Consider the following 139,943-nt stretch of genomic DNA (forward strand, 5'->3'; position numbering starts at 1 on the left):
TTTAAATATTTGAAAGGATGTCATATTGAGGAGGGAGCAAGCTTGTTTTCTGCTGCTCCAGAGAACAGGACCCGGAACAATGGATGCAAGCTGCAGGAAAAGAGATTCCCCCTCAACATTAGGAGGAACTTCCTGACAGTGAGGGCTGTTCGACAGTGGAACACACTCCTTCCTCGGAGTGTAGTGGAGTCTCCTTCCTTGGAGGTTTTTAAGCAGAGGCTGGATGGCCATCTGTCGGGGATACTTTGATTTGGATTTCCTGCATGGCAGGGGGGTTGGACTGGATGGCCCTTGCGGTCTCTTCCAACTCTCTATGATTCTAGTCTGCTAGCTCCGCCCCCTAGTGACTCACAGATGTGAAAAGGAATGATAAGCCTCTCGGTGGGAGGGGGTTTGCTACTGCTGTGGAAGGAGTTGTAAGTGAGAAGGAAGACCAGTTTGTTTGGATTTTGGACAGTGGGTGTTCTCACCACATGACCCCTAATAGGGAAAAACTACAGCACCCTAAGTCAGCACCAGTGGGCACTGTAGTATTTGCAAATGGTGAATCTGACTATGTAGAGGTACAAGGGTCTGTATTAATCCCGGGTTTAAAAAAGGTATTCAATAATGTTTTGTGTGCACCAAAATTGCAAAATAACCTTGTAAGTGTGGTATCTCTTACTGATGATGGATATGAAATCCTTTTCAGAAAAGATGAGGGGATTATATCCAAGGAAGGAGCAATGTGTGGTTAAGCCTTAAAGAAAAATCACACTTACCACATGGTGGAACAAGTGCAGTGTGGGAAAGTAACAAACAAACCACTGCATGATGGGTGTGCTCATTACTTCCATAGAGTTATGGGCCACATAAGTTTTAAGGGTTTGAAAAATCTAGAAAAGATTTGCCCAGAGTTCAGAGTAGAGGGCTGTAATAGTTACCTTGACTGTGCTATGTACAAAAGGGTCAAAGTCAAGGCTTACCCCGTGGCGAAGGTGAGTAAATGCATTACCCAGAGGCCTTTTCAGGTGGTACATGCAGACTTATCAGGGCCACATCAAGTAAAGAGTTTAGGGGGATGCAAGTTTACCCTACTAATTGTAGACAGGCATACCCGATTTACATTTGTAACGGTGCTTAAAACCAAAAGTGAGGCTGCTGACACGATCAAAAGATGGGTTAATTCTGTTGAAAGGAAGTTTCCTTACAAGGTTGGCACTATTGTAACAGACAGAGGTGGGGAATTTCTTTGTAATAACTTGCAGCAGTGGCTTGGGCAGAAAGGAATCCAACACAAAACTACAAATCCCGGATGTCCTGCAAAAGATGGTTTGGCTGAACGCAGGATTGGTATGTTAAATCAAATAAGGGATTGTATGTTGGAAGATTCTGGAGCACCAGCAAATTTGTGGGGAGAAGCCACAAGAACTGCTTGTCACATTATGAACAGGTCATGGTACAATGTGATAAACCAAACTCCTTATTTTTTGTTGTATGGTAGAGCACCGAACCTAAAGTACTTAAGGGTTTTTGGATAATTTGCCTCAGTGTACATTCCACCTCAGTTTAGGAAAAAGAATGAGCCCAGGAGCCGAAGGCTGCGTTTTGTGGGCTATGAGGGAAACAAGTACAGGTTCTTGATGAATGGTGTGCAAGGTTTGAAACTCATGCTGGATGGGAGAAAATTCACTCAAACCAGGATGTTTTTGTTAAGCTTAAAAACACTGATGTTAACACAAACAATGGAAATGGAGGGGTGAAAGCATCCAGAGATGTAAAGGATAAACAGACAAGCATTTCTGAAGACACGCAAACACAGACACAAACACCAAAGCAAGAGCCAGCGCATAGACAGGATAGTCAAAGTAGCAGTAGTGACACTGAGGATGAGCATGGCAGAACTAGAGTCATTATTCCACGAAGGACTCAACGAGTCAGGAGACCACCAGAAAGGTTTGTTGTACAAGAGGCACGAGTTTGTACTGTTGTGGTAGAGGAGCCTGATGATTACAAAGACATGCTCAGGTACCCAGTAACTGAGCAGGAGAAGTGGAATATGGCTATGGATCAGGAAATCAATGCATTGGTGGATAGGAAAGTGTTTGAGGTGGTCGATAGACCTGAAGAGCAGAAAGTAGTTGGCTGCAGATGGATCTATAGGAGGAAGGACATGCCTGATGGGACTGTCAAGCATAAGGCTTGAATAGTAGCTAAAGGATACTCACAGAGACGGTTTGAGAATTATGATAGGACATTCTCACCGACAGCCAAGGCAGAGAGTCTCAGGATGGTGCTTGCTGTGGCTGCCAAAAGGAAGTTAGTTGTTAATCATTTTGACTTCGAAACAGAATATCTCAGTGCAACCTTAGAGGAGACTGTGTTCATAGAGCAGCCTCCTGAGTATGAGTATGCAGGCAGTAACAAGGTCTATAAGCTGAAAAAGGCACTGTATGGACTTAAGCAAAGCGCCAGATGCTGGAATCATTGTATACACGAGGAGCTAGTGAGACTGGGTTATCGACGAAGTGTGGCCGATGCATGTGTATATACAAAAGGCAGTATAATCTTAGTCATATACGTAGATGATCTGTGTGTGGCAGCCAGGGATCAAGATGAGATCAGACTGGTGCAGAATGAGTTAGCACAAAGGTTCAAGCTCAAAGACCTTGGACATCTGAAAAGCTACCTGGGAATAGAGGTAGGGAGAGACCAGAATGGTGGTTTCAGGTTGTGCCAGAAGAGAAAGATAGATAAGTTGGTGGAAAAGACTGACTTGAGCGAAGCTAAGGTTGTAGGAAGCTCAATGACACCTGATTACCAGAATTTGGAGTCAAAGAAGTTGGTTTTGGCAAACAGAACTAAATATATAGCAGTAAGATACCAAAACTTGAGAGAACATGTACAAAATGGGACACTAAAGGTACAGTATGTTGGTACAGAGGACAATGTAACAGACATCCTCACGAAATTATTATCTGTAGAACGGCACACGAAGTTGGCTAACAGATTGGGTATCAGTAATTAAAGCTATATCACATGTGAGACAAGTGTAAATAACACATGGGACACACCACATGTCATTTGGAGGGGAATGTCAGGAAATGACATGTATGTGACCACTAGATGGAGCTGTAGCGGAACCTATTACAGTTCCAGTGGCAGTTAACAGTTTGACACTTGCATTATGGAATGTTGATGCAGTCAGTGTTCTTCTGAGAGTGTGTCAGTTATGACAGTTGGTGTAAGACTAACTGCCTCTCTGTTTTATTGATATGGTTGTTTGGTTGGCAAAGTATTTTATTTATTAAAGTAACTTATTTATTAAAGCCCTCGTGTAGAGTGAAGGCTTACAGTGCTCTTGTTGTTATTTCTCAAGCCGGGAACTCAAGGCCGTTTGCAGTGGTTAGGGAATCTTTTCCTTCTTGACCTGAATACCTTTGCAGACATCCCTTCAGATTCCTTCTCCCTGGCGTCCTGTCGACGTGGTTCAACTCTGTAGGTGGTCGTGGTGGACACAGCGCGTCTTTCCACGCCCCAACATTCCTTCTCCTCTTCGGCTCCACCTACTCTGGCTGCCCGGGATGAAGACAAGGAGGAGAAGGAAGCCTTGCCACGGTGAGGCTTCCCTTCCCTCTTCGGCTCCACCGGGCACCCAGGACGAAGCCAAGGGGGAGAAGGAAGCCTTGCCGCGGCGAGGCTACCCTCCCCTCTTCGGCTCCATCACCCGCCCGGGATGAAGCTGAGGAGGAGAAGGAAGCCTTGCCACGGCGAGGCTTCCTTCCCCTCTTCGGCTCTGCCTCCGCCAGCCGCCCGGGACAAAGCCAAGGAGGAGAAGGAAGCCTTGCCACGGTGAGGCTTCCCTCTCCTCTTCAGCTCTGCCGGCCACCCAGGACAAAGCCGAGGGGGAGAAGGAAGCCTTGCCCTGGCGAGGCTTCCCTCCCCTCTTCGGCTCCGCTGGCTGCCCGGGATGAAGCCAAGGAGGAGAACGCAGCCTTGCCGCGGCTAGGCTTCCTTCCCCTCTTTGGCTGGCCACCTGGGATGAAGCCAAGGAGCTGAAGGAAGCCTTGCCATGGTGAGGCTTCCCTCCCCTTTTCGGCTCAGGGCCCGGGACGAAGCCAAGGGGGCGAAGGAAGCCTTGCCGCGGTGAGGCTTCCCTCCCCTCTTCAGCTCCGGCCCCAGGACGAAGCCGAGGGGGAGAAGGAAACCTTGCCATGGCGAAGCTTCCTTCCCCTTTTCGGCTCCGGCCCTGGGACAAAGCCAAGGGGGAGAAGGAACCCTTCCCACGGCTAGGCTTCGCTCCTCTCTTTGGCTCCGGACCTGGCACGAAGCCAAGGGGGAGAAGGAAGCCTTGCCGCTCTCAGCACTCTTCTCCAGCACCATATCTCAAAAGAATTAATTGTCTTTCTGTCTGGTTTCTTCATATCTATACATGGTGATAGGGAATTCAATGGCTTAAATGATTCTAACTTTGATGTTCAGCTGCATATCTTTACACTTTACAACTTTATCTATCCTTTAATCACTGCCCTTCCCATTCCTTCTGATTTCTTGGCTGCAGTCTCTGCTCTGATCAGTTTTTGATCCAAGGTATGAGAAATCTTTAACCATTTTGATTTCTTCATTATCTAGGTTAAATTTATGTAAATCCTCCATGATAAATATTTTTATTTTACTTATGTTTAACATTAGTCATTAGACTTCTTTGGGGGGTAGTTCCCAAATTACAGTTCCATCCCTCATTTAGAAGCTCTTCTTGTGTTTTCAAAATAACATTTTTTTCCCATAATTTTTATTATATCTTTATAACAGATCCAGTTTTGTTTTTGTTTTTTTGCCAGATTCTTCTCTTCTAAATAATGCTTCGACGGGTGAAGTCCATTTCTGAATCTTTGGGCACCATTTTGGGCACCATTTTGTTTTATACCTCATTCATCCTTTAAAGAACAGATGCTTTCTTTACTGTGGTGAAGAAATAAGCGTTTACTGGCTTGTGCTCATACCATCACTGCTCCAAGGTGTATACTCCATCCCATAACTAAGCACCTAATATCTCGGACACTCTCACTGGAAATAGATTAGCGGTAACTTGATTAATAATTCATTTATAGTACTTTATCATGCAATGAAGAGCTTAAAACTTATTTCAACAAATCCAAGTTTTAAATGCATCACAGTGTTTGTAACATATAGTATTTAGGTCTCTGAAAGAAGTAGAAGGAGCTTGAGCATTCCTGATGTTACTGGGCTGCAGTTCCCATCAGATCCTAGCTACTATGGCCAGTGGTCAGGAATGAGTGGGGTTGTAGTTCAACAACATTTGGACTGCCCTCCCTACAACTGCTGTAAAGGAAATGTAAGATGCACATTCCATAGATTCATTGTTGTGTGCTTTCAACTCGATTCCAACTTATGGTGACTCCTTTAATGGGGTTTTCTAGACAAGACTTGTTCAGATGGGTTTGCCTTCACCTTCTTCTGAGGTTGAGAGAGTAGCCAAGTGCACCCAGGGGTTTTCATAGTGGAGTGGGAATTCAAACCCCGGTCTCAAGAGTTGTAATTCTATGCTCAAACCACTACACCATGCTGGCTTGTGGGTATTCGCTACCATACTGTTCACTCAGTGGTGTTGCCAACTACCTGTTTCACTGTCTCATTGATTACAGTAAACATGCCAAACAGGTGTCCTTCAGATGTGTGGGACTACAACTCCCATCGTTCCCAACAAGCATGGTTATTGTAGTCTAACACATCTGAAATGCATCTCCAGGAAGAAGGAGAAGGCTGAATTAGAGGCTTAAGTAAATGAAAAGTAAAAAGAAGCTACTTTTTGTGGATTGTGAAGACTGACAGGTTTCTTCCACATTTTTTGACAACTTCTCGGTTCAAAATGTACATTTCGCTACCCTCTTTTCTTGAAAACACAGTTAAAAGCTCCAGAGCTGTATACTTTTCAGGGTGTCAAGATGAATGCTGAGCTCTTATTTGCAAATCTTTCTGGAATGTTCAACTCAGAAAGAAAATGAAATCAAATATTCTGTCTGTTAAGCATGCATTGCATACACTCCTCCAACAATGGCGAGAGTTTCTTTGAACCAAGGGATGGGGGAGGAATATAGCATAATCTATTTTTTACATGGTCTCAGCACATTCTATGAAAGTCAGAAATCCACACCACAGCAGAGCCAACACCCACTTAAACTTGTGGTAAGGAAAAAGAAAGCAAAAGTTTGGCCTGTTGTCAGCCTCCGAGAGCCATTTCTGGATCTGTAGGAGGGAATTACAGGCTGGCTTTCTGTAGTAATTATGATGTTGAGGCTGAACTGTCTTGTAGTGAATAGTTGATTTGTATGTTATATAGTTGCTGCTGTTTTGCTTCACCAATGTTTTACAAATTAAAGATGTTACTTGAAGCAACATTCTTCACATCCCTGTCTCTGGAGAGTATCCCTGGTCTCTTTCAATAAGAGATGCTGCAGAGCAGGGACCAACAGAACTTCCTTTGTAGGTTCCAAATATATTTGGCTAACCTTGCCAAATATTAGTGGCTGGAATGCTAAAGTTGGTAGCAAAGAAGAATCAAAAACAGTAAACAGATTCAGACTAGCCCTAAGAAATAAATCAGGAAAGTATTTGATAGAATGTTGTGAGGCCAACCGTATATTCCTTGCAAAGACCTTCATGCAATCAGAGAGGAAACTGTACCAATGGATATCACCAGACAGTCAATACAAAAATCAGAACTTGATCTATTCCTGCATTAAACTCATGGCTTTTAGACATGATTGGTCTACGATTTTAGTGGAGACAGTCACCTGATAGGCAGCTTGTTTTGAACCGTCATGAAAGGAAGCAATTCCTAATGATTTAATTTGTGGTTTTCAATTTTTTATTGTCAAGAATGGGAAGGGGCTTCTGTGTTCTCTGCTTTATGTGACCTTGACCATACAGGCTCAAAATAATAATAATAAAAATATGATGATTTGGTGAGGTTACCCTGATTTTCAACACAGAGAAATGTAAGGTACTGCACTTAGGCCAAAAGAAAATGAAATGCATAGATATGGGATCGGGGACACCTGGCTTAACAGGACTACATGTGAAAGGGATCAAGGAATTCCAGTAGACCACATGTTGAACATGAGTCAACAATGTGATGCAGCAGCTAAAAAGGCCAATGTGATTCTAGGCTGCATCAAGAGAAGTACAGCATTAAGATCAAGGGAAGTAATAGTGCCACTCTATTCTGCTTTGGTCAAGCCTCACCTGGAATGCTGTGTCCAGTTCTAGGCACAATTCAAAAATGAAGTTGAAAATGTTGGAGCGTGTCCAAAGGAGGGTGACTAAAATGGTGAAGGGTCTGGAAACCATGCCTTATGAGGAAAGACTTAGGGAGCTGGTTATGTTTAGCCATGAGAATAGACAGTTAAGAGGTGATATGATAGTCCTGTTAAAATATTAGAAGGGATGTCATATTGAGGAAGGAGTGAGCTTGTTTTCTGCTGCTCCAGAGAATAGGACCTGGAACAATGGATGCAAGCTCCAGGAAAAGAGATTTCACATAAACATTAGGAGGAACTTCCTGACAGTAAAACCTGTTTGACAGAGGAACACACTCACTTGTAGGATGGTGGAGTCCCTTCTATGGAGGTCTTTAAACAGGCTGGCTGGCCATCTGTCAGGTATGCTTTGACTGTGATTTCCTGCATGGCAGGGTGGTTGGACTGGATGGCCTTTGAAGTCCCTTCCAACTCTATGATTCTATGATTCTATTTAATTGGAAGCACAAGATGGAGAAGCTCTATTCTTAGGCCAAAACTAGACCAAGTGTGGACTATGGCTCAGACCACTAAGTACTTATATTAAAAATTAGAGTAAAGCTGAAGAAGAAAACAGAAACTATAATTATATTAAAATATAATCTGAACAATATCCCAACAGAATTTACTGACAGTGTAAGAAATAGATTTGCACTAATAAGCATACTTGACCAAGAAAGATCTATGGGCTGAAGCCAAGGATATAATCAAGGAAGAATAAAATAAGACATTTTCAGTGACCAAAAAGAAAGAGAAGACACAATGGATAACAGAGGAAATGCTTCAAACTTTAAAGGAAAGAAAAGAAGCAAAAGAAAAGGGAGATAGGAACAAAACCAAAACTATAAATGCAACAGTGCAACTAGTGTGCAAAAATAAGGAGAACTACGATAGATATCAGTGTAGAGAAATAGAAGACAACAACAAAAAAGGAAGAATTATAGACCTCTCACACAAGATCAAGAAGTTCAAACAAGGGCCAGGAAGTTCTATAAGAAGAAGAAATGTAAAGATGTTGGATGCAATAGAGCTGTATAGAAGAGATAAAAAAATGAATGACACATGGAATGAAGAACTGTATGAAGATGAACCACAAATTCTAAAAAGCAATGTGGACTCTGCAGTAAGAGAAACTGGAAAGAATAAATCACCAAGAACAGATGATATTCCAATTGAACTGCTGCAGTCCACACAAACAGAATCAGCTCTAGTGTTAACTAATATAAGGCAAGAGATAGGGAAAACAAAAAGGTGGCCAACAGACTGGAAACTATCAAAATACATCCCCGTGCAACAACTGTAGGACCTTAGCATTAATTTCACATGCAAGCAAAATCATGGTCAAAATTCTTCAACCATACATTGAAAGAGAAATCTCAGAGATGCAAATGGAGTTCAGGCAAGGAAGGGCCACTAGGGATCACATTGCAAACATACAATGGATAATGGTGCGCACAAAGGAATTCCACAAAAGAATCGAGTGCTTTATAGACTACAGCAAAGTGTTTGACTGCACAGATCATGAAAGTTATGGATGGTTCTTGAGGACATGAAGTGCCACCACATCTGATAGTCCTGATACGAAATCTGTACTTAGGACAAGAGGCTACTGATAGAACAGAATATGGAGAAACTGAATGATTCCCAATTGGCAAAGAGGTCAGTCAAGGATGCATCCTTTCATCCTATCTGTTCAATATATATGCAGAAAATATCCTACAAAGAGCAGATTTAGATTCAGAAGAAGAAAGAGTGAACACAGGAGAAAGGAACATGAATAGTCTAAGATATATGGATGGCACCATACTACTAGCAGAAAACACCACAGACTTGGAAAAATTAATAAGAATGAAGAGGATCCCGGAAATAACCAGGCAATAAACAGCAACATATAAGTCACAGGATTTTCCCATGAATGATTTGTTGCTGTTTATGGCTGGTTATTCCCAGGATAATGACACTTTAATAGCTTTTCATCCCAAAGTCATGTGAAAATCTTAATGCGTGATTTCACAGGATATTCACAGTTTATACTTCCAATTGTCCCTGTGTGATAAAAGATATCAGCAGTCCATTAAGATCATCCTAACAACTGAAGGCCATTTCTGCATTTAAACCGGATCGCAAATTGGTTTGAACCAGTTCAAATGACCCTGGTTCCCACTTGAACTGAATCTCTGAAGCGATTCAGAGAGGGGGGCCATGCGCTAGACCCGTTTAACTCGCATCTTTTTGACACTGCGTCTTTTTGAATAAATCGATTTTGTGCAAGTGTGAACCAGATGTGGATCGGAATCAATTTACATTTACCCTTTAACTTGCTGGAGCGGGTCCATTTTGAATCGATTCATTCTTGAATATGAACCACAAGTGGGTTATTTTACAGGGAAAACATAGTGTGAACCACGTTCTGCTGTTGAATCGATCCATTGATTCGGATCGCAAACCGATTTATTTGTAAGTGGGAGTGAGGCCAGAATCATAGAATCACAGAGTTGGAAGAGACCACAAGAGCCACCCAGTCTAAACCTGTCTCAGTTGGCAGCCATTGAAGTAAGTTGAAGACAAAGGAGGAAAGTGAGAGGAGGAGAAAGAAGTTGGGACATTTTAAAAGCAGCTGAAAAAAGTGAGACCAAGAGAGAATTAATGGGAACAGTCTTAGGAGTTTATCAGACAAGGGAAATTGGAAATATAATCCAATGGCAATCCGAACGCAATCATGGGGTTTAACGTTATTGCATGATAGCCTGCCACACACAATTTTGGACAATGGGAAGTCAGTCCGAACGCAATCATGGGGTTTCACGTTATTGCGTGAGAGATGATCACACGCAATTTCGGGCAATGGCAAGCTATTTTCAGGCAATGGGGAGTCAGTTTGAACGCAGTTCGAATTCATCTAAATTCGCTGAACTAGCGAATTCACGTGAATGCGTTCTGGCCCCACTTTCTTTTCATTCGAAATTAAGAGACATTCCTCCCGGGTGATAAACTCCTTAGGATATGCAGTGGGCTTCTCTAGTCAGGACCAGCAATGGGATTTAAGCCATTGTGCTGGACTATGATTCAGGAGACCAAGGTTCAATTCCCTGCTTGGCTGTAAAACCCACTGGGGTGATCTTGGGTAAGTCACACTCTCTCGGCCTCAAAGGAAGGCTATGGCAAACTATTCCTGAACAAATCTTGCCAAGAAAGCTGCGTGATAGGCTTACCTTAGGGTCGCCGTAAGTTGGAAACCCTTAAAAGAACACAACTCGTGTGTGTATGATGTACTTGTACATGCGACCTTAGGCTCAAGAGAGGGCCTTCTCAGTGACTGCCCCTAGACTCTGGAAGTCCCTTCCCAGGGAGGCCAGAATGGTCCCCTCCTTGTTGGCCTTCAGGCAGCAGGTTTAGGCAGACTTTTAAAACGGAAGGCTTGTAAAGAGCTGGCTTGGGATGTTGTTTCCTTTTAAAATGTGTTATAGTTTTATCTTTTAAAAATGGATTTTATTCTTTTAATTGCTATCTATTTTAACACTGTAATAATTTAATTCTTTTTTAATGCACCTCTTTTCTATGTTTTTAATTGTATAGGGTTTTTTTTAATATTGTGAAGCCGCTCTGAGTCCCACTTCTGGGAAAAGAGAGGGATACAAATAAATATAATAATAATAATAATAATAATAATAATAGGCAAGTCACACTCTCTCAGCTGCAGGGGATGGCCAAGGCAAACCTCCTCTGAACAATTCCCTTGCCAAGAAAACCCCATGATGGGTTTTGCCTTAGGGTCACCATATAGCTGAAGCGACTTGAAGGCACACAACAAACAATAAAATATACACTGTGAAGCTGAAGGCTTTCATGGCCGGCATCTATAGATTTTTTGTGGGTTTTTTTGGGGCTATGTGCCCATGTTCTAGAAGAGTTTATTCCTGATGTTTTGCCAGTAGCTGTGGCTGGCATCTTCAGAGAGTAAAATATATATGTATAATAAAATTCAAAGATATAGCTGTGTTGGTCTGTCGAATCAGAGATCATGTAGGCCCTTTGACGCACACTGAAAGAAAGAAGGTGGCAGCGTGAGCTTTCCCAGACTTCAGTTTACTTCCTCTGATGCATTTGACATTCTCACACACAAATGGCTTCTAGAGGTCTGTCCCTGGCTTTCCACTCCACCGAGGAAGTAGGCTGAAGTCTATGAAAGCTCCTGCTGCCAATTTCTTTCTTTTAGTGAGTCTATGGATGTTATCAGACAAGGGAAATTGGAAGTATCATCCAATGGCAATCCGAACGCAATCATGGGGTTCAATGTTATTGCGTGATAGACTACCACACGCAATTTTGGGCAATGGGAAGTCAGTCCGAACGCAATCATGGGGTTCAATGTTATTGCGTGATAGACTACCACACGCAATTTTGGGCAATGGGAAGTCAGTCCGAACGCAATCATGGGGTTCAATGTTATTGCGTGATAGACTACCACACGCAATTTTGGGCAATGGTAAGTCAGTCCGAACGCAATCATGGGGTTCAATGTTATTGCGTGATAGACTACCACACGCAATTTTGGGCAATGGGAAGTCAGTCCGAACGCAATCATGGGGTTCAATGTTATTGCGTGATAGACTACCACACGCAGTTTTGGGCAATGGGAAGTCAGTCCGAACGCAATCATGGGGTTCAATGTTATTGCGTGATAGACTACCACACGCAATTTTGGGCAATGTGAAGTCAGCCCGAATGCTATCATGAGGTTTCACATTATTGCGTGAGAGGTGATCACACACAATTTTGGGCAACAACAAGCTACTTTTGGGAATGGGAAGTCAGTTTGAACGCAATTCGAATTCACGTAAATTCGCCAAACTAGCGAATTCACGTAAATACGTTCTGGCCCCACTTTCTTTTCATTTGAAATCAAGAGAAATTCCTCCCGTGTGATCAACTCCTATGAGTTTATCACACAGGAGGAAACCTATGAGTTTAACACACGGGAGAAATGTCTCTTAACTTCGAATGAACCGAAAGTGGAGCCAGGACGCCTTCACGTGAATTTGCTAGTTCAGCGAATTTACGTGAATCGGAATTGCGTTCGGACTGACCTCCCATTGCCCGAAATTGCGCGTGGTAGTCTATCACGCAATAACGTTAAACCCCGTGATTCCATTCGGATTGCCATTGGATTGTACTTCCAATTCCCCTTGTCTGATAAACTCCTGTGTCACAGACTGTGTTATGTACAGTCTGCTGCACCAGGGGCCACATTGCAAACCTATACAAAGAAAAACCAGGCCACCTTGATTATTACTTGTTGCAAGCTTTCGAAGCTTCAGGGGCTTCTTCCTCAGGCAGGAAGTTACAAACCAAGGGAGAAGATGTGAGTCAGATGCCTGCTGCAAGTGGCTTTTCCCTGCTCCTTCCCCCCCTCCTGCTCCAGGAGGACTTCCCCAAGGCCCTCCCTTTGGAGCAGCCCTAAGTAAAGATGCTCTGAAGGGGAGGATCTCTTCTTGCCATCATCCTCCCCAGCAGCCCTTCCTTTTGGTTTCCTCCCTCTCTTCTGTCCGCAGCTCTTGCTCCGCCCGGAGAGGAGTCCCTGCCCTAACGCTGCTGCTGCTGCTGCTGCATCCTCCCAGCAGGGCCAAGGGAGGAGGGCTTTTGGGTGGGCGGCCGCCTTGCCGGCGCTGCCCTGGTGCTGCCTGCTGCGATGGAGGGCGAGCCCAGCAGCAAAGAGCCCGACGATGCCGCCGACGGTCTACACGGTACTCATCCCCCCCTGCCTTGCTGGGAGGCTTCTCCTTTGGACCCCTGGAGGGCAGCCACTCTTTCCAGGGGGGCTCAAGTCCTCCTTTCCCAGGACCTGTCCTCCATCCCAACCTTCTGCTCCAGGAGGACTTCCCCAAGGCCCTCCCTTTGGAGCAGCACTAAGGAGCAGGCATTGGCATTGCTAGGAGTCCTCTGCAGCTTGCATTTGGGCCTGTCCTCCATGAGGTCCTTCAGCACTAAGAGGCACATCCAGGCTGCTCAGAGGTCCTCCTTTCCCAGGACCTGTCCTCCATCCCAACCTTCTGCTCCAGGAGGCCTTCCAAAATGCATGCACTCATAGTTCTATGAGTGTCTATAGCTTTCCTTTAGCCATGTCCTCCATTTTACCTGAATGCCCTCCATTTGAGGAGATCTGGTCCCCCTGCTTCTACTTCCCAGAGTGCCCAGGCCCTGTCCTCCTTTCCCAGGCCCTGTCCTCCTTTCCAACCTTCTGCTCCAGGAGGACTTTCCAATGGTCCTCCCTTTGGAGCATCACTAAGGAGCATGCATTGGCATTGCTAGGGCTGTCTGGAGCTTCTTCTTGGCTCCTGGCCTCCCTTTTCCCTTGGAGAGCCTCCATTTGGCAGTGCCTTCCCCTCCTTTGGGCTGAGGACCTCCCAGGACACGTCCTCCAGGGCCCCCTTCTGCTCCAGGAGGACTTCCCCAAGGCCCTCCCTTTGGGGCATCACTAAGGAGGAGCAGGCATTGGCATTGCTAGGAGGAGGCTTTGGCAGCTTTCATTGCAGCATGTCCTCCATTTGGCAGGTCTTTCTGCCCAGGAGGAATTCTCCAGCCCTTAGTCAGAAAAAACCCAGTATGGAATATCACAGGTTAAGTGGTACATTTGGGAACAACAAGGATTCAACCCGGATTCATCCTAGATTATTTTAGTAGTGCGAATGGGGCCTGGGAATGCAGGAGTGAGACAAGTAAAAAAAAGCCATGTCTGCATGACCCCTTGAAATACAAAATAAGGGAATTGGTGTGCTCTGTCTTTAACATTTGCATATGCAGCATAATGTTGTATGGCCTCATTGGAGAGGTGAGGTATACATTAATATTATTATTATTATTATTATTATTATTATTATTTCAGATTGCACAGGACTCTTTTTGAAGGCAGAATGGGAAAGTATAGAGCTCTCTTAGGCAAACGCGTAATTTTTCAAACCCATCTCTTGAATACAGGATTCATTGCCTAAGAACATTGCAAGAAATTTGTAACGGTCGTCTTAAATCAACAGGTGACTTGAAGGCACAGCAACACATTTCTTGTGCATGCGTGCGTGTGCGTGCGTGCATAGCGTTATATTCCTGTTTTTTGTTTGATTTATGTGCCACCTTTTTCCTGGCATGTCACTCAGGACATGCCTACACAAAAAGCTATACTGTCATGCAGGGACATAGCCAGGATTTTAGGAAGGGGGGTCCAGACTAAGTGCTACCATTATAATGGGGCTTGGGTGTGGCGGCGCAGCAGCACACACCATTCATTTTCTAATGGAAGGGGGGGGGTCCGGACCCCAAGAACCCCCCCCCCTTGGCTACGTCCCTGTGTCATGCGTGTGTTTGTGTGTGAGAGAGAGTATCCCACCCCATTGCCATCGCTTCTTCCAGTTTAAAGAAAACGACTGCTTTCTGCTTCCATTAGGCAGTTAATAATAATAATAATAATAATAATAATAATAATAATAATAATGTATTTATATCCCGCCTCTCTGTGCAACACAACTGGGGCAGCTTACACATTAATACAATCTCATACCAGAATTCCCCCGCTAAAATATAATTAAACAGTTCATAGTTTAAAACATACCTCAAAATTTTAAAGGAATAAACATAATAACAAACAGGGCTTCAGAATCAGAGATTGGAAACATTTTGGATTGTGTTTCCCACAATCCCCCAACGGTTGTGGCTATGGGACACTCTGGGAGTTGTAGTCAAGAAAGGAGTATTTCTGGGCTCCACCCAGCATGGCAGCTGTTTGTTTCAAAGCAGTGGCTGCAATAACAACAGCAACAACAACCGAGTCTTGTGGCACGTTTAAAGGCTAGCACCTATTATAGCAGGGGTAGGCAACCTGCGGCCCGCGGGCCGGATGCGGCCCGGCAAGGCCTTGGGACCGGCCCCAGCCTGGTCCTGCCACCGATTGCCACCAGGGCCTTTGGGGGGCAATTGTCTATAGAAGCCTCAGAAACATGCATTTATATTAACATTTTTTAAAAAATCAGCAATTTTTTTTGCGTGTCCTCCATTTTTTTAAAAAAAGTGTCTTCCATTTGAAAATTTTGTCCTACATTTGTCCTGGTTTATTTATATGTTTAAATTTTTTAAATTTTTTAATTATTTATTTTTTGGCTTCGGCCCCCCAGTTGTCTGAGGGACAGCAACCTGGCCCCTGGCTCAAAAAGGTTGCCTACCCCTGTATTATAGCATAAGTTGCTTTTGCAGACAGGTGTCTATTCTAGTCCATTAAAACTTACTTCACAATAAATGTGGAATAATAAACATGCAAGCTGGTCTCTCTTTCGATGCCAGAAGTGACATTTTTGCTGCCACAACAGACAAGCAAGACTTTGGTATTCCTTTGGAGAGGAAAATAAAAAGCATGCTTTGTGAATCTCTGAGTAGGAAATTGGCCAAAAGGAAGTCAAAGGCTCTGTTGTCTGAGGTATGGCTTGTGGGGTTCTTGAAGGAAGGAAGGAAGGAAGGAAGGGAGGGAGGAAGGAAGGGAGGAAGGAAGGGAGGAAAGAGAGTGACGTCTCTGGCCAGCTTTGAAGGGGTTATCCTCCCAGCAAAACTGGAGCATGAGGCAGCTATCTTCTCTGTATGCTCCATTGAACTAGGCTTTTGCAAACTGGTTTTGACAGAGATGAGGGAAAGAGTCTCTGACTGCTGAGGCAAGACCAAATTGAATCACAGACTGCCAAAATAAAGCTGCTTCAGGTCGCTTTGGAGGTATGCTATTTAAATGATGCATGTGTCCTAAGAGTCCGGAGGTCGCGCCAAAGCCACACTCCATTCCTAAGCACTGGAGTGCAGCTTTGGTGCAGCTTCCAGATTCTTAGGATGCATGCATCATTTAAAGAGCATACCTCCAAAGAGACCCGAAGCAGCTTTATTTTGGCAGTCTGTAACAGGCCTTAGAGTTGGAAGGAACCTCAAGGGGCATCCAGTCTAACCCCCTTCTGCCATGCAGGAACACACAATCAAAGCACCCCTGAAGATGGTCATCCAGCCTCTGTTTAAAGATTTCCAAAGAAGGAGACTCCACCACTCTCGGAGGGAGCGTCTTCCACTCTCAAACAAGTCCGACTGTTAGGTGGTTCCTCCTAATGTTGAGGTGGAATCTCTTTTTCTCAAACTTGAATCCATAAATTGCCCCGTGTCTTATTCTCTGGGACAGCAGCAAACAAGCTTGCTCCATCCTCAATATGACACCCCTTCAATTATTTATACAGGGCTATTAACCTTCTCTTCTCTAGATGAAACATACCCAGCTCCCCAAGTCTCTCCTCACAGTTTTCAAACCTTTCACTGTTTTAGTTGCACTCCTTTGGACACGCTCCAGCTTGTCAGCATCCTTTTTGAATTATGTTGCCCAGAAATGGACACAGTATTATTCCTGGTGAGGCACGACCATAGCAGAATACAGTGGCAGTATGATTTCCCTAGATCTAGATACTATACTTCTATTGATGCATCCTAGAGTCACATTGGCTTTTTTAGCTGCTGCATCACACTGTTGACTCATGTTCAACTTGTGGTTTACTGGGACTCCTAGATTTGGATATCTATCCAAATCTATCCAATCTAGGAGTTCTAGTAGACCATAAGTTGAACATGAGATGCCACATTTGAGCGCAGCAACAAGTGCATGATCTGGGTGTGGTTGCCTTTATGGTGGGGGACTGAAGTGCTGGGCGACCCACACTACTTTTGCTTTGCTCTCAAATTAAGCCACTTTAAAGACCATTGTAGGCATAATTTTGGTACTGGGAAGTGAGAAAGGGAGAGAGTGTAAGAGTTTACATTACCTACGTTGTTACACTCAGAGCAGAATAGTGTGTTTGCGTACTTGGTTAGAGTCGCAGGCATTTCTTGAAGGAAGTCCTTTCTTTTGCAGCACTTATTTCTCATGTTGTTAACAGGAAGCTGCTGAGTTTTGCTTAAACCCCCCCCCCCTTTCCCTCACAGGGTGTGCTGCCACCTTTCTTCAACCCTCACCAGAATGTATGTGTCTCTAGTCGTGATGCTGTCACTCCTAGCATCATTTTCGTTTTCTCAAAACAAACGCTTGAGCAGTTGTGCGTGAGTGCTGTCTCACACGCCCACACCCTCCCTGCTGGCTCTGTAGTGAATGACCAAGGCAGACTGACAGTGATGGGGTGGGAGGGAGACTTCTTGCTCTTGGCTCTTCCTGGAGCCTTTCCACACTACAAAATTATAGCCCTATGATTCCACTTTAAAGGCCATGGCTATGCCCTGTGGAATCCTGGGATGGGCAGTTTATGAAGGGACATTTACAAATCTCAGACAGAGAGCCTCTGACTACACTACAAACCCTAGAATTTCATAGGATGCAGCCCCAGCAGCTAAAGCAGAATAATATTTTGTTGCTGTGTGCCTTCAAGTCATTTCTGACTTATGGCGACCCAATGGCAAATCTATCTCACCAAGATTTGTTCAGAGGTTTGCCATGGCCTTCCCCTGAGGCTGAGAGAATGTGGTTTGCCTAAGAAACCCACCCAGTGGGTTTCTTGGTTCCATGAATTCGTACATAAGTACTTGTGAGGAGCACATTCTATTACATGTTAATGTAAGAAAGGAGTTGCTGAGTGCTAACTGATAGTTGGGTGCTTACCCAGTTTGTATGTTGTTACCTTTTATAGATGTTTGTTATAAAACTTTGGCCCGTTACAAACGGGCCTATAGTACAGACTGGGTCTGTATTAGGGTTAGAAAGGGGTGTCACTTCCGGATGCCCCTAACCCTAATATGGACCAAGTCCGTACAAAATGGCGACGCCCATTCCACATGGGACCGCCATCTTTATGTAGCGGACGCGCTGCGTCCACACGTTGCGCAGCATAAATGTGCTGCGAGTGCACCATTGGCGCCTCGTGGCGTCATATCTGCGCCGCAAAGAGAAGCGTCATTTTGGCGCTTCTTATTTGTAGTGCGAAGGAGTTGCGCGGTTTGGCTGCTGCGACTCCTCTGCGCTGCAAACGGCAGCGGTGCAAGACCGCCCCTTCTGGGTGGTCTGTAACGCACCTATGTTTCTTTTTGTTGTTCTTGTGTGCCTTCAATTCATGTCTGACTTGCGGCAACTCTAAGGTAACCCTATCATGGGGTTTTCTTGGCAAGATTTGTTCAGAGGAGGTTTGCCTTTGCCATCCTTTAAGGCTGAGAGTGCGTGATTTGTACAAGGTCACTGAGAGGCTTTCAAGGCTGTGCTGGGAATTGAACCCTGGTCTCCAGAGTCCTAGTCCAACTCTCAACCACTGCACCATTTTGGCTCTCAGTACAATATGCTGTAATTACTGTAATGTTGTGAAAAGGGTCCTGATTAGTCCAAAGCCTGTTTAGGATAACCATGTCCATAATCACCAAGACAATCATTTCTAATGTCTGAAAATGTGAGAATCAGAGCAAGGAGGAGAGGGCAAATCTTTGCCTTAGGGCACCCTTATTCTGTTGTGTTTCTCATGAGGTATTTCCTATACATACTATTTATCCTCTTTGAAGGCTGGAGGTAGTTTGTTGGAATGAGTTAATGCACAACGGCTAAGGATAATGTGGTGGTACACAAAGACAGCTTTGTTACACATCAAGAACCAAATCTGAGAGTGATTCATCCAGGAGAAAAATGACCAGTGGGTGCCACAGGGTTCTGTCCTGGGCCCAGTGCTAGTCAATATCTGTATCAATGACTTGGATGTAGCAATAGAAGGCATGGAGGAGTAGCTAATACCCCAGAAGACAGGAACAAAATTCAAGAAGACCTGAATAGATTATAAACGGGGGGTGGGAAACAAAACTAACAAAATGAACTTCAACAGGGAGAAATGTAAGGTACTGCACTTAGGACGGAAAAATGAAATGCACAGATACAGGATGGGGGACACCTGGCAGAATGAAACTACATGTGAAAGGGGATCTGGGAGTCCAAGTAGACCACAAGTTGAACATGAGTCAACAATGCGATGCGGCAGCTAAAAAGGCCAATGCAATTTTAGGCTGCATCAATAAAAGATAGTGTCTAGATCAAGAGAAGTAATAGTGCCACTGTATTCTGCTCTGGTCAGGCCCCACCTGGAATATTGTGTCCAGTTCTGGGCACCACCATTCAAAAAGGACATTGAGAAATGAGCGTGTCCAAAGGAGGGCGACAAAAATGGTGAAGGATCTGGAAACCATAAAACCCTATGAGGAACGACTTAGGGAGCTGGGGATGTTAAGCCTGGAGAAGAGAAGGTTAAGAGGTGATATGATAGCCCTGTTTAAATATTTGAAGGGATGTCATATTGAGGAGGGAACAAGCTTGTTTTCTTTTGCTCCAGTGATTAGAACACGGAACAATGGATGTAAGCTACAGGAAAAGAGATTACAGCTCAACATTAGGAGGAACTTCCTGACAGTAAGGGCTGTTGGACAGTGTAACACACTCCCTTGGAGAGTGGTGGAGTTTCCCTCCTCAGAGGTCTTTAAGCAGAGGCTGGATGGCCATCTGTCAGGGATGCTTTGATTGAGAGTTCCTGCATGGCAGGGGGGTTGGACTGGATGGCCCTTGTGGTTCTTCCAACTCTACAATTCTATGATTCTTGTTTCTTGACTGCAGTCTCCATTCTGGTCAAAGATTGATCCTAGCTATGGAAATTCTTTTAACTATTTCTATTTCCTCATTGTCTACATTGAATTTGTGTATTTCTTCTGTGGTCATTATTTTTGTTTTCTTTATGTTCAGCATCAGACCTGGCTTTGCACTTTCATCTTTCACCTTATTTATTAACTGTTCCAATTCCCAAATGTTTTCTGCTAATATTATGGTGTCATCTGAATATCTTAGGTTGGTAATATTGCTTCCTTCTATCTTCACTCCTCCTTTTTTGATTCTAATTCTGCTTTTCTTATGATGTTTTCAGCATATAAGTTAAACAAGTAGGGTGATAGGATGCAGCCTTGCTTGACCCCTTCACCAATTGGGAACCACTCTGTTTCCCAGAATTCTGTTCTGATGGTGGCCTCCTGTCCTTGGTACAGATTCCTCATCAGGACTGTCAGGTGTAGTGTCACCCACCATGTCTCTGAGTGCATTCCAAAGCTTTTCGTGATCTATACAATCAAATGCTTTGCTGTAGTCTATGAAACACATGCTGATTCTTTTTTGGAATTCTTTGGTGTGCTCCATTAGCCATCACATGTTTGCAGTGTGGACCCTTGTGCCCCTTCCTTTTCTGAATCCTGCTTGCACCTTTGGGGTTTCTCTCCCCATGTATGTTGGAGTCTATGTTGCAGAATTTTGAACATTATTTTGCTTGCATGTGAGATTAGTGCTATTGTCCTATAGTTGCTGCAGTCTTTTGTATCTCCTTTCTTGTGGATTGGTATGTATAGAATCTCAGAATCATAAGAATCATAGAGTTGGAAGAGACCACAAGGGCCATCCAGTCCAACCCCCTGCCATGCAGGAACTCCCAATCAAAGCATCCCCGACAGATGGCCATCCAGCCTGTTTAAAGACCTCCAAGGAAGGAGACTCCGGCCTGTTACAGACAGCCAAAATAAAGCTGCTTCGAGTCACAGTGGAGGTATGGTGTTTCAATGATGCATGCATCCTAAGACTCCAGAAGTCACACCAAAGCCATGTTCCACTCCTAAGGACTGGAGTGTGGCTTTGGTGTGGCTTCTGGACTCTTAGGACGCATGCATCATTGAAACACCATACCTCCACTGTGACTCGAAGCAGCTTTATTTTGGCTGTCTGTAACAGGCCTCCATCACTCTCCGAGGAAGTGTGTTCCAGTCTGCTCGTATGTATATCAAGCGTTTCCACTCTGTTGGCCACTACTTTGTTTTCCATACTTGTTGGAATATTTCAGTTAGCATTAAAGTTGTATCTGTCTGTAGGCACTGTACCAGTTCAATTGGGATATCATCTGTTCCCGGTGATTTATTTTTTCCCATTTCCTTTATTGCAGATTCCACTTCACTTCTTAGAATTTGAGGTTCATCTTCATATGGCTCCTCATTCAAATTATCATTCATCCCCTCATCTCTTTTGTATAACTCTTCTGCGTATTGTCTCCAGGATCTTTTTATTTCCTCTTGTTCCTGTAGTATGTTCTTTTTTTTCCTCATAGAGCATCCCTGCCCTCGGTTTGAATTTGGCTTTAATTTCTCAGATTTTTTGACAGAGGTCTCTCATTCTTCCCCCTTTCCCTTAGCCTGGACCAAAAAAGCCACCAGTTGCTGGAAGCTTTTCACTGATGCCAACACTGACTCTCAACACTGATTGAAAATATTTTTTTTAAAAGATATACATTCCAGAAAACAAAACTTGATTTTGCTGTTTTAAATAAATAAAGGATACCATTTCATCACACTGTTCTATTTAATGGAACTTGAGCATCCTCAGAGGGGGTCCTGGAACCAAACCCCAGCAGATGCCAAGGTCTTAAGAGTAATGTACCTGGTGGGGTTATGGAAATTGTAATCCAGATTTTTCTTACTCTGCCCTGGCTCACTTCCTGTTCCAGCAATTTTTTCCCCCTGGTGACATTGGTAGCTCCCATCAGAGGACAAAAAATGGCGTACAATCAATTGTGAGAGAAAAGTACATTGTAGAGGGAGATTATGCTTTATAGGGATTGAGAAGAGTTTGAGTTCAGCCCTGAAATGCATTACACCACCTTGTGCCAAGCATTTAAAGGGCCAGGCTCTGCATCTTCCTCTTGGCCATCCTCAGTGACTGTCCACATTCCAAATAAGGCAACCCAGTTTCCTCCTTCTGTCGCACCACTATTACTTTCTCCTTCCTGTTGTCAGGAGATTTGGCCAAGATGGTGGGAATGTGGTCAGACGGCATTGCAAGACAGGATTCTGGGCTGGGTCTGTTAAGTCTGGTCTAAGGAAACCCATGCGGAAGATAAGCTTTGTGACAGAAAACCTGCTTAGTGTGCAAGACCCCAGAATCCTTCATAGGCGGGAATGGAAGATCAGTCTAGTGTGGATTGTAGCCTAAAGTGGTCTCTTGGTGTGGGCCTGGGTAGGGTACCTTAGGATCTCACCTGGAGAGGGTGAGAAAGGGGGAGAACAAGTAAAGGACCCACAGATCCAGGTGGGGCAAGATCGTAAAGGAGTTATGAAGCAGAAACAACTAGGACAGGCTGATAAAGATGGAGATGTACATGACTAGACAGAGATCATTTCTCAGACCAGGGAGAGCATGAACATTTCTGTGACTTCCTGAAATGTTTTCTTTGTGGGGTTCTTCCCTAAATGAGCCAAGCTGCTGACATTTGTCTTAGTCTTTTGGTGTCTCATCTGACTAGTATGGGGTTTTTGGTCTGACTCATATAGCCCCATGAATAGACATGGAGGACCTCTTCAACTGCAAGAGAACTTTCTGTCCTTTCCTCCATTTTCCTGCCTTCCTCTCTATCTCTCTCGTTCACTTGCAAAGCCACTGTTGCTTATTGGAACATTATGTTTTCAAGAGCCATTTTTGCCTAGTCATTTACCAGCATTGCTTATTGTTCTTGTAAGTCAGTCCCATGAGTGGTTTCATTTTTATTTTGCTTTCTGACATCAGCCTCAGTCAGAGAAAGTATGTTGCCCTCAACACCTATTGAAATGCTACGGGAATCATTTGGACCTCCAGATGTTGTTGGAGTACTTTCTCCATCATCCCTTGCCACTGACAAGGCTAGTTGAGGCTGGTAGGGGTTGGAGTCCATTGACATTTGGAAGGCCACAGGTTCCCTACCTCTGGTTGAAGAGGTTTGGTTTGGTTTTTTTTGGTTTGGTTTTTTGGTGGGTTGGGGGGGGTGTTATAATAATATATATAATATTTATTTATTTATACCTCGTTCTTCAGCCAAAAGGCTATCATAGCAGCTTACAAATTATTAATTAGACATTTCCCTGCCCTCAGGCTTATAATCTAAAGAGACAAGACACAAAAGGACAAGGGAATGGCAAGTGAGGAAGGGGAAAAGTCCAGCAGATCTTCTCTCCCTCTGATGCCTGGACCATGTCAGATGGACTGGAGGGAGGGCCCTTCTTCTTACTTTCGTTAGGCCTGATGGAGCTGGCCTGCCCTTCTCTCCCTCTGGAAGGTGGATGGAGGGAGGGCCTTCTCCTTTCAGGTAAGGCAAGGCTGTAGAAACATGAGTCGGAGCCTTTTTCACAGTGGCACCTTCTCCCTGATGGAGCTGTCAGAGCTCTTGTCACTTGATATTGATGCTGCTTTGTAGTCTTCTTTCTTTGCATTAATCTCCTAGAAAGTCTTGGCAAAGATTGTCTCTGTAAGTGAGAATTCTTGATGGATGGTGGTTCTAAAAGAAATGTTGCTGCTGGATGGCCAGATGGGATCTTCTCTGTGTGGGCTCAGTCTGTAGCAGATGATACTGTGCAACATGCACAGCACCCAACTCAACAAAGTCCTGGGCCAGGAGAAGCTGGCAAAAGGCAGCTTAGTGCAGCAGCCTTGGGTGGTTCACTGCCTCTTGCCCCCAGCTGTCTGACCTGTAAAGTAAGGTTAATAATTATTTGCCTCACTAGATGATTTAGATAATGGCCTGAAATCTATTGGTATTCCCAGTTGCAGGGAATGAATCACCTGTTGAATGGTGAGTCTGTACTTCTATAAACTACACTGAGTCAAGTCAAGTCTAATTGGGACTACGAATAAGATTCAGCCCAGTTACTATAAATCACTGTGTGTAGTAAAGTATGAAGCGTTATACTGGTACACATATATGTAAAGCTATATATGAGTTACCCAAAATGCTGGGATACTGAGAGGGCACCCACAAATTAATATGTTTATAGGGGAATTTTAATAATAGCTCAAATGAAATCATATTCTGGCCTTAGGAACCAACCCAACTATACCAAGTCCAAATCACACAGCATTCCAGAGGCAAATCCAAATAGGTGTTTGTATTTTTATTAAGGAAATAATCAACACACACACACAAAACACATACACTCATGCACACAGACAATAACTAAGAGGTGGGAGAGGTGGAATAGTGGAGGCCTTGATAATGACAATACTTACCAACCATGGGTTGCTTCCAGTTGGAGGAACAGGAATGGGTTCAGTAGCCACCTGAGAACATGGGGTGTGGCTGGATACAGAGGGCATCTAGATGCAGACTGGTAGCATAGGTGCCTGCTTGTAAACTAGACTTGGGGAACTGCTGTTTTACCACCTATATTTAAACTCAAAACCTTGTCTCGAGAGCAGAAACCAAGGAATGAAAGGATTAACTTCCTGATAAATGGTTTCTCAGGAAGAAAATAATGGTCCAGATGGTTGGATGATTGGTGCAAATGCATTGGACAAAGGTATCTGCATTCCTAGCCGAACATCCTTGTCTCAGGTAATCTCCTCCTTTGGCCATGATCCCCTCAGCAACCTCTAGAGACAAAAAGATGATGCTGAGGCCTTGGAAATCCCATCATGTGGGTGCCCTCTAACTCCTTTACTAACTCAGACTGGTTTTCCAAGTGTAAAGAGGTTGGGCATCCACAGCGGAGTTATTCCTAGGTCACCTACCCCAGTAACTCTTTTAATATTAACTTGATATTAAATATGAGGGCTGATGGGGGGGCTGGTCTTGGGGATGACATATGTGTAAAACTATATTGTTAACAATAGTAATTACAAGAAAACATGCACGATCCTATAATTGGTTTTGATTATCTTTCTTGCTCTTCAATAGACTCAGACAGACATCTCCCCCTGCAAATAAATAAACAAATCCAAAACCCAGAATCCACAGCAAAAAAAAATCAGGACAACATTTGTGAAGTTCTAGTTTAAATAGTTCAATGATTTCTTGTTGTGTGTCTTCAAGTCGTTTCTGATTTATGGTGACCCTATCATGGGATTTCCTTGGCAAGATTTGTTCAGAGGAGGTTTGCCATTATCTTCCTTCCCTTGAACTACTATTAGAGGAAGATTTCTTCTCCTTTGCACACTTGTGTGCAGGAAGGATCCACTCTTCCTTTAGAACTGCCAGAGATATGAGGATGGGTCCCCTCTACATTATTATACAATGCAGGACTTCCTGGACATTCAGTGCTTAGTCTACTTTTTGATGCTTCACTGTGTTCTAAATAATTGACATTCAATGAGTAGCATTTTAAAAGCAATAAAAGATGCATAAGCATGTTGACTTTGCTTGCACAAGTCAGTAGATAACTTCCTGTGAAGCCTACAGGGTGTTGTCAGTTGACAATTGCAGTTTCTCACAACAGAGCTTGAGGATGGGGTTAATATTGGCTGCTGGAGTTCTTGAGGAATTCCTTCTGCCCCACTTGTTCCAATAAGAGGCTTTACACAGACTGCACTTTTGCTATCTCTTACCACAAATTTATGGACAGTTTAAAGATGCAAATCCAATAACATCAAAAATCCACCAAACAGTGATACCTTTATTAGGCCAGCCAAAATGCACATTACACATGTTGCAGTCTTTCTAAACTCCACTGGCTTTTTCATCAGGCAAGGTGTTGAAAACTATACAGGAGGAAAAAAATCAAAGATGTTAGTCCTAGGCCTATATTTTGCTGTCTTTGTTCTCAGATCAGAGGGTATGGAGGAGGAATTCTTGCAGGCTGAAACCCTCTCCTACTGGGTGGCTACTGGGAGATTCTCAAAGTCCTGGTAATTTAACATCTATTTACAACACAAAAAGATACTTCCTGTGCAATCCAGAATGTGAATGTTTTCTGGGCTAAAGATGGTTAGAAAGGACCTGCGATATGACACACTACATCCTGCTGCTAACTCTTATTTTCGTGCTGTTCACCTATTATTTTCTGTAGTTAGACCAAGCTGCTGCTAAAGGCTCACATTCTCCCTCACCAAATGGTGCAAGGAAGCCCAACATGAAGTAGACATAGGTCTATGGGGCTTTACAACGATAGCTGAAATGGGGCTACAGTTGGCTGTGGACTATGCTAAGTTAAGGATGCTCCTCTGCAGTCATTTGTATTTGTCCTGGGCTGCAAAACTCCCCAAACTGGATTATTATATCCTCCAGGTTCTCTGGCAGCTTCACGTATTTTTATAGCACAGTAGCTTCCTTTTACAGTGGCTGAAGGTTGGGCTGCAAATTGACCCTTTTTCCTAAATGTTTCCTTTCCAAAATGTTTTTTCACATAGCCTTTGCTTTAAGAATCAGGATCCAAGACAAGCTCTTCAAACTGACCTTATAACACCTTCCTTTTAGGACTGGAGAAGGTTGTTTTGTGGGTACATAATTCCCAAACTGTTTTGGGAAGGAGGAGGGATACAAGCTTTTCAGAAATGAATCCTTTGGAGGAAGGTCTGTTGTGGAGAAAACTGATTTTTCTCCCCACAGAAAAATGAAAAAGGAAAACAAAAGCAACGTTAGTACCCTTCACAGATTGAAAGTCGCTTTGTAACTTTAGGAAAATAACATGTATTATGTACAATTTGGCTTCTTGTACCATTATTCCATATGGTATATTAGAAGAGCAGTTTTACTCAGAAAATAATTAGGATTTAAATTAACTTTAACATGTTTTACTTTTTGTTACAATTGGATCTACAAGGTCTCTGTCCTGTGTAAGAAATCTCTTTAGTTTTGCCAGTTTATGGGATTCAAGCACAAACCAAATCAAACCAAAGCAGAGTAAGAACAGGAAGAAAAACCAGCAGCAATACCATTAATAAACAATTATTTTGTCTCCTCTAGTCTTCCATAATGTCAAGAAGATATAAAATACTAATTCCCATAAAAAGAACTGAGAAACAGGTCCAGGAATTACAATAATCTGATACTATACATCCATGGATTCTCAGGCTATCTGATGTTAGGAAACTGGCATTTTCTTGTGCCAGGGACTAATGCCAAGTTTGTGTCAATTTATTTATATATTTAGGTGTTTTTAAAATTTCTACGCTGCCTTTCTCCCAGAAAGGGACCCAAGGTGACTTGAAAATAAAATAAAAAGAACTTTAAAAACACATTACAATAAAAACAATTAAAACATCAGATAAAAACAATATAAAATTACATATTTTAAAAACTACAGTACCTACCCTATACAAAAGCCATCCCATGGCCTGTTACAGACTGCTAAAATAAAGCTGCTTTGGATCTCTTTGGAGGTATGCTATTTAAATGATGCATGGGTCCTAAGAGTCTGGAGGTCGCGCCAAAGCCACACTCCATTCCTAAGCACTGGAGTGCAGCTTTGGCGCAGCTTCCGGATTCTTAGGATGCATTCATCATTTAAACAGCATCCCTCCAAAGAGACCCGAAGCAGCTTTATTTTGGCAGTCTGTAACAGGCCTAAATAAAATTCAAATAACTGGCAGCTGGTTCTATAGGTTCTATAGTCCTCTACTTTGAGGCACTGCTGTACCTAGGCCTGTTACAGACAGCCAAAATAAAGCTGCTTCGAGTCACAGTGGAGGTATGGTGTTTCAATGATGCTCCAAAGGACTGGAGCGTGGCTTTGGTGTGGCTTCTGGACTCTTAGGATGCATGCATCATTGAAACACCATACCTCCACTGTGACTCGAAGCAGCTTTATTTTGGCTGTCTGTAACAGGCCTTAGTTTTACATAAAAATCTACCTGATACATAAAAGCTTATATTGGCTTGGCCGTGTAGGCTTTGGCTGGGTGACCTTGGGCAAGTCACATTCTCTCAGCCTCAGAAGCAGGCAATGACAAACCCCCTCTGAACAAATCTTGCACACACAAAAAACTGATATTCACCGTACAGTCGCCATAAGTCAGAAATGACTTAAAGACACACGACACCAAAAACTACCTGTGACAAAGTTTTTTAAAATAATGTCAGGGGAATAACATGGGTTATTTATCAGTTCAAATGAAAATATTCCATAATCTACTTTTTTCCTAATTTTTCTGGAAAAAATATGGCTTTGCAGAGTGGGGGAATGGGGAAAACATTTTTCCCCAGGCCTTCACCTTTCTCCTTAGGTGTGCAATCACTCCATCCCCTTTATAAATTATCTCTGTTGTATTAGCAAGCTGATTTTTACATATTGGCTGCTTTGAGTTAAATGGAGAGGCAGTTGTGAAAACTGGGTATAAAATGAACAGGTGATCAACTTTCATGTGCCTGCATAGAAAATAGTGATCCTGTTTGTTTTTTAATTGTTATATGTCTGTGTACCATCTTAAATATAGGAATAGATTTGAGGTGAAACCATCACAGAGTTCTCTTGGCAAGATTTGTTCAGAAGGGGTTTGCCTTTGCAGCTTTCTGAGGCTGAAAATCTGTGACTAGCCCTGGGTCACCTGGGCTGCATCCAGACTGCAGAAATAAGCCAGTTTGACAGTACCTTCACTGTTACGGCTCATAGGATTTGTAGTGTTGTGAGACATTTAGATCTCTCTGTCAGAGAATTCTGGTGCCACAACCAACTATGTAATTCCCAGGATTCCATAGCATTGAGCCATGGCAGTTAAAGTGGGGTCAAACTGGATTATTTCTGCAGTGCGGAAGCAGCCTTGGTGGGTTTCCATGGTTGAGTGGGGATTCGAATCCTGATCTCCCAGTGTTTCAGCCCAACACTCAAATATCACACTAGTTGTCTAGGAATAGTATGCTAATCCTGATTTGAGCTGCCCCAAATGTAAGCAGGCTTTTCTCTGGCTTGTGCTAGCATCCTTGCCTGTCATCATCAGGTGGACTGGGATTGTGGTTCTTTCAAAACCCAGAGTCCTCTGAATGGTCAGTTCTTTGTCTAACAACAAGATAATTCAAGTAAATCAAAGGCATCTTACTGAGGTGACGATTATATGAAACAACTTGATCTAAAACAAATGCACTGCAAATAGAAGTTCATCTATGCTGTTGCCAGACATGCTGTTTCTAGCAGGACCAGCTTCTGAAAAGCCAGCATGCCCCCCCACCTGCCATTATTGTTTTAGTTTATGCTTGTTGTTTCCCCTTTATTTTTTAAATTATAAATAAACGAAATTATATATGAGCATGGAGTAGTGGTTTGAAGGTTGGACTAGGAATTTGGGAGGCTAGGGCTTGAATCCCTGCTCATCCATTGAAACCTACTCAGAGACCCTGGCCAAGCCACACTCTCTCATTGCCTAAGGAGAAGGCAATAGCAAACCTGCTCTGAATTAGTCTTGCCAAGAAACTTGCAGGATGGGATTGCTTAGGATAGGTTTGGAAACAATTTGAAGGCTGACAACAAAACATACAGAAAGACAAAAACAACAACAAACACAAAGAAAACTTTAATAATAATAATAATAATAATAATACATTTTATTTCTGTCCCGCCCCTCTGTGTAATACAACCGGGGCAGCTTACAACATTAAAACATACATTCCCATACAGTTAACATTAAAATAAAGAAACAAGGGAGAAAAACAATTACATCATAGCTGAATCTAATAATTACTGGAGAGACATGATAAAGCAGTACCTTGGAAACGTCTTCCTTGTACTTTGGAGCTGAAATATCAGTGAAATCATTTTGGCAGTGTGAGATTTTCTGCATAGCTCTTTATAACAGCAATCCATTATTTAAACTCTTTGCTTTTGTTTCAGGAAGATCTTTGATAAATATCTACCAGCCTTTTTAGACCACAAGTTGAATGTAAGTCAGCAGTGTGATCTGGCAGCTAAAGAACTCAATGTGATTCTATCCTGCATCAATAGTAGTATAGTGTCTGTAGTTATTGTTGTGTGCTTTCAAATCGTTTCCAACTTATGACAACCCTATGGTGAACTTATTGTGGGGTTTTCTGGGGCTGATTGTGTGTAACTTGCCCAAGATCACCTGGTGGGTTTTCATGGCTGAGCTGGGATTCGAACCCTGGTCTCCAGAGTCATCGTCCAATTCTCAAATTACTACACTACACTGGTGTACTATTACTTTGAGCAAAGTAATAGTACCACTCTATTCTGCTTTGGTCAAGCGTCACGTGGAATACTGTGTCCAGTTCTGGGCACCACAATTCAAGAGGAATATTGACAAGCTGGAGCACATCCAGAGGAGGGAGACCAAAATGGTGAAGGGTCTTTGAAACTATAAAGCCCAAAATCATGAAGGGTCTAGAAACTTAGGGATCTGGGTATGTTTAGCCTGGAGAAGCAAAGCTTAAGAGGTGATATGATAGCCCTGTTTAACATTTGAAGGGTTGGCCCTTATGGTCTGTTTCACAGGGCAACTATGTACTGCATTGGAAGAAGTGGTTTTATATCCACAAAAGCACATGAGAAAATAAAAACCAGCTAGTCTTAAAGGTGCTGCCACATTCCTTTTTCTTTCCCCCACTCCCTCTTCCTTCCTCCTTTTTATGGTATCAGATACCAACACACCTACTCTTTTGAAAACTACCATAAAAACCTTTTTGTTCCTTGCCTTAGTAAAATTCCACTGTCTTCACACTCCCTTGTAGCAATTTCCAGAGTGGGGGAATAGTTGTGTTAAGTCTGTTGTAGAAAAAAACAACAGAGTCTTGTGACACCTTAAAGACAAACACTTTTATTATGACATAAGCTGTCATGGGCCAGAGCCTCCTTCAGGGACGTAGCCAGGATTTTAGGAAGGGGGGGGGTCCAGACTAAGTGCCACCATTATAATGGGGCTTGGGCGCGGCGTCGCAGTAGCACACACCATTCATTTTACTAATGGAAGGGGGGGTCCGGACCCCAAGAAACCCCCCCCCCCTTGGCTATGTCCCTGCCTCCTTTGTGAAATGCATGGACTAATACAGTACTTTAGTTGACAGATTTTTATACATATGCCGAGTGAGTGGGAAAATAGGAATACTGTATAAATGTAAAAAGTAGGGAGGCCAGAAGAGGTCGAAATGCAGAAAGTATGGATAGTGATTATAGCTTCCTGAAAACTATTGGGGGCAATTGTATAGACATCCTCTCTGACAAGCACTAGTAATTACAGAGCTGATTAATGCATGTTTTAAAAAGCCCATGCTATTCTCTTTGTGCATGCTTGCTTAATGGGTGAATTTGGAGAATGCATGCTTAATGGGTGACATTGGAGAATGCTTTCCAAATGGGAGAGGTTGGAGAATGCTTGCTTAATGGGTGACGTTGGAGAATGCTTTCCCAATGGGAGACATTGGAGAATGCATGCTTAATTGGTGACTATGGAGAATCCTTTCCCCAATGGCAGTTGAGGGAGAATGTGTGCTTAATGGCTGATGTTGGAGAATGCTTTCCCAATGGGAAAGGTTGGAGAATGCTTGCTTAATGGGTGAAGTTGGAGAATGCATGCTTAATGTGTGACGTTGGAGAATGCCTTCCCAATGGGAGACATTGGAGAATGCATGCTTAATTATTATTATTAACCGTTGGAGAATGCTTTCCCAATGGGAAACCTCTCCCTCTATAACCTATCCCATTTGGAAATCTTTCTCTAACTTCACCCATTAAGCACGCATTCTCCCTCAACTGCCATTGGGAAAAGATTCTCCAAAGTCACTAATTAAGCATGCATTCTCCAACGTCTCCCATTGGGAAAGCATTCTCTAATGACACCCATTAAGCATTCATTCTCCAACCTCTCCCATTGGGAAAACGTTATCCAACGTCACTCATTAAGCATGCATTCTCAGACTTCACCTATTAAGCAAGCATTCTCCAACGTCACCCATTTAGCATGTATTTTCCAACGTCACCCATTAAGTATGCATTCTCCAACCTTTGCCATTGGGGTAGCATTCTCCAACATCACTCTTTAAGCAAGCATTTTCCAGCCTCTCCCATTGGAAAAGCATTCTCCAACTTCACCAATTAAGCAAGCATTCTCCAACCTCTCCCATTGGGAAAGCATTTTCCCAATAATTCCCATCAGTCCTAGCTAATATTGTCAATGGTGAGAGGTGAAGTGGAAGTCGAAATTGAAAGTTTCTTCATTGACTTCTATTTTCAAAATCAAGGTGGGACACGAAATGGGCCTTTTCCTGATACAGGAAGACCTGTAGATTTGCTGCCTTTGTTTTATAGGTTTTATTTTTTTTACATTTTTAAATTATAAATTTTAATTGTTACAGAATATTTTATTATTAAAACTTTAGCTGTTTGAACTATACAACTTGGAGTGCAACTTTTAATGTAAACATTACTCCCCCCCCCCCCCCCGGTCCACATACTGAAGTTTTTTAAAACTTAATTCTCTAGTACACTAGTAGTTTTCAAATAAGTACAGTGGTACCCCGGGATACGAATTGACCGCGTTACGAAATTTCCGGGTTACGAAAAAGTTAGATTTAAAAAAACTGTTCCGGGTTACGAAAGATTTTTCGGGTTACGAAATTAATTTCGGCGCGAAATTTAAATCGGAAGCGCGGCTAGCGGCTTTCCAGCGCCTTTTCGGGTTGCGAAATGTATCGGGTTACGAACGGCGCCGCGGAACGAATTAATTTCGTAACCCGAGGTAGCACTGTACTTTATCTGTGTTAGTTTCTTGCAGCATATAAAGGAAATTATGTTTAACATAAAAGGAACTCATAAATTCAGTAGGTTTTCAACTGATTAGATACTGGCATGCATCCCATCTGATATTACAGATAATGGATATGTAAAAGTGATCTTGCAGCACCTCTGCGACTAACTCCTCCATCCTATATCTGTGCATTTCATTTTTCTGCCCTAAGTGCAGTACCTTACATTTCTCCGTGTTGAATTTCATTTTGTTAGCTTTGGCCCAGCTTTCTAGTCTATTCCGGTCATTTTGAATTTTGATCCTGTCCTCTGGAATATTAGCTACTTCTCCTAATCTGGTGTCATCTGCAAATTTGATAAGTATGCCCCCAATTCTGTCATCCAAGTCACTGGTATGTCAGACCTTTCTAACAAGGACAGGAAAGAGGGCAGAATTGGAAGTCTTCCTTCATTCATTTGCCAGGGACAGGGAGTTAAAACTGACTCATTTGCAATGAGTTAAGTTCACTGTATGACTTTGCTCAGTGGGTAGTAAATATTGAGGACTGTGGCTTGTGATGGATTAACTGGTATATTTGACCAAGATCAGGCCCTACTACTAGATATTTTAGAGTAAAAATGTGTAAAATCAGAGCAAAGGCGAACATGAATGATTTAAAAAGCCTTCTTTTCCTGCAGAGCATTGCTTTTGTAAAGATTGTCTGGGAGCACAGCCAACTAAGTAGCACAAATAAGATAACAATAGTGTAAATGAAATAGCAGAAGCTTGGTGTTGTTGGCAAGAAAAAAACAAGACTCAGTTCTTGGCAGTTAATGTAAAATATAAAATTTCTTGAAATTTTAGAGCCAATTTTTTTTGGGGGGGGCAGACAGAATGAAGAAACACAATATTAGTACAGTTTATAAATTAAACATCACAATGGCCTGTTACAGACTGCCAAAATAAAGCTGCTTCGGGTCTCTTTGGAGGCATGCTATTTAAATGATGCATGGGTCCTAAGAGTCCGGAGGTCGCGCCAAAGCCACACTCCATTCCTAAGCACTGGAGTGCAGCTTTGGTGCAGCTTCCGGATTCTTAGGACGCATGCATCATTTAAATAGCATACTTCCAAAAAGACCTGAAGCAGCTTTATTTTGGCAGTCTGTAACAGGCCATTGTTACTTTAGGAACATAAAATGTGCTACATATTATTTAGCTTGCCCTATTATTATTATTAAGCTTTATTTATATAGCGCTGTAAATTTACACAGCACTGTACATACAATCTTTAATTAGATGGTATCCTGCCCTCAGGCTTACAATCTAAGAAGAGGCGACACAAAAGGAGAAGGGAATGGTTGTGGGGAAGGGGATCAGGTCCTGGAGTTCATCTCTCCCTCTGAGGCCTGGACCAAGGCAGATGGACTGGAGGCTCTGTTTCTTAAGGATAGGCCCGATGGCATTGGGGAGGTCTGATGGGATTGGCCTACCTCCTCTTACCCTCAGAGGCCAGGATGGATTTGGAATATGTTTGATACAGTACAGGTTCAGTTTATTCAAAAATTACAAATTGAATTTACCTTTTGAAATATTGTTGCAAATAGAGCAGCAAGATCCTGAGGTGTAAATAACACCTGAAACTATAGTGCCAATTGTTATAAATAACTCATATCCATTAAAAATACAGAGAAAAATAGACTAAGAGTAGGAATTACAGTGATATGAGAAATCGTACCTAAAAGTCTACTTGTGGCATTGTTTTTAGACATAATGGTGGGAAGGAGAGTAAATATAGGAAAACCTTGTCTTCAATACTGTATCAATAGTTCTAAAAGAAAATATTCTGTAGTCCATTTTTTCTGAAATTCTGTATTTTTTTTTAAGCTTTCATATTTCTAAATATAGCCGGCCCATGCAGGTTCAAACAGCCTCCTCAAGGAGGTTGCCGAATTGCTGCAATTCATTGGAAATGCTCAACATTAGGAGGAACTTCCTGACAGTGAGGGCTGTTTGACAGTGGAACAAACTCCCTCGGAGTATAGTGGAGTCTCCTTCCTTGGAGGTCTTTAAGCAGAGGCTGGATGGCCATCTGTCGGGGATGCTTTGATTGAGAGTTTCTGCATGGCAGAATGGGGTTGGACTGGATGGCCCTTGCAACCTCTTCCAACTCTATGATTCTGTGATTCTATGATTCTCACATGCCATCTGTTGATGATTTGTCAAATGGGCACCTACATATATTTCAGTATTTGGAAAGATGTGTGATGCTTGTTTAACACAAATATGACCTTCTTTACCATTTTCCATGAGAGCCAGTGTCGTGGATAAGGTAAATAGCCGTACTTGATTGACTTTGTAAATGAGACAAAGGTCCAAAGCATCCTGCAGAAATAATCTAATTTGAGACCACTTTAACTGCCCTGGTTCAGTGATAGGGAAGCCTGGGAATTGTAGTTTATTGTGGTGCCGGAGCTCTCTGATAGAGAAGGCTCAAACTCTCACAAAACTACAATTCCCAGAATTCCCTAGCATTGAGCCAGGGCAGTTTAAGCAGTCTCAAACTGGATTATTTCTGCAGTGTGTTTTGGACCAAAATTACCCCCAGGTAAGAGAGAGAGAGGATGCAATAATCATGGATAGTACATTTTTACTATCACGAAAAGTATGGATGGTAAGGCCTAAAATATGTTTTGGAAATGCTGCTAGGCTATCATGAGTAGGGTCCGTTGTATCGTTGTATGGCCCATTTTCTTGGCTCTGGGGCTCTCCCTCTGTGGCAGCGAAGGAAGCAAGGCTTTAGCTGTGATGGAGAGAGCTGGACTCAAATGTTGTTGCTTCCATGTCAAAACATGTCAGGTTACTGACTACTCAGCTATAAGGCCTGGTCTCCCTAGTTAAGGTAGATGAAGATCCACAAAATGAATTGGTTGGATTTCCTATACAACTATACAACTCCACCACACTCGGGTGGATTACAGACCGCCATTTAGGACGCACTCCGCGCGTCCTAGGGTTAGGAAGGGTTGCCTCTTCCTAACCGGCCCTGTTCCCAACACGCGCGGAGCGCATCCTAAATGGCAGTGCCCATCCACATGGGCGCTGCCATTTTTACGTCTTGGACGCACAGCATCCAGACATGGCGCACTGGAAGTGACGCCACAAGTGCGTGCCTTGTGCTTCGCAGTGCCACTTCCAGGGCCAAAAAGGAGCGCCATTTTGGCGCTCCTTTTTCGCTGCGGCCGGAAGCCTCGTGGTCTGGCCGCTGGGACTTCCCGCTGCAGCTAATGGCGGTGGAGGCAGACCGCCCACTTTAGGGTGGTCTGTAACGCACCTCTGTCTTAGAGTGTGGTGGAGTCTCCTTCTTTGGACTTTCTAAACAGAGACTGGATAGCCATCTCTCAGGTGCTTTGATTGCAAGTTTCTGCATGGCAGAGGTGGGATGGACTGAATGGCCCCTGGGGTCTCTTCCAACTCTATGAGTCTATGGCACGTTACAGACCGCCTGAAAACGGCGGTCTGCCGGCAACACCGGTTGCTGCGTCCGGGAACCGCAGCGGACAAACCGCGTGGTTCCCGGATGCAACAAAAAGAAGCAGCAAAAAGCGGCTTCTTTTTGCGCCCCAGAAGTGGCACCGTGGGTCACTAGTCACGCACTCACGGCGTCACTTCTGCTGTGCGACGTGCGGACGCTAGGGTTAGGGGCAATGAGGACACCCCTTCCTAACCCTAGTACATGCTCAGCACGTACTTTATGGCCATCTGGAATGGGCCTATGATTCCACTTCTGTTTTTAAGGTTAAATAGGGTTCGATTCCCTGCTCGAGCATAAAAAACCCACTGGATGACCTTGGGCAAGCCACACACTCTCAGCCTCAGAATGGCAATGGCAAGCCCCCTCTGAAGAAACTTGCCAAGAAACCCAAATGATAGAGTCGCCTTAGGGTCACCATAAGTCACAAATGACTTGTAGGCCCCCAACAACAAAGTGCAAAGAGCCTCTGAAACCTATGCAAATAGTGAAATGGAGGGTCCTAGGAGAGGTAGTTCACACCTTTGGGAAATGATATTTAAAAGATGAAAGTCCTCTTGCTATTTTAAAGTCCTCTCCTCTTTGACTCCCATTGCTTGGACTGCTACGCCAGCGCCTAAGGAAAGGTGTCTTGCACAAGAGTTTGGAAATTATTCCGTTTTTAACGTATCCTTTTGCGAAGAGGGCTAGAAAAAGGTTGTTCCTGGGAAGTGTGGAATGGGCAAAGGTCAGAGAAATAAAAACATCCCAAAGAGATTCTCTGAAAATGCCGGGCACAGATGCTGGCGAAACATCGGCAATAAACTCTTCCATAACATGGCCACATAGCCTGAAAGACCCACAGAAAACTATGGATGCCGGCCACGAAAGCCTTCAACTGTGTGACTTCGCTTTCTCCCCCACATGTTGACTAGGAGAGTTGTTGCTTTCATCCTTCAACTTTGGTGTTTGTGGCTGTTATGTGCCTTCGGGTGGCTTCCAACTTTTATGGCCCCCTGAGAGTATGATAGGGTTTTCTTGGCCAAGTTTCTGCAAGGGGGAGTTGTTTGCCGTGGCCAGCCTCTGAGGCTGAGAGAGTGTGACTTAACCCATGTTGACTGGACGGATGTTCTGGGTCTAGCCCTTCTCTGAGGCCCTGCCTCCTTCCCAAAAATGTCTCTTTCAGGTTTGCCAGTTGGGCCCTGGAGGGAAACAGAGACGCCTCATTGGGCGCCAGAGCAGCAGCTGACTGAGGAAGGAGGGAGGGAAGGAGGGAGGGAGGAGAGGCAAGAAAGAAGGGAAGGAAAGAAAGGAGAGAGAGAGAGAGAAAGGAGGGCGGAAAGGGAAGCCCAGGAGAAAGGCTGGAATGGCCAGGGACGAGGAGAATTACTATGGCAAGCATGGTAAGGCAGCCTGGAGTTAAGGCGGGGGGAGCTGGCAGGTGGCTGTAGGACTTGAACCCAGGGCTTTCGGGAGGGCCATAGGCGGCCTCCTCGTGCCTGGATTTGGCACCAGGGTGTGATTGCGGGTAAAGAAGAGGGGGCTCCCTTTTGTGGGGATTGTGGGGGGGGGGATCAGGTGGGAAAGAGAAGGTGGAGGGGAGCAGGGCAGAGGCAGACAGGGGAGCCATCTAGGAACCTAGCCAGGTTCATTTATTATTGCCTATATCTATCTGTCTATATATGTCAGTGATACCTTTAAGGTATCAATGATGGAGTTTTGTTTGTATTTGTTAAATGGCCAGCACAGCTCCCTCTGAATGTTGTCTATACATTTTATGTGTGTGTGTGTGTGTGTGGCATTTTTCATTGATTTCATTTGTATGTCGCCTTTCTCCCAGAAGGGACCCGAGGTGGATCACAGATAAAAACATTAATATTGTGTGTGTGTGTGTGTGTGTGTGGCCCCTTGTTTTGCTCTTTATTGATACTGCTTGTAAAAAAACAAAACACTATTGTGGATAACTTCTTACCTTGTGGTTCCATTGTTGCAGTTGCATGCCATGGAGTTGTTTCTGACTTAGGCCGATCCTAAAGGCTGACCTATCATTTGGTTTCCTTGGCAAGATTTCTTCAGAGGAGGTTTGCAATGTCAGAACCCTTTCATTCATTCTGGGTTCTGTCATGATGGTGTAAAGTCTCACATGCGATGCCCTTCCCCTGAGGCTGAGAAAGTGTGACTTGCCCAAGGTCACAGCAGGTTTCATGGCCATACACAGCAGGTTATATAGGTGTGTTGTACGTCTTCAAGTCATTGCCAATGTACAGCAACCCTATCCTGGGGTTTTCTTGGCAAGTTCAGAGGGGCGGTCATTTGCCATGGCCTTCCTCCTGGGGCTGAGAGAGTGTCACTTGCCTAAGGTCACCCAGTGTTTTTCGTTGTACCATCATTAGGGACATAATAACTTGTGAGGAGCAGATTCTATTACATGTTAATGTGAGAAAGGAGTTGCATGTTGTGTATTAATGGACAGTTTTTGGGCTTGTAATCCAGCACAAAATAAACCACTGAAGGCCAGGGAAAAGGGCCACTGCCCACAATACTGTGAAGATGGGTTTATTAGCATTTCCGTGAATGGGTCTAAGCAGCTTAATTTGCAGATTTTTCAGGAGAAAGCATGGAAAACCAGTCATGCCCTGCGTAGACTTGTTGCTGTTTCCAGCCCAGCCCAGTAAGTTTAGGCCAGCCGGAGAAAGATCCAGTTGGAAGGTTCATTTATTGAAAATAGACGCAGAGGAGTTCAGTGCTAGGGTTGTAAACCTGACGAACTGCCAGCTGCAGATCTCAAGTGAGACCATGGTATTTATACTTTAGAGTGGTGTTGCTCAAAGTGATGGTTCACGGACACGTGTCAATCAGCAAGCCATATGCTGCGAGTTTCCAAAACAAGAGTTGTAAGCAATAGGCACAAAGATGGTGGATCCTTGGGACACCGGAGGGGGAATAAGAACCAAGACAGCCTACCAAATCAGATAGACTAGGAAGCAGCACTGCTTTGTGCAATTGGTCCTTCATATCCACAGTTTCTTTATCCATGGATTCAACCATCCACAGCTTGAAAATATTCTAAAAGTATATAAATTCCAAAAGCAAACCTTGATTTTGTCATTTTGTATAAAGGACGCCATTTTACTATGCCATTGTATTTAATTGGGCTTGAGCATCCATGGATTCAGGTATCCACAGAGGGTCCAGCAGATACCAAGGGTCCACTGTAGAACCTTCCTCCTCCAGAGAAAAGGGGACTTTCAAAATAACAGTTACATGCCCAAGTGTGATTGCTCCCTGGAAACAAAATATCCTGAAGTTAATCCCTTCTTTTGGAATAGTCTAAGGGAGCAAGCACTGAAATCTACTGGGTGATTTTAGGGAAGCCACATGCTCTCAGCCTCAGGGGAAGGCAATGGCAGACTTCCTCTGAACAAATCTTGCCAAGAAAACCCCATGATGGGAATTTAAGGCCTTACGAGAACCATAAGGGACACAACAACAACAAAAGAGAATGCAGGATGGCAAAGAGTACTTGCTGTAAAATGTAACCAGCTGATAATTTGAGTGCAACATGTAATCAGAGGTCAGTTAATTGGGCAGCAGAGTACTTCCCATGTCCAGCAGCATTTTAAAAGGCATGCTCTCTTTTCTCACAGGCAGGACGAGTGCTTCTTCTCAGATGAGGCTTACTATGGTCCACGTGGGCCTCACATAAAAACAGATTGTGTCTTTGCTTCTGGAAAAACTGAACTGAGTTATATTCCCAAGACGTAGGCAGTTTCCATGTGTAGCTTTATGCAGTTGTATGAGAATGTTTATTAGACTGCTAGCCTTCCAGAAGCTAAGGTGTTGCTTATTGTCTGCTCCTCAACATAGATCCCACTACCTCACTCTTACCTTAGCTCAGACTTGGTGGTCAGGAAAAAAGACCAATGGAGGGTTTTGTTGCTAGGTTATGGCTACTTTGCATATAGCAATGAAAGAGGTGGTTTTTGTTCAGGGCAGATTTCAGAACAAAATGCATCTATCTGTTTGTTGTTGTTGTATGTCTTCAAGCATTTTTCAATTTATGGTTACCCTGCAGGGTTTTCTTGGCATGTTTCTTCAGAAGGGGTTTGCCGTTGCCATATTCTGTGGCTGAGAAAGTGTGACTTGCCCAGGGTCACAAAGTGGATTTACATGGCTGAGCCTGGATTCAAACCCTAGTCTCCAGAGTCCTAGTCCAACACTCAGACCACTATGTCATACTGGCTCTGTTAATTGATTCTTGCTAATAATCTCCATTACATATTCATGAATGGGTCCCTTCTCTCATTCACCTATTTCCTGCTGCCTCAGATCTCTTACTAGGAAGGTTAGATCTCATCTCTTCACTGACTGAGAGAGTACTACCAGAGCACTCAAAATCTAGTTCTGGACCATCTTAAATGCTATTTGAATCTAAAATTGGGAATGTGAGAGCCTTTGATTCTCAATTAATGATCCCTGTCTGCAAAATAGCTGCTACAACAAATAGGGTGTTTTCTTTGGCTTAGATCAACGCTTGGAGGACAGTGTTAGAATAGAAAGTGTGTGCTTCCTTTTCTCTTACGCCTGAAGTTTCTGTTCCCTCAATACTTTGTGGAAATGTAGTTTTTAAAGGTACAAAATGTAAGGATGTTTGTGGCGCATATAGTGGGACTGTAGTGCAGTTAAGGTGGTTGGGTTCATGAAGCAGTCCCTGAAATAGGTTCCCTTTTCTGCACATGTGGAACTCATTTTGGGAGTGGTGGCATAGAATCATAGAGATGGAAGATACCACAAGGGTCATCCAGTCCAACCCCCTGCCATGCAGGAAATCTCAGTCAAAGCATACCTGACAGATGGCCATCCAGCCTCTGCTTAAAGACCTCCAAAGAAGGAGACTCCACTACACTCCAAGGGAGTGTGTTCCACTCTTGAACAGCCCTTACTGTCAGAAAGTTCCTCCTAATGTTGAGGTGGAATCTCTTTTACTGGAGCCTGCATCCATTGTTCCGGGTCCTATTCTCTGGAGCAGCAGAAAACAAGCTTGCTCCCTCCTCAATATGACATCCTTTCAAATATTTAAACAGGGGTATCATATCACCTCTTAACCTTCTCTTCTCCAGGCTAAACATCCCCAGCTCCCTGAGTCGTTTCTCATAGGGCATGGTTTCCAGACCCTTCACCATTTTAGTCGCTGTCCTTTGGACACACTCCAGTTTCTCAATGTCCTTTTTGAATTGTGGTGCCCAGAACTGGACACAATATTCCAGGTGGGACCTGACCAAAGCAGAATACAGTGGCACTATTACTTCTCTTGATCTAGACACTATACTTTTATCAATGCCGCATCACACTGTTGACTCATGTTCAACTTGTAGTCTACTTGGACTCCTAGATCCCTTTCACACGTAGTCTCGTTCAGCCAGGTTTCCCCCATCCTATATCTCTGCATTTTATTTTTCTGCCTTAAGTGCAGTACCTTACATTTCATTTTGTTAGCTTTGGCCCAGCATTCAAGTCTGTTCAGGTCATTTTGAATTTTGATCCTGTCCTCTGGAGTATTAGCTATTCCTACTAATTAGGTGTCATCTACAAATTTGATGAGTATGCCCCCCAATTCTGTCATCCAAGTCGTTGGCGCTTTACAGACTGTCCAAAAGGGTGGTCTGCTGGCGCCCGTGTTTGCTACGCGAAGGAGCCGCAGCGGACAAACCGTGCGGCTTCTCTGTGCAGGAAAAAGAAGCCGCAAAAAGCGGCTTCTTCTTGCGGCACTGTTGTGACGTTGCAAGGCGCCAATGGTGCCCTTGCGGCATCACAAGGGCACCAAGACATGCTGACGCTAGGCGTCCGTCACGTCAAAATGGTGGCGCCCATCTGTATAGGGTGCCACTATTTTGACGCCCTCATTACGTGTGAGGGGCAGGGACCATCAGGAACGTGCCATTGCTAAAGATGTTAAATAGCACTGGCCCCAGAACACAACCCTGTGGGACCCCACTGGTCACTTCTCTCCAGGATGAAAGGGAGCCATTGTTGAGCACCCTTTGGGTTCAGCCAGTCAACCAATTACAAATTACAAATCCATGTAACAGTTACCTTGTCTAGCCCACATTCTACAAGATTGTTTGCAAGAATGTCATGGAAAACTTTGTCAAAGGCCTTACTGAAATCAAGATATACTATATCCACAGCGTTCCCTTCATCTACCAAGCTGGTAATTTTATCAAAGAAAGAGATAAGATTTGTCTGGCATGCTCTGCTCCAATCTGCTGGGACTTCTCCTGTTCTCCAGGAGTTTTCAAAGATTATTGCCAATGGCTCTGATATTACATTTGCCAGTTCTTTTAATACCCTTGGATGTAGTCATGGAGACTTATATTCATTTAGATTAACAAGGTATTCCTTTACTATCTCTTTACTTGTTCTGTGCTGAAATTCCCCTAATCTGTCCTCTGCTCCATTTTTCTCAGGTTGAGCACCCATTGTCTGTTCTGAGAAGACTGAGGCAAAGAAGGTGTTGAGTAATTCTGCCTTTTCTCTGTCTCCTGTTAGCATTTTGCCATCTTCTCCATGGAGTGGCCCTACCATTTCCTTATTCTTCCTTTTCCTGCGGGCATATCTAAAAAAGCTCTTTTTATTGTTTTTAACCTCTCTAGCAAGCCTGAGTTCATTCTGCACTTCATCTTTTCTGACTTTACGCCTACACATGCCTGCTATTTCTTTGAATTCCTTTTTTGTGATTTCCCCATTTTTCCATTTCTTATACATGTTCCATTAAAAACCTAGCTCAGTTGAAAGTTCCTTAGTCATCCATCCTGGTTTCTTGAGGCATCCCCCATTTTTCTTTCTCAATGGAACTGTTTGAAATTGTGCCTTCAGTATCTCTTTTGAGAAACTCCCATCCATCCTGAACTCCCTTCTCTTTTAGTATTTCTGACCACGGGATCACCCTCAATACATCCCTAAGTTTACCAAAATCTGCTCTCCTAAAGTCTAGGATGCATGTCTGACTATGCCTGGCTTCTCCTTTCCATTGTATAACAAACTCCAGGAGAACATGGTCACTTCCACCTAAGGATCCCACCCTTTGCACTCCATTAACCAAGTCATCCCTGTTGGTTAGGATCAGATCCAAAATAGCTGGCCCCCTTGTTGCCTCTTCCACCTTTTGGACAATGAAATTATCTTTGAAGCAAGTGAGGAATTTGCTAAACCTTGAGGATCTGACTTCCAGCAAATATCAGGATAGTTGAAGTCACCCATCACTACTACATCTCTCCTTTCTGAGTGTGTAGCCATCTGTTCTAAAAAGGCGTAATCCAATTCCCCCATCTGATTTGGGGGTTTGTAGTAGACTCCCACCAGAACATCCTTGTTGTTTCCCTCCCCTTTAATTTTTATCCAGATGCTCTCCACCTGGATGCCAGTATTGATGTCCTGGATCTCTTTGTTGGTGTACATGCCCCTGACATATAGTGCTATTTCTCCTCCTTTCCTGTTTGACCTGTTTCTCTTGAAAAGGTTATACCCCTCTATTTCCACATTCCAATCATGAGACTCATCCCACCAGGTTTCAGTGATGCCTATTATATCATATTTGCTTTGTTGTACTAGGAGTTAAAGTTCATCTTGCTTATTTCCCATGCTCTCTGCATTAGTGTAGAGACATCACAGACCATGGGTCCATTTTACTTGCTGCCTGTGCAAGTTTTTTTGCCTCCCACTGTTGGGTTCTTGAACTATTTGTCTTGTTTCCTCTGTGTCGGTTTGACTATTTTCTCCAGCCCTTTCGCCTTCCTTAATATTGTCTCCCTCCCCCACGGAACTCAGTTTAAAGCCCTCCTGATCAAATTCTTGAGACTGTTGGCAAAAACATTTCTTTCAACTGGTGTGAGATGCAACCTGTCCATTGCAAGAAGTCCCTCCTCATGGAACTGCAGCCCATGATCGAAGAATCCAAATCTGCAGAGCCAGTTGTTCACATCTGCTATTTTCTTCTCCCTTCCTGGACCATGCCCTTCAACTGGCAGAAGAGATGAGATGACAACCTGTGCATCCATTCCTTTCAGCTTCCTACCTTCTGATGTTCTGAAGGCTGTGTCTTGCAGTATCATTGGTTCCCATGTAGACCAAAAGGAAGGGGTATTGGTCAGTAGGCTTGACCAGTCTTGTCAGCCTCTCTGTCACATCTTGGATCTTTGCCCCAGGGAGACAACACACCTATTGAGACATCTTGTCAGGCCTACAAATCACTGCTTCTGTACCCCTCAGCAAGGAGTCCCCCACTACGACCACACGCCTCCTCCGAGGCTTAGCAGCGACTGTTCCCTCGGGTGGGACTCTCAGGCTCCCCTGCTCTGTCCCTGACATCTGTCCATGCTGCTCTTCCTCTTCCTCCTTGATAAGGGAAAGAGCTTCAAATCAATTTTCTAGCTGCAAGCTCCCAGAACAATCCCTTCTTGGCCTACTTCTCTGTGTGACATTCCTCCAGCTGTCTGCCTCCTGTGTATGTGAAGTGACCTCCTCCGCCCCAGCAACTTCCTCTGCGTGGTACTCGTCCAAGATTGTTAGTTCTGTTCTGTCCAGGAAATCCTCTTGCTCCCTAATAAGCTGAAGTGTAGCTACTCTGGACTCCTGCTGCTGTATTTTCTCCTCCAAGAGTGCTATCAACTTTCACTTGGTGCATGTGAAGTTCTCCACTTCTGTAGGCAAGAAGACAAACATCCCACAAGTGTTGCATGTGACTGCAATAGTTATCTTGGTGTCCATATTGCGAAGTCTTTAGTAATCATTAAAACAGGGATGTCGGCTTCCTTCTCAAAAAATTATCTGGTAAACAGCAACGTTGAGGTCCCTATTGACCTGGCCTTTTCACCAGTCTCTGGCAGCGAGCTCAATCTACTGGGAATATAACTTTATAGGAATGTCCTGGCTGCTAGTTTGTACTTAAGGGTAAGGTTCTGATTAAAGGTTTTCTCCTCACCTGCTGCCTCTGCTGTAGATTTCTTTGGATTAAAAAAAGTTGAGCCAGTGTGGCGTAGTGGCTTGAGTGATGGATGATGACTGGAGACCAGGGTTCAATTCCCAGCTTGGCCATGAAAGGCACCAAGTGGCCTTGGACAATTCACATTCTCTCAGCCTTAGGGGATAACCATGGCAAACCTCCTCTGTAGAAACTTGGCAACAAGAGTGACTTATAGATGAATGATAGATTTATTATGGTATCATAGAATGGATTGTAGAATCATGTAAGACGTAAAGATGGCTTCATGGGTCATTGAGTTCATTTCCTTGCTCAGTACAAAAGCTCCACCCGAAACATCACCATCAGGTAGCTGTCCAGCCGTTTTCTGAAGATGTCCAGAAAAGAAGACCCACCACCTCTCTAGGCAGTTGGTTCCACTGCTGAATCATTCCTGCTGTCAAGATGTTCTTTCTAAAGTTCAGTCAAAATCTGCTCTCTTGTAACTTAGATCCTCTCACCCACTGGGACAGCAGAGAGCAGTCCAGTCCTTTCCTTTTAGCAGCAGAGAAGGGGCCGAGCATCCTGACTTCGGGTGGCTCCGCCCACTTGGCTCCTGGTAGGCAGGTAGGAAACAAAGAACAAAGGGAGTGACCGGGGCCCTGGCCCCCTCGCCCTTGCGGGCGGAGCTACCCAGGAACCCCAGTCTTCTTCCTGCCTCGCACCTGGTAGGACGTTTCTCATCCAGCTCCAGAGTTCTCAGCTCATCGCTCCCCGGACCCGCCTGGCTCCTTTCTCTCTCTTCCTCAGCTCTCTCTCTTTCCTCCCTCAAACTCCTCTCCAAAAAAAAAACACCAAACAAAACAAACAAAACAAAACAAAACAAAAAAACAGCCCATCTCTTTTTCTACCTCCCGACTTTGTTTCTTCCCCCCTTCTCCTCCCCCCCCCCCCGGCGGGAGACATGGCTACCGACAGGGATGCCAGAGCCACAGGGGAGCTCGCTTCCACTCTGCCCGGGCCAGCCCCGGCTTTGCCGGCTGCTCGCCGAGCGGCATCTCCATCAGCGCCCCTGGAAGTGGAAGCGCGGCCGCAGCGACCGGAGGAAGCCCTCCCTTCCGCTGTCGGGTCAAGGGACTCCCAGGCGACCCAGGTGTGGTCAGAAGAGGGAGAGCCCTCACCTTCCAACACCGGCGAGGACGTGAGTAACTCTCCCACGCCGCCACAGATCTTGAGGTGGTTCAGGGCCTTCCTGGAGCAGGAAGCTCCCTCCACCACCAGGGCACTCCAGGGAGGGAATGAAGGCGCAGGCTCGCGCTCTCGCGAGGCCAACACGCCAGCTTGGGGGACTGCTGCCTTCCCAGGGGGGGGACCACTCCTGATGTGGCCAGGGGCCATGCTCCCACAGGCCTTTCTCCCCAGCGACTCCTTCCCAGGGGGGTGGGGGATGGCGCCGGGCTTCCTCCAGGCCAACGCGGACCTCACTCCGGGGGCTCATGGCGGCCGCCATGCTCGCCGGCCCGCGCCCCGCCCACTTCCGGAGGACCCGGAAGTGCCCCGGCGGCACCACGTGGCCGCTCATGGGCGCTGCCATCTTGGCCATGCGGCCGCCCATGGGCGCCGCCATCTTGGCCAGTCAGAGGCCAACGGCCACCGCCACCGCGGGCACGCGGCGGCGGGGCCGGATGCAGCAGCGCGGGAGGGTGGCGTCACCGGGGGGGTCGGGGAGGTCCCCTCCGCCGCCAGCGAGCCTCAGCTCATGGACCAGCCCAGGGAGCGACAAGGACGCAAAGCGTCCAGAAAGTGGAGTTCCCCGGCACGGGGGTTAGGCACCAGGGAGCCCTCCCCCAGTCAGACCCCCCTAAGCCAGACAGGGGCCCACAGTTCAGAAGAGGAAGAGGAAGGGGCTTCATGCTCTTCCTCTGACTCAGAGCGCTCCTACCTCCCGCCAACCAAGCGCCCCCGGCACGATAGGACCTCTAGCCGCAAGCGCCCTCGCACCACGCTTTCCTCTGAGGACGAAATCTCGGAGGACTCTCACAGCCCTTCAGCCTCAGAGGCAGAGGAGGGCGAACTGTCACAAGATGAAGGAGAGCCCAAAACAGACGCACAACTGTCCTCGCGCCTATTTAAACCGGAGGACTATGTGCCACTCATTAAAAAGACAACCAAGATCCTAGGCATTACCCCACCCACAGGACAGACCACCCCCTCCCCCGATTCAGACCTCCCCAAGATGAGCGAGGATTTGTTCCCAGTGTCGGTCTCTCCAGTCCAGCAGATTCCCTGCCCGCTTAACATCATGCAGATTATTAGGGACGAGTGGGCGAAGCCAGCCTCCGCCAGATCCAATCACGGCATCACCCGCAAGTACTACGTACTGCAGCCAGCCGTCATGGACAAACTCAGGATTCCATCCATGGACGCCCCTGTGTCGGCGCTCGTCTCATCAGCCGTCTTCTCTAGGGATGGGGAGGACACCCTCAGAAACCCAGAGGACCGTAGGGCCGAGGGGGCACTTAAGAAGGCCCATGAGGCCCTATCCATCGCCATCAGGGCCGCGTCCACTGTATCCATGGTGATGCGGGCCAGTCTCCAGTGGTCCCGCCAGCTTCTGGACCTCCTGCCCAGCCCAGACACCAAGGTTAAGCAAACCATTAACAAAATTGCCAGAGCGGCAGCCTTCGCTGCCGATGGCACCCTTGACACCGTCCAGCAGTGTGCTCGAGCCCAGGCAGCAGCTGTGGCAGTCCGCAGGCAGTTCTGGCTTAAGAACTGGAACGTGGATTCCAAGTCCAAGCAGAACCTGGCCTTTTCCCCATTCCTTGGTTCCAAGCTGTTTGGAGAATCCCTAGAGCCAGTGCTAGTAGAGGGAAAGGACAAGAGAAAGGCTCTTCCCACTTCCAAGAAAAGGGATGATAAGAGACAGTATAGGAACCGCTCTTCCTTTCGCCCCAACCAATCCTCCTACCCCTCTTCCTCCAATTCCTTTCGAGCCAGGGAGTCCAGGCCCAACAGATCGCATTGGGGAGATTCAAGATTTAGCAAACAGGCTAAACCTTCCTTCCCCTCCAAAGAAGGAGCGGGGTCCAAACAACCCCGCAAAAATAGTTCACAATGACGGCGTTCCCCCAGTAGGAAGCAGGCTGCAGGGATTCGGCCACATTTGGGAGACATCCACCTCAGACAAATGGGTCCTAGATACCATCCGTCAGGGCTACAAGATAATATTTCATCGTACGCCCCCCGACAAGTTTATACCGTCTCCCAGATCAGCCGATCCCAACAAACACCGCCTCCTACTGGAGGCCATCGAGCGCCTACTACACATCAAGGCCATCGAGCCCGTTCCGAGACAAGAGAGGGGACTAGGCTGCTATTCCACCTTCTTCCTTGTTCCCAAGAAAAACGGATCCTGGAGAGCCATATTGAACCTCAGAGGGGTCAACCAGTTCGTCCTAAAGAAAAGATTCAGAATGGAGACACTCAAGTCCATCCTAGACAGTCTCCAGCCGGAAGACTACCTCTCCTCGCTGGACCTACAAGATGCTTATCTTCATATTTTGATTCACCCTTCCTCAAGAAGATTCCTCAGATTCAGATATGGCAAGCGCCACTACCAATACAGAGCCCTTCCCTTTGGGCTAGCCTCTTCCCCCAGAGTGTTCACCAAGATCATGGTGGCACTTGTCGCCCGGTGGAGAACCCAGCGATTGCACGTCTACCCCTACCTCGACGACCTGCTAATCCGGTCATCCTCCAGACTCCAGGGGGTTCACGACATCAATCACATCCTCAGGTCCCTCCAGGATCACGGCTTCCTCCTGAATCTCGAGAAGAGCTCGCTGACTCCAGGTCAACAGATCCACCATCTGGGAGCCATAATAGACACCCAGGTGGGGACGGTACGCCTACCTCCAGACTGCATCCAGTCCATACAGAACGCCATCTTGAAGGTCCTTCAGACCACCCGCCCCAGCCTCCAGCTCTTGGCCCACCTCCAGGGCCTCATGATCGCAGCCATCCAGTGCCTTCCCTGGGCGAGATTCCACGCCAGGCCCCTGCAATGGCTCCTTCTCCCTCACCAACAGGCCATTATCCTCAGGAGACACAAGAAAATACAGCTCTCCAGCGAAGTAAGACAGTCGTTTCGTTGGTGGATGTCCAAGGCAGTCCACCGAGGTCACCAAATTTGGAGGCCCCCGAGTGTCCAGGTCACCACGGATGCCAGCCTCCGGGGCTGGGGAGCGATATGCGGAACACAGCTGGCCCAGGGCAAATGGAGCCCAGAGGAACGAACACACAGCATCAATTGGTTGGAGCTCCGGGCAATCCGCCTTTCTCTCCTCGCCTTCAGTCAGACGATACACCAGAGGTCAGTCCTGGTCAGGACGGACAACACCACAGCCAAGGCCCATGTGAATCGTCAAGGGGGAACCAGATCCAGGTCCCTGATGAGCGAGGCTCGATCCCTTCTAACATGGGCAGAGGCCAATCTCATAACCCTGAAGGCCGAACACCTTCAAGGATCCCTAAACTCAAAAGCCGACTGGCTGAGCAGAATAGATATCGACCAAGGGGAGTGGAGTCTCCACCCTCAGACCTTCCAGATCATCACAGACAGACTCGGCCAACCCGTACTGGACCTGTTCGCCTCCCCCGCCAATGCCAAAACTCCCAGGTTTCTCTCAAGGTTCCAAACGGAAGGGGCCGAAGGAATGGACGCCCTCAACTGCCCCTGGCCACCAGGCCTCCTCTATGCCTTCCCGCCGACTCCGTTGCTCACGAAGCTCCTAGCCAGGATACGCAGGACCAACGCACAGGTTATCCTCGTGGCTCCAGCGTGGCTGCGGCGACCCTGGTTCTCAGAGATTCTCGCTATGGCAACTCAAGGATTCGCCCTCCCGCTCAGGCCGGACCTCCTCGCACAAGGGCAGATCCATCACCCGGACCCAGCCTGGCTATGGCTTCACGCCTGGAAATTGAACGCCACATGCTGAGCGGATATGGCTACTCTCCAGAAGTGGTTGACTCCATTCTCGCTTCGAGACGCCAATCTACAAATAGAATCTACGAATACACCTTTAGGGCATTCAAAAGGTGGTGCAAGGTCAAGAACAAGGACTTCATCAAGATCTCTGTTCCGACAGTGCTCCAGTTCTTACAGGATGGCTTCCTCCAGGGCCTGCGGCCCAACACCATCAAGAGACAAGTGGCAGCCATCACCTCCATACTGCCCCATAAGGTCGCAGCCAGGATTTCCCAACACCCCCATATCCGCAGGCTGCTCAAAGGGGTCGCCAACAAGGCGCCCCCAACAAAGCATCGATTCCCGTCCTGGGACCTGCATAAAGTCCTCAAGGCCTTGACCATCCCGCCTTTCGAGCCACTGAGGGAAGTACCCCTCAAGTTCCTGACCCTCAAGACACTGATACTGACGGCACTCACATCAGCGAGGCGCATCTCCGAAATCGGTGCCCTATCCGTCCGCAAAGAATTGTGCATCATCAGGCCGGACTCTGTTCTCCTGAGGCCTGACCCAACCTTTGTCCCTAAGGTTAACTCCATGTTCCACACCTCCCAGGACATCGTCCTCCCGTCCTTCTGCCCCCGACCCACTGAAGACCTAGAAAAGTGCTGGCATACTCTCGATGTTCGCAGAGCCATAAAAGTCTACCTCAAGAGAACGGCCACTTTCAGGAGATCGGAGGCACTATTCGTATCCTTTCAACCTAACTCCAAGGGCAAAAAGGTGTCAGGCTCTACCTTAGCAAGGTGGATCAAACAGTGTATCGTCCAGTGCTACAAGTCACTTAAGCTTCAACCACCAGCTGACATCACCGCTCACTCGACGAGAAGTGCGGCTACCTCTGCGGCCTTATCCACCAACGCTCCGTTGGCTGAAATCTGCAGGGCGGCCACTTGGAAGTCCCCGTCGACATTCACCAGACACTATAAACTTGACCTCTTCCAATCGGCAGAGGCGGCCTTTGGCCGGAGGGTTTTGCAACAGGTGGTTTCGGATCCGCCCTCCGCGCCAGCCAGCCCTCCCTAGTATCTGGTCTGCTTTTCTAAATCCCGAAGTCAGGATGCTCGGCCCCTTCTCTGCTGCTAAATGGAACGTTGGACTTACCTGAAAGACGTCCCTTTACAGCAGAGAAGGTACGAGCATCCTCCCCACCCTACTTGCCTACTGGCGCGGGTGGGCGGATTTGAGTTCTTCAATACCACATTAATATTATGCTTCTCGGCTTAAAATTGACTGGGGTTCCTGGGTAGCTCCGCCCGCAAGGGCGAGGGGGCCAGGGCCCCGGTCACTCCCTTTGTTCTTTGTTTCCTACCTGCCTACCAGGAGCCAAGTGGGCGGAGCCACCCGAAGTCAGGATGCTCGTACCTTCTCTGCTGTAAAGGGACGTCTTTCAGGTAAGTCCAACGTTCCACTCTGTGGCAGCCTTGATGTATTTAAAGAGTGCAATCATGTCATCCCTCAGTCTTCTCTTCACCAGACTGATCACGCCCATCTCCCTCAACTTCTCATCATATGTTTTGTCCTCCGTACTGTTTATCATCCTTGTTGACTTTCTCTGAACCTTCTCCAGCTTGTCTGTATCCTTAAAATGAGGCACCCAGAACTAAACACAGTTCTCTAGATGGGGCCTGGCCAGTGCAGAAGGTAGTGGAACTATTACTTGCCTCGACTTGAAAACCATGCTTCTATTAATGCAGGCTAAATAGCATTTGCCTTCTTTGCCACAGCATCACACTGCCAAGTCATGTTCAACTTACAATCAGCAATAATTCTGAGGTCTCTTTCACATGTTCTACTGTGTGCTGAGCCATGTATCATGCTGAGCCCTATTTTGTACTGTGCGTTTGGTTTTTGTGGTCTAAATGGATAATTTTGCATTTCTCTCTTGAATTTCATATTATTAATTTCTGCCCAAATTTCTAGTTTATGTAGGTCCTTTTGAATTCTGTTTCAATCTTCCAGTGTCTTAGTCACCCCTCCAAAGTTTGTGTCATCTACAAACTTGATGATGATTCCCTCCACCCTGTCATCTAAGTCATTGATAAAAAAAATTGCATTATGACAGAACCCTGAAGCCCTTGAGATCTCCTTCAGTTTAAAGTACAGTCATTGTCAATGGCCCTTTAAGCAAGGTTTTCCAAATGGATCCATTTGAAACTGTTCCCATCTATTCCACATTTGATTAATTTGCTAATCAGTATATTATTGGGAAACTTATCAGATGCTTTGCTCAAATCCAGATAAATAGCATCTGCAGCGTTTCCCACCATCTACTAAACTAGTGACCTCATTGAAGAAAGATAAAGTATCTGCAGGGGTTTATTTCCAGTCTCATTATATACAATGTGTAATAAAAGGATGCCGTGATATACAATGGCAAAAATCAAGGTTAGCTTTTTGGAATTAAAAAATCTGTAGATGCAGAATCTATGGATACAGAGGACTAACTGTATAAGATTAGTCTGGTAGGATTTGTTCTTGACAAACCAATGCTGACTCCTTCTAATCACTACATTGTCATTTGCAGGCAGACTCCTGTGTAATCCAGTCTAATATTTTTCCTGGTATTGAGGTCAGGCTAACTGGTCTGTAGTTTCCTGGACCTTCTTTTTTGCCTTGTTTTGAAGAGAGAGGCAATGTTTGTCTTTGTCCTAATTCCATAAATGAAATATAGGGGAAATGAAGCACCAATTTCTTCATGCCTAAGCCATTCTTGATACCCGAAGCCCTGCAATTCTAGTGAAATGAACTATCTCATCCTCTGCCATTTGGTGCAGTTATCTCTGGCTTTTCTTCGCGAACAAAGATTCAGGAAGGACTCATCCTGCGCTTTCTACAAGCGCATTGATGACTAAAAAGGCCGATCTGAGATAAACAAGTCCGGTTGCAGAAGGTACAACAGAATGTCTCTTTGGGTGATGTTTCCAAGTTGTGGTTCGTTCTGCGTTGCCTTTATACAAGTGTTATACAATATGTGGTGCAGTTATACAAGCAGCACATATACTCTTGATGATGTTGGAAATGTTGGCAAATGCCAGAAGTAATGGAGGAAGAAAATTATTCCTTTTCCTTTCAGGATTTTGTGGCTCCTAGCCTTGCAGGGACCTTTAGCGATTGCTCCATCTGAACCATTGATAGTCTGATCCTGAGTTGTTGTTATGTGCCTTCAGGTCATTTCCAACTTACAGCAACCCTATCATGGGGTTTTCTGGGGTTGAGAGTATGTGACTTGCCTAGGATTACCCAGCAGGTTTCCATGGCTGAGAAGGGAATCGAACCCTCCTCTCCAGGATTATAGTCCACTGCTCAAACCACTATACCACGCTGTAGAGATAGTCTAAGGAACTTCAGGATTTCTGCTGCTAGTGTTTCCAAGAATTTTGGCAGCAATTTTTTCTTTTTTGTTGTTGGCCAGTCTATAAGTTGTTAGTATTATATTTTACTCAGCATTACTTACAGTTGACTCCCTTCCCACCCCAGGCAAAGGGTGTTCTTCAGAATTGCTTGTGCAAAGAGGTCCATTGAGCTTGCTTAATGAAAGGACATCAGTTCTTTGCAAGAGCTAGTTGTAATTAAAAGTGTGATGGAAACTCTCTTCCAAAAGATCTAGAAGACACAAGCAGCAGGGAAATGCTTGATTTCTTAACTTACGAATCTCAGATGATGAACTTTTGCTCAGAATTTTCACTTGTGAATAGGGAAGGGGTATGGGAAAGGATGTTGTTTCAAAGAGAGTAAAATTAGGTTGGCAGAGCTCCATCTCTATTTGTAGCCAAGACAAGGCAGGGCCTTTGGAAAGAGTGAGCAGAAACGTTGACAGAAGGTGCCTTCTGGATTTGACTGCCAGTACAGCTATGATGGGCCAAAATGAAAGTCCTACTGGAGGTTTCCCTTCACCACTAGCCTTCCAGTTTCCCCGGGATGTGTATGCCATTCAGGGCTTTCATTCAGACTGGTTTTTCACCAGTGGAATATTTCTAAGTTTCCCTGAAATTTTTGAGTCAGAATTGGGTAGATTCTGCACTCTACTCTAAACAATTGCAGCAGAAGATGTCCAGCTAAAGGAGGTTTACTTGATGAACAAGGAGTGTTGGTTGCCAACTGATGAAAGAGGTGACTGGCTGAGGAATGTCCCTGGGAGGTGGGAGAGAGTACAGGGTGCTGCCTTAATATCTGAAATTAGGGTTGCATTGATCTGCACTAAGCACTGTCTTAAAATTGCCGATAATCCCTGATGCCTGTGGGATGGTGTTTGTATGGGACAACTGTGGTAGATCTAGGGGCTAATTTTCTGCTCCAGGGTATTAGACATGCAGTGTTTCCCAAATGGCAATCTTCCAGATGTTTTGGACTTCATCTATTAGAATTCCTGATTGTTGGCTAATCTGGTTAGGGCTTTTGGGAGTTGGAAGTTGAAAAGACCTGGAAGTCTAAGATTTATACAATCTGAAGAGAAACCAGAGTACTGGTTTATATTTACCAGTAACATATGTGTGAAGTACATTTAAATTTTAATTTGGGAAAAGAAAGTAACATTAATCTGATGTATAGCATACGAAATGGATAAAGACAAAAGGAAGTAATTGATGTAAATATGTACAAATAACAGACATAGTGGCCTGTTACAGACTGCCAAAATAAAGCTGCTTCAGGTCTCTTTGGAGGTATGCTATTTAAATGATGCATGGGTCCTAAGAGTCCGGAGGTCGCGCCAAAGCCACACTCCATTCCTAAGCACTGGAGTGCAGCTTTGGTGCAGCTTCCGGATTCTTAGGATGCACGCATCATTTAAACAGCATACCTCCAAAGAGACCCGAAGCAGCTTTATTTTGGCAGTCTGTAACAGGCCATAGTATTATATATTTTAATATTTAGAAAAAAACTTATTAAAAATATTTATACATATATATATGTAAAAAAGAAAACACCAGGAAGTCTAAAGTTTGGGAAACACTGTACTACAAGAAGTAAAAAGAATAGACATGGAAGTGGTCTAAGGTCCACTCCATATCTTGAAAACTCTGTTTTTTAATGTTGGATAGTGCAGAAGGGCCTTAGAACCTATTTAAAGTTCAGTTGCCATTCCTGGAGGCTTCCAAGAGAGGACATTTCCCCTCTTTTGGTGGTCAGACAAAAAGCAGTCCTAGCAAAAACACCTTTGGACGGTGTGTGCTGCCCCATGGTTGTACTCTGCCCATCCCTAGTATACAGATGCTCACTTTCTTGCCAACTTCTTTTTTTACTTGTTCCACCAACTCTGTGGATAGGTCAGGCTATATATTTAAATAACTGTGGTGCAGAACTGTGTTCCAGAGCACAAACAAATATTGAGAACAGATTTTTGGCTAAGCACAGTAGGCTCAAATGTAGCTCTGTTGAGGATTCTTTGAGGCCTCTGTTTTTCGAGTGAGATGTGTGTGTGTCTGGGTTTGGCTGGCCAAACCTGCAAAATTTCCAGTTGCAGTTTGGAACCATCAGCAGAAAACTTGTTCTGCAACTAGGCCTCAGACTGCTTTCCTTACTACCTTTGAAGCTAGGGAGGAAGAGAAAGGAGTCTTCCCCTGACAGTTATGGAAAGTGCCTTGAGTGCAAAGCTCCTTTCTTACTCCAAGAGCAAGGCTTGCAAGTTCATCAAGATTTTGTTGCTCCATGATGTGGAAATAGTGTCCAGTTCCCATGCTTCCACAGGAACTGTGCCTCTCCAGAGCTATTTTCTACATAGCTTGCATTGTTTGTCTCTCTCTTCTCCAGTGCATACCTAATTAAGAGAAGCCAGTGACTAATTGTTGCGCCTTTGCCAAAGAACTAAACCAGACAACTTTGCAATCCAAGGCGAAACATGACAGTTTAGATGAACTGGTAGAATAGCATTGGGGTGATTTCAGAAAAATGTCTTTACCTCTAAATCCCAGGCTGCTTGGGGCCTGGGCCATATTGTTCCTGAAGGACCTTTGAAGAAAGTGCTTCTTGAAGGCACCCGTAGAGGGAAGAATAGGAGACGCCTGTGGAACAAGGAGTGGCTGTGAGAGGCAGTGCCTGAGGTTGTAATCAGTGTTGCTAATCATCCTTGAAGGAAATCCCCTGAAAATCCTCGAAACCAGTGTTGCCAACTAGCCTCAAAGATATTCCCCGGCATGTTTTACCAAAATCCCCGGAATGTCCCCCCCAATATTACCCGGAATATTAAGTCAAAATCCCCATAAAGTTCCCGTAATGTTAATATTGTGGATCTTTTGCAAATAAATGTAACCCTAATTGAATAAAAAATAATTGTAACTTATTTCAACTCTCAACATTACCATTGAACCAAACAAAGAATCTTTCAGTCCTTCTAATGCTTTTAAGATATTTATTTTGACATGAAGGAGGCCCAAGAAGCTTTGTGCCAAATAGAAATGTGTTCGGCTACAACCACACTGCAGAAATAATCCAGTTTGACACCCCTTTAACTGCCCTGGCTCAGTGCTAGGGAATCCAGGGAATTCTAGTTTTGTGAGACATTTAACCGTCTCTCTCAGCAAACTCTGGTGTGACAACAAGCTACAATTCCCAGGATTTCATAGCACTGGGCCATGGCAGTTAAAACGGTACGATACTGGATTGTCTCTGGAGTGAAGATGCAGCCTGAGTTGGGTCCAAGGCACATTGCAGAAATAATCCAGTTTGAGACTGCTTTAGCTGCCCTGGCTCAGTGCTAGGGAACCCTGGAAATTGTAGTGTTGTGAGACATTGAGCCTTCTCTATCAGAAAGAGCTGTGGTGCCACAACAAACTACAATTCCCAGGATTCCCTAGCACTGAGCCAGAAGAGTTAAAGCGGTCTCAAACTGGATTATTTCTGCAGTGTGTTTTGGACCTAAATTACTAAAAATGCTCAAGGTCCAATCCATAATGCAGAAATAATCCATTTCCCATCAGAGAAGGGGCTGAGCATCCTAACTATGGGTGGCTCTGCCCACCAATTCCTGATAGGCAGAGAAGAAAGACAAAAGAACAGGGGCCTGGCCCCGGCCCTATGGGCCCCACCCGAGAACCCCCAGTTCTCATCCTTGTAATACTCCTGCCCTTGCTGAAATGTCCTTTTCTATGGAACTATTGCAAGTTTGGACCCTGCTCTTTTTTGTCTCTGGTCATCCTTTTCCCAGGCGTCTTTTTCAGCACAATGCTGAAAGGTATTACAAAGCAATATGCCCGGAGACTGGGCTTCTTTTGCCCAGATCAGAGCCTTTAAAGTAGCACAATAGGTAGATATTCAGCAGGTGAAGCTTTCTCATTTGAATTTCTTCCCATCATGAAAACACAGAAGTAACAAGTGTTTGTTCAGCCCATCCAAAGGCTGCTCACAGATTTTCTATGGGGATGGATTATGAATCAGTGGCAGAGCATAGGATCTGCATGACAAACGTTCTATAGTCTCTATATCTCCCAACCTAAAATTCTGGAGCATGGCTGCCAAGTCCAATTTTCCATTAATTTCAGTATGGCTGAAGTGAAATTAGATGGATGGATATTAATAAAAATAAATTATTCACCCAAGATGGATGGATATTAATAAAAATAAATTATCCAGTTTCCAGGTTCTTGCTCACCATGGTGGCCAGGTGCCCTGTCCCACAGTTTCCTGAGTTCAAGTGTATTTACCTGAAGTTGGGTGTCTGAGGCCTGTTCCAGACTGCCAAAATAAAGCTGCTTCGGGTCTCTTTGGAGGTATGCTATTTAAATGATGCATGGGTCCTAAGAGTCCGGAGGTCGCACCAAAGCCACACTCCATTCCTAAGCACTGGAGTGCAGCTTTGGTGCAACTTCCGGATTCTTAGGACCCATGCATCATTTAAACAGCATACCTCCAAAGAGACCCCAAGCAGCTTTATTTTGGCAGTCTGGAACAGGCCTGAGACAGATTTGGGATTTTGTTGATAACCTGCCTACTCAACTGTCTCCCTTCCTAGGCCAGCTGGGGTGATGGTTGAGGTTTGTGCTGGAATCCTCCTGGCTTGTAGCTGTAACAACCATGGGTCTGTCTAAAGTGGTATCTGGCCCTACCCATGTGACTGGGCATACTCTGGACCTTGTTTTCTGTAGTGGGTGAGGTGAATGTGATCTGGGAGTGGAGGAACTATCTGTAGTCCCATTGTCATGGACAGATCATCAGATCGTGGGGTTTAGACTTGTTGAAAGGAAGAACCTCTGAAGGGGTGGAGGACCCATTAAGATGGTCCATCCCAGGAAGCTTATGGATCTGGATGGAATCCTGATGGCTCTTGTGGAGTTTGTTGCTTGACAGATGATCTTGTCAAAGTTTTGGCTGATCTCTGGAATGGAGAAATGGCCAGTGGACACAATTACACCTGAGCATCCTTTTTCATGAATTGGAGCCAGACCAGCCTTCTGGTTTTCCAGGTTGTTGGTGAGGATTAAACAAATGAGAAGGTGACTAGAGCAGCCCAATCAAACACAGGCTGAAGCTCATCTTAGGGCTTATTCTGTGGCAGTACGGGCAACAAAGGCAAATTTCTTGTCTGCTTCTGTTGTGTCTGCATGGAGTCAGCAGAGCTATTTCAAGTGGTCTTTTACACACATGCCCAAGACAGGAAAATTCAGATCTCTTGATAGCCTTCTATGAACAACTTGCCCAGTATTTTGCAGATAAAACTGCTCAGATCTACTCTGATTTGGTTGCTAAAAAAACAGATCCTGTGGATGTAACTCTGACCCCTGGTTGGCCAGTGACAATGGATACTTTTCAGTATGTACAACCCAAGGATTTGGACAGGATTCTTGGAGAGATGAGTGCCACCACATGTGTTCTAGATCCTTGGACTTCCTGGCTTACCGTATATACTCGACTATAAGTCGGCTTCATGTATAAGTCGAGGGCAGATTTTGGGGCCAAAATTATGGATATTGATATGCCCCATGAATAAGTCTAGGGTAAAACTTAGGGCCACGTAAGAAAGGATCTAAGGGATGAAGCAAAGGAAAACAATGCCAAAGAGTTTACAAAATTCCAGAAGGTATAACTAACTGTTTGTACTCATCCTAAAAGCTGTACGGATCAGAGAATAGAGGAGGGTCAGTGCTTCCTGGACAAATTATACTTTTGCCTTTCACCAGTGCATGGTTCCTTTTTAAAAAATAGGAGTTAAAGTACAGTACTAACATTGACCAGTGGATAAGTCGACCTCTGTTTTTGGGGTCAATTTTTTTACTACAAATTCTAGATTTATACATGAGTATATAGTACTTAAAAACCTAGAGAGGGACTGGCTGAGTGAGTAAAGGGAGTGATTAATGCCTCGCTTGTAATGGCCTCCTTCAGGCAAGCTGGAACTCTCCTTGCTTGAAGGAGGCCATTACATTACTAAACATGTCCTCCTTGGATTCAACCGTTCTGGATAATTATTAGCCATTCTCTAACATTCCATTTTAGGCAAGATTCCTGGGGTTGGGCTCCCAACTAAAGGGATTTCTGGATTAAATAGATTATCTAGATCCATTTAATCTGATTTCATGCTTGGTTATGGGACAGAGGCAATTTTGTTGCCATTGGTGCAATGGTTCCCAAACTTTGGTCCTCCAGATGTTTTGGGCTTCAGGTCCCATAATTCCCAATTGTTGGCCAAGCTGGCTGGGGCTTCTAGGACCTGAAGTCTAAAGCACCTGGAAGACCAAATTTTGAGAGCCACTGCCATGGTGGATAACCTTCACCGGGACCTGAATAGGGGGAGTATGTCTCTGTTGGTTCTGTTGGACCTCTCAGCTGCTTTCAGTACTATTGACCATTGTATCCTTGTGGGTTTCCTTGCTGGGATGGGACTTAGTGGCACTATTTTCCATTAGTTTAATTCCTTTCTGGAGGGGCAAACCCAGAAAGTGATGCTGGGGGACTCCTGCTTGACTCCCTGGCCATTGGCCTGTAGGGTCCCGCAGAGTTCCGTGTTGTCTCCTGTGCTATTCAACATATACACGAAACCACTGGGAGAGATCCTTTGGAGTTTTGGGGTGCAGTGCCATCAATATGCAGAAGACACCCAACTCTGTTACCCCTTTCCTCCTCAATCCAAGGAGGCTGTCCTTAAACCAGTCCCTGTCCTCAGTAATGGACTGTATGTAGGCAAACAAATAGAAACTTAATCCAGACAAGATAGTGGTGCTCCTGGTCAGTCAAAAGGCAGATCAGGGAATTCATCCTGTGCTGGATAGGGTTACACTCCCTGCAGATGCAGGTTCACAGCTTGGGTGGGCTCCTGGATTCAAATCTGAGCTTGGAAACCCAGGTTTCAATGATGGCTAGGAATGCATTTGTTCAGTCAAAGCATGTCCACCAGCTGTGCCCATTCCTTGTGACATTAGGTCTGGTCTTGATGACACATGCCTTAGTAACATCTTGGTTGGACTACTGTAATGCGCTTTATGTGGGCCGACCTTTGAAGAATGATTGGAAACTTCAGCTGGTCCAAAGAGCTGCAGCCAGATAACCAACAGGTGCTGGCTACAAGGAGCACACAACTCATTCATTGCAACAGATGGTTGGATGGTTGTTCAACCATCCAGAGCACAATTTAAAGTGCTTGTTGTGACCTTTAACACCCTACATTGCTCAGGTACAGGTTATTTGAAGGATTGCATTCACCCTCAGAACATGCTCTGAGATCTGCTGAGGAGGCCCATCTCTACTTCCCACCATCCTCACAGGTGCATCTGGGGGAACACAGAACACAGGAGAGGGCCTTCTCATTGGCTGCTTCCAGGCTCTGGAACTCCTTTCCCAGAGAAGTTAGATTGGCACCCTCCCCACTTACTTTTCACAGACAAGCAAAGATTATTCTATTTCTACAGGCATTTTGATGAGTGATGAGATAAGGCTCATTTATTCAGTGCGCTAGATTATTGTGCGTGTGTGTCCACGTGTGTTTTAATGATATATCTTTTAACCTGGTTGTAATTTTCCCCCCTGGTTTTTTAAATTGTATTTTAACTTTTGCATTTTCTGGATTTTTTAACAATGCTTTTGTTAAATGCTTACAATTGTAAGCCTTTTTGAGTCCCAATCCGGGAAAAAGGCAGGATAGATAGGAGCAGGAGGGGGAGAGGCTCTCTAACGCATAACATTCTTTGGCTTTTCTTCTAGGGACACCCCAAAAATATGACCCAACTTTCAAAGGACCCATTTATGACAGGTAAGTGTAAACCTGTTAGTGAAAGCATGGATGACACAGACTGATAACTATGATATTTTGTGCAATGTGTTTGCTGAGCAAAATGAGAAAGCTGTTACAAAAGTGTTTTCTTCTGGGTTTGAGTTCTTCTGGGTTTGAGTATTTAGAAAGGAGCGATTGCATCACTAATACTCTTTTCTTGTAATTGCTTCACGATGAAACATAATAGCCAATATAGATTTGTTGTGGTATATACTACTGACTACCACAAGAAATTCAGGATATTTAAATTACCATTTTCCCCATATCTCTTGCAGTAATTGTTACATACTGGTATTAGCTGAGATTTCCTTTTTAAAAATATATTGTTATGGATCCACAATAATTACACCAGCTTAATCATCAAGAGTCAGTGGCATCGCTAAGGTTGGCATTACCCAGTGCAGTAACTCATAGTGTCAACCCTCCCTTGACCTCCTCCTATTCCATACCAATCAGAATCTTTAGTCATGTGTTTTGTACAAATGTTACTCATATATTGTAATTCCCATATATCACTGAATGTAATGGTAATAGTTGTGACATAAACAACTAGCAAAATTAAAATTATACCTTTAAATTATCTTATGATACCATATCATACAATATCATATAATAACACACACACACACACGCCCCTCCACATTTGCAGATTTGATTATTCACAGATTTTATTAATATGTTCTCTCTAGGAATATCTAGGTCCTCCAACGCAACTCTGGTCAACTTTAACCAAAAGTCGCACTGAAGGACCTAGAGATTCCTAGAGAGAACACTCCACTAGGCATTTGTAGCTCCTCCAGCACAGTTCTGTGGTCAATGTCTGGCAGATGTTGACCACAGAATTGCGCTGGAGGACCTAGATTCCTAGAGAGGTGTTCTCTCAGGTAAAAAGATAACTATGATAATTATGGCGTGTTACAGATCGCCTAAAAGCGGCAGTCTGCCGGCGCTGCTGGTTGCTCCGCAAGGGAGCCGCAGCAGCCAAACCGCGCGGCTCCTGCGCGGAGCAAAAAAGAAGCCCCAAAATGGTGCTTCTTCCTGCGGCACAGTTATGACGCCACGAGGCACCAATGGCGCACTCGCAACATCATAAGAGTCGCGTGATGTGCGGACGCTGTTGCATCCGGAACGTAATAATGGCGGCGCCTGTGTGTATAGGGCACCGCCATTATTACGCCCCCATCACGTGCTAGGGGTGAGGCCGGTGTGGACACTAGGTCCCCGGCCAACCCCTAGCACGTGATGGGGGCGCCTCAAGAGCCTGTCTGTAACGGTCCTATGATAGTTTTTGTTATGTGCATTTTTTTCACATTCATGGGGGTCCTGTGCCAGTGAATGTGGAGGGACGAAGATACTTGATTTTACCAGCCCTGTAAACTCCCCCCCCCCCCCATGCTTCAAGTGGGCTTTTGTATTGTAATTAAGTATATTTATGTGATTTTAAAGTTCAGATGCTGCCTGATTCTGTTTGTTTTGAGAGTTTAATTTAAAAAACACAATTAAACTTGCACATCTGCACTGGGAATGATGACCACTCACTGTGAGAGGGGGGCACACATGTCTTGGAACTTTTGCATTGCTCTTAATGGATCCACCTTCTCCCTCAGGGGCTGTACGGATATAATTTGCTGCATCCTGCTCCTGGTTGCTGTTGTGGGCTACGTTGCTGTAGGAGTTGTGGGTATGTATCCTGCAGCTTTTGTTCTTTCTCTGGCTCCGGGGAATGTTCCTGTTGCTGAAGATTAGATGTTTCAGTTAGGGTGGGGAAATGGAACCATAACCGGCAAGAAAGTGCATTGCCCTGAATTGATTTGGGTGCTGAATTTAAAAAAGCAAACATGACAAAGAATTGAAGGTTGATTAATTGTTTAAAGGGCCTTTCCTTCTTCAGTCCCATTGCTTCCAATCTTGACACCAATGGCTAGGGAAAGGTGTCTAGCACATATCTTGGAAATGTTACTCTTTTGGATGAGAATTCTCGTCCATTGGCCTCATTGGCTGAGGATTCTAGTCCAAACAAGTAATGTTCCCAACCTAGGATGCAGGTAGAATTTAGGTATTAGCTTGAAGATGCTGGCAAGGGATATAGCTGAGAGCTGTTGAAAGCAGACAGAGATTGTGACTTCCAAGTCCAAAAGAACGGATGAGGTGCAGTCCCTTCCCAAAAGGCTTTTTTAAGAAATGAAGCATCCTTGAGATATTTTCCAGTGTGTCTTATGTGGCCTATCTCCCCATAGCCATTAAAGAGTAAATATCTCTTTATTTTTTAAAAAATAAAGAAAATAAAAGAAACCTGCTGTGATTCTTAGAAACCCATGTTTGCTCCCCCTAGATAAAATTTGTGTGCATAGAATTTCATGAAACTGGCCTAACAGTCTCTTCCTCATACTTTTTCCTCCTCTTATTAGTCTGTGTGGGTGTACTATATATAGTACGGTGTGGTTATTTTGGGGTTCCGTTTGACCACATATTTGCGTATCTCAGCAAGGTTGGAACCATTGGGGTGACATGGGCAATTTTGTGACTGCCTATGTAAATATTTAGGAGACCTTTGACAAAGAAAGTGTGTAACACCATGAATAGAGACTAGACTTGGGTTCAACTGGAGCTGCTACAGCACTGCAGAAATAATGCAGTTTGACACCACTTTAACTGTCCTGGCTCCATCCTATGGAATCCTAGGATTTGTAGTTTGTTGTGGCAACAGAGCACTCTAACAGAGAAACTTATATATCTCAAAAAACTACAAATCCCAGAATTCCATAACATTAAGCCACATCAGTTAAAATGATGTCAAACTGCATTAATTCTGCAGCGTAGATGCCACTTGGATCATTTGCCAATTTTTAATGGGTTAGTCAGGTTATTTTACCTCAGCTCTTCGTTCTGAGGGTGTAATAACCAGGTACACATTGGAGGAAGGTTGAAATAAAGATGTGAATAAAGACATGTATATTAACAGTTCAAAGTAGTGTCTGGGGACATTTGGTTGATGCTGCATGATGTAGAGCTGCCAATCAAACTGTGAATGTCTATCTTCTTTTCAGCATGGACACAAGGAGACCCCAGGAAGGTGATCTATCCAACAGACAGTCGTGGCCAGTTCTGTGGCCAGAAGGGAACACCTAATGAGTAGGTATCTGATAGAAACCCTCTCAGTATTTTCATGATTCCACACCCAGTCAATGATACCCTTAGTATTAAGAGGGAATTTTGTTGTATTCATTTTTTCATTCATGCATGTCTACCCATTTTGTCTCGTCTGGGTAGGAGAGGTCAGCCTTTCTTCTCTCAGTGTGGAGAAATTCTAAGCTTTGTGCCAGTCTGAAGAGCCCTAGGATTGTGTTTGTCTTACCCATGAGTTAACTCATAAAGCCCCTAAAACAACAAAAAAGATATTTTGTATTGTTCCATGCTGACTACATTTCCACGTTATTTTGCTACTGTTGATGCTCCTCGTGTGTTGTTTCCAGTCAGTTGCCCTGGGACTGTTTGTGTCCTGTCCCAGATTAAAGCCAGGGGGACAAGCTTTGAGATTGGGAAGGGAACCTTTCTTTTCTCTCTGCTTTGACCTAGTTGGCTGATATTCTGTGACCTAGTGATATTCTGGACCAAGTCAGTCCAGAGATGGAAGACAGGACCTCTGCAGACCAGCAGAAAAGGCTTTTCTTTTTTTCTTTGCCCTCCCCAATGCTCCTGAAAGGGACAGTAGATGTGTTCAGTCCAGGAAGAGGAAGGAGAAAGAGCTGAAGGGGGGGGGGTGCCTCTTTCTTCCACATACCTGTGAAATTTCCTGGAAGACACTGTAAAATAAGAGCGACTTTCAGCATCTACAGATTGCTTTCCTTTCACTATTGGGAAAATTACATCAAACCTCCACAATGAGCATTTAAATGGCATGGCATCCATATAATACTGACCCCCAGTGTCCAGTTTTTAAAATTAGCATGAGAAGAGGCAATGGCTGTTGTCTATGTTCCTTAAGCAATGCTGGTTACTTACTTTATACTTCTGTTTTAATCAGAAGCAATCATAGACTCGTAGAGCTGGAAGAGACCACAAGGGCCATCCAGTCCAACCCCCTGCCATGCAGGAACCCTCCATCAAAACATCCCCAACAGATGGCCATCCAGTCTCTGTTTAAAGACCTCCGGGGAAGGAGACTCCACAGCACTCTGAGGGAGTTTGTTCCACTGTCAAACAGTCCTTACTGTCAGGACATTCCTCTGTAGGCTGAGGTTGAATCTCTTTTCCTGTAGCTTGCATCCATTGTTCCGAGTCCTAATCTCCAGAGCAGCAGAAAACATATTGCTCCCTCCTCAATATGACATCCCTTCAAATACTTAAACAGGGCTATCATATCACCTCTTAACCTTCTCTTCTCCAGGCTAAACATCCCCAGCTCCCTAAGTCATTCCTCATAGGACATGATTTCCAGACCCTTCACCATTTTAGTTGCCCTCCTTTGGACACGCTCCAGTTTGTCAGCATCCTTTTTAAATTGTGGTGCCCAGAACTGGACACAGTATTCCAGGTGGGGCCTAACCAAAGGAGAATAGAGTGGCACTGTTACTTCTCTTGATCTAGACACAATACTTTTATTGATGCAGCCTAAAATTGCATTGACCTTTTTAGCTGCTGCATCATACTGTTGACTCATGTTCAACTTGTGGTCTATTTGGACTCCCAGATCCCTTTCACGTGTAGTCTCATTCAGCCAGGTGTCCCCCATCCTATATCTGTACATTTCATTTTTACGCCTTGCATTTCTCTGTGATGAAATTCATTTTGTTAGCTTTGACCCAGCTTTCTAGTCTATTCAGGTCGTTTTGAATTTTGATCCTGTCCTCTGGAGTATTAGCTACTCCTCCTTATTTGGTATCATCTGCAAATTTGATAAGTATGCTCCCAGTTCTGTCATCCAAGTCATTGATAAAGATGTTGAATAGCACTGGGCTCAGGAGAAAGCCCTGTGGGACCCCACTGGTCACTTCCCTCCAGGAGGAAAAGGAGCCATTATTGAGCACCCTTTGGGTACGGCTGGTCAACCAGTTACAAATCCATCTAACAGTTGTCAACATTTTATAAGCTTGTTCGCAAGAATGTCATGGGAAACTTTGTCAAAGGCCTTACTGAAAACAAGATATACTATATCCACAGCATTCCCTTCATCTAACAAGCTGGTAATTTTATCAAAAAAAGAGATTAGATTTGTCTGGCATGACTTGTTTCTCTGAAACCCGTGTTGACTTTTTGTGATTATGGAATTGTCTTCACAGACTCTCTGTTTAATGATCTGCTCTAGAATCTTTCCTGGTATTGATGTCAGACCGATTGGACGATAATTGTTGGGATCCTCTTTTTTTTCCTTTTAGAAGATGAGGACAACATTTGCCCTCCTCTAGTCTACTGGGACTTTTCTTGTTCTCCAGGAATTCCAGATTATTGCCATTGGCTCTGATATTACATTTGCCAGTTCTTTTAATACTCTTGGATATAGTTCATCTGGACCTGGAGACTTATATTCATTTAGATTATCAAGGTATTCCTGTACTATCTCTTTGCTTATTCTGTGCTGAAATTCCCCTATTCTATCCTCTGCTCCATTGTCCTCAGGTTGAGCTCCCTTTTCCTTTTCTGAGAAGACTGAGGCAAAGAAGGTGTTGAGTAATTCTGCCTTTTCTCTGTCTTCTGTTAGCATTTTGCCATCTTCTCGACGCAGTGGACCTACCGTTTCTTTCTTCTTCCTTTTGCTGTGGACATATCCAAAAAAGCCCTTTTTGTTCTTCTTAACCTCTCTAGCAGGCCTGAGTTCATTCTGTGCTTTAGCTTTTCTGACTTTACGCCTACACATGCCTGCTATTTCTTTGAATTCCTCGTTGGTGATTTCCCAATTTTTCCATTTCTTATACATGTTCCGTTTAAAAGAACGGAACAGAAGAGATGTCTCTCATCCTAAAGCTAAAGTAAAAATGCCGTTTTGGACTATAGTTCCCAGAATCCCCAGATTGCATAGCCACTGGCCATGCTGGTTGAAGGAATCTGAAAGTTGTAATCCAAAATTTAACTTTTCCTTAGTTCTACCTAATCTTTTTCCAAAGGATGGATGGGAATGGATATCTTCAGCATTGCTTCAGACTTCTTGGATTATCTGAATCCAGCTGCTGACAGAATCAAACAGTGGACTGGATGTTCTTATAGCTCCTTTTTTCTGTTTGCAGGAACAAACCTTTCTTGTTCTACTTCAACATCATGAAATGTGCCAGTCCTTTGGTGCTGCTGGAGTTTCAGTGTCCCACTACGCAGGTAAGGTTTCTTTCTCTGGCACAGCCCATGGCATTCTACCTGGATAGATCAGAGTTGCAAAATAATTTTGCATGACCAGTTAAGCAGATGGAATCTTGCTTTCTGACAGTAATTCATGGACAGATATAGAATACTGTGTCATGTTGCCCAATGTCTAAAGTGGAAGGAGCTAAGAGCTCCTGGGAATATGATGCTCTTTTTTGTCACAGTGACTAGAGGAGGCAGTGCAAAACTACTCTGCTATCATAATGGGTGTGTGGTGGGTCTCACACATGCTCTTTTAATATGATGGCTACTTTGTGCATTATTTAAAATAGTGCTTCTTAAGCTATCTGATGTCGAGGAATGGTAGTTCCTCTCACCCACCCACCCACCATGGCAGGAACTAGTACCATATTTGTGCCTACATTTTTTTTCTTCCCTGAAAACTCCAGGAACCAGAAGCTGGTGGTTCAGGGACCAGCAGCAGTCCATGGACCACTACTTTGAGTAGCACTGGTTGAAAAGACATTACAGTTAGTCTCCCATAACCATGGAGGTTTTTTTATCCACAGATTCAAGCATACACAGCTTGAAAATGTTCAAAAATATATAAATTCCAATAAGCAAGCCTTGATTTTGCCATTTTATATATGCAACATCATTTTATTACTCCATAGTATTTAATGGGACTTGAGCATCCACGGATTTTGGTATCCACAGAGGTCCTGGAACCAAACTCCAACAGACCAAGGGCCTACTATATCCTTCTAGCTTAAAAATACTGGTTAATAGTTAGAAATGCATTTGATTGAATCACAAACCTTATCTACACATCTGAGGCTTTTTGCAGAGCTGGGTGTTAGCTTTCTGTTAATTTATTAACATCCTTATGTTGTCTTTCATTTTAAAAATGTCAAAGCATTTTACAGCATAAACTGATACAATAAAACCAATAACTTAAAAATAATTCTAAACACTCCCCCTCCCCAATAAAATAAATGGAAAAGAATTCATTAAAATATAGGTGCAACTGACAATGCGAACAGTAAGAAAAATAATCAGAACATTTCCTGAGCACACAAATAGGTCTTTTGCTGATGGTGGAAACACTGAATATGGGGGGCCCACCTAATCTGAATAGGGAGATTATTCCAGTTGGTGGTTACACCATAACAGAAAAGGATCTCCTCCACATGGTAATTAGCTGAGCCTTACTAACCCACAGTTCAGTAAATAGGATCCCTCCCTCTTAGAAGGTAAGGACCAGGCAACTTATATGGGAGAACGCAGTCTCTCAGACATTACAGTACTGAGCTGCATAGGGCTTAATACGCAACAAGTCATAGCAGAAACAGAACCTGTCTCTGTATCTAATTGGCAACTTCTTGAAATGGGAAAGAAGCCCAGATAAAATTAAAGTGTAATTAATCTAAATCAGTGGTGAGCAAGTTGTAGCTCTTCTAGTGTTCCTGGACTGCAGCTTCCATTTTCCTAGGCTAGCACAGTCAGTGTTGAGGAATGCTGGGAGTTACTGTCCAACAGTATCTGGAAGACTACAAGTTTTCCACCCTGAGGCTGTATCCACACTGCAGAAATAATCCAGTTTGACAGCACTTTAACTGCCATGGCTCCATGCTGTGGAATTTTGGGAAGTGCAGTTTGCTTTAATGCTTTTTAAAACTTGTTTTTAATGTGTGCTTTTAATGTGTTGCAGCACCATGGCGGAGCAGCACTTCCCAGAACTCCATAGCCTTGAGCCATGGCAGTTGATGTGGTGTTAAACCTTATTATTGGTGCCACAACCATTATTATTATTATGCTTTATTTATATAGCACTGTAGATTTACACAGCGCTGTACATACAAACAATAAAATGGATAAAGTAAACCTGCCCATGGCGTACAATCTAAGAAATAATAGTATAATACGTATAAATAATACAAAACAATACAGGAAAGGGTTCAATAAAGTAGAGGAGGCAACAAATTAAAAACATCAAATGACAAAGAATAGTCACGCAATGCCTGGGAATGTTTCTCTGAACAGGATGGTCTTCCACTCAATTTTGAAACTGGTTAAATAACAAACTACACTTTCCAGAATTCCATAGCATGGAGCCATGACAGTTAAAGTGGTATCGAACCATATTATTTTTGCAGTGCGGCTACAGACCAAGAGTAGATTTAGAGTTGCTTTAAATTTCTTTCTGTTGAGGCTTCTGATTATTTGGCACGCTATACTGAGACCTTCCTAATCTTTAAACCTTTATGATACAATAAGAGCTACAGATTTGCTTGCCATCTTGTGAGCCCTCATCATTTTCTTCATGCTGACCATCAAGAGCTTAGTCCTGCATTCCATTTGTTCCTCTTGGTTTCCTACATTTCATTTCTAATGATTTTCCAGTACAGCATACCATATAATTGAGTATTTTTGCATATGTATTACCCCCATTCCTGCTGTCTTTCTTTTTTTTATTTAAGGAAGTTTTTTATTTTTAGTGTGTTGAGGCAGATGGGAGTTTGTAATGTGGGAGTATAGTGTTTTGATTTTATTATATTTTAAGCATCTTTTAATACTTTTTGAAACTTGTTTTCAATGTGTGCTTCTAAAATAGAAATAGAATTAAAATAGTTTAATTGTGTTTTAATTTTTGCATTGTTGTTGTTGTGTGCCTTGAAGCTGTTTCTGGCTTATGGTGACCCTATTATGGGTTTTTATGGGCAAGACTTGTTCAGAAGAGGCTCCCCGTTGCCGTTGCACGTCAACATATTATAAGGAATTTATAGAGGAAATTAAATTTAAATTTAAATTAAATTAAATCACCGCTATGATCTATTTGGAATAGCGGTTTATAAATAAAACGTATTATTATTATTACCTTCAGTAAAAACTCTGAATGATATAAAAGAACACGGAATCCCTGAGTCATGGAAAAGTGCAAACATCACAATAATTCCTAAGGAGGGGAAAGATTCTTTACAAGTAGCTAATTACAGACCAATTTCTTTATTGAATACTGACTATAAAATTTTTACAATGATTTTGGCAGATAGATTCAAAAAGATATTACAGGATTACATTAAAGAAGAACAATCAGGATTCCTTCTGAGAAGAGAATTTAATGAAAATACCAGATTTCTTATTGATATTCTAGAATATTACGAGAGAAACAATCATAAAAAATTAGGCTTAATATTCTTGGATGCCGAGAAAGCGTTTCATAGCGTCAACTGGAATTACATGTTTGAAATAATAAGAAGAATGGAATTAGGAGCGGACTTTGAAACTTGGATAAGAAAGATATATGAAGATCAAAATGCACAAATCATAGTCAATGGGAATAAATCAGAACGGATCGAGATTGAGAAAGGTACAAGACAAGGTTGTCCAATATCACTGCTTTTATTCATTATGGTTTTAGAGGTATTACTCAACAGAATTAGAGATGACTCAACAATAAGTGGCACTCAAACGGGGAAAGAAAGGAGAAACATAAATAACAACAGCAACCACATGTCTCAATATGGTTGAGCTGGACTGTTACTATTAGCAAGTGGCTGTAAGGCTTTTGCTCATGCTGTCATGCTAAAAGATAAGCTCCTCCAGGAGAATTTGGGATTTTTTCCCATTAGGTTTATAGAACTCAGGTTGCTGCGGAGGCTTCTCTTCCTGAATCCTATCACCCACTAACATCCGGTGCTGCTTTCTTCCTCCCACCATTGTCCCAGTCATCATAACATTCAGTCTATTTTTAATGCATTTTTTAAAAGCAGGTTTTTGCAATCTCTTCATGTTTCTCTCCTTGTAGCTTGCAAATAGATTGGGGCCCTTGGTATCCACCGGGGGTTGGTCCAGGACTCCCCTGAATGCCAAAATCTGTGGATGCTCCAGTCCCATTAAATATTATGGTATAGTAAAATTGTGTCCCTTTATATAAAATGGCAAAATTCAAAGATATAGCCATGTTAGTTTGTAGAATAAATATGTAGAGAGAACTTGTAGCACCTTTGAGACTAACTAAAGAAAGAAGTTGGCAGCATGAGCTTTCGTAGACTGCAGTCTACTTCCTCAGATGCATTCGGCATAAAATTGCAACGTTAAAGTTTGCTGTTTGGACTTTATTTTTAAAAATATATATTTTCAAGTCATAGATGTTTGAATCAGTGGATGAGGAATCTGTGGGTATCAAGGGTTGACTGTATTGCACAATTTTATTTTATGTAAGGGGTATGGGAGATCTCTGGGGTGTCATACAGCCACCCACTTCTGCCATTGAGGCAGCAACGGCAGCGCTCCTGGTTATTCATTCACAAGGCAGAAGTGGATGGCTGGCAGATATTCCAAAATCCAAAAATATCCAAAATCTGAAACACTCCTGGTCCCACACATTTTGGATAAGGGAGACTCCACTTGTATCGCCAAATGCTTGTAATTGTAGTAGTCATACTAAGCAGGCATAAAAGTGAAAATATCCTTAATTTAATGGAGGTGGCTTCAGTGTCAATTAAAATTTATTGGCATATCAGATGGATTATTAACCTCCCACCCCGAATTCAAAGAGTCCATATTGTTCTGTTCTGGTTCTTCCTTTAGCATTCAGTCCTAGGATGCTTAGAGGAGGACAAGAACGGTTCCTCTGATATCAAATACAACAAAATGTAAGCAGCCAGAGCAAGAGTGTATGAGACGCCTGCTGGCAACAGGAAAATATTGCAAAGAATTGGGCTTATATAGTAACTAAAAAGCAGTGTAATTCCCTAGGAAGTTTTAATGGAGTTTTAAAATAAAAAGCCTAAAAAACGTATGCTTGAAAAAGTTACTTTTAGTGTGACAACTCCCAAAACTCCCCAGCCAGCATGGCCAGTGGTCATAGTAGCTGGGGTGTTTGTAGCAGTTGGAATCCTGGAATCCAAAAAAGACCTTCCCACAGGCTCTGAACTGCTGATCCACTAAATGTTCATAAGATTCATCATGGCTGGGAATTCACCACTGTGTTTGATACCTCTATTGTGTATAGAGGTTCTTATTTACATTCTGAATTGTTATGTTTCTTGGGACTCCTTTCAGATCTGTGTAAGCAGCTGTCCAGAACGTTATCTCACCTACCTACAAGCCTACACAACTGACATTACGGCTACTGGGGACCTTAAATATTATCAACAGTTTTGTGTGCCAGGATTTAAAGATCTGAGAAAGGTGAGTGAGCTGTGTATACAGGTAATGACTGGGAACATGTCCACATATATAGCTGGACCCTCATTTTCCTTTTGGATTTGTTCTTCCTGGGAGGGAATATGCAGAACTTCCTCCTCTGTCAAGAAATTAACCATTGTTCCCTTCTCTCTCTTTGTTCTAGAGTCCCCCTGAAGTTTTGAAAGATGGTGACTGCCCAGCCATGCTGACTCCGAGCAAGCCCTGTGAGTTTGCTTGGTTGGGAGGAAGCTGAGGGATTTGGTGCTGGCTTCTCGAGCAGCTCAACAGTTTTAATGCAACCAAGCAACTGCAGCAGATGCTAGACACTTTAACAGTGAGAAGTAATCTGTGTTTTTCCACACAGAGTCTTCCACAATGGTGGATTTGCAGAAATCCATGTGCCCATGGCACATGCCGCTGTTTCCACACACCGCCGCAAGCACGAGCCCCATTATTTGTCATGGGGCTCGAGCATAAGCGTTTTTTGTTTTACGTGGGGTGTGTGTGTCCGGAATGGATCCCCCACATAAAACAAGGGCACACTGTATTTCCCCTGATCTAGACACTATACTTCTATTGATGCAGCCTAAAATTGCATGGGCTTTGTTAGCTGCTGCATCACACTGTTGACTCATGTTCAATTTGTGGTCTACTTGGACTTCCAGATCCTTTTCACTCGTAGTCTCATTCAGCCAGGTGTCACCCATCCTATATCTGTTCATTTCATTTTTTCACCCTAAGTGCAATACATTGCATTTCTCCGTGTTGAAATTAATTTTGTTAGCTTTGGCCCATTTTGAATTTTGATCCTGTCCTCTGGAGTATTAGCTATTCCTCCTAATTTGGTGTCCTCTGCAAATTTGATAAGTATGCCCCCAGTTCTGTCATCCAAGTCATTGATAAATATGTTGAATAGCACTGGTCCCAGGACAGAGCCCTGCGGGACTCCACTGGTCACTCCAAGATGAAATGGAACCATTGTTGAGCACCCTTTGGGTTTGGCCGGTCAACCAATTACAAATCCATGTAACAGTTGCCTTGTCTAGCCCACATTTCACTAGCTTGTTTGCAAGAATGTCATGGGAACCCTTGTCAAAGGCCTTACTGAAATCAAGATATACTATATCCACAGCATTCCCTTCATCTAATAAGCTGGTAATTTTATATATAAAAAAGAGATTAGATTTGTCTGGCATGACTTCTTTCTCTGAAACCTGTTTTGACTTTTTGAGATTAAGGAATTGCCTTCTAGATTTTCACAGACTCTCTTTAATGATCTGCTCCAGAATCTTTCCTGGTATAGATGTCAGACTAACTGGATGATAATTGTTGGGATCCTCTTTTTTTCCCCTTTTTGAAGATGGGGACAACGTTTGCCCTCCTCCAGTCTGCTGGGACTTCCCCTGTTCTCCAGGAGTTCTCAAAGATTATTGCCAATGGCTCCGATATTACATTTGCCAGTTCTTTTAATACCCTTGGATGTAGTTCATCTGGTCCTGGAGACTTATATTTGTTTAGATTAAAAAGGTATTCCTGTACTATCTCTTTACTTATTCGGTGCTGAATTTCCCCTATTCTGTTCTCTGCTCCATTTTCTTCAGGTTGAGCACCCTTTTCCTTTTCTGAGAAGACTGAGGCAAAGAAGGTGTTGAGTAATTCTGCCTTTTCTCTGTCTTCTGTTAGCATTTGGTCATCTTCTGCATGCAGTGGCTCTACCATTTCTTTCTTCTTCCTTTTGTTGTGGACATACCCAAAAAAGCCCTTTTTGTTGTTCTTAACCTCTCTAGCAAGCCTGAGTTCATTCTGTGCTATTGCTTTTCTGACTTTATCCCTAAATGTGCTCGCTATTTGTTTGGATTCCTCTTTAGTGTTTTCCCCATTTTTTCCATTTCTTATACATGTTCCATTTAAAACTTAGCTCAGTTGAAAGTTCCTTAGTCATCCATCCTGGTTTCTTGAGACATCTCTCATTTTTCTTCCTCATTGGAACTGATTGAAATTGTGCCTTCAGTATCTCCCTTTTGAGAAAGTCCCATCCATCTTGAACTCCCTTCTCTTTTAGTATTCCTGACCGTGGAATCACCCTCAGTATTTCTCTAAGTTTACTAAAATCAGCTTTCCTAAAGTCTAGAATACATGTCTGACTATGCCTGGTTTTGTCCACATCCATGCCTGCAATCTGGAGAAAGTTTTTTTACTTATCATTGCTACCTAATGTGGGGCTTTATACCATTTGCTAATTAATTTTAATTGTTGTTCTCTTACCTTAATATTTTTCATTCTAGTTATCTGTGATAGCCAAACTGCTACATCTTCAGTCTTTATCTTTAGGTCTTTCTCCCTTATACATCTCCCATATACACTCCAATACCAAATTGTTATATCAAACCCATTTTTTTAATACTGCATTTGGTAGGCAGTTTTACTCACAGAATTGTTCTTGATCATTTTAGCCCAGTTTCTTGGAGGAAAATATTCTCTTCCCAGTGCATCCTGCTTACCTGCTTTTTTGACAAACCTTCCAAAATGCAAGCGGGCATGAATATTATGTTTTAAAAATTCAGAAAACTTGATTTCATGCCCTCTTGCTCATTGCAGCTTGCTCATTGTTGATTATACTTAGTTAATGCAAACTTCACAACCTTCAGTTTTTAAAAGTTCTGGCTGTCCTTCACTTATTAGGAGGAACATGGATGAATCCCATGGATGGATTCACATTTGCCCTAGGTGCACCTGACGCTTTCCCAAATGTGAAAGTCACTACTCTTTTCCACAGATCACCTCAATCAATGATGGAACTCTCGATTGATGGATGTATCACCTCTAAATTCTGGAATCCAGTTGGATTTCTAGTAATGGATGAGGTTAATCTTGTCTCCTATTCCTTGGGAAGCATAGAAATATGAGACTCAGAACTGTTAGAAAAGGATAAACTGCTGAAGAACTAGCCCATCCAACTTGGGCTCGACTCAAGGCAGTTAATAACAACAAGCATGGATGCTAATAGCAATAGCTATTAGCTATTATCAGTGAACTGGCACTCCTTAAGCATTTTAAGTGTGTAAGCCAATTGTTCCCCACAAGTCCGTGTACCTTAGATTGTTGATATTCCTTCCTCCCATTTTCACTCCTCCTTCATCTGTGTTCAAGCCTGCTTTTACAGGCCTATGGAAGGATGAAAGGCTGAGTTGACCTTTACTTTACTTTTCACTCAGAAGAATTCTAATTCCTTCCTTCCATTGCCTCTATTGACATCCTGTTTTACGAAGAAGGGAAATGTGGTACTGCTGTCAGCCTCCTGTGCTCATATAGGAAGCCTTCACCAGAAGACAAAGGAGAGAAAGATGTGTTACAGACCGCCCTAAAGCGGGCGGTCTGCCGCCGCCGCCATTAGCTGCAACGGAAAGCCCCAGCGGCCAGACCGCGAGGCTTCTGGCCGCAGCGAAAAAGGAGCGCCAAAATGGCTCTCCTTTTTGGCCCCCAGAAGTGGCACCGCGAAGCGCGCACTCGCGGCATCACTTCTGGTGCGCCACGTCTGGACGCTGTGCGTCCAAGACGTAAAAATGGCAGCGCCCATGTGGATGGACGCTGCCATTTAGGATGCGCTCTGCACGTGTTGGGAGCGGGGCAGGTTAGGAAGGGGCAACCCTTCCTAACCCTAGGACACCCCTTCCTAACCCTAGGATGCGCGGAGTGCGTCCTAAATGGCGGTCTGTAACCAGCCAAAGTACATGTTTTTCTGATTTCTGTTTTTGTGTTTTGATCTGCAGTGGCTCGCAGATGCTTACCTGCTATCAGTGCTAAAAAAGGAGTCATCATGGTTGGGAATGAGACCACTTTTGATGATGGACGTGGAAAGAAAAGAAATGTAACAGATCTTGTAGAAGGGGCCAAGTGAGTTCAAGATTTATTTGTGCTGCTGGTGAGAGATAAGATGGGATGGAAATGTAATAGTTATATCAATGCCAGTTTACGCCTGGAGAATAAATTTTCCAGATTTTTATTAGTCTGTTTAATAAACTCAGATTATTCTGATTGCATAGATTATACTGCTTGTCCCAGGGCTTGTAAAGTTTTGTTTTAGTTATTTTGTCACAGATGGCAGGGATTGGGTTAGTAGGCAGTAAGGCCATTGTTAAAATTAGAGAGTGGGGCTACAGGCCAGCTGGTAAAACTAACTGCATTCCTAACATTTTTTCTAAAACCTGTAAGCAGCTCTTCTGGATGGGTCTAAAGAAGTGTGAGTTCTCACAATATTTTTTACCCTCTGTATTTTGCTGGCATGCCCCTACCTCCACTTGTCCCACTCTTTTGGGGGACTGTTTGTAGTGATTACTGCACTAGGACTTTCCCAAAGATTTTTAAAAGCTGGGGCATGGTTTGCTGATGTGGTCCTATGGCTTTAAATACCTTTTTTTTTTCCTTTTTGAATTTTCAATTTTTAAAAAGAGTTATATAATGATAGTTTGAATGTGCCATTTCATGGTCCACTATGAAGTCTGCATACTTTGGCCCGATACAAATGGGCATGAAGCGCCATGCTCACGCTGATTTCAGGGTTAGGGACCGCGCACCAACTGCACAGTCTCTAATCCTGGTATGGCGCGGCGGCACAATAATGGCAGCGTCCTGTCCATACAGGCGTCGCCATTTTTACGTAAGCAATGCACAGTGTCTGCACGGTGCCACGCGTCACTTATGTCGCAAGTGCGCCACTGCCGCACTCACAACATCACTCCGCACACAAAAAGAAACGGGAAATACCGGGTTCTGTTTACTTCAGAGTGACGGCACGCAGTTGGGGGCTGCGCTGTCCTTCCAGAGTAAAAACGGGCACTGGTAGGCCACGTTTCTCAGTGGTCTATACTGCACCTCTGTCTCCAAGCTCTGCAGCTCTCTTGAGAAGCCTACATATCTTCAATATTACTTTGATCACCAAGAGAGCTAGAAACATCTCCTTGTAAAAAATGAAAGCCCAAAGCAGGGTTTTGTTGTTGTTTTTTGAGCCATCCAGGTTTGAGCCATTCAATATAGAATGACAGACAAACCTTTCTGCCAAGGACAAGGATATGTTATAAATCAAGGAGCAGAGAATAAAAATGAAACCTCCCCAATAATTGTCATAAATACAGTGGGCCCTTGGTATCCATTGGGGTTTGGTTTCAGGAATCTCGTCCCCCTCTGGATACCAAAATCCGTAGATGCTCAGGTCCCATGAAACACAATGGCATAGGAAAATGGTGTCTCTTATATAAAATTGCAAAATCAAGCTTTGCTTTTTGGAATTTTTATATTTTAAAAAAATATTTTCAAACTGTAAAATCCATTGATAAGGAACTCATGGATTTGGAGGGCCGACTGTACAGGTATTAGATAATTGACTGAATTCATGTTGTATACTCTTAGACCAATTACAGGTTTTAGCCTACTACAAAACAAAATCAAAACTATATAATTCTGAAATTTATTTTAAAAGGTCTAGATAATGCTGATGGCTCAAAAGGAAGTGGACAGCAGAAAAAAGAAGAATTGAGCATGGTTAATATAAAAAGGGTAGTTTTCTTTAGCAACAAATAGTGACCATGTGTATAAGATTTTCACAACCTACACTGGCAAAAATGGTTGGAATGGCATGCGTCTGTATCACACTCTGAGGGCCATTGTGTCAGGCTGAATTGATATTACCCTTTCACCCTTTCTTTGCTTCTAATTCCTTGCTTCATTTAATTCCAGAAAAGCAAATGTGGTTCTTGAGGCAAGACAAGTAGCAATGAAGATCTTTGAAGATTACACCGTTTCCTGGTATTGGATAATAATGTGAGCAGAGAACTGAACATTCCACCTAATGTGTAGACTTAATGTGTAAACTAGAGACTTGCAGTTAGCCTTCCTTCACTTGGTTTCAATCATTAACTAATTATCATTATCGCTATATACTATAATGTCTTATGAAGCATTTGCTAAGGAAACCAGCTTTGCAAGAGCTAGAAACTCCTTCTTCTCTTCACACTGGTGCTTTTCCCCCTCCCTCTTTTTCTTTTTTAAAAATTGATCTTCCGTTCTCTCGATCCTGGTGCTTGTTCAGACTTTCCTTCACCTCACTCCCCAGTCACACCATGTAGCAGAATATTTTCACTTTCTTCCTCTTTTTTAAATTGTTGAAAGAATCTATGAACCTTGCAGAAGGAATTACCAGTGAAGGCTTCTGTTTGGAGAATTTTCTATTGGAGGCAGGACTGCAGCATCCCCTTCGCTGCTTAATATGGCACCAAGTGACCGAAAGTATTACTGCAAGTTACAGAAAAAATAACTAAAATTAATTCAGTGTAAAAAAACTTGAGGTGCACATGCTGAGGGTCTCCTTAATGTCTATATCAAATTTCAGTTGTCTATATTTCACTGTTCTGGTGCTGAAGACAGAGACAAACAGATACCTTATTGCTATAGTAAATAGATAAATAAACAAACTATGAATTTTCCATTTTTTCTTTGGAAATGTATTAAAGTTACTTAACTAGGTCATCATACCTTTCAAACTATTCTTCTGATCCTTTAACAGCATTCGCTAACCTTTTTTATTCTGTTACCACTTTGGTTTATGTTGCCTGTCCAGTATCCTCTTGCTTAACAGTTATTTGCCCTTTCTGTCCCTCTGCCCAATTTTTTAATGTGTACTGATGTCCATTTCCTTCACATACTATGCACTGTTCCTTCATATTCTGTGCTTTTATCCAAGACAGTGAGTATGTTTGTGAGGTAACATGGATACTGTGCAAGTGAATGAGGACTTGTAGAAGATAGGTAAATGGCAACCAGATACATATGTTCTTATGTAAATATAATCAAGATGGGAGGTGAAAGGAAGGGGTATTTTGCAAGACAGGCAGCATGATATGTATAAAGAAAATATATAATATTGAAGCAGTCATTCCTTCTCCCTTTCGGCATATCTCTAGGGCAGAGGTGGGCAAAGTGCACCCTGTGGGCTATATGTATACCTCAAGACTGTTTCTGAGGCACCCAAAAGCATGCTGGAAATTTTTAAAAACAGCCCCATATTCTAGGTTTGGAAGCAATTTCACCATGCCCTCCTGGGCTGTTTTGAAGGGCCTTTATTTCAATCAAGGGGGAAAAAACCCAGCCTGCTAGTGGCTATGCCTAGCTGGGGTTTAGGGGTGGGGATTTGTAGTCCATGAAGTAACATTTCCAACTCTGTTGCTTTCCATTTGTGGAGGAGCAATTCAGGAACTCCTCTGTGGTTGTCTTGTCCTTACAGAGGTCTGGTGATCTCCATGGTGGTCAGCCTTATCTTTATTGTCCTGCTTCGGTTCCTGGCAGGGATCATGGTTTGGGTGATGATAGTGCTTGTGATCCTGGTTCTTGGATATGGTGAGTTTATCTAAAGGAGGAGTCTGGCAGGTGGGTGAGAGTGAAACCATTGTTCACTGACTAAAGATCTAGCCCAGGATTGGGTAAAATTTGATCTGTTGGTACAGTTTTTATGGACCCTGGACTCCGTTGTTGCTCCCTCCAATTTAAAAGAAATGGGAACTCAACAACTTGTTTGCCACTCTAGGAATATTTAAGGTGGCAATTTTTTATAAATGTTAGTGTGACCCTCTACACCTATTTTGTAGCAGCAAATCACCCCCAAAACCAGAAGTGGCATCTAGATATATTTGTTTTGGACTCTCCCTCCCTTTACTTTACCTTCTTTGGGTATAGCCCTCACTGGGTCCTGGAGTGGGAAATTGTTGATCCCGCCATGCCCATCACCATGCTTCTTCCTCCTTGTATAGCATGGGGACCCTTGTTGTTGAAATGGCTTTTCTCCTGGTAACAAATAGCAGATCTTGCTTTCTGCTACCCAGCTGAGTTTTGCTAGTGGTAATATTTCTGACCCCTCTATTAGTCTGACAGCTGCTTTCCTCTTGCAGGAATCTTCCACTGTTACATGGAGTATTCCCAGCTCAAAGGACAGTCTGGTTCTGATGTCTCCTTGAAGGAGCTTGGGTTCCAGACAGATCTTCGTGTTTATCTCCACCTGAGACAAACCTGGCTGGCCTTCAGTAAGTGCTCTTTCTTCAGGCCTCTTCCTTCTGTGTCTCTTTATGAGTCAAATGATCCTGTGTGCTCTTAAAGAAACAGGGGAAGAGGGATGACCTCCTCAGGCTGCCATATTGTCAGTTACATTTGAGCAACTCTAGCCCTCCAGAAATTGTTGGACTGCACCTCCCTTTATCTTTCATTGCTGGTAATGCTGGCTTTTGTCAATGGGACCTGTACTCCAGCCCCATCTGGGAAATTTTCACACTGTACCATTATAGCACTATGATTCTGCTTTTTAACTACCATGGCTGCATCCTGTGAAATCCTGGGTTTTGTGGTTTGGTTAGAGGTACTAGAGACGTTCCCTGGCTGAGGTTTCTAAATTCCTCTTTCTATACTTCCAGATCCCTAGATTGCACAGAATGTTGTCTTGTCAATCAAAGTGGAATTATAGCACACTAATTGTGTGGAGTGAAAGGACCCTGTAGAGTAACAATGGCTTGCCTTCAAGGAAGCAAAGTCTATGAATTAGGAATCTTTCAGTACCAGAAAATTGTGGTTTTGCTCTGTTAAGTGAAGTGAAACTTTATTGCTAAAAGCTATAGGCCATCACAACTAAATATGCTTTAAATAAAGCACCAGGTAGTATATTAATATTTACAATTTAGCACAAAAACAGATAATGAAACAAGGATTCCCCCCCCCCCCCCACAGATATAGAAATATAACAAGTTTAAAACATTATTCTGGTAAACCAACATGATAAAATCCTTTATTAATGGTTTTGATATCTAACTCTTAACTGACTTTCAGCCAAAGCAAATTTTGCCACCCTTGCGATTAGCAAAGGAATGGAGCAAACATAACGTAAGAATGTTTGTCTTGGGGATATATATAGAGGGCATTTCAAAAGATAGTGTTATATGTCCTCCACTTTCCCAGACTCACAAATGCAGATCTTTTCGTTCATGGGGGTATTATTATGTCCTCTGTTTCATGGAGCCAGAATAGAGTAGGCTGTGTGCTTCTTACTTTTCTAAGATTTTTTCCCATCTCACATCTCCTTAATATTTTTTGTACAGTGATTATCCTATGCATTGTGGAGGTTATCATCATCTTACTCCTCATCTTCCTGCGCAAGAGGATCCTCATTGCCATTGCACTGATCAAGGAAGCCAGCAGGTGAGGTTGAGATGAATCTTCAGCATCCTTTCATTTATAGAGTCATTTTACTGTTCTATCTGTTTCTGTGGCTGCTGGAAAATCTAGCAAGGTTACACATCATCAGAAAGGCAAAGGAAACAGCTGCAGAATTCAGAATAATGACCAGTAGTCTCCTTTCATACAATCCTCCCCATACACTCAGGTCTTCTGGGGGACATTTACTTCATTCAGCTAGGACTAGGTTGGCAACTGTCAGCCAAAGTACTTTTTTTCCAGCTGCCCCAAGACTGTGGAATGACCTGCGAGAAGAGATTCAACAGTTGAATACGCTCTTATTTTTAAAATTGTAAATTTTAAACAATGAATTTTAAATATAGATTGTATTAATACATACTGTATATACTCATGTATCAGTCTAGAAAATTTATTCAAAAAATTGACCCAAAAAAACCTGGGTCGACTTATCCGTGGGTCAATGTAAGTACTGTACTTTAACTCATATATAAATATAAAAGGAGTGATTCCCTTTCTCTGACTAGAGTGCTGAAAAGTGAGAGCTTGGTTCATCCTGGGAGCACCAAAAAGAATCATGGATCCCATCTACTCTCTTATCCATCCAGCTTTTAGGATGAGCACAAACAGTTATGCCTGTCCAAATTTTTTTGGCATCCTTTTCCTTTCCATCATCCTTTCCATCCATTGTTACATGCCCCTAAGTTTTACCCTCGACTTCTCCATGGGTCATATCAAAATCCATAATTTTGGCCCCCAAACTTGCCCTCGACTTATACATGAAGTCTACTTATAGTCAAGTATATGTATGTGTCTTGTTTGTTCTTTTAAACTGATGTATGCTTTAACTGATGTTGTGTTCTTAACTGATGTATATTTGTTGGTCTGTTGTCGTTCCCCACTTTGATCCATGGGTAAATAATAATAACAATAACAACAACAATAATAATAATGCAAGCAAAGTCTGTTACTCCCAGGGTGGAATCTGCTAACTTTTTGTAGTGCAGGTCTAATGGGAAGCCAGCCTAACTGGGATTAAAGGGCAAATCATTTAAAGAGTGGTGTTGTAGCCGGATGGGCTGAGGTCTTGGAACTGATGTGTGTGCCTTTTTTTCCTCCCCGACTCCCATCTTTTTGACAGGGCCATTGGTCACATCATGACATCCTTGCTGTTTCCCCTCTGCACATTCTTCCTGGTTTGTCTCTGCATTGCTTACTGGGCCAGCACAGCTGTGTATCCTTTCATAGTCTCCCCTACCTTGGGCAGATAGATAATTGGGAGTTGGAGATGGGTGCGAGCAAGCTGCTTAGTTCTCTGAAGCTTATCACATAGGTAGGAATGGGCTGTACATTCCTCCAAGGCAGAGCCCTTGACTGTTTACAGCTTCTTGTCTACCTCTAACGAAGCTGTCTACAAGGTGTTTAATGAGACTGAGTGTGCTTATGCTGGGAAGACCTGCAACCCAGAGGTGAGAAGCCATCTAAAATAGGTACTAATTGAACAGTTAAATAATGGAGGTGGGGGAGATATGACCAGGGTAGTGTAGTGTTTTCTTCATGTGGCTGCTCTTGAAGATGATTCAAAAGCTTCAACTGTCTGCACAGTGAAGTACATGGCCTCTTATTGAGTGTGAGCTGCTGGAAGCAAGAAGAATATACCCCGGGAGTCACACACCCCAGACCCACAGCCTCTAGCTTATTGGGCAATGTGTAGGAATCTGGCAAGGGGTGCTTTTAAGAGTTTGGGCCCAACAAGTTCTCCTTCCCTACCACTCTCTCTTCTCTTGGGCATTGTCTCTGGCGACATTGATTTTTGAAGAAGTTCCACTTTCCTTCCAATAAAGGACCACCTGGGCTTGTCCTCTTATTTCTTGGATAGGTGTAAATGAGTCTCTGTACTTGGATGTCGGGGTTATGTTGTCATTTTCCTCATGAATGATAAAATGAATTTGTGAACAAGGCACTAAAGTTACTGGACAATGGAAATGGCTTTTTCTTCTCCATGTATACTGGGTGAGGTTCTCCCTGTTGAGATTAGTTTTAGGAAATGCTTCCAAGGCCATCATCTTGCCTAAGGAAAGGTGTCCAGGAAGCCCTCATGTTCATTTCTGAGGTGAAATGTAATACAAATACAAGACCCTAAAGCATCATCCCCAAGGATAAGGGGAGGCCTGGGCCTTGACCTAATACCTAAAATTTATGAGAGTTAATCATTTTCTTCCTTCCTTTCAGACCTTCAATACTTCCAACATCACCAAGCAGTGCCTAGGTGCCCGTTGCCTCTTTGCCTTCTATGGTGGTGAGACTGCCTACCACAAGTACCTCATCATCTTCCAGATCTACAATGCCTTTATGTTCTTCTGGTTGGCCAACTTTGTCATTGCCTTGGGCCAAGTCACACTGGCTGGAGCCTTTGCCTCCTACTACTGGGCCTTTAAGAAACCAGATGACATGCCCGCGTTCCCCCTCTTCTCTTCCTTTGGCCGAGCACTCAGGTAAAAGAAGAAAAGCATTGTTCACCCCATGAGCTCTGGGATGGGTTATGGGGGTTCAGGTTCATAAACATAAAAGAAAACTGGGAGTTACACAATGATTGGCAATCAGATTATTTTTATTCTGGACAAACTGGGGTATCCTTGCTGACTGGAGTGGGGCAGAGCATTGTGGTACCAGAAATTGCTTTTTGGTTTCTCAAGAGCTGGCCAAGCCTTGGTAATAGTTTCTTAAATCTGATTCCAGAGAGTAGAACCTCATTCATGCTTCTTATTTTTGTTTGAATCATGATAATCTTATGCTGGTCAATTTAGGTGAATGCTGAGGGTGAGGAAAATGTTTCAGGGGAATTCGAGAAGGCCTTACAGATTAAAGCATGCTCAGGGAGATGTCTTACTCATATCCATAAAATCCAAAAAGTTTTGGTGATTTCTTCTAAGGATCAGTCATGCTTTAGGCTGCAGGGCTTTCTGAATTATCAAAACCAGGTGCGATGGATAAATTATATCAGAAAGTAAACAACCTTTACAGGTCTGTTCCATAGCCTTAGATGAGATCTTGGGCTCAAAATGTAACTTGAGAAACTGGCTGATGTGGCTAGACAAATAGTGTCCCCTGCCCACCAACTGTGTAGGGAAAGGGCTCTGGTCTTTCTCTGGGGGGAAAAATCACAAATGCTTCTGCTAATGCAATATTTCTATTACTCCTTTCCCCCTCCCTTCTACAACAGGTATCACACAGGCTCATTGGCTTTTGGGTCTCTGATTCTAGCCATTGTTCAGATCATCCGGGTTATTCTGGAATACTTGGATCATAGGCTAAAAGGTACTAAATGGGGCAGGATTTTGGACAGGGAGGGAAGATGCAAGATGAAGTGTCAGCAGGCTCAGTTGGCATGAAGGAATTTTGTACAATTTAAACTGGAATCCATAGTTTTTTGTGGGTTTTTCGGGCTATGTGGCCATGTTCTAGCAGAGTTTCTTCCTGACGTTTCTTTCTCTGAAGATGCCAGCCACAGCTGCTGGCGAAACGTCAGGAAGAAACTCTGCTAGAACATGGCCACATAGCCCGAAAAACCCACAAAAAACTATGGATGCTGACCATGAAACACTTCCTTGGTTTCTCACTTTCCACACATTCTGGAGTGCTCTTATGAGTTTTGAATCAAAGTGATAGCTTGCATGTTTTGTGTACCTTTTTAATGTTGAAGATTAGGAAAATATTCTTAGTTTTAAAAAACGGATTTCTCAAGAATTCAAATCCTGGTCTGAAAAATAACCTTCCTTCCTCCATTGCTCTCCTTACCTTAGCTGCTGAGAACAAGTTTGCCAAGTTTCTCTTGACCTGTCTCAAATGCTGTTTCTGGTGCCTGGAGAAGTTCATCAAATTCTTGAACAGGAATGCATACATTATGGTGAGAAATTTGAACTTCTGCAGATCACCCAGGGAATCTGTGCAACTTTGTAGGTGTCCAAGTAACATGGGGACAACTTCTAAAACAGTTAGCTAGGCCAGAGATGGGGAACCTGCAGTCCATGGGATAAATTTGTTCTGCACCCAATTTGATCAGTTACTGCAGAGATTCAAGATGAGACTCCTCCTCTTTCATGGAGCCTCCACTTCTCTTTCCATGGAAGAGGGTGCTGGCAGTTTTCCTTTAGATTCATCAGTCCATTATTAGGTCTTGAAGAGGACTTGGCTGCATAAAGCTCTCCTCCTAAACACGTGTGCCAATAAATCTACTTGCAATGCTGATTTGACATTATGTCTTGAGGCAGTGTTCCAGCACTGCAGTAGCTATCCCTTCTCTTCCTTCATTGTTTCTAGTTGGTTGACTCTTTCTTGGGTACAGCTGAGTGAACTTTTTCAAAAGTTACTTTTGGGATGGTGTGCAATTTACTTTAGTGCTGTGGGACAACTGAAGGGGAAACTGGAGAAGGGATGGTTAGTTCATGAAGGGGATGGGTGTGTGAGAATGGCTGGACAGAGGGAGCCTCTTATGACAGGGTTTAAAAAAGATGTCAGGCATAGGCCAGCTTCACTGTGCTCAAATGGGAAAAGCCAGATAAAGAGCTCCACATAGGGCTGTCCTTGTCCCTCTGCAATCTTGAAATTCAAATAAGCATTTGTTAGCACAGCCCTGACACTAGGCAGATGCTCCATGGTCACAATAAGTGTCTACCTGTGAATTATTTATTTGGTTCTGAATTAGCATCATCCAATCTGTTGTAATCCCCATCACCACATAGAGATGTGAGAGCTATACACTTGAAGAAAGCAGATGAAAAGAAAATCAACTCATTTGAAATGTAGTACTGGAAAACAGGGCCAAAGATACCATGGAGAGCCAAAAAGACAAACAAATGGGTCCTTGAACAGATCAAGCCTGAAATCTTCCAGGAAGCCAAGAAGATTAAATTGAGAATGTCATACTTTAGTGAGGAAGACTGTATGTCAGATGGATAGACTCAATTAGGTACGTTACCAGACTGAAACTTCAAGACCAAGCAGAGTAGTGGAGGATAGGGGGCTTGGAGATATTTCACCCGCAGGGTCGCCATGAATCGAGATCGACTTGAGGGCAGCTAAGAACAGCAACAAAATTGTCTCTTGATCCTGTCTGATCTTGGAAACTAAGCAGGGTCAGTTCTGGTTAGTTCTTGGATAAGAAGCCGCCAGTGAATAATAGGGGCTGTAAGTTTTATTCAGAGGAAGGAACTGGCAAAACCACCTCTGAGCATTCCTTGTCTAAGAAAACACTATAAAATTTATGGGGGTTGCCATGAGTCAATAGGCGATTTGAAGGTACATGCACATACACACAACTGTCTCTTGAAGGCAGACCAAGACATGAGCTGAAAAACTACTAATGTTCCTCAAAGGTTCATGAGGACCAATGCTTTTTTCACACCTGATGTAATAATGTTTGGATTTTCTTTGATGATTCTCTCTAGATTGCTATTTATGGCACCAATTTCTGCACATCTGCAAGGAATGCCTTTTTCCTGCTCATGAGGAATATCATCAGGTGAAGTACTTGGCGATCACTTGGTATTCTGTTGCTGCTGTATTGCTTTGGGGAAGTGGTATTCAGGGAAGGTTTGCTGTTGCCTTACCCTTAGGCTGAGAGAGTATGATCTGCCCAATGTCACTATGGGGACCTCCGCTTATACTGTCACTATGGCACAAAGGCTGGTAACCACCAGCATTCAACAATTGCTACCACTCAGATATTGTGTGTCAGTGATTAACCACTCTAATAGGACAATTCTGGTGATCCTGGATGCATTTGAATAAATACAAGAATAATTTATTAAACTAAAGTTCAACATACAGCTATAGATTACTTTGTGTAGAGAAGTTTAGGATTACAGAATTTCAAAGCTTAGTTGTTTACTGTTACTTATTTAACTCATCCAAATTCTAATCGACTCCAAAGTTTCACACTACAGTCATCCCTCCATATTTGCAGATTTGATATTTGCGGATTTGATTATTCACGGATTTCATTAATATGTTCTCTCTAGGACTGTCTAGGTCCTCCAGTGCAACTCTGTGGTCAACTTTAACTAAACATTGCACTGGAAGACCATTTGTAGCTACTCCAGTGCCATTCTATGGTCAGTGTATGTTGGACATTGACCACAGAGTTGCACTGGAGGACCTAGAGATTCCTAGAGAGGTGTCCTCTCAGGTAAAAACAGTGTTTTTGTTATTTGAGGTTTTTCCATATTCACGGGGGTCTTGTTCCCCTAACCCTAGCGAATATGGAGGGACAACTGTACATTCTTTTCCTGTCTCTTCATATTCCTAGCTGAACTCAACTAACTGTCCTAACTGACCCAAAACACAAGTTCCTTCTCTTCACTGTCTCATCTCTCACTCCATTCTTCACTGTCTCTTCTCTAACTCTATAAATCAGAAAACATTCAGGGGTAGGTGTGTTGGCAACAATCCAATAACATCAACAAAATCAAACAGTGATATCTTTATGGAGCCAACCAAAATGTTTTACCTCAACACCACCTAAAGTTTTCCTGATACAAAAACATGAAGACTTCTTGAGAAATTCATTACCCTCTGTGTAACAAAGGGGCCTGGGACCTCACAAAGGATGCAAAGGAAGTGTTGCAAGCAGATGTTAAATTTCCTGGCCAGAAGGAGGAGGTGCAAGCCTGCAAGAAATACCCCTCCACACTTTCTGAACTGAGAACAAAGACAGCAAAATGCAGGCCAATGACTAACATCTTCAGTTATGTTTTTTAACACCTTGCCTGATGAAGAAACCAGTGGAGTTTAAGAAAGCTTGCAACATATTGTGCATTTTGGTTGGCCCAATAAAGATGTCACTGTTTGGTGGATTTTTTATGTTACTGGATTAATAGTTTTTTGTGTTTTTTGGGGGGCCAGCCACAGTTGCTGGCGAAACATCAGGAAGAAAGTCTGCTAGAACATGGCCACATAGCCTGAAAAACCCGCAAAAAACTGTGGATGCCGGCCATGAAAGCCTTCGACTTACTGGATTAACTCTATAAATAACTCATAGATGTAACTGAATCTAACAAATTCCTGTATCTGATTGACTAATACACATACACATCAGCCTTTTAAAAATCCTATTCAAATGTTTACCCAATCACTGGACTTCTTTAGCATACCATGTACTAACTCCTCAACAACTTACTACATACACTGTCCATCACATACATAAACATATTGTACCTTAATTTCTCTAATAAATACAACAACAGAATGTCACTCAGTAGTTTACTGTAGCTAATCAGGATTTGAACTCCAGTCTTCTGAATCTTAGTCCAGCACTCCAGCCATGCTGGCTCATTTTGGACTACAACTCTCAGAATTCCCACAAGTTATTCTAGGACTTGTGGTCCAAAGGGGGAAACATCTTCACACACAGCTCTAGAATTGCCCTTCATTTAACACTTCTTTCCCCAAGCACTTTCAAAGTCTTGTCACTGCTGCCAACCCCAGGCTGAAAAGTCTACATGATGCAGCAGCTGTTAAAAGACAGGACATCCCTGTCCCCTTGGGCAACTGCCTTATTTTCTCTGTTAGTGCTAAGAGAGAGTGCCAGGTGCTGCAACCTGAAGGAGGAGGATGCTGGGAGGTGCAGTCAGGGACTGCATGTGACATGTAGACTGTCAGTTCTGCCATCACTGAAGTCAAGGAAAGAGAAAACCTCTGTGTTATAGTTGCGGATCTTGATTCTCTGCACTCAATTTCTCTAATAAATACAACAACAGAATGTCACTCAGTAGTTTACTGTAGCTAATCAGGATTTACCATGGAAATGGGTTGGTTTCATGCAAAACTTGTGATTTGGTGTGCTTGGACCAGATATTTGTTTCAAAGACTTTCTCTGCTTGTGGGTTCCTCCATGTGAAATGATCTCCTCACTGAAATCAGGTGGGTACCTAATGTTGAGTGTGTCCACTGTCAACTGAAGACCTTAATCTGTTTATCCAGGAATTTTCATGATGGTTAGCCCTATTACTTACCCTGTTTTGTAGTGAATGGCTTAATGAATTTTCCTTTTTTATTGTTTTACCCATTGGAACCCTAAGTGATTGTGTACAGCTTTGAAGCTTTTAAAAAGCAGTATATAAATACTGGAAATAAATAAAATAAAAATGGAGAAGTGTAGTACCCGGAGGGAACCTGATATGGTAAAACTGAACATAATGGATGCAAATGAGGAAGGAATACGAGTAGGGTTTGTGAGCAATGACCTCTAATGTACTACAAGAGCAAGTGGTCTATCCAAAATGTGTGGGTTCTGATGAACCCAGCAGGTGGGAAGTGCTGAGACTGCTAGCCTCTTGTTATCTAAAGCAGTGCTATTCAAAGTGTTGGACTGTGGACCAGTGCTGGTCCACAAACCATTGGCTGTCGGTTCATGGTGAGTTTCTAGTTTTGCCTATGGGCACAAATCTGATCCTGTTGCCAGCACAATGGGAAAAAGTCATCCAATCCACCATATCAGATAGCTTAAGAAGCCCTGATCTGAATGAAGTACAGAAGCCCTGCTCAAGAGCCTTTCTAACAAAGCCTCTTTTGCAGAGTTTGCTGGAACTTTTCTCAAATATATAACTGTAAGGCTAGAAGATGCGTTGTTTGTTTTTCTGTCTTTCAGGGTGGCTGTTCTGGACAAAGTCACTGATTTCCTTCTTTTCCTTGGCAAACTCCTGATTGTAGGAAGTGTTGGTAAGTGCCTTAATGATATTTTAGGCCTCTTCTGAATCCATCCTGCTGGAGTCTCTCACACAGGTTTCTTCAAATTTGGTAGCACTAACTAGTTTGTCTCGTTTTGAAGCACTGAAGTCAGTTAGGAATAACTTCATGCATGGCTCTGGGTTGTGTTGGTGTGTCACTGTTAATATCCTCTGAGGCAGTTTGTCAAAGAAATAAGCCAGTGTTCCCCTGATTTATCTCCCTCAGATGTGTTGGACCAAAATTCCCATAGCCCCCATGACTGTGCTAGCCAACAATGGGAGTTGCAATGCAACATACTGTATCTGGAAAACATCGGGATGGGGAAGGTTGACTTACACGCCCTGCCCTATTTGTTTGCTCCTTACTTGGTTTTTCTTATAGCTCTCTCTGATAAAATGTGGAAGCAACAGCACAAGCCCTATTTTGGATGAGTGATGCATGTTGCAAGAGACTTGATGTTTGATTGGCGTAGGGTGGAAACATATTGTTGGGAGGGTGAAGTGTTAATGGTGTCAAACCAGATGGAATGAAATTATTTGTCTCTCCTCTGTAGGGATACTTGCCTTTTTCTTTTTCACCCAGAGGATAAAGGTGATTCAAGATACAGCACCACCTCTCAACTATTACTGGGTCCCCATTCTGGTTGGTATCTAGGAGTTGTCATCTCAGCCTTAGCTATATTGCATAGTTGCTATTTTCCTCTTTAGTATAATGCACTTTCCCCTCACAGTAATCATTCTCTTCAATAGCTCTGTTTACTTAGGAAGCAGAAAACTTTTTAAAAATACTCTTTAGTTTTCAAAATCTCCAACCAGCATGGTCTTTCAAGGTGGGGGATTCTGAGAGCAGCTGCATGTAAAAGTTAGCTTTCTGAAGGTTGAGAAGAAAGGAGGCAGAAGGTGAAAGCCTGTCTGTTTTAATTAGCACTATAACCTTGTGCAGTAGATTAAGATGAGAGAGAGAGAGAGAGTAACTGACTCAGAAATCATTTTCTGTCATGTATGAATTCTGCATTCAACTCTTAACTTACTCGGAGAGGGTGCAGTTTCACTCACTATTCTCTGTTCAGATCTTGATAGCTGTAATGCAGCTGTAACTGAGACAAGTCTTTCTTCTTTTTCTTGTAGACTGTAATTGTGGGATCCTATCTTATTGCACATGGATTCTTCAGTGTGTATGCCATGTGTGTGGACACCCTCTTCCTTTGCTTTTGTAAGTATTTACAAAAATGGTGAGTGATACAGTTGAAATAAGCACGTATCTCCAAAGTGCTAAAACTGCAAAGGATGCCAAGCACCCTAGCTGTGTAGCAGAGTCAGCCATGTTGCTTATTTGTGCAGGAAATGCTGCCTGGCCACTTGGATGTTGCACAAGCAGCTATTAATATATTGAACAGCAAAATGCAGGCCAATGGCTAACATCTTCACTTATGTTTTTTAACACCTTGCCTGATGAAGAAACCAGTGGAGTTTAAGAAAGCTTACTCCTGTAACTCTTTCCCCAGCCATTCACATAAAGACTCCCTATCTCTCCTCAAAAATCAGGAGTAATAACAGCTTCTGGTGATAAAATAAACACTAGAAACGTTTGGCCCTGCTTTTATCGATGAACAGGGTTCCTAGTGTTATTCCATTCCGTAGGAGCAGCCATCTTAATGTATTGCAGCCAGAGGTTGGAAACACTAGTGTTTTTGGATTACTATTGCTCAGGATCTCTCAGCCAGCATGGCCATTGGTCTTGCTGGCTAGGAAATTCTGGGGATTTCCCCCCCCCCCCCCCAAAATAGGTAACCCTTCTGAGCTCTGGGTGTAGCACAGTCCAGAGAGGTATCTAGATACCATGTGGTATCTAGATGTGAAACAGATTTATTGTCGCCACAGCATGGCTTGCTATTGCATATCAGTCTAGTTTCTTTGGAGGGCTTTACTAATAATCTGGTTTTTGGACAGGATGAACAGATTCAGAAGAGTTTCTCTTTAAAATACCTTTCATAATTGTATAGATGAGGGAATTTTAGCAGATGTAGCTTGGACACAACAGGTTCCAAACGAACCCTGAGGTTTTTACTTCATCACTTCTGCCTGTATTTTTCTCCTCCAGGCCTCCTTTGCTTTTTGTTGTTAGATTCATTAGCCGAAAGTTAAGAAAACAGGGAGGACAAAGGTCAGTTGGAGAAGCTGATGGTCAGAGGCACCACAGTTTTATTTTTGCAGATATTCTCTGTTCTAATATCTGGAAGTAACATAGAATGCTAAAGGTAACCTAATAAAGAAAAATAATGTATAGTTGGTATCCCAGTCCTCTACATGGTTGCCAAGAAGCAGGCCTACTGACCTCCATGGGGCTTAGATCCAATAAATGCACAGAACCAGTGTGGTGTAGTGGTTAGAGTGTTGGACTAGGACCTTGGAAAATCAGGATTTGAATTCCTCCTAAACCATGAGCGATTTTAGATGCACTTACTCTCTCAGTGAGAGAAAAGCAGTGCAAAGCTCTGAATAAATGTTGCCAATAAAACCTGGTTAGAGGATCACCAAAAGTTGTAGTTGACTTGAAAGCACATGATGAGTTTATGCAGAGCATAGCAATCTGTATTTACATATGCTTGATCCCATGCTTCTTTCTCAGAAAACAATCTCTGATGAGACCTCAGTATCTGTTGTGTTTGTTAACTGATTGATCACCATTTTAACCAATTATCAGTTGAGAAATCCACTGCTGAATGTCTCTTAAATTTATTTGCATTTGAAAATCATGGGCGGGCCCTGGGTATTCACTAGGATTTGGTTCCAGGACCAAATGAGACATCCATGGATGCTCAAGTCCCATTATATACAATGATGTATATTATATACGATGATGTCCTTTATATAAAATGACAAAATCAAGGTATGCTTTGGGGAATATATATTCAAGCCATGGATGGTTGAATCCATGGATAAGGAATCTCTGGATATTGAGGGACAACTGTATAACCAGTAAGGGTGGTATTTGAGGCAGCTGTTCAGGTGTTAACTGGTTTCTTTCCAGAGGTGGGATTTCTAGCCTTACCTGTTGGCCATATTCAGCTCTAGTCCCTTCCTAGCTTTTCTTCTCAGTTATAGGAACTCTCCATATGGCTGAGGTATCCTACCCGTATGTCATGCATTTACTTGATCAATGTTTTGCAAATAGCTGAATATACCCTTATGGGGTGCAGTACACCTAGGGTATCTAGTATTTTCAGGCAGTCTCTCACCCAAGTACTAACCCTATGCTTAACCCTTTTTAACTTTTAAGACCAGATGAGATTAGATATGATCAGAGTGGTATGACCACAGACAGGCAGTAAAAAAAATATGGAGGAAGGTAGACTTAGTGCCAGCCTAGCTTGAATAGTTGCTTTCCATTTAGGAGTCTGTATTGAGGAACCTTGAAAAGGAAAGCAAGCCTTGGGCAGTGGTAGTTCTATGTGTTTTTTGCCATCAAGTGAGTTTTGATTTAGAGCGTCCCTATGAATGAGAGACCTCCAAGAGCCCCCATCATCAACTGCCCTGCTCAAATCTTGTAAACTCAGAGTCATGGCTTCCTTGATTGAATCAGTCCACCTTATTGTGGTCTCTCTCTTTTCCTACTACCTTTACCAAACATTGGCCCGATGCTATTTGCGCCACCACCGCAACCACACGTGCCCAGCTGTGATTCAGGTTGCAGCGGCAGCCCTGAACCAGGCCAGGGGAATGAGTGGATTCTTCCCACTCCTTTTTAGCCTGCTTCTTTTCTAAAGACACAGTGTCGGTGCAGTTTCCCGCTGTGTTTGGGGTGTGCTATGCCCCGAACACAGCAGGAAATGGTGTCATTTGGCCCATTTCTTTTGGGCCATTGTTGCCATTTCCAGTGAATCACATCATCTCATGATACATCCAAAGTACGAGATCCGACGGATTAAGAAGAATTTTTATATGCCTCCCAATACAAACAAAAGTGAAGCCTAATCTATTTGGTCCCAAATAGAAGAACAATTTTAGTGCTGATTCCCTTGCTTTGAGCCACCCTGATTTGAGGTAGGTGATTATTTTAAACTTAGAATAGGCTTGTCAGAGAAGGCATTAAAGCAGGCGTGAATAAAGTATGATCCACAAGCTGTTTGAGGCCTTTCTCACTCCCCAACAAGTTCTAAGGCCGAGTCTCCCCTCCACCGTAATTGTATTAGGCCCAAAAGATGCCTTTTTGAAACAAGGAAACAGACAGAAAGTAAAACATTTTGCTATGTTTATAACCCACAGAGGTCCAGAAACATGCCAGGATTACTGTAAAGCATATATGGTGCATTTTGTGTTTGAAAAAATAATCCAAATAACTGAAACAAAATCAGAGATGTCAGTTTGGCAAGGGAGGGTATGGCTTTATGACAGTTCACAGCAGGCCAGTCCTTTTAGTGTAGTCAAAATGCCAGTGTTTGGATAGGAATGAAAGATGGTTTACAACCAAATATTCAAAGGACAAAGTAGTAAATGGGTTTGATATGTGTTTGGCTTCATTTGCAATAAGGCATGGATTGAGCATCCTAAATCATTTGAGATGGGCTGACAAGTGCAAGGGATACTCAGAGCAGACATAAGATTAAATTGGCCATCAGTGGCTTAATAGTTTTCTGTTTCCCTTGGCTGGAAGGCTGGGGTGTAGATGCTTCAGCCCTGTTGCAGAATGACAGCAAGAACTAATTCCTCTTAGGATTTTTACAGTCATTAACTTTCTCATTCTTCTCCATATCTTCATCATCACCTAGCAACCCCTCTGCTTCTGCTTTAGTAGCCAGAACATTCTATGTAGCACAAAAACAAGCGACTGCCTAATTTGCTTTGTTCTTTTCTTGGTGGAGGAATCTAATTGCAACTAACTTTCCCATTTTCTCTCTTTCTCTCTCCCCCCGCCCTTGCTTTTTGCCCCTTTGCCCTTGTCTTCATTTATTTATTTTTGCTTTGCTTCTTGTGTTCTTCCTGTCACTGTTTTCTCTGTCTTTCCTCTTGGGATCCCAAAAGGTGAAGATCTGGAAAGGAACGATGGATCTCCTGAGCGGCCTTATTACATGTCCCCTGCACTGAGAGAAATCCTGCTGAAGGGGAGCCTAGAATCCTCCAAAAGTGCTGAGAACCAAGAATAGGGGCAAAACAAGGGTTCCAAGTGGGAAAGGCACAAGCATGATGTAAATGTCCCACTGCCAGCCTTGTGCACACACCTCTCCGATGAGTGTACAGGGGCTGCCCTCTGTGTCCTCTGTGGCTGCCCTGAGCACTGGTGCAAACCTTCTGATTTTGACATTTGGGAAGGTTTGAGGGTTGCTTGCACCTAGCAAGTAGGAAGTTGTGGTATATAACCTGCCTCTGCCCAGCAAAGATTCCAGCACCAATGCAAGCAGAGCTGTAACTGGAGGCTTAAATGTATTTAACGTTGACAAAGGCCTTCCTTCTCCACTGTGGCACCATGCAGGCTCATCATCCGCCCTCCTCAAGATGCCATCTTTAGAGCAGGGTTTATTTAAACAAGGATATGTACAGTACAAAAGAGAATGCTGTACTACTCACACATAAGACATTTCCCATCTCTTTAGTCCACTTTGATTAGGCAGAGATGGAGCAGACCCGTTCTGTTTGTGAATTTCAAGCATGGATGCTGGGTGACCCCCAGAGAGGGGCAGAAGATCCAGAACTATTGTTGGGATGCTCTGCCCTTCTTTGTGGGTGGCTATGGAGGGTTGATCTGAGTCCAATTAATTGGGAAGATTCAAGTTGCACAGGATTCTTCTTCAGACAGAAATAAGTGGAAGGGAGAAATGAAGAATTCTTTGTCTTTGTTCTGAAGTTCCAGTTAAGATTTTGTAGGCCACTTTCTACATAGATTTGAGGATTTGTTCAGCCAAAGCCGATTTCTCCCAGTAGATAGAAACTTAAGAAACTTACTTGTTTTCATTTATACTTCCTTATTCTCATGCTTAGCAGTGTTCTGTGCAACCTGAAAGCCTGCTATCTTTTAGTGAACTGTTTTGAAGCTCTAGCATGCCACTGAAAGTATTGCTGCTTGCAGAATTATCTGATCCAAATACAGTTGGATTTGCTTCTTTTTAACTTTTATAAAACTTGTTTGGATGCAAAAATATGTTATTTTTCCCTAATGTGTGATCTGGTTAGATGATTCTTTTACAAGTGTGTATTATCTTTGCCTATGATCTGGATAGGTTTTTATATGTGCCAGAAAAATGCAACCTTTACCTGAAGTTAGGCAGATTATATGTAGATTGGACCTAAATGTTTCAGCCTCATTCGGATAATATAGTATTTGCCTCATATTGGACAACACATAGTCCCTAGGCACCGTGCAGCCAATTTTGTGGTCCCTGCCACCCCCATTTGCTGCTGCTGTTTTCCACAACCAATAGAAGTATTATGTCAAAATTTACAGTGTTGTGATGGAAACAACCTTTTCTTCTGTCCATTCTGGAAGAGAAAGTATTATTATTCTGCCTTACCTGTTTGTAGGGCTCTCTGATGTGGTAGAGCACTGCCAGATTTAGCAGCAGCAGGAAGAATCTCCACTGAAGCTGCTGATTTTTGGCACCAGATATCACATTTAGATCACAGTGTTTAATACCCAGTGTGTGGGTGGCAGGTCAAGTGGAGTTTCTCAGTACTGTGAAGTTGCCTATGCCTGTGCAAGGAGTGAGTAAGAGGTTGGAGGAAATGGAAGTTTTAAGATCAAGATGGCACAAGAGAGGCTACACGGAAGCAGAGAAGAACCATGCTAATGTACTTGCTGATTTTGTTGAGAATGGTTCATGCCCTCCAGGTGGTGTTAAAACATCCAGGTTTTGTTTTGCCAAAATCAGTGCCTTATTAAAAGAGATTCTAAGTTTCATACTGTCTAGGGATCAAAAGGAACACTATCCACTTAAATTTTATTACCTGAAAACAAAGCTGGAACTCTGGTGAATATGTAAGTCACCTTCCCATTTGAATTGACAAGCTTTGTGTAAATTCATTTGTGGGAAGATGCAATAGCTTGTTGCTTTAAAAGACAAATTGTTACAAGCATTTATAAGTAAAAAATGAAATTAAATACTGTATTCCCTTCTCGTCTCAGTTATTCCTGATAGTTACTTTTGGTACAGATGTCCTCCTAGCATGCAATGAGCAACACAGGAATTACTGAACTGATTAGAGTTGCAAAGTTTAATATGAATAAAGGGATATGGACAGAGGGATACTCATGAGTTCTGTGTCCATGAGAGTTGTGAAGTTGCTTTCTCAGAAAGAAGGCTAGAAAGTCCAAAGATTTCAAATGCTGCTCCATATATAATGTATCCTTCTGCTTTGACGAGACCAGTGTTCATGCCTAACATTGTCTGAAGCCTGAGTCCTTTAAAAAGAGATCTGAAAATGATTTAGCAAAGATTTGCTTCTCCTGATGTGCACACATTTCTTTTGTTCCAGTGTTTCTTCTGGTCAAATAGGTTTTTGATATAATATAAAACTTGCAAAATGCCTTTACTAGAAGTAAAAAATGGTTGATTGTAGACATCCTGAGCAATGTGCCCTCTTTCAGTTCTCTGAAAGTCCAAGCTCTTGATTTATCTGGAGGGATCTGTCTTTGGCTTTTGCTGGCAGAGTATCCTTTACTACTTCTCTACTTTCTCATGGGAGGAAAAGAATTGTTTTCATTGCTATTCCTGCTAAAATGCAGAACAGTGCTTCTCAGGCTCTCTGATATGCTGGACTGGCAATTATTTTCCCCCTAATCTGCCATAGACCAGTGATTTGTGCCCATTGTTTCATTCTTTCCTGGAAACTTGTTAAGGATGAGCAGCCAGTGCCTCTAGGACTGGCATCAGCCTGGGGTTCACCACTTCAAGTAGCAGAGATATAGAAGACGCAGCAAGAAAGGACTCCTCATTGTGAAAATGCATAATGCTTTATCTTTTCCTGTGTTTCTGCTTTCTTAAGACAAAGGTGGGGAAACATTGGCCTCTGGATGTTTCAGACTACGATCCGCACAACCCCCTACCTACTACTCATGTTGGATGGCCTTAGTGGGAGTTGCGGGCCAAAAATCTGGAGGCCAAAGGTTTGCACAACTGTCCAGAGCATCAGTGGCAACCTGTGGCACTTCTGATATTGTTTGACTGAACTCTTGAGTGTTGACCAGAGCTGGTGAGAATCAGTGCAACAACAGTTAAAGGGTCAAACGTTGACCAGCCCTACTTTTGCTAATTTTTCTAGAGTTAAGACTGTTAAATTGGGTTGAGAATGTTGTTAAACTACATCTGACAACTACAATTTAATGATATCTAGAGGGCCCAGATCGAGGTTTCCCACCCAACATCAGTTTCACTTTCTTAAAAGAAATCGTGGTGTTCAGAGTTTATAAAGATCTGCTGATTGTGCATTAAAACAACTGACTGCTTTGTTCTGAATGTGACAATCAAGTTGCACCAGGAGACTCTGGAATGCAGGGAGGGAAGGTATAAATAGTGATATTTCTTTTTAAGTGCAAATTTTGTCTCAGATACCAAGGTATCGAATCATTAGACCCACTGGCCTGAAATGATTTATCCCATCACAGAGATTAAGATATTGTCTACATGGGTCAGACAACTCACTTTGTCCTGTTTGAACAATGCAGGCCAAAACCCCAGGAACAGGATTAATCTTGCTAGACTGGGTGCAGATCTGGAGGACCTGGCCCAATATAAAGGCAAAAGGGCCTTAATCTGGGGTAATTTGAACCTGATTTGCTGTGAATTTCTTGGAAACCCTGTGGCAAATCCTGGCTGATCAGATGGCCCCATAGATCCCTTAACTCCATCCACTGTTGCTGCAAATGAGTAGACCCATGTTGCTGTGTCAGATGTGGAAACGGGGTGCCTCACCACATGAGTGCAGCCAGACACTGTTTCCACATCAGATGCAGTGATGGACAGAGGTAAAGGGTTCACAGCAGTAGCAGGGCCCAGAGAAGCGTAGGGACAGGTGTGTAAACATCTGCCTGTCCCTGCACCGACTCAGGGACTGATCCAGGTAAGCACTGGGGCTAGGTGAACACTGAGCCCATGCCTGTCTGCTCAGCCCCTAAGGGGGGCTATTCCCAGTAATTTGTTTTTTCATTGACACCACTTTTGTAATAATTCTTCTTGGAAAGATTGACCTATCCATTCTGAATCTCTTTTCTGATCTTTGTGCCTCTAAGTGGGATATGCTGTAACCCGCCTGGATGCCTTGTGATTGGCCGGGCTATAAATAAATCATCATTATTATTATTATTATTATTATTATTATTATTATGTGACCAGGGCTCATTCACACTATGTGATTATGGTGCTATGATTCCACTTTGACTCCTATGGTACCATCCTATTGAATTTAGTTTGACAGCTGAGGTTGGGGCCTTTAGACTTCTCAGCCAAAGAACTACTCTGTCAGATCACCAAACTATAATCCCCAGGATCCATAGCAGTTGAAGTGCTGTAATTGTGTAGTGTGAATGGGTCCTTGGTGGCTTACATGGTGGTGTTGCTGACAGCGAATCTACTCTGAAGTTTAAAGGAGATATTCAATATCCTACAAGGACAGGTTTTAGCCTCTTGGCTAGTTCCTTTAAAGTTTGAACTTGTGCCCGGAGCAGTACCACTGTCAGGGCAACATTGCATTCAGTGGGTAAGCTTTCCTCGGCTTCTAAGGGTCTTAGGATGCTATCAGTTCTTTGTAATCACTTGCCTGGTTTCCATTTGGGATATCTTGTCATCCAAATAATTCTAAGGCGAACATTTCAACACCCCTCTTTACTGGGGTTTATATCTCTTTGCAGTGGAAGACCTGGAACGTAATGATGGCTCTACTGAAAAGCCTTACTTCATGTCATCTAATCTGAGAAAGCTCTTGAAGAAGACTAACAAACAGCCAGCGGATACATAAGTGGCATCTCCTTTCTGTGCTTCAGAATTTTAACAAGTCCATTTTTGAAGAGCAGGATCCGTGGGGTTACAACGTCCTGCCTTCAGTTGCTCTGCTAAGCAATAGTAGATTACTCAAATTTTGGCAAATCTTTTGGAACCTTTCCCCTCTTTTGAGTGAGAAATACATGATTTGTGCTTCGGTAGCCCCATAGATTTCAGCACAGTAAAGCACAGATGTGTCTGCTGCTGACTTGAACAAAGTTCATGTGAATTCATGATTGGGGGTGATGGGATTTTTTGTTGTTATTATTGTTACAAGAGGCAGAACAGTTTATTTAAATAATAAACAATCTAGCTGCAAAGAATTTAGCAACTTTGGTAGTTACATGTTCACTGCTGTCCGCAAGAAGATAGTCCACATAAAATTTCTCCTGCCTGCCAGGAAACTCTTGAATAAACGGGGTACGCTGTTCAGAATAAAGGGAGCAACAAATGAGGATATGGCCAATAGATTCGATTTCTTCAGAGCCACAAGGGCAAAACCGGCATTGGTATGGTATCTTTTTAAATCTGCCTTCCAATACGGCAGACGGAAGGATATTTAATCTTGCAAGCATAAAGGCCCTTCTTAACTTGGGAGTTTTCAAGTAATCAAAGGCCCGTTACAGACGGGCCTTTAATACGCCCTCGTCATGTTCTAGGGGTTGGCCGAGGACCTAGCGTCCATACCGGCCTCACCCCTAGCACGTGACGGGGGCGTAAAGATGGCGGCGCCCTATACACACGGGTGCCGCCATCTTTACGTGCCGGATGCGTTGCGTCCGCACGTGTTGCCCCGGAAACAACACCGCAAATGCGCCCCTTGCGCTTTGCGGCGCCTCTTCCGGGGCCTCAGAAGGAGCGCAATTTCCGCGCTCCTTCTCGGCAGAGTCCGGGAGACGCGCTGTTTAAAGGCTGCGGCTCCCGGATGGAGCAAGCAGCGGCAGCAGCAGACCACCGCAATCCGGCGGTCTGTAACGCGCCACTGTATCTAGCATGCTTGTAGGTTATTCCCAGCTTCCCTGAAGATGGGATATAAAACCGATTGGCTTTTATGGTGCTGTAAGTCAATATCCTTAATTCGCTGGATGATGGCAATTTTTACCTTGTTATAACCCAGTGAGATTACATATGGCAATGACAACCCAATATAAGAAAGTTTCGTAAATAAAGATTTCTTCCAAGCCGAAGTAATGTTAATGGAGCCAAACCAACTGGAACAAATAGTGAAAGGGAAGTTTGGTAAGAAGAGCCAATATTGTTGGCTTTCAAAGGAGGAAAACTCTGTTTAAAAATATTCTCTCGTGTATGGAGTAAAAAAGATAAAACAGTAAGCATCAGGTATAAAATAACTTAAATAAGAAGCAGAACCTAGTATTTGTGCCAAACATTCCATTAAATAACAAGGAAGAAAGTAGCAGATATACAAAAAGTACTAAATCGTTTGGCTATGCGTTGGTGAGTTACACATAACTTTCTACAAAGAAAATGGGAAAGCCATCAGTCTATTCAAATCTTAACTCTTGTTTTTGCTTTTTTTTTTAATGCTCTCTACTCTGACGTACATCCCTGTAACGTTCAAAAATATTTTATACGTGGAATATTAAACATTTTATTTTGTATACTTGTTCTGGGTATTTATTTATTTTAACCGAGCCCCTTCATTATAGCTTGCTAGTGTTATTTGTTGTTAAAAATACTTCTGCCTCCTTCCCTACCAAACAGCTGCATAGACCTATGATACTGTGACTTGAAACTTGTACAGGACTTCAAATACAATGCATTTTGCGACCCGCCCACCCCTTTTAAAAAAAGCATCTCCACATAATGGCAAAGAAATGAAAGGACAGACTCATGGCTGTCTTCCTGTCATGAACCCAAATAAACAGATTCAGAATCTCAGTTTGTAAATATCTATTCTACTACTGGAGTTGTCCCAGTTAAAGAACTGTGACTTCAGCACACTAAAAAGTGAGGTGTGTTGGTCAAAGCAACCCTGATAAAAATGAATGATATCCATATCTTTACCTAGAGGATATCTGAGACACGATGATGATTGTATTTATGTATATCCCACTTTTCCCCCAGACACAATACAGACAGAGATGCTACTCCAACCCAGGCATATATTTAATACTGTTGATCATACTGTTTTTCATTAAGGTATGAAACTGAAAAGAGTTAATGGACTAGCATTCTTTCAAGGACTTGGAAGGGAACATTCTATGCAAAACTGGATTGATTGAAGCTAAACTACATTTGAGTAGGGATATTGATGCTGAAATGTCGTACCAAACTGGCATTCCTTTTTGCTGGGTCTCTACCAGAAGAACTTCATGTTATTGCAAGAAGTCATGGAGTAGTTGAAACTGGTGCTCATGGGTAGGTGCTAACTAGTTTTCAATCAGTTATCCAGTAGGTCTAATGATATCAAATGTGATAGAATCATAGAATCGTAGAGTTGGAAGAGACCACAGGGGCCACCCAGTCCAACCCCCTGCCATGCAGGAAATCCAAATCAAAGTATCCCTGACAGATGGCCATCCAGCTTCTGCTTAAAGACCTCCAAGGAAGGAGACTCCACTACACTCCAAGGGAGTGTGTTCCTCTGTCGAACAGCCGTCATTGTCAGGAAGTTCCTCCTGGCTGCTCCAGTTTATGAAAATTCTGTTAATGGGGGGGAAAATGACAGCAGTTGGGAGATGAATTGTGTATGTTTCTTAATATTCCCCCATTAATATTGATACATAAATATGATGGCTATACAGTGGGCCCTTGGTATCCACTGGAGTTTGGTTCCAGGACCCTCAAGGATACCAAAATCCATGGATGCTCAAGTCCCATGAAATACAATGGCATAGAAAAATGGTACCCCTTCTAGAAAATGACAAAATCAAGGCTTGTCTTTTGGAATTGATATATTTTACAAAAATATTTTCAACCCAAGGATGCTTGAATCCATGGATTAAAAAAATCTATGGATAAGGAGGGCTGATTGTATGTGTATGCAAAACCACTTGCTCTACTCTTACATGTGTTAATAACTGCCGATGGAAAAGCTTTGGATGTTACCGTCACATGGAATCATTATTTTGGATGCATCTCTTTGGCAGCTGTGTTATGTCTGAAGCTTCCTGAAAAAGACTTCTCTATTGCATACACTTGAATGTTTCTTTCTGTATCTTAGTGTACACTGATGTCCTCCTACTGAAATCACCAGTGGGAGCTTTTTCTAATCTCCCATCAACCACTTGTTGATCGTGCAGGGATACGATCCTCCAAAACAGTTGTTCAAGTAGATCAAGAGATGAGAAAATCTTTCTTGTCTCTTTTCAATGTTGCTGCTACCATAGCAGACCATGCAAACAATGAAAGCTCTATTACCATGTGCAGTTAGCTCTCTACTTCTACATGTACATGGCTGCACTGAACTATGGCCAGTCATTTTGATTGAGAGGAATTCAAATTGAAAAAAACAACTACTTTCTAAAATAGCTTTTTGGGTGTTCATGAGGAAAGGACCAGATTTGACTTACTCAGGCATGTCTACAATAAATTCTGTTGAATTTGGGCCCGTTCTGGATGGGCTTATAGTACGTTCCCAGGACGCCCCTAAACCTAGTACAGACTGGGTCTGTACAAAATGGCATGAATGCGCCACTTCCAAATGGGGCGGTGCGGAAGTGATGTCCTCGCACCTCGCGAGGGCGGCTGGGACACCTTTTTTGCGGCCCCAGAAGGAGCTCCGAAACGGAGCTCCTTCTAGGATTTGCGTCGCTGGCACAGTCTTTAGACGGCTGCGCCAGCGACGCAAGGCAGAAAGGGGCCAAGCGGCCCCTTTCTCCTCCTCCCCGCCGCCGTTGGGTTTCCCTGGGGCCTTTTGCCACTTCCCCGCAGCCTGGTTATTCTTTTAAAATGAAGCTGGAAAATGCAGTGACCCTTACGTTCATAGCTCAGTTTCTGGATTTATCACTGTGAAACAAGAGAATTGGTAATTCAGTGAGCATATTCTTACAAACAAAAATTACTGCTGAAGGTAGGAAGCTGCTGGGCCTCTGCAGTATTCCTGAGATTGAGCATTCCTCTAATTCATTTTCAGCTATGGCATTAATATTCCCTCCCACCAATGGCTTTATATTAAACTGTTGCCCAGCCTGCTTTTCTTTGGAAGGAATGGACACGGATGGCATTAGAGGTGCTTAGTCCATCGCCTGACCAGATACTGATACTCTTTATCTACTCTGTTAGTATTTCCTGTTGCTTCATCGATCGTTTGCTGTTAACAGGAGCCATTTTACTTTGGCATTAACTAATCTCCAGGTTATCGGGGCTGTTGAAATAATACTTGTTTATATTCTGCAAAATTTCCGTATTATTTGATTTGTACTTCTTTCACAGAACTATTCTAAGAATTTCCATCAACATTTTCATTTGTGCACGAGGCAAATTCCCCAGGCTTTTTCTTTCACAAAAATAATCCAATGAAGGTTTTCCTTTCAGTGAAATATGGTGACAAGGCCCTGGGCTGTCCTTTTAAGAGCAAGGAATGATAAGGAAACACCTTGCATAGCAACTCATCCCCTGCTTCAAGCACTCATTTTCTCCCATACTCTCATTTATGAGAGTTGCAGAGCTAACAAACTGGTGCATGAAGCAACAACGAAATCAAAATGTTTTGGCTTTTGCTCTAAGGTTTGCAGGCAACAGGCAGCGAAAACCTTGAATTGTGCCAAGATAGGCTGCAGTATTTAACATGATTTATTAGCCTCTCCTCCTTAGGTTGCCAAACTCTATGGCATAAATGCAGGAGCTGCAGATGGTGCTGGAGGTTACCATTTGCTTAACTTCTGGGGAAAAGGTTCGTGGAAGACATGTCTGCCTTGAGTACAGGTGTTCTGAATAGGGACAAGGGCAGACAGATGGTTACCTGATGCTCCTTAGTCTCTGAGGTCCAAAACACACTACACTGGTGCCTCGGGTTACGAAATTAATTCGTTCCGCCATTCCTTTCGTAACCCGAAAATTTCGTAACCCGAAAAGGCTTTCCGTTAGCACTGGAAAGCCTATAGCTGCACTTTTCGCGCCGAAATGAATTTCGTAACCCGAAAAATATTTCGTAACCCGAAACAGTTTTTGCCAATCCAACTTTTTCGTATCCCAGAAATTTCGTAACCCGATCATTTCGTATCCCGAGGCACCAGTGTACTGCAGAAATAATCCAGTTTGATACTGTTTGATACTAGGGAATGTTGGGAACTGTAGTTTTGTGAGCCATTTAGCCTTCTCTATCAGAGAGCTCTTGTGCCACATCCAAGTACATTTCTCAGCATTCCACAGCACTGAGCCAAGGCAGTTCACGTGGTGTCAAACTGGATTATCCCTTTTCACTTGCTGCCCCTCACTCCTGGAACCTTCTTCCCCCACAAGCAAGAGTCATCACTTCTTTAACCAGCTTCAAAACGGAGTTGAAAACCATCCTGTTCAGAGAAGCCTTCCCAGACATTGCATAATTGTCGCTTACTATCTGATGTTCTGTTGTTGACTGTTTATCGATCCATTTCCTGTATTGCTATGTACTGTATATGTATTATCCTACTTGTGAGTATGTATTTTCCCTGGATAATGATTAACCTTCCATTTTGAAGCCAAGCCCTCCCTCCAGTCCATCTGCCTTGGTCCAGGCCTCGGAGGTTGAGAGGAACTGCTGGACCTCTTACCCTTTCCCTCCACCACTCCCTTCTCCTTTTGTGTCATGTCTTTTTAGATTGTAAGCCCGAGGGCAGGGAACCATCTAACTAAAAAGATTGCATGTACAGCGCTGTGTAAATTTACAGCGCTTCATAAATAAAGGTTAATAATAATAATAATAATAATAATAATAATAATTTCTGCAATGCAGATGCAGCCTAAGCCACTGGAATGGCTTAGCTGAACACCATTACATGATGACTGCAGTTCACAGTGCCACTTGTCCCCACTAGGTCCTCCTTGCCTAGGACTGCTCCTAGATTGGACCTCACTGGCTTAGAATGGTGTGCCAGCAGCGGCTGTTCTTGACAGGAATAGCAAGGCTACAGTGGCTAGCCACAAAGTTGGGCTGCTGCAATGCATTCTGTGTGGGTCTGCCCTTCAAGCAGGTCCAATCTGGCTGCTTTATCCCACTAGGGGCAAATGGGATTTAAATGAGAGTTAAACTAGAGAAAACCAGGAAATGTTGTGTGATCGAGACCACATTGAAATCCCATTTGCCCCTAGTGGGATAAAGCAGTGAGAAGCCTCAGTTGGGATAAATGCTTTGGCTAGGCTTCTGGATGGAGTAAAATTGCCAGCAGCAAGACATATCACTTTTGCTGAAAGAATTGCACCGGCTGCCTGTCTCCTACTAGGAGGGGTGTCAGAAAGAAAGATCCCCTTCATGGGCCTTGTTTAAGGTTTTGAGGAAAGGCCTTGCTTGTCCCAGCACTTCTGAGACCACTCTGCAGTTCACTGACTAGCATTTACCATCCTAGCACCCACACTGTGATGCTAGCTGCTAGCTGTTGAACTGCAAAGTGGTCCCAGAAGTGTGTAGCACTTCTGGGACCAGCAAGGCCTTTCCTCAAAACCTTAAACTTTGGATCTTCAGATGTAAGCAGTTTAGAAATCTTTGAAAATAAATATGTGTTTTTGAATTTTTTACCTTTTTAATCCATGTTAATTTTAGTATTAGGACTAGCAATTCTGAAAATGGAACAATTTGGGGGCATTTGTTACCTCAGGAACTCAGGATCATGAGCAGCAATGAGGTATGTAGGATTATTATCCTGAGATTTCCAGAAGAGCATTTATAATGGATCCTCATTATTACGCTGTGGAAATGGGTTCTTTATCCAACTACTTGTCAGCTTGAAGGCACACAACACAAGTGTTAGAAAGAATGTAAGTTGTAGAGAAATCAAGATCTCAGTGCAACTATACACCTATAGCCCCTGCATACTACAAATAAATCAGTCTTTATAAATGGTAGGGGACAGTTTTGCTGTCTTCAAAAAGGATTGTAAAATCAGAAAATGGGAAGAAGGCTGCAGTTATCTTTTCTAGACTACGCTATTTCTTGAAATGTTCAAAGCGTGAGCCTTTAGAAATGCTCTTTCTCCCTTTTTTTATGGTAAGCTTGGATGCAAGGACTTATTTTTACTGATTTCTGCATAAACTACTGTTGTTGGATGCTAGCAGGCTAAACATTTAAGTAAATTAGGTTCTGTATCGGTTTATTATTGGTCTTGGAGAAGGGCTTCATACGTATTAATTTACTTAAATATTGCAATCTTATACACTCCCCTGGGCATAAGCAGAGTGTTGGACTGGTTAGGACTTCAGTCTAATTGAGCACAGCTCTTATTTTATTTGCTCCATGTCTTAACACAAAATAGTCTCACTGAGTTTAATGGGACCAATTCCAGACACTTTCACTGCTTTTTAAGTAAGACCTGTGCTTTGCAATTGCGGTAGGTTCTTCCAGACAAGAATTCTGTGCAGATGCAGAGAAATGCACTTACCCTACATTTCAGTAATTAAACAGTAAAACAAAAATACATTCCAAAACACAGTATCACTATTTCAGTAAATATTTTCTTTAAATAAGCATTTCATCAGATGGAAGATTTGTAAAATGGGACTCATTAGCTTCTTATACGCTTGAGATTCTGTAAGAGGCACACTGTGTTAGAACGATCTAGGTCCAAAACACATGGCAGAAATGTTTGAGACTGCTTTAACAGTTCTGGCTCGATGCTAGGGATTTCTGGTAACTGTAGTTTTGTAAGACATTCAGTATTCTCTTAGAGCTCTGGGGCCACAATAAACTACAATCCCAAGATTCCCTGTTTAAATACTTGAAGGGATGTCATATTCAGGAGGGAGCAAGCTTGTTTTCTGCTGCTCCAGAGACTAGGACCAGGAGCAATGGATGCAAGCTACAGGAAAAGAGATTCCAGCTCAACATTAGGAGGAACTTCCTGACAGTGAGGGCTGTTCAACAGTGGAACACACTCCTTCCTCGGAGTGTTGTGGAATCTCCCTCCTTGGAGGTCTTTAAACAGAGGCTGGATGGCCATCTGTTGGGGATGCTTAGATTGAGATTTCCTGCATGGCAGAATGGGGTTGGACTGGATGGCCCTTGTGGTCTCTTCCAACTCTACGGTTCTATGTTTCTGGATACCAGGGTTCAGATACTGTCTCAGCCATATAAAAATCCACTAGGGCTGCATCCGCACTTCAGAAATAGTCTAGTTTGACACCACATTAACTGACATGGCTCAGTGCTATGGAATTCTGGGATTTGTAGTTTTTGAGACACTTAGCCTCTCGGACCTCTGGAGCCACAACAAACTATAATTCCCACAATCTCACAGCACGGAGCCACAGCAGTTAAAGTGGTGTCAAACTGGATTATTTCTGTAGCGCAGATGCATTTTGGGTGCCCTTGGGTAAGTCGGACTCTCTCAGCCTAGGAGGATGGCAGTGGCAAACGCCCTGAAGAAACTTGCCTAGAAAACCACACACACCTCAAGTCGGAAATGACGGACATTTTAGGCTGCCACAAAGCAGACCATAGGACTGCGCTGGAGGAGCTGCAAAGGCCTAGTAGAGCGTTCTCTCTAGGAACCTCTAGGTCTGCGAGTACAACGTTTAGTCAAAGTTGACCATAGAGTTGCACTGGAGGACCTAGACGTTCCTAGAGAGAACCTATTAATCAAAGCTGTAAATAGAGGGGGATATTGTAACGTTAATATATTATATTATAGATATATTATATCTATAATATATCACATAATCCATCTATATCTTGATATAAGTCTGGCTACGGTGGACTAAAGCTAGCCAGGTAGTAGCTGGCTACTCTGAGGTAACCCGCGTCGGCGGTTTGTTAAAACCGCCCTCCCCTCGCGCCGCCTCAGAAGAGGAAGCGGGCCACAAAATGGCGGCCAAAAAGAGGTCGGGCGAAGATGAGCGCGCGCGCGCGCGTGAGAGAGAGCCCCTCCTCTTTCTCCACCGAGAACCCGGCGCGCGAGGCCTTCTTCGCAGTCCCCGCCCACTCGCCCGCCGCTGATTGGCTGGTTAGGCAGAATCTGGGCCACGTGGTTCGGCGTCCGGCCTTGCTCTCCCCCCCGTCTCTCTCTCTCTCTCTCTCCTTGGAACCTCTTCGTCGCAGAGTAGTTGGGAGCTCGACAAAGGAGCTGACGCTGCTGGTGCTGCGTCGTCTTCTGCGTGGGAAGAGCCAGCCGAGCGAACGGACGGACGGGATTCTCCTGACCGTTAACGGTCGTCCCGTCGACGGGCTCGGCCCGCTCGGTGAGTTGGACGGAGGCCGCGCTTCCTAGTTGTGATCAAGGAAGTCATCGGGAGGAGCGGAGGGGAGGGAGGACAAAATGTCGGCCTGCGGCTAGAGCGTGAGGAGAAGTGGGCAGGCGCCGCTCTGTGTGTCTCTGTGGCGCCCGCCATCGCTCTCCATTGTGTGCAGGAAACAAAATGGCGGCGGGAGGCGAAGAGGAGGAGGAGGAGGAGGAGGGCGTCATGGCGCCGCACGAGGGAGGGAGGGAGGGAGGGCGGCTCAACGGAAAGCGGGCCCCAGGAGGCCCTTGGGGTGGAAAGCTGCTGCCCTCCGTTCCAAGGAGGCGCCTGCAAGAGCTCACACACACACCCTCCACCCGAAATACAAGCATCCTCTCTGCTTCCCTCTTCCTCAGGTCCCCTCTTCAGCCCAGACCCTTCCAGCCTATATCTATCTATCTATCTATATCTATCTACACACATACATATATGTATGTATGTCTATCTATCTATCTATCTATCTATCCACATACATATATGTATGTATATCTATCGATAGATAGATAGATATGGATATAAGCCTTGCCCTTCAAGCCTCTATCTATCTATCTATCTACACACATAATATATGTATGTATATCTATAGATAGATAGATAGATAGATAGATATGGATATAAGCCTTGCCCTTCAAGCCTCTATCTATCTATCTATCTACACACATAATATATGTATGTATATCTATAGATAGATAGATAGATAGATAGATAGATATGGATATAAGCCTTGCCCTTCAAGCCTATATCTATCTATCTATCTATCTACACACATACATATATGTATGTATATCTATAGATAGATAGATAGATAGATATGGATATAAGCCTTGCCCTTCAAGCCTATATCTATCTATCTATCTACACACATAATATATGTATGAATATCGATAGATAGATAGATATGGATATAAGCCTTGCCCTTCGAGCCTATAGATATCTATCTATCTACACACATACATATGTGTATGTATATCTATCTATAGATAGATAGATAGATATGGATATAAGCCTTGCCCTTCGAGCCTATAGATATCTATCTATCTACACACATACATATATGTATGTATATCTATCTATAGATAGATAGATAGATAGATATGGATATAAGCCTTGCCCTTCGAGCCTATAGAGAAGGCAGTTGCTTTATAGCAGACCCACACAACGTGGCGATGGGAAGGGGCCAGCATTAAAACAGGTTAACTTCTTCGGGCTGCAGATAGGCTTTAATTAAAAACCAATCAATTAATTAACGCTACTAATATTAATTCCGTCCTCCTCCTCCTCTGCCTGGCCCTTTCCTCAAGAGAAAGCCAAGCAACAAGTGCTCACCCATCCTCACCCGCCACCTGGCCTTAAAGCCAAGCAGCGGAGGAGCCTTTGAGGGCAGGTATGTACCCATCCTCCTCCTCCTCCTCAGGAGAAAGGCAGGTGGTGAAGGAGCCTTGCTTGGAAAGCAGTTGGCCATCCTCCTTCTCTGAGCCTTGAAGTTGTTCCACATCCTTGCAGGACACCCAAAATCCTTGGGTGGCCTGCATGCAGCCCCGGGCCCTATGTTGTGCAGGCCTGGCTTATAACTAAAAATCACATTCTGAAAGGACTCTCTTTGATTTCTGTGGGGGGTAGACTAGATAGCTACTTGAGACCGTATAGAAGCCAAAAAAATGATGTTAAGGCAAAGTCCCCCCTTTGCCCTCCTTTCGTCGAGGCTTATGAGCATCCAGCTTTCTAACTGCCTGTTCTATAAAGGTTACGCTGTGTCCCATAACAATTCTTATACAGCGAACAGCTGGGTTGATGATGAGCATTGGTGCAGCTAAGTCAGCCAAGAGGGGAAGGGGAAACTGCTCTGTCTATTTGTACCTTTCCTATAAAAAGTGCCCAGAACCTTAGTCTGTGGCTCGCTTTGCATTTTTTGCTAGAGGCTTAATTAAAAATCCATTTTCTCCTACTCTTAAGTGGTTCCTGCAACACCAACAAATTCAAAGACATGCCCATGTTAGTCTGTAAAAGCAGCGCATAAAGAGAATTATTATTAACCACCATTCCCTTCTCCTTTTGTGTGGTGTCTTTTTAGATTGTAAGCCTGAGGGCAGGGAACCGTCTATTATCCCTTCTGTTGTAAGCCGCCCGGATGCCCAGGGATCGGGCGGCATATAAATAAATCAATTTATTTATTGGGACTTGCAGCATCTTGCAAATTTAAAACAGTCCAATCCACTCTATGAACTACTGGATTATATTCTGTCCCGTTCTTACAATTATTTGTTGTTAACATGGCCAACCTGTGGATGCGGGCATCATCATGGCTCTGCTTCTCTCTGCTGCTCTGCCCAATTTATACAGCTTGCAGTCCCTTTGAGACTAAGGGCCCCAAAGGACAGGCCAAAAGAAAGCTGTTTTGGGTCACTTTTGGAGGTATTGTGGTAGAGGGGTTAAAATTTACTTCTGTTCAGGAGTTGGAAATTGTAGTACTGAAATGAATTGAGGCAAAGTTTGTCAGGATGAAGGATTCAGATCGTGTTGAATTGTCTGCTTTGGAATGTAAACAATTTGGAAATGGCTCTAAATTTTAAGTTGCCAGCCCAAATAAAAGGAAGTATTGCATAAGCAGTTTAAGGACAGTCAAACGAAGCATACAGCTAAAGGATTGATTGATAGGTACCATGAGAGATAGAGACACGTGTTTGGTGTAATATTTGGACATCTAATGAATATACAGGGGTGTAATGTTTAATTCAGTGTAATCAATGGAAATGTGATTTGTAGTTTCCTTTGTTCAGAATATAAAAACTTGGTTCAATTTAGAATCATCCCAGAATTTGGAACATAAATTTCCTCTGGGGACAGTCCTGCTGCTGAAAACAAACATGTTTCCTTTCCAGTCAAGCTCCTTGGTCTCCCTGCTGGTTTCCAGTTAAAATTCTGGTTTTAAAATAATAATCTATAACAGTATGCAGTTCAAATGCTTCATGGATCCTAAGAGGCTGGAAGCCATACTCCAATCCTGAGGTCTGGAGCGCAGCTTCTCGCCTCTTAAGACGCATCTGTCATTTAAAATAGCACACCTCCAAAGTCACCCGAAGCAGCTTTCTTTTGGCCTGTCTGTTTAGGCCCTAACTGAAAGAGAAGAATTTAAAGGAATAGCTGTGTTAGTCTGTAGTATCAGTAGAGAGATCTTGTAGCAGCTTTGAGACTAACTGAAAGAAAGAAGTTGGCGGCATGAGCTTTTGTAGACTTCAGTCTACTTCCTCAGATGCATGAAAGTTCATGTTGCCAACATTTCAATTAGTGTCAAAGAGGCTACGAGATCTTTACATACAGCGTATATAGTTTATGTATAATTTAAATTTTCCATATAGATTTTCAAACGAGGTCTTGTTTTATCACTGTATGCCACTTTGGAACCTTCAAACGTAAGCAGTTTATGGATATTTGAAAATAAAATAATAAGACATAGCTGAGTTAGTCTGCAAAATCAGTATGCAAAGGGATCTTGTAGCACCTTTGAGACTCAACTGGAAGAAAGAAGTTGGCAGCATGAGCTTTTTCCAGACTTCAGTCTACTTCCTCAGGTCCAAATGCAACTCAGGACGTTGGCTCAAGCCTAGGAAAGCTCATGCTGCAAACCTCTCTTTCAGTTAGTCTCAAAGGGGCTATTAGCTCTCTACATCTAGACTATGGCTTTCCCCTCTTTCTACTACGCTCCACCTTTTCTAGCATCATTGTAATTTTCTAATGAGTCTTTCCTTCTCATGATGTGGCCAAAATACGACAGCCTCAATTTAGTAATCATGGCTTCAGGGGAGATTTCTGGCTAGATCTGTTCAAGTCCCCATTTATTCATCTTCTTGATCATCCTCAGCACTCATTTCCAGCACCATGTCTCAAATGAGTTGGTTTTCTTTCTATCAGTTTTCTTCACTGTCCAACTCTCACATCCATACATGGCGATTGGAGGGGGGCGCACAAGATGGCTTGGACAATCCTAACTTTGGTGATCAGTTTTATATCTTTACCCTTTAGGATCATATCTAGTTATTTCATGTCTGCCTTTCCCATTCCTCAGCATTCTCCAGCCCCACATCTCAAATGAATTACAGTGGGTCTTTAGTATTTTCTGGGGTTTAATTCCAGGAACCGCCCCCCCCCCCCCAATGGATAGCAAAATCCATGGATGCTCAGGCCTCATTTAATACAGTGGCATAGTAAAATGGTGTCCTTTAAATAAAATGACAAAATCAAGGCTTACTATTTGGAATGTATATATTCTTTGAATATTTTCAAGCCGTGGGTGCTTGAATCCATGGATAAAGCTTCTGTGGTTACAAAGGGCTGACTATAATTTTCTTTTTATCTGCTTTCTTCACTGTCCAACTGTCACATGAGTCCAAGATAATAGGGAATACTATGGCTTGGATGAGTCTGACTTTAGTTCCCAGTTGTATATCTTTGCACTTTTGGGTCTTGTTTAGGTCTTTCATAGCTGCTCTTTCCATTCCTGATCTCCAAGCCCGCCCTCATGCAAATCTTCCTCACATGGGAAGCTCCTTGGCTACTCAGCTATGGCTTCACACAGACCCGCACACAGACCCACTGCCATATCTTCCTCCTTGCTGGCCCTGCCATCATCAAGTTTTCCTTGAATGTTCCTTTGTTGAGAATAAAACTTTCCTTTATGGTGCACTGGGCTCTTGATATCTTGCTGGGGTTTGGTTCCAGGACCCCTCATAGATACCAAAATTCATGGGTGCTCAAGTTCCAGTAAATACAGTGGCATAGTGAATTGGTGCCTCTTTCTATAAAATGGCAAAAATCAAGGTTTGCTTTTTGTAATTTACATATTTTTGAAATATTTTCAAGCTGTGGATAGTTGAATCCATGGATTAAAAAAACAAACCCTGCATATGGAGAACCAACTGTACTCCTCCCCTCCTCTCTCTCTCTGTCCCTCTGTGCTCCTTTCTTTCACGGGCCTTGGTTTGGCCCAGTTCTTCCCTAAAGTGGCAAGTAAAATACCAGTAAGAATTCCCCAGCAATGTCCTGATGTCTTGTTAAGGTGGGATGAGTTAATCATTAGGTGGTATCAGTGAATTATTTAGGTAAAAGGTGGTCTTAAGAAGTCCCATCCAGCTGAGCAGGAGAGGAAGGGGACCCACAGAGAAATCCTTGCATATGGAGCTCACCTTCTTTGTGTGGCCTCCCATTCCCTTCCTTTCCCCCCCTTCTCCCAACCCAGCTGTATTTCTTTCTGCTCTCTGGCCAGAACTTAATTGAGTGGCTTCTGTCCCTCCCCCCTGGCACTATCCTACCGGCTTTACCTAATCTTGCCTAGGCCAGCTTTTCGGCCTCAAGCTCTACACACGTGGTGTTTCAAAATGTGGTATGAAAGAAAGAACAGGGCTGGTCATACCATTAGGCAGAGTAAGACAACCACGAGGCATCTTTGCTAGGTTTCTCCAGTGGTGTCTAGTAAACAGCTAGCATTCTCTGGTGGCATTTTTCTTAGCTCTTTATTTTGCCCATAGGGTTTTCTATTTTGAGGTCCTTTTTCCGCTGGGGAAGAGTCCCACCACTCTTATTGTGCTGCTATTCCACTTTTCCTGCTCTGTCTGCCTCCTGTTGCATTCTGAGGCTTGCAGTTCAATGAGGCCTAAGAGCTCTGACTGAGAATTCTAAATGCCTCTCCTTAAACTGTAAATCCCAGAATGCAAGAGGAGGCAGCCAGAGCAGTTAAAGTGGAATAGCACCACTATAAGAGTGTAATGTGATAATCTAGCTAGTGTGTGGTGGGTTAGTATTTGTGTGCCCTTCCAAGGATTTCTTTAATTTCTAGGAGGCTTGAAGGCTCTGCAAACCCACCCACCCTTTTCTGGGCTGGGCAGAAAACTACCTGGTGGAGCAGGGCTTCTCACATTATCTGCTGTGGGCATTTATTATTTTCAAGGCTGATTGGTGGAATTGTATTTTACTTGCAGATGCTTGTGCAGCTTCCCAGTCTTAGTGGAAACAGGTATATATGGTGGGGAAAAAGATTAGCAGTGGGCTGAAATTAAAAAATTATTGTAAATTTAATAATGAATAAATTATTATTATTATTATTATTATTATTATTATTTCTTACTCTTCTCTCCCTGTACATCGAAGTGGGAAGCAACAACAGATTAAAATACATTGATTAAACCAGTGGTTTTCAAACTTTTCATCTCACAGCACACTGACATGGCGCTAAAATTGTCTAGGCACACCCTTGGTTTTTAAGGATTTGTGTTTAAAAATGAGGACTGAAGTTGTGGTTAATGCTCAGTAACTTAAAATTTTTCTGAGGCATTATTAAAAGCACCAAATAATGAGGGGGGTGGGGCTGTTTGTCTGGAGAAATCAGCAACCAACCAGTGGCTGATCCAGAAAGTGCGACAACCTTCCCCATCCCTGTTGTGGACCCTCACTCAGTAGCTCTCCTTCCCACCCATTTTTGCTACCAAGAGTGATAACAGCCCTTAAAGTAAATTCAGAGATTGCTGAGTGAGCAGAACAAGTTTCTTCCTTTCCCCATTCCCCATGAAGTGCAAGGTGCTGCTTTGTTTAACACAAATATTTCTTTTGCGGGGCCTCCTCACCCTTGAACAGTTTCTTCCTTACCATGTTTCTCCATCCACCACAGTGCAGTGCCTGCTCTGTTACTTGCCTACAGAGACTTGCTGAGGCAAAGGCAAAAGAGGAGGGTCCACTGCCATCTTAAAACAAGGAGAAGGGTGAGCTGGCCACCCCTTTGATTCAAATGCTCACTGGGTTCAGACATGCACCTCTCATATTTCCCACTGCCATTGACCATGGAGAGGAAGAATGAGAAGAAGGAGGGGCTTCTTTCCCTTCTCACTCTCATTCCCATCCCACCTGTTATTTAATGAAGATAGTCAAATTCTGCAAATCCCACAACACTACAAGTGTTGTAGTCCAGTAGTTTTCAATCTGCCCAGTGTTTCCCATCATTTACTTTTTGCACATTGATGCGGTTAAAAAATGGATTAGACACATAAACTTACATGTATTTTACATCATACATTGCATAGTTACTACATTAAACGTGCTCATTGTCTGGTTCAATTTGCTTGCTTGATAGATATTGTGTCTGTGGTGGCCTTGTTGCCCTAACATCTCCAGCAGAACATGTTGGGAATGGTGACCACCTGCATTGCTGCTGCTGCATCCCTTTGTCCAGCAAATCCTCCCCTAGTCTCTAGAAATTCAGTTACAGTTCTTCAGCCTAGGCTATTGGTGGCGAACCTATGGCACATGGTGCCCTCTCTGGGGCATGAACCATTTCTGAGGGCATGCAGAGAGATGGGAGGGCAGGGGAAGAGTAGGAGACAGCTAAAAGCCTGGGAGGTGGGGAAGAGAGGAACTGGTCTCATGCCCTTCCGGGAATGCTTTTGAGTTTGGGCACTTGGTTTCTAAAAGGTTTGCCATCACTGGCCTAGGTCATATTGACTCAAAATGATGGAAGTTGTATTTCAACATCTGGAAGGCACCAGGTTTAGGAAAACTAGGGAAGAACAGTTGATTTAATACCAGTAGCTCTTTTTCCCTTCAACCAGTTGCTTTTTATAATATCTTTGCTGATGCAGAGATCTTAAAGGCTTCTACTTCCTGTGACCTTTTTATTCTTACACCAGTACAGATGCTGGTGGTGCTTCTGGCCATGTTAAAAGACACCGGAAAGCTGCCTGAGAGCAGCTATAATTTTGGCCTTCATAAATGTGAAAGCATAGGTGGCAATCAACACTAGTAAACTGTGTCACATTAATATAGGAAACAAGGAGCTGTTAATCATTTGTGGAACCTTCTTCCTTTGTAATAAAGCAACAGAAATGTTATACCATATGTTCCTCTCTTATTTACTCCTTTTAAGACAAATCTACTCCACAAAGTAATGGTCATGTTCCTTTTAGCAGCAAAAATGAAAACAGAATGCAAAGTTAACTAAAAGATTGTAAGACATCAGGCTTCCAGAAAAGTTAATTTGTCCAAATTGTTTTACTAGATGTACTGCCAGTCAGGATAAGTTTCTGGAAACATGCCCTCAATTTCTATTATTAATAATAATAAAAAAGCTTCCCATCCTGGGTCACCTGTTACTCAGAGGTCACTCTGATTAGATACCCATAGTTGTTCATATATAATGATAAGCTTGGGATCCATTATCCTAAGGTTCCTCCTGCTGCACATTATGTAACTATGTGCAAACTGAGTATTCTGGCTTTTTTGAGAATAGGCAAGCAAGAGTTTCTGGTACCCATGTAACAATAAATTAACCTTAGAGAGAAGGTGGTTAATTTAGCTGCTGTCCCTGTAGAAGGAGTCAGGTGGTTGTGCTTAGGCCTCATGGACCCACATGCTATTCAAGCATTATGTGCCAGTCAGGCAATTGACGTGATAAGCGTATTTCACGTCATATCTCTGGGGTGGTAATTATATAACATCTCATTTCTCAATTTCTGAAATATGTTTCCAGTGTAATAGTATTATTCAAATTTCCTTTTGGTTTCTACTGTATGTATATTCTTTTAAAAAAATCAACGTAAGCCTGACTTTAAAAATGAATCCCTAATCTTATAATACACCATTGCAGATTTAATAAATTTTCTGATAGTGGTGATCTTCTTATTCTCCTCAGAGTACCAAAAACCATAGCACTACCAGTGCTTAGAAGAAGGAAATATTTCTTGAAAGAAGCAGCCAAGGTTTTGAAGCAAAAATGGTAAGAATATGCCACTTGGAAGTTAAAGCCAAAAGCATCTGTTTCTTCACTAATTATTGTATGCTTTCATTTTCAGCGACCAATGCGTATTTTTGTGAATGATGACCGCCATGTCATGGCAAAGCATTCTGCAGTTTATCCAACTCAAGAAGAGCTGACAGCAGTTCAAAACATGGTCTCTCATACTGAACGAGCTCTCAAAGCTGTGTCTGACTGGATTAATGAACAAGAGAAAGGCAGCGGTGAGCAGCCACCAGAGCCAGAGACCATGGAGACAGTAGCCGACGAAGAGAACAAAGAGGGAAGGCAAGTCAGATGCGTTTCTTTAGCATTATTCAGCTCCTAAATATTTGATAAGAGACCAGGGGCTACCAGTGCAATCTGCCTATTGCTTGTGTGAAGAAACAAAATAAGGCCCTGTTTCTACTTCCTTCATTTATATCTTTGAGGGCGGAGCTGTGGTTGCCATGGTAGGGAAGAGAGAAATCCTAGTGATGCTGCTGTGAAAAGTTCAAAAGCACATAAAACATGAAAAAATAGAAATTACAGTAGTATTAAAAGAGTTATCTGCAGCAACCAGTGAATGGTCCAAATCCTAAATAAAGAGGTATCGATTGCTGGCAGAAGGAGACCAATGAGGAGCAACAGAGCTTCCGGTAGGAGGGTACTAGCCAATGAGGAGGGAGACCCTCCCCTAAATGTTTGTTTGACTGAAGGAAAGGAAGGCTTTCCCCTGAAGAGGTCAAAGTTTAGGTAGAAACACATGCAAGGTGATAGTCTTTCACATGGTCTGGATGCAAGTTGCATTGGGCTTTATAGGTCATAGCCATCACTTCAAATTGAGCCCAGAAATGGACCATTAGCGAGTGAAACATGCATCAGGGTTATGATCCCTAGAATTCGTCTTACAGCACTCTGGGCACATTGTATTAAATCTGCTGAAATTTTCAAACACTTTCCAACGGCAATCCTTTGTGTACCAGTAATCCAAACAGGATGTAATCATGGCATGTGTCATTGTGAGCAAACCACACATCTCCAGGAATAAATGTTGCTGGTGTACAACTTTAAATTGTACCAATGCAGTCATGACACTGAAACTTGGACTAATAATAATAATAAGATTTATTTTTATTGTGCCTTTTCCCGATAGGGAATGAAGGTGGATTACAGCAGGTATTAAAACATCAAACAGTTTTACAATCATGATTAAAAAGGAATAGCATATCTCGACCCTCCCCCCAATCATAAAACCACAAAATAAAAACCAATAAAAAAGATTAAACAATACAAGGGTTAAAAAGGAAAAAATATCCTGTTAAATGTTGGGTAAAATAGAAAATGAGATCCAGATCTAGGGTCAGGGCTAAATTAGGAGTACACTTAAACTGCCAGCCTGAGATTTCAGGGGGCCTGTAACTCTCGCCTCTTCCTTGATTTGTCTTTTGACTGAGCAAGGATGCACATATTCTGCTCCAGTTTGTTCACAGTTGTATGCTGATGACAGGTGTTGGCATAGCACTGAATACCTCCCTTAAAATTAGGTGGAAAGAGGAGAGAGAGGTGAATGTCAACAGCATGCTGGTAGCACCAAATTAAAAAACTGGATGACTTGTCCCTGAGGTTTCAAGTACAGGTGAAATAGGATGGAAAAGGAAAAGACCAATGGCCAGGGGGTCAGACAGGAATCCCCTGAACTGAAAAGATCACTGAAGTGGACTAGGTTTAAACTTTTTTCATACACACACATTGTTGGAGAATTCGGTATTGTCACCAATGCCACACAGACTACAATCTTATCTTACTTCTTTTTAGTAAAGTCTGATGGTTAGTGGACAAAAATGGTTTTGTATGTTTGTCATTATCCAGTGGCCCAGACCACTGTGATTATAATTGGTATTCATTATCAGGACTCTGAAAACACTTGGTCAGACTTGGTAGTCAGTCAAAACTTGTGGTTCTCACTGATCTTGGGAATGGTGGATAGGGTGTTGCCTTCGGTATCATTGTGAGCTTTGGCATCACTCCTGAGTGCCTCTGAGGTGTAATGCAACAGTGTACCTGCATGCCCAGGTGGAAAGTGGGTGAAGATCCTTGTTTTGATGAGTATGAACAACTTGGTCTGACAAGTAATTATCATGTTTGATGTAATAAGAGTAAAGTTTATTTCAGGCAATAATTATAAATGAAGTTACTTTATTTCTTTGTTAAAAAGAAGCTATATGGTTCTTGGTTATAAGGAATGCATGAATTATAAGGGTATCCCCAGTTTGTGAGGAGCAGGGAGAAAAACCCAGTGAGAATGGAAGAAACAATCAACATTTAAAAAGCATAGAAAATTATTTTGTTTCTTCTAGTCCTCCATTGTGCCAAGCAGATATAAAGAGGTCATGTTTATAAAAACAACCAAACAAATGAAATAAAGGCCCGTTACAGACGGGCCTCTAAGTACGTGCTGAGCACGTACTAGGGTTAGGAAGCGGCGGCGCTTCTGCACACCCCCAACCCTAGTACGTGCTCAGCACGTACAAAATGGCGGTGGCCTTTCCACACAGCCGCCGCCATGACTACGTCACGACCGCGCCGCCTCCAAATGAGACGGTGCGGTTGTGACATAGTGGGGTCGCACGAGGGTGCCTAGTGCGCCCTTTCCGCGGCCCCAGAAGGAGCTCCATTTCGGAGCTCCTTCCAGGTTTGCGTCGCTGGGCGCAGCCTTTAGCAACGCAGAGGAGAAAGGGGCCAAGCGGCCCCTTTCTCCTCCTCCCCGCCGTCGCCGGGTGTCCTTGGGGCTTGAAGCCCCAAGGACACCCCTTTCCAGGCCACGGGGAAGCGGCCTTTTGCCTCTTCCCCACGGCCTGAAAAGTGGCGGATCGGGGCCTTGGAGGCTGCCGTTCTGGCAGCTGAGGCCCCGGTACACCGGGGAAAGGAGCGCCTACAGGCCGCCCCAAAGGGGCGGTCTGTAACGCGCCAAAGATTGGTCATAAGATTGATGGAAACTGTATAGTCTTACCTAAAGGTCTACTTGCTACAGTTACCTTGTGGGGTTATAAGTAGGTGAACGCCAAAAATACACCACATCCATTTTTACTAGTGGAAAAAAGCTTTGTAAAAAGAGAAATCTTTTCCAGATTTCTTGTTTCTCTAAGCTTTCATCTCTCGGATTAAAAGAGTTCACTGAGTTATATTTTTCCCCTTAAAATTAATTTTTTTTACTTAATGCTTTGCTACTGAGCATCTGAACTGATAATGGTACCTTTTTCTGAGAGATAGAATAGAATACTTGAATGTGAAGAATGTTAAAACAAGGAGAAACTGGGTTGATAAAAATGTGATACCAGAATTAGTTAAGCAATACATTAAATTCTAAACAGCCTTCCTGGGATTCTTTCATCTAGTGTTTTAAACTACATTCTCGTGTTGCCTGTATATACCTGCCCAAGGTCATTTTGTGTGTGGAACATTTAATATATTTTAAATAGCACAGTAGGAAGTGGTGTGTCTCCTCAGAATATTTCTCAGTTTCAGTACACTATGTTCAACTTTTCACAGTGAACCGAAAACTACAGAGCACTTGACTAGGACACTTCGTGGAGTGATGCGTGTTGGGCTTGTAGCAAAGGGACTCTTGCTCAAGGGAGACCTGGATCTTGAGTTGGTTTTGTTGTGCAAAGAGAAGCCAACAATTGGTCTTTTGGAAAAAGTAGCAGACAACCTTGGCACACAACTTGCTGTGAGTATGAAAAGCAAGTAATCCCTGCAATATGTGTTCATGTAATGGTTATCTCCCCTTAGCCAATTTGGGGGGGGGGGGTTCCAAAAATGTGTTGTTCTGCTCACACAGTTAATCCAGTTCAAACTATCCATAATACAGTTATAATGGCTACTCTAAGACACACATTGTAGCATACACAGTACCATCATGTACTGTAATCAGTCAGTCTCTTCCAGTACCTCCAGGTCATTGCAAGCTAATAAGAGGAAACAATATAACTTTCTGAGTTATATATAACAATATAATATTGTTATTAACTGTGTTTGAGAAACATTTAGTATTTCATTATTAGCACAGTTTCTTTAATGCCCTGTTTGTTACTTGTATATTAGAAGTATAGGCTGAGGAATGTTAACTGCTCAGATAAATGGGAAACTTTGGTGTGTATATATTTGATTAAAATTATTTTAGGTTGGTATGTATTGAATTGGATATTTAAACTAACTATAGCCCAATTAATGCCTTGCCTCAAAGCCCTAACTTATTTTTTAGATATGATTTAAGGTAGAAAGAGGAACTTGAAAAACTAGTATTTATTTTTCTTTCAGACTATTACTGAAGATAAATATGAAATTATTCAGTCTATCGATGAAGCTGCAATTATCATAAAGAATACAAAAGAGCCTCCACTGACACTTACAATCCATTTGACATCTCCTGTTGTCAGAGAAGAAATGGAAAAAATGTTAGCTGGAGGTATGGAGGGCTGAAAACTGCTAAAAGCTACAGAATGAGTTCCCAGACTGACTTCGTTGTTCAGTGTGGTGTTTAATTTCTGCTTAAACAGAGTGGTTTCATATAAGTCAACTTCGTGTCACCATGCTATACAGTGTCGTGGCTGTGGACGTCTGGATTATAGACTTAAAGAATCTTGAGTACCATCTTCCAAATTTAAACACTTTTAAAGTGTTTAGGCCTTTTGATACTGCCTGACTCCTTGTACAAGTGTATCAGTTCACTTGTGTGTAACAGTGTTTCTTCATCAAACATAATCAGCATAGATTTTATAAATATAAACCAAAGCACTCTAAACTAATGAAGTCTTAGTTTAAATGACTTCTGCATGTTCATGAAATTGAATGTGTTACATTGAGGAAGTTTGTGTTGCAGCAAAAATGATTGGTGGCTTTAGTGTTTGGGCTTTTTTGGGTTTCAGCCTATTCAGCTGAATTGCAGAATGTAATGCAGAGTTTTGGATAAAGTTATTCTATTCTTCATCTTACTTAGACACATACTGTGGCTATTTCACATATATACATGTAGTGATAGCTCAACTGATAGTTCGTGCCTGAGCTGAAAGAGGCAGTCCACACTGTATTTGAGTATTTGAGGTGATATTAAACATGGTAACAAATCTATCTGGTTTTTTTGTATGGTGGCTGTGTTCATATGCACACACCATCAAGAGTGTAGAACTTGTATTTGTGAATTCACTCTTAATATTAAAGGACTCTTTCATACTTTAACCAGTCACTATACAATGAATTTTTCAGTGGCCAGGTGAACCATAAATAAATGGAAAGCTCTAGTTGAGATGCTTGAACTAGCCTTATCTAAAACCCTGGCTCTTCCCTATCTTCAATTTTGCTGCAGCACAGACTTGATAGTAATTTTGTTCTCTGATTGTTTTATGGTTCTGATATCTGACTACATCTACCAAGCCTTCTAGTTTGTCAATTTTAGGGACGCTGGACCTTTGACCAACAGGACGCACTCTGTCATGGGCTGGGGCCAGGGCAGTCGAGCCTTGTGGGCGGAGGGGGTTCCCTTTTAGAAAGGCTCTTAGATATGCACTTCTACTAGATATAGAGTGGGAATCTAATTTTAACCTTCAATTCTGTTTATAGTTTTATACCTTTTTGTAGTTTGGTTAAAATAATTCTAAGATTTATGTCCTTCCCTGTAGGGTTTATTTCCCTGTGTAGGAGTAACTTAGTGCCTCACATTGTTCTCCTTATGTAGTTGTTAGTTCATAAGGGTGAAAAAATAAAGTGTATTTAGACTATACTTTCAGGTACAGGGCTATAGATCAGAGTTCTGGGAGCCTCACCTGCCCTTTAGGAAACTGCCTCATCCCCTCTCCATCCGACAGAACCCCCTTGGTCAAACTGTACCTTGTCTTCTTATTCCACCCACGAATAGAAACGCTATCAGTCAACGACTCACCGGACGTTCTGGACAGGCAGAAATGCCTTGCTGCCTTGGCGTCACTCCGACACGCCAAGTGGTTTCAGGTTTGCATTTTGTTCTTATATTTGTCTTTAAGTAGAAAACTTGTAAGTTGTAATTGCCTAACTTCGTTAATGTTTTAATACTTGACTGCAGACGTGCAGAACTTAGCATCTGTTAAATGTACAGTTGCTAAAGAAAGCACTTGAATGAATTTAGTTTTTCAAAGAAGTGGAAGTAGATGTATAGCTGCTGCTTTGTGTTAAGAGTAAGTTTTCATAAACAATAAATACAACTATAAAATTTAAAAGATGTCAAGATGTACACATAGTTTACCCTTGACAAAGTAGCACTACAGTAATTTATATTTTGTCTCAGTCCGGTTATGATATTCATTACTGAACCATTCTTGCTTATTACTTTATTCTAGGCCAGGGCAAATGGCTTGAAGTCATGTGTCATAGTCATCAGAGTGCTGAGAGATCTTTGTACCCGTGTTCCTACTTGGGCTCCACTTAGAGGATGGGTAATCTTGAGAGTTACATTTCTTTTTGATACTCCAGTATGTGAGATTTTTTAAAAAGCCAAGTGTTATGTTTAAAGGAAAGCCGTTCACATTTTAAAGAGAAGTTGTAAAATCAGGTGAAAGCCTTCTTTTTCAAGACTTACATGAAATATTGGTTGCTCAGTAAGCCTGAATGTAATTGTACCCAGAGGTTGTAGTATAATGTGGGCTTCTGTTGAGAGCAGAATGTGGCATTTACTGAATGATGGGAAAATACCTGTTTGGGGTTCCAGTCAAGTTTCTTGCTTAATTCTTACCAGCTTTTAAGTATCACTATTCTTTAGTGTGATCTGCCTTGTGATTGGGTGACAAAATTAATATCTTTGGTTGTAGAATATGCTTATGTAGTGTCATCAAGTACTGTTGTTTAATACTTCTTTAGATGTAGATAATTAATGGGTGATATACATTAGAAGTTAGCAATTTATCCAGTGCTTGAAGCAATTAGCATGCCCACATTTAGTGACAACTGCTAGATTTCTTCCCACCTAACCCCCCCCCCCAAAAAAAAAAAAAAACAGCAGAACTTCAAGCAAGCAATCTCACTGCTAACCACATCAGGCAGCAAGTAAAATGGGTTCTTGTTCAAATTACCTGCAAAATAGAGGTGACCTGATAGATAAATGGTACTAGATAGGTATGGTGCATAGTTGAGTTGTCCTACTAGCTGCATGAAAGTTCCACATGAAACTCTTTAAACATGTAATTATATCTGCTATTGTACGTTAACTTCACAGTGGCACCTCAGTAAGTTCACCCTGACAAGCAAAACAAAACTGAAAAGCCCAGTGATGGCTAGAAAGCCCAAAAGCTTGGAGTAAGCTTCTGCAGCCAGGCTGGCAGCTGCACTTTAATGGAGTCAGATTGAAATCAAAAACAGAAGCTTGGATACTCGAACAAAGATACTGCTATATTCCTGTAAAAGATTTTGTGGATGACTTGGGGTTTTGTTTTTCTTCCATTTAGAGCTCTTAAAAACATATTGTTTTGAAATAGTTGCCCATACACCTCAGTCACAGTACTGTGACTTTCTGTGCACATGTGCATGTACTTCAGCCTGAGTTGCTGATAAGATTAGTAAAACTATAGGGAAGTTCTTTGGAGGCAGAAACAATGCATAAGTCATCTGAACTCTCTAGAAGTTAAAGCTACGTGGGGCTAATTATTTATACTGTTTATGTTGTGCTAGCAAAGTTTTAAATGTTGATTCTGTTCACTTGCTTCCCATTTTACAGAAAGGGCATTGAGTTCAGTTTGTGTATATATCCAGTGAATTAATTGCTGGCAGGATTGTACATAGGTCTGTGAAATCTAATCCCAGGTTTCTAGGATGCAGTAGCCTCAATCCAGCATCCCCTCACTATAGTGTAAATACCTACATGTGAATGCTGCACTGAGCCGCCCCCCGCCCCCAAATTACTATAAGGTCCTTGAAGTTGACCTGCACAGCCATTCTGTTCTTCATGTGAAGCAAGCAAGATGAGAAGCAACTGGTTGCCCTCTTTCCTAGAGCCAGACATGCAGTAATTAGAGCAGTGCTGAGATCCTGGAGGATACAGGTGGATCTTGGCACTACGGTGGAGCTTGTCAGTTCTGTCATCCTGCCGGATTGCTATGAAGCACAGAATGACCATGCAAAAGCAGTTTTGGGGCTTTACAGTAAGTGGTAGGTGGGTGGGGGCTTTGGGCACTGAGGAAAAGGGCCATCTGCATGTATAAAGGACACTTACACATTACTATGTCCCTAACTAAATTCCGGCCAATGTGCCTATGGAGTTAACTAGGTTACGCGCTTGGGTGAGTAGGTGAGTTATGGAAAGCCATTCTCCAAGCAACTTAGAACTTATAGTTAAAACAATTTTAAGTGCTTCAGGTCACGTAGTCTGGCTTGCTGATTTAACATTTTGGTCAGAAGACACTACATCTGCGCCGCAGTCACTGTTAACTATTTGTTCTGTCATTTTACATTTCTAAAATATCTTTTCAGCCTCTAGAATTGCTTTGTGAAAAATCAATTGGAACAGCCAATCGGCCAATGGGAGCTGGCGAGGCCTTGAGAAGAGTCCTTGAATGTCTTGCCTCAGGAATAGTTATGCCAGGTTAGATGGTTCTTGATTCTTGAGACATTTCAGTGGAAGTAACTGAAACCTGTTCTTTTATTCCTAGCACAAGCTAGATGTGGCCATAGTATATCTATTTCACTTAAAGTGATTGTTAGGACAATACCTTGAACACGTACTCTTAAAATTCTGGACCCATTATTTCAAATCCCTTAATGGGATGTGACAGACTGTAAGATTGCCTTTGGAGTGCTTGAAGATTCTGACAAGGATGCTGTTTTCTGGGCTTAATGGTCTAAATTTTAGATTAGACCAGGCTGCTGTCCATTGCATCAAGAACTTCAATTGGGCTGCTTACATTGCTGAAAGTTAGGTGATGCTAAGGGAATATTTGAGTCTACATAGAGACCTTAGGATAATTCTCTGCATATCTTCCTTGTTTCCTGCCTTCAGATGGTTCTGGTATTTATGATCCTTGTGAAAAAGAAGCCACTGATGCTATTGGGCATCTAGACAGACAACAAAGGGAAGATATCACACAGAGTGCTCAGGTATAGTTTTGATTACAGATGTTACAATCACAATGAGTTCTTAATGACAGTTAGTAATCTCAACAAGACTAACTTTGCTATGAAACAGAACAAGGGTCCCATTTCAGTAATTCAGGAGATGTTTGTTGTTCTGAAATGAAGTGTCAGGTTTTTAAAAGTGTTTGCCAGTGTTGGGTTTTAAGGTTTTCTCCTTTGAAATATTGGGACTTGGTTTTGTTTGTCATGGATGTGTGAGACGCTTGGGATCAGATTGGCTTAGTAACACATATTCTATCTTTCTAGCATGCTCTAAGGCTTGCTGCCTTCGGTCAGCTTCACAAGGTCTTGGGGATGGATCCGTTGCCATCTAAGATGCCCAAGAAACCAAAAAATGAAAACCCTGTTGACTACACAGGTAGCTGTAGCTTAATATTAAGAAATTCTATTTCTAAAAGCAAAATTCTTGGCATTTTCATTAAACTTTGAAATTTTGCCTACAGTCCAGATTCCCCCAAGCACAACTTATGCCATCACTCCATTGAAACGTCCCATGGAAGAAGATGGGGAGGAGAAGTCTCCAAGCAAAAAGAAAAAGAAGATTCAGAAAAAAGGTATTGAGTTGGCAAGAGGTAGGTATATTTAGTTTCCCAGATGCTTCCTAACTTATGTTAGGGATTCATCTTGTAGATGTTTGTTAGGAAGGTAGTAATAACAAGCCTTCGGTTTCATTTGATCCAGAGCAATTTAGAACTCTACATTTAGGAGAACATGAGTTTTGACATTAATGTGTAGGGTCTTGATTAAAAACAGTTCAGCATTTAACAAAGAACTTCTGTTCTTCAGAGGAGAAGTCAGAACCTCCACAAGCCATGAATGCTCTGATGAAATTGAACCAACTGAAACCTGGACTTCAGTATAAACTAGTGTCTCAGACAGGTCCAGTTCATGCTCCTATATTTACTATGTCTGTGGAAGTTGATGGCGTCACATATGAAGCTTCAGGACCTTCCAAAAAAACGGCCAAGTTGCATGTAGCAGTAAAGGTAAAGGGGATGGCTATGAATATGTACTTAACTGTGCTTTGTATAATATCTGACTTTTGCCTATAAAGTATAAATGTTATTGCCTATATTTGGATAGGACCCTGTGCATTGTTAAAGAAGCCTAAAAGTGTTTTTGATGTGGCATCTGAATTGCTGTACCATAGTTTGTGATTATCAAACCAGAATTTTTTAAAACAATATTTTAAGTAGAATTATAACCAACACAGTTGGCCGTCATTATGGTTTGATGTAATGTGAACTGATAATTCAGAGCTTTCCTGTGGAGGCAACTTTACCTAGAAGCAGGAGTGATGTGCATACATGAAATGAAATAAGCTGATTGGTTGGTGTGTGGAAATTCAAAATATATTTTGGGCAGATTAAACTATGTTCTGGTGTGATGCCTGGACCAATAAGCCCAGCCATTAGTTGTTCCTGGATATTCAGAAGTTATCTTTGAATATAAAGCAACTTCAGAATATAAAATTGGTGTTAATACAGCTGCTCCCTCTTTTCCCCCAGGTGTTACAAGATATGGGGTTGCCTACAGGTGTGGAAGGGAGAGAGCGGGGTGATGAATCAGCAGAGGAAACAGATCAGAAACCAGTACCACCCGCTGCTGCTGCCCCTCCCGTAGTGGAAACTGTGTCTACTCCCAGTGCAGCTTCTCCTTCAGAACAAACAGAGGTGAATATAATTTCCACTAGTAACTTTAGTCTTAATGCTTTGGGCTTCTCACACTAGAATCGATATTAATTCAGATCAGTGTCAAACTTCTGTAGCTGAGAAATTCTACCTTACCTATTATTTTCCTTAAATGCTTTCTCTTTCTTGTTCTGCTTGAGGTTCTCTATTGCTTGTCCTTCTATGTTACATTATTGCCCATCTGGAAATTTCTCATTTCTTTCTTCTTCAAAGCTTATGTTAGTAACTGCTGAACCAGCACTGCCTTACCAGTTGCTCCAGTATTTGTCTCCAAGATAGTCTGAATTGTACATTTAAGGAACCATTGCCTTTTTCTTGTGTTCTGGGGCAGCATTATTCAGCTTCTTTTCTCAGCACACTTCATATATTTAGTAAAGGGATGCTTGTGGCTGTTAACCATTGAGAAGTTAGAATTTACAGAGTAGAATTTTGAGCTATATAAAATGGTTGACCAGTGTTTGTCTGTAGAGGATTAGCTTGGGATCGCCCCACCACATTACCTGCATTAAAAAAAGTGGACACAGCAATGCAATAGTACTCCAATTTATTTATTTATTTATTTAGAACGTGAAACAACAGGGACCAATATTGACAAAGCATGGGAAAAACCCAGTTATGGAGCTGAATGAGAAACGGCGTGGCTTAAAATATGAACTGATTTCAGAAACTGGTGGCAGCCATGACAAGCGGTTTGTAATGGAGGTGAGATGACTTGAGACATAAAACTGCCTCTGTATTTTTTAATTGCTAGATAAAAATTGTGAATTGCTGTTAGCGAATATAACCAATACCTTGGCAAAGTGAAGCTTCATGAAACTTTTTTACTCTCCAAGGTTGAGGTTGATGGCCAGAAGTTCCAGGGAGCTGGTTCAAACAAAAAAGTAGCAAAGGCTTATGCTGCACTGGCTGCATTAGAAAAGCTTTTCCCAGATGCCCCTCTTCCAATGGAGCAGAAGAAGAAAAGGGCCCCTATGCCAGCGCGAGGTGGGCCCAAATTTCCTGTGAAAGTAAGTGTGCCTACTTGTACATGCTCTTGCCACAGCACAGAAATACTTCCACAGTGCCCCCATTCCACCACAGATGTTGATAACTGATTAACTTGAAAACCATAAAACTCTGCCATTAGGTTACGTATATAGCACAATCCATAAAATGTGACAAAAGACTTAGTAGTAAATCTGTATTGCTTGGAGCCAATTGTTTGGCTTGTGGGTATTGACTAAATAGCAAAGACCATAACTAAGGAATGAATTGAATCTTTCTAACAACTGCATTTCCATTCCTTTTACAGCACAATCCAGGCTATGGTATGGGAGGTCCTATGCATACCGAAGTGCCACCTCCTCAAGCCATGCGGGGTCGTGGTCGAGGAGGAAATATTAGAGGCCGTGGTCGAGGCAGAGGTGGATTTGGTGGTGCCAATCATGGAGGTTATATGAATGCTGGTGAGTTGCGTGTTCTGAACACCTGATTCTATGTAGTGTATTCTGAGCATCTGCTTGTAACTTTTGTATATCTGTTGTGCAAGCTGCAAAGTTAGTCTGCTAAACCTATCGCCATCAAGTAAATAATTAATTCTACATTTTGTTTCAGGAGCTGGATATGGAAGCTATGGCTATGGTGGCAATTCTGCAACAGCAGGCTATAGTAAGTGTTCATGAAAAAAAAAACCCAATAAACACAACACCCAGGGGACAAAGAGCACCTCTGTTACATAGTAAAATGAGAAACCATTTCATGTTAAAACAAATTTCTCTTTCTTTTAAAATTGATTTTAAAATTTCTCTGCTTTAAGCCACATGAAGCAAAACACCTTTCTTGTAAATAGACCATTCTAGTGAACGAGTCACCCTAAAAATACACAAATTTGAGAGGCCTTTACTGGGGGGGATGGGGGGGTGACGGGAGCAGAGAAATAAAAAATAATTTTAAAAAATGTGGCACATTTTGCCATCTTCAAAAATTCTAATTTTTTTTCCTCTGCTCTGTCTCCCCCTTTTGTAGGTGACTTTTTCACAGACTGCTACGGCTATCATGATTTTGGGTCTTCCTAGATCATCTAAAAGTATTGCACATAAAACAGCTTTTTACTCCAATTTTCTCCAACTCCAAAACTCAATTTTCTCCAACTCCAAAACCCAAAGTGTTCGTGCTGTGTCCCTGTGCTTCACTGGGTTTCTCAACAGTGGCTTGTCACCGCAGCTTGTCTGAAACTGTTAGCCTACAAACCAACAGTGGCAGTTTTTATTGTGACTTGCCTTTGGTCATATTGATGTACACTGTGGGAGAGCTAAATTTCAAGGAGTGTCTTTGTGCATTGTGCACAATAAGAGCCAATTCTGTTCTGCTTTGAGGCAAAGGCCCTGTTTGCTTTTTATGGAAAGCATCATTTTATTTTTAAGGGTCATACAAAGTTGTGCTAACTTTTTGTCTTGATTTACAACAAATTTTGTACAGAATTTACCCTTTTAGTCCCCAAAAGTGGGTGGGTGCTTCTGAGGCATTTTAATATTTCAAAGTACCACAACCTAATGTTTTAAGCATGCATAATGTCGAATTGTATGTAAAATAGTGTGTGCTAATTTTAATCTCTGCATCCTTTGTGCTTCTTGTATTGGTATGACAAGCAGGACCTATAGCCTGAGCCACTATTGTTTGGTTGTTGTTACCTCTTAAGTTTGAATGGTTTGAATAGCTGCAGTGGTCTTTGTTGCAACTAAAGATAAAAGGCATAAAACATTTTGCTAGTTAGTGTGCCTCTATCTGTTTTTTGCAGTCCATTTCTCAGAAAGATGATGTATGTAATGTTCCATGATTGTGAAAGCTACTGAACATTGAAAGGCACAGGGAATAAACTAGCTAATTTTTTTTATAACAAACTGATTGTTGGTCCTTTTGCTTCAATATTATATGTCCGGTAAAAAGTGGTAAGCCTTGGTCACTGTATTAGCAACAACACTGGCACTCAAACCGTTAAATTTGTAGCTGAAGTAAAGGTGGTGGGGTGATAAATTTATCTCAAGATTTATCTGGAGGGGTTTTGTATAGAAAAACAGCATTTAGGTAGAAATCTAAGAGAAACTGAGTGAAAACTAGAATTTTCAATACAGTGATGTATGGTGGGGGTTGTTCTCTGTGTTTGAAGGAGAACTTTGAGAAGCAAAGGCCTGCTTTAAGAAAAGAGGTTTCAAATCAGTGTGTTTCATAGAGCATCATGTTGTATAGACTGACTGCAGTTCTTTAAAATGTTCTCTGTACACATTGCGTCACTTACTGTTGAGTATCGCAGTTTTTGTATACTGTATATACTCAACCATAAATCAAGAAATGTATACCCAGAAATTGACCCTAAAATCCTGGGTCAACTTATATATGGGTTAGTGCAGTTATAGTGATTAGAATGGTCCTGAAAGAAGCACCACCAGATGCCTCAGCAGTGATTTCTGAAAAAGGTGCCGGCAGGGAGTGAGTGTTGTGTGTGAAAGAGATGATTCCCTTACCAATCTGATTTTAAAGCCTTCTCTCCCCACCAGACCCCACATTTAAATCCACTAACATTCCAATCCAATGCTAAAGCCTTCTTTCCCCACCAAAACCCACATTAAATCCACTTATTTCCTTTCCCCATCTGATATTAAAACCTTCTCCTCAAGCTCTAGGGAAGTGGTGTTAGGTGGTCAGGAGTGGTCCAGAGAAGGATAAGGAGGGAAAGTAGTGTTTTCCCCTTTACATCCTTTGTTATAGCCCCCTAAGCTTTACTCTCGACTTGCACATGGATCATATCAAATTCCATGATTGTGACCCTAAAACCTTCACTTGACTTACACACCAGGTCGACTTGTACACAGGTATATATGGTTACTTGTTTTGTATGAGTAGAAAAAGGACAAAATCCCAATTGGTTTTATACTAGAGATTAATATAGCAGTTTCAAACTCCTCCTTCTTAGGTTGTGTTTTGGGAACTTCTATCTGTAGTACGTTGAAGAAGTGTCTGGCAGGGATGGCCAGCTTTTAAAGCCTAGAGTGCACTGGAACTTAAAAAAAGGTTTATGTGTGTTTTGCATTAAAGTCACCTGTCATCTTGTGGTGACCCCATTAATTTCATACGATTTTCTTAGGCAAGGAATCTTCAGAGGTGGTTTTGCCAGTTCCTTCCTCTGAAATATAGCCTACAATTCCTGGTATTTCTTGGCAGAGCTGGCCCTGCTTAGCTTCCAAGATCAGATGGACTCTAGTATCATGCCTCTAGTGCCAGGGAGCTAAAAAAATGTTTAGTGGCTGATAAAAAGGCCCACCATCATTTCTTTTTAATGAGAATCTTAGCAGGCATAACCTACAATTTTCTGGCAGCTATGAATATGTTATTGTTTTAATCCTATTGTTGAAAGGAAAAATGGGATATAAATAAAAACATTATAAGAAAAAAAACCATTAAATCACAGTTAAGCCTGGGAGTGAACTTAGACTGTGGGCCCAAGAACTTTATATTCTGAATGTATTTTAGCTAAGCTACTTGCTAGACAAATTGTTATATAACTTTATAGCATATTGAACATTTTAAAAATTCTGTTCCTTGCTTTTGCGTCTAGTTGTGACCAGCGTTCTTTTTACAAACTAGGTGATTTTTCTTTAAACTCTAAGCTGTGTCACTTCCAATACTGCAAGAAACTTCAAAGCAGTATACTTTTTTAACCTTTACATATATTACTGATTGTAGAAAACAGAAATATCATTATGCCAACTTGAGAAATAGCTGGATAAGGAAAATGAGACACCTACAAATTGCTGTATTAGATACCCCTAAATGGCTCAACCCAGTATTTAAGCCGAGTCTATAGAATCCTATATTTTGATAGTCACCATGATTTGAAATTGGGCCACACCAGTGGCTAAACACATTATTCTGTTGTATTCTGCATTGGTCAGGCCCCACCTGGAATATTGTGTCCAGTTCTGGGCGCCACAATTTAAAAAGGATGTTGAGTAACTGGGGCATGTCCAAAGGAGGGCGACTAAAATGGTGACGGGTCTGGAAACCATGTCCTATGAGGAACGACTTAGGGAGCTGGGGATGTTTAGCCTGGAGAAAAGAAGATTAAGAGGTGATATGATAGCCCTGTTTAAATATTTGAAGGGATCTCATTTTGAGAAGGGAGCAAGCTTGTTTTCTGTTGCTCCAGAGAACAGGACCCGGAACAATGGATGCAAGCTCCAGGAAAAGAGATTCCACCTCAACATTAGGAGGAACTTCCTGACAGTAAGGGCTGTTCGACAGTGGAACAAACTCCCTTGGAGTGTAGTGGAGTCTCCTTCCTTGGAGGTTTTTAAGCAGAGGCTGGATGGCCATCTGTCGGGGATACTTTGATTTGGATTTCCTGCATGGCAGGGAGTTGGACTGGATAGCCCCTATGGTCTCTTCCAACTCTATGATTCTATTTAAAAATGGGCTATATAGAGAATGAGCCAAAGACTACATCAAGGAGTGCACAACCCTTTAAGCTGCATTCAGTCCTAAGGGTCAGCTACAGGGAAGAGGATGCCTTTAATTAAACATGTGCCAAGCAGTTTGTTTTAGACTTTCTGAACCCTTTTGCTGTGGAGAGTACAGCTGTGGAGGGTACGACTCAGTAAGGTATACTAGGTAGTCATGTTCAGAATCATATCTTCATGAATATTAACACCTTTAATTTAAGCACTAGTATTACTTTCATAAACCTCTGACTCTGTTCTTGTTTCTTTAGGTCAGTTCTATAGCAATGGTGGCCATTCTGGCAATGCCGGAGGAGGAGGCGGTTCCTCAGGCTATGGTTCCTACTACCAAGGTGGTGACTACAGCTCACCTGCTCCACCTAAACATGTTGGGAAAAAGCAACAGCATGGAGGACAGCAGAAGCCTTCCTATGGCTCAGGATACCAGTCTCATCAAGGCCAACAGCAACAATCGTATAACCAGAACCAATACAGCAACTATGGCCCACCTCAGGGCAAGCAGAAGGGATATAACCAAGGCAACTACGCTTCCTACTCAAATTCCTACAACTCACCTGGTGGCGGAGGAGGATCTGACTACAGCTATGAAAGTAAATTCAGTGAGTTCCTGGTGGGTGGGGGGGTGAGAGTTGTGAAAGCCTTTGGTAGGCTTCCTATGTAAGCAAGTCTTTAGTATGTGCCACATCAGGGCTATCAAATGGACCTCCTGTGGATAGTCCAGAATATAAAGAGTAGTGGAAAATTTTAAATGGAGACAGCAAAGTTTTTAAAACACAACATTGATAACAAATTTTATTTTGACTTTTAAATCTTGTGAGCTTCCTTGAGTCCCTTTTTGGGAGAAAGGCAGCATAAAAATAAAATAAAGAAATAAATAGAATATTTGAATGGGATTTTTAAAAAATAAGCAGGAGGAAAAGGTTTATTTACTGTATATATGCCTAAACTCTGCTCAATTCTCAAGGTTTTCAATTTGTGGATAGAGTGCACGTTTTAAATGTTGTGCACATATTCCATAATATGATTATATAATTTTGAAAATTTTTATTCTTCATGGTGCCTGTGACTCACACACATGGTTTGTTCTGTGGCCATCCAGTCTTGCAGCAGTCGCATTGTACTCTCAGCAACCCAAAGGATAATGGTTTAGAAAGTAAATCTTATACTAGTGGTAAGCAGCTGCTAAGGGTTGAGTGAGCAGTACCAATTTTTTTTCTACTGCGAAGAACTAACAATTCATAATTATATCAAGACTTGGATACAGGTCTGCAAAGAGCCTATCACTTTAACAAAAGGGAATCAAAGCTTTGTAACAAGAACAAAAATCTTTTGCCCTATGTCATTGTTGTTTGGGTTGGGATTTCCATTTCTGCATAATGTTAGTGCAATTTCAGAACCGATGAGTTTCTTTATTTAAGTTGATGTTCAGAGAAAAGTATTTTGGTACTTGGGTAATTTTAAATTGATACCTTGAAGGCGCCAGATCCTATCTGATCTTGGAAGCTGAGCAGGGTTGGCCCTGGTTGGTACTTGGATGGGAGACTGAGTATTCCATGCCTAAGAAAGCACTGTGAAATTCATGGGATTACCGTAAGTCAGCAGGTGCCTACAAGGCAGATGTACACAGAGCTGTAGACCAATTAATGAAACCTTTGTTTGATGTACTGAAACCTAGTTGTTTGTTTTTTTAAAAATGCAGACTTGTTTTTAAATGATGGCTAAATCAACAATTAGACGGAGAAACAGAAATAACATTATGGTTTCCTCCTCTCCTATATGCACATAATTTTGATTTATTCCCACGCCCATAATTTGATCTGAAATCTAGATAAGATGCAAATCTTCTGAAAAGCAGCTCTATTCATTTGGCTTGATAGCTGGCTGGTTCATCTGGCCTATAATAGACTAAGGTGCAATAATAAGGTAAAAAGCGTTCTATTGCATACTGATCTTGTGCAAATTGACATGTTACCTGAATGCTTTTCAAGTGTTTTGGTAACTGTTAGTTCAGATAGCCTTTGGAGGTAGCTGTGGCATTGCAAGAGTGTACTGAGATGACAAGTATACAGTGATGACATCTTTAGCAAATGATTTGCTCCTCTTACATGAAGGCTAGGGAACTATTAGGAAAAGGTAGAGGGGAAGTAGAGAGGAAGACCACATACCAGATGAATGGACTCAATCAGGCCTGGATTTGCAGGAACTAAGCAGAGCAGTGGAGGACAGGGGGAATTGGAGATGTCTCATCTACAGGGTCTCCATGTGTCAGGGGCAACTTGAGGATAGTTAACGACAACTGAAAGATAGCTTTAATAAGATTCATATCTATGTTGAAATTGTTCAAGGCAGTCTGCTGTGGGCCTCTTCTCAATGTGATTTCTTACTTTCAGGTTACGGCAGTGGAGGCGGTGGACGTGGAGGAGGTGGTGCAAACAACTATGGTTCAGGAGGTGCCTCCTACAATGCCGGTGGCTATGGGGGAGGAGCTGGGGGAGGAGGGTCATCTTATCAAGGTAAGCAAGATGAGTATAGAGGGAGACATGCAATAGTGATATGTTTGCGTGTTAGTGAGGTCTTGTACTCGGTTTCGGCTTAAAAGCTTACCATTATCCATGCTCATTATCAATAGTTTCTTCTCTGGCCCTAACAGCAGGTTGGAAGAGAGCTAGGGCAGGCTGCAGATGTCTGGAGGCCAGTGTTTGTCCCCTTAGACACACTGCAATGTACCAAACCTAGAAAATGGTGAAAGAACACATCTGGAAATGCCTGGCAGGTCCAGTTCCAGTTTTGAAAAGGTTGGGGTAGGGTACAAGGCTGGAGGAGGGCCCTGGACTTTGTTTTAAGATATTAATAAAAATCTCACTACTTTACTCTGGATATATAGTAAGTTGAAGAAGGCTAGGAAGTGTTAAAAAAAAACCCTTCATGGGCAGCAGAATTGGTGTGTGCGCTTTAATATAACAAGTGGTATAAAGGTCTCCTGATTTATGTCATCAAAGTCTGGTGTGAAGATAAACCATATCCCTCCAAATTTTGAGCGCATGTAGGGGAGGACTGGGGATGGCACCTGGCACAGTGAAAGACCCCAGGATCTCTGCAGTTTTCTAGATTGGGGAGAGGCAATGTGCACAGCAGCATTCTTTTCAGCCCTGTCCCCTGGGTATTTTTGCGCATGTGACAGATATTAAGACTGTATACGTATAGTCGTAATTACAGTGCTGTATTAAAGTGACCCCTCCCCTTTTTCCTAGGTGGATATTCTCAGTCAAACTACAATGCTCCAGCTTCAAACCAGAATTACAGTGGACCTCCAAATTCCTATCAAGCCCCCCAGGCTGGCTATGGCAGAAATGACCACAGCATGAACTATCAATATAGATAAACTAGTCTGTTATGATGGGTGTGGAGCTTTTATCTTCTAAACTTGCATACCCTTTGAATATTGAGTTTTATTGCATCACAGTAAACATGTAAACCCTGTTTCCATGTTGCAGTGCTCTTTGTGATATCAGTCACTAATGGTTGAGTACCTTGTAATTCCATACTTAGCTGTATTTTGGACATTTAATTGTGTATTTAATGGTTTGTTAGTTTGCCATTTCAACTTTTTGTCAGAATAGAATTTGAGTTCAGTATCCCTTTTCTGTTTATATGACATCCAAGTGTTTAACACAGCATGGTTTTAAATAGATAAGGGATATTTTCAGCTAATGCTTTCGTGAAGTGAATTTAAACGAGCTTTCTGTATTTTAATGCTTTAGTGTTTTTCAGTTTTATAAGTGAGGACTTTATTTTAAAACTCATGGGAAAGATTGGGTTTTGTATGTCTGGGTTATTCAGACAGCACATCTGGATTATGCTGAATGTAGACAAATAAACACAAACTCTTCATGTTTCTGACTGGATTCTTACTCTTCCCAAATGCCATGCTCTAGTCTAATGGATAAAATAGTAACCTGCTTGCTACAGTCTCTCATCTTTGAAAACAAACTGTTAGATTGTTGTACACTAGCATTTTTGGCTACATTTTATTAAAATATCCTTTGAAAGGCCCAAACTGTGTGCAGTCAGTATACTCCTATGGCATTGACCGCTTTTTTAAAAGTGTTTGTCATTGATGTTGTCCTTTGATGATGAAGTATAATCTTCAACAACCTTTTTTATACTCTTAAATAAGAAAGCAACAGTTATGTGACTGAACTGAGGATTAAGATAAAAAGAAGAGGTAATGGAAGGATGAGAAGCAGTGTGGGTCCCACTGAAACAATGGGATCAAGTGGCTCTTTGGGATCAAAAAGTATTGTCTTCCTTTTGAAATCTCTCACTAGGTTTTACAGTCTTCACTGATTACACATTCCAAATCTGCAAAGGCAACCCTTAAAAGTGAGAGTGGGTGTCTGGATTCTGCGCCTTGAAGCATATTTAGTTGTTTTAAAATAAACAGTACTAGGAAGAAACAGTATTGCAATTCACTGTTGGGATTAGTTAATGTACTTGTGAAAAAACTAAAGTTTACAGGTAAAATGACATTACAGTAAAGTATAGTATAGGGCCCGAACAGACAGGCCAAAATAAAGCTGCTTCGGGTCACTTTGGAGGTATGCTGTTTGAATGACACACGCATATTAAGAGATTA

General features: G+C 42.9%; 2 protein-coding genes across 10 annotated transcripts; both read left to right on the plus strand.

Annotated features, from left to right (window-relative positions):
- Positions 1-12,870: 12,870 nt before the first annotated feature.
- Positions 12,871-102,468, plus strand: SLC44A2 (solute carrier family 44 member 2 (CTL2 blood group)). 3 transcript variants are annotated; one of them, XM_089489105.1, is made up of 22 exons: positions 12,871-13,042; positions 61,375-61,423; positions 63,052-63,125; positions 64,492-64,576; positions 67,666-67,750; positions 72,803-72,931; positions 73,092-73,152; positions 76,699-76,822; positions 78,662-78,745; positions 80,205-80,317; positions 80,866-80,997; positions 82,060-82,159; positions 83,295-83,387; positions 83,538-83,622; positions 84,386-84,648; positions 85,377-85,471; positions 85,957-86,060; positions 87,601-87,674; positions 90,801-90,871; positions 91,434-91,522; positions 92,008-92,092; positions 95,902-98,429. In XM_089489105.1, exons 1-22 carry the CDS (start codon positions 12,988-12,990, stop codon positions 96,021-96,023), a joined length of 2,172 nt encoding a protein of 723 aa, XP_089345231.1. In that variant the 5' UTR covers positions 12,871-12,987; the 3' UTR covers positions 96,024-98,429. The 3 variants fall into 3 exon arrangements, with proteins under 3 accessions (XP_089345231.1, XP_089345232.1, XP_089345233.1); XM_089489106.1 differs by lacking the exon at positions 95,902-98,429 and adding an exon at positions 100,718-102,468 and having other exon boundaries at positions 12,872-13,042; XM_089489107.1 differs by lacking the exon at positions 12,871-13,042 and adding an exon at positions 37,038-37,659.
- Positions 102,469-109,967: 7,499 nt separating this feature from the next.
- ILF3 (interleukin enhancer binding factor 3) lies at positions 109,968-139,200 on the plus strand. Of its 7 annotated transcripts, none has more exons than XM_089489109.1 (20): positions 109,968-110,177; positions 118,888-118,971; positions 119,048-119,277; positions 122,521-122,701; positions 123,292-123,439; positions 124,886-124,977; positions 125,343-125,438; positions 127,465-127,576; positions 127,991-128,088; positions 128,371-128,482; positions 128,568-128,696; positions 128,911-129,110; positions 129,633-129,797; positions 130,380-130,517; positions 130,649-130,822; positions 131,107-131,260; positions 131,409-131,462; positions 135,559-135,906; positions 137,698-137,820; positions 138,559-139,200. In XM_089489109.1, exons 2-20 carry the CDS (start codon positions 118,969-118,971, stop codon positions 138,687-138,689), a joined length of 2,688 nt encoding a protein of 895 aa, XP_089345235.1. In that variant the 5' UTR covers positions 109,968-110,177; positions 118,888-118,968; the 3' UTR covers positions 138,690-139,200. The 7 variants fall into 7 exon arrangements, with proteins under 7 accessions (XP_089345235.1, XP_089345236.1, XP_089345239.1 ...); XM_089489110.1 differs by having other exon boundaries at positions 135,559-135,897; XM_089489111.1 differs by having other exon boundaries at positions 109,969-110,177; positions 128,568-128,678.
- The last annotated feature ends 743 nt before the right edge of the window (positions 139,201-139,943 follow it).

Source organism: Sceloporus occidentalis, unplaced genomic scaffold (genome assembly GCF_023333645.1).
Source record: "Sceloporus occidentalis isolate IW3139 unplaced genomic scaffold, rSceOcc1.0.p SCAF_1, whole genome shotgun sequence".
Lineage (NCBI taxonomy): Eukaryota > Metazoa > Chordata > Lepidosauria > Squamata > Phrynosomatidae > Sceloporus > Sceloporus occidentalis.

Excerpts from the sequence above, each read along its gene's own strand:
- SLC44A2 (XM_089489105.1), top strand. The coding sequence starts at position 12,988 with ATGGAGGGCGAGCCCAGCAGCAAAGAGCCCGACGATGCCGCCGACGGT. Across the intron at positions 63,126-64,491 it reads CGTTGCTGTAGGAGTTGTGG|CATGGACACAAGGAGACCCC; the intron begins GTATGTATCCTG and ends TCTTCTTTTCAG. Across the intron at positions 82,160-83,294 it reads CTGATCAAGGAAGCCAGCAG|GGCCATTGGTCACATCATGA; the intron begins GTGAGGTTGAGA and ends TCTTTTTGACAG.
- ILF3 (XM_089489109.1), top strand. Across the intron at positions 119,278-122,520 it reads GAAGAGAACAAAGAGGGAAG|TGAACCGAAAACTACAGAGC; the intron begins GCAAGTCAGATG and ends AACTTTTCACAG. Across the intron at positions 127,577-127,990 it reads CTCAGGAATAGTTATGCCAG|ATGGTTCTGGTATTTATGAT; the intron begins GTTAGATGGTTC and ends TCCTGCCTTCAG.